Genomic DNA, 123301 nt, shown 5'->3' on the forward strand with positions numbered 1-123301 from the left:
CTAGTGGTCGGTTGGGAGGAGGATGGGTGGGAAGAGCTGGGGTTGGCAGATGAGACCTGCAGCAAGGTCTCGGCCATGAGGCATCTGAGATGAGCTACACGAGAAGTGGTCCAGTCCTGAGCCAGCCAACCCGAAGAAGGAAGAGAGGAGAGCCGCTAACTTCATCAATATGGCACAGTGATGCCCCAGGGAAGTGGTCAGGACCTGACGCCCAGCCCTCTGGTGACGGGTGAATTGAAAGCAGTTTACAGGGGACCCGTGTTTCTTCCCAGAGACTGAGAAATGGAGGTATAGACAAGAGTAGAGCAGAGTGAGCCAGCCTGGCAGGAGGCAGGAGGCTTGCTTCTTGGTCCTTTGAACTTGAGACAGTCTTGGGAGTTTGGTCTGTGTTTCTGACATGGGCAAACACAGTAATTCCCACAGTCCGTCGTCACATGAAGGAGCTCAGAGCGATGCAGTTGCTGTGGAGACAGTTGTCAATAGTGGAGTCCTATTCCTTCCGTCTTGTTTGTAATACTGGATCAGGACTCCATGGTGGACAGTGATAGCCTCCACTCACTGGAATCAGTGAAAAACATTTGGAATTTTGTTTCTTTTGGAGTTTTCTTTACAAAACAAAAAAGACATTATGTTCTACTGCTCTGTGAACTGGCTGGTGCAGAAGCTAGGGTTTGGGTCCTACATGGGACAGACACCTGCAGAGTCCCTGGGCTAGTCCCGGTTCATTCTCTCAGCAGGAGCCAGCCAAGCAAGCCAAGGATGTAGAGAGTCCACTAATGTGACACCTGGGGTTCACATGATGTAGGCTAAAACGGCTCTGCACACCCTCACTGCTTGCAGAGTTTTGCTGGTACTGCAGATCTTGAAGCCCTGTGAAGAGGATTTGTGGATTATACTATCTCACTTATAACCAGGTTAATCCTCCCTGAAGGGAACAAGCGCTTTACAGAGATGCTAAGAAACACTGTAAGCTGGTTCTATCAAAGCAAGTAAGATGGACAGAAGAGGCTGGCATCCCCCTGCTCCCGGTATAAACAACTGCCAGCCATGGTTAGGAGGACTGAGCACTGAGAGTAGTTTAAAATACATAAGCAAATGTCACCTGCGCACCCAAGGGCAAGGGGACATCTAACAGTGAGTGAAAAAGTAACCACTTTCTGCTGGAAAATTGTGTTGCAGAAGAACATTTTAAAAACAGAAGTTTGGAAAGGTTTCTGTCATGAAGCAATTTTAGTGCCCAAACCCAAGGTGTGGTATCTGTAAAATTTCTCCTCTCTCACACTTTAAAACTTGAAGACAATTTCCAGTCGGATGCTTTCAAGGGGCCCTGTGGGTTGCACCCATTTGCGAAGTTCATAAAAGTTAGTACTTGCAACTGATTTGCGAGAGCAACTCACTGACATCAGGGGATGTGGAAATACATTAACTGCATGAAGTAGGAGTAATATTCCTCTGTGTATATGGAGATGGGTTTGAAAATACGAATACTGTAAATTAATAAGCATGGTGCACCATGGTGGCATGTCTCAAAGAGAAAGTGGGGTCAATGGGGTCATTGTCGACAAGTGACCAATAGGAACACAGGGTTTTCAGAAGGCAAAATGCGTTCTTCTTTTATTTTATTCTGAGAGTGGATTCTCTGAAGCCCAGCCTGGCCTCAGACTTGTGATCTAATGCCACCTTCCTCCTGGGTATGAGGGACACAGGCATGCCACAGCACACCCAGCTGAGCTGTCTTAGAGTCTTGGTAAATGCCTGGTTTTATTCCTGTTGCTGGGATAAAACACCACAGCAAAAGACAACTCAAGGGAGAAAGTGTTTATTTGGATGACAAGTCCAGGCTACAGTCCACGAAGACAAGTCATGGTGTGAACTTGAAGCAGCTACATCCAGTCAAGAGGAGAGAGAGCAGTGCTCACTTGCCCGCCGCTCACACCTGCCCACCGCTCATACCTGCCCACTGCTCACACCGCTCACACCTGCCCACTGCTCACACCGCTCACACCTGCCCACTGCTCACACCGCTCACACCTGCCCGCCGCTCACACCTGCCCGCCGCTCACACCTGCCCGCCGCTCACACCGCTCACACCTGCCCACCGCTCACACCTGCCCGCCGCTCACACCTGCCCGCCGCTCACACCTGCCCGCCGCTCACACCGCTCATACCTGCCCACCGCTCACACCTGCCCGCCGCTCACACCTGCCCACCGCTCACACCTGCCCTCCACTCACACCTGCCCGCCGCTCACACCTGCCCTCCACTCACACCTGCCCGCCGCTCACACCTGCCCTCCGCTCACACCTGCCCGCCGCTCACACCTGCCTGCCGCTCACACCTGCCCACTGCTCACACCGCTCACACCTGCCCACTGCTCACACTGCTCACATCTGCCACTGCTCACACCGCTCACATCTGCCACTGCTCACACCGCTCACACCTGCCCACACCTGCCCACTGCTCACACCACTCACACCTGCCCACCGCTCACACCTGCCCACCGCTCACACCTGCCCGACACTCACACCTGCCCGACACTCACACCTGCCTGCTGCTCAGCTGGTTGTCTCTATTCTACTCCTTTACAGACTCACAGAACTTGTCGTCCACTTTCAGGCTGGGGTTTCCCACATCAGTTAGTGTGAAAAGACAGTCTCCCTCGGACATGCCCACAGACCTACCGAGCTGGAAAAGCCCTCACTGGGACTCTCCACAGGTGACTGTACACTGTGCCCACGGTGACAACTGCATCACAATAAGTAAAACACATTACTTTATTAATTCATTTAGCAGATGTTACTGGACCCTGTATGTGTTTAGAATGTTCTAGGCTACATGGATCATAATTTGGATAAACACTGTATCTTCATCAAGCTTTCATGCTAGAGAACAGGGGACCTGCAAGAAATATTTAAATCTGTGGCTGTTTTCTTCCTTAAGCTGTCAATATTATCATAGTGTATGTTTTATAGCAGGCATTAAACTTACCAACAGAGTAGAAGAAATAGAGATCATTAATGATACATGTGTTTAAAATTTTTCATTTTTAGTATATATAACATAACAATGTTATTACATGTTACCAATCATATTTCCATATTCATGCACGATGTGTGGACATATTTTCATATACTACATTGCATATAGTATATATCAGGCCCTGTAGGTTATAACTGTGCTGCTGTATGTTGTAAATAGTATATATTTGTGGTGATATATTGTGTCCCCCAATATACTGTGTTCCCAATAAATTTATCAGAGGATCAGAGGAAAAAGCCAACGACTTTATTAACATAGAAGTCAGGCAATGGTAGCACACACCTTTAATCCTATCATTCGGGAGACAGGGATCTGTCTGTATCTCTGTGAGTTCAAGGCCACACTCGGAACAGAGCCAACTGTGGTGACACACGTCTTTAATCCCAGCACTAACCATAGAGGTCTGGAGGTCTGTACAGACAGACAGGAAGTGACAGAGTTGGGCAGGAAGAGGAAGTGATGTAGCTGGACAGAGAGCCAATGAGAGAACAGAACAGAAAGGAATATAGGCGTGGGCAGACAGGAAGTAGCTCACTTTGGAGACTGAGGTGTCGGTGAGGTGATGTTAGCTTGTGGCTGTTCCTGTTTCTCTTATCTCTCAGGTTTTCACCTCTCTATCTGGTTCTGTGTTTTTTATTTAATAAGACCATTTAGCAATTCATCTACATATATTGGCTCACTTCTATTACTATATATGCATATATTTTAGCATATACATTTCACTAAGATTGAAACAAACACGAAGAACTTCCTCAACCCCAGAACTGCCTGCTGCCACACCACACCACTCTCTAGCCCTTCTGCTGGGAACCATGCAGGGGACACACCACCATCTCTCCATGACAACATATGGATGTCAAGTCCAGGGCAGGCTGGTCCAGCACACAAGTAGCTTCCAAGGATACAAGACAGGATGGTTAGTCTGAGTTCTCAACTGCATGGGATTTAAAATCACCATGGGGACGGACCTCTTGACAAATCCACGAGAGGTTGTATAGATTGATTAGGTTACCTGATACTGAAAGACCCACCCTAAATGTACGTAGCACCATTCCAGACTGGGGTCCCCAATTTCATAAAAAGAGAAAGGGGTCGGAGCACCAGCATCTCTCTCTCTCTCTCTCTCTCTCTCTCTCTCTCTCTCTCTCTCTCTCTCTCTCTCCTCGACTGCCGATGCACTGACACCTGCTGCCTCACAACCCTCTTGCAGTTATTTCCCCACCATGATGGACTGTGTACCCTCAAACTGTAAGCCAAGACAAGCCCTTCCTCCTCGAAGTCCACTCCTTATCAAAACACCAGGTATTTTGATTAACTAGTGCAGTCAGTTGCCTGGGGATGAGATGGACTGAGTCATTACGGCCCATTCAGTCACAACTTGGAGAACTCCAAGCTGAGACAGAAAGGAACTGATCCCGACCCGGACTGCGCCCTGGCACTCCCTCCCTAGAAGCCAGCCAGAGGGGAAGACCTTCTCACATTGTCAAAAGACCGTCCTACAGAAGAAAGAGAGTCTCTGAACAGAAGATGAAGTGTAAGAATTTGATCCCTTCCATCCTAAGTCCCCTCCTGAGGCGTTGACTGGACATTGCGTCAAGCTCCTGGAGCATCTCGGAAGGAGGCTATTTATGTCAAAGAGCTTGGGGGTTTCTTCCCAGCCACAGTGAGAAATGAAGTCCACACAAGGTCTGTCTGGCTTCCCCAGCTACACACATATGTGTGACTCTGAGATGGTGGGACTATTGGAACTCAGAATCAAGGGACATTTTGAACAATGAGCATTCACTGAACATGCCCAGGTCACTGACCTTCAGGAGATGGGCTCAGAATGACCCCCACAGAAAGCCCAACTTCTGGGGAGTGTCAGGGTTCCGAGGCCCGGCTGGCTGCGTTCTTCCCTTTACCTCTTATGAGGTGCATCCTTCATTTAAATTATTTCCTGTGTGAATCTCTCAAGAAGCATACACCCACCTTTGGATGCTGTCTTAGTTAGGGTTTCTATTGCTGTGAAGAGACACCATGACCACAGCGACTCTTACAAAGGAAAACATTTAATTGACGTGGTGGCTTACAGTTCGGAGGTTCAGTCCATTATCATCATGGCGGGGAGCATGGCAGCATGCAGGCAGACATGGTGCTGGCTACATTTTGATCAGAAGGCTACAGGAAGTAGACTAAGACACTGGGTGGTATCTTGAGCATATATGAGACCTCAAAGCCCGCCTCCACAGTGACACACTTCCTCCAACAAGACCACACCTACTCGAACAAGACCACACCTCTTAACAGTGCCACTCCCTTTGGGGACATTTTCTTTCAAACCACCACAGGTGTGCATTGCTTTCCCTGCCTCACCCTGTTGATGTAACCAACCGTCTTATTAAATAAGAAACACAGAAACAATGTAAAAGAGAAAGCCAAGAGGTCAGAGCTCAGAGCTAATTCTCACCCTTCCTTCTGCTGTCCCAGCTTCGCGAAAAGAGACCTACTTCCTGTCGGCTTGTTTTTTTATAGTATGTTGTTCTGCCTTCTCATTGGTTGTAAACCCAAACACATGACTGCCTCGTCACTGTCTGAATGTACAGCCCCCTAGGTCTTAAAGGCATATGTCTCCAATGCTGGCTGTATCCCTGAACACACAGAGATCTTATGGGATTAAAGGCGTGTGCCACCACCGCCACACTCTTGCTATGGCTCTAATAGCTCTGACCCCCAGACAACTTTATTTATTAACATACAATCAAAACAATATTTCAGTACAATTAGATTACCACCACATTTCCCCTTTTCTATTTTAATAAAAAGAAAAAAAGCAAAAGGTTATAACTAACAAAAGAAAAACTATATACAAAAGTACAATAACTATATACAATATATACAAGTAATAAATACCTAAACAGGTATTTGACAAATCAGAGAAAATAATTCCATTATCTATCCTATTTTGGTAAATCCAAGATGTATCTAATGCACTTTCTATCCTAATTAATTTTCAACTATAACTAACTAATCTTCAACCATAACTAACTAATCTTCAACTCCCTCAGAGACCCAAGAAGGGAATAATATTAGCTAACAAAAATAAAAACAGGAAGTGCATGCAAGCAACTTCCAAAAAATTTTGTGAGTTGACAGAAACAGCCAGCTGCCTGGGCAGTCACCTGAGGTTTCTCCGCAGTGTTGGGGCATCATCTTCAGCCTATAGGCTCAGTGTATCTGACAGACTCATTTGGAAGTAGGATGTACACAAGGTCAACAGTTCAACCTCACATTGGGTGAGAGCAGTCCACGTACCAGAAACACCTGAATTCCACTAGTGTTCTGTCATGATTCAGGATTTTAAATTCTGGAAATTGTTGACAGTTTTTAAATTCAACTGTCCATTCTTCTTGGCTGTGTATATATGGCTTCATCTCAGCATCCCCTTCTTCTCCACATCCCTCTATTAAATGTCAGTCTACTTTTGAGAGGCATGAGCTTTCAGCTGCTGTTCCATTGTACAACAGAATCCATCGGCCCTCTGCCTGTTAAGCTGCTTTGAAGAAAAGGGCACCGTACCTTTTCCGGATGCGAAGGCCATTTCAGGGATGGGGCCGTATTGTCCTGGCCTCAGAAGATGCCTTTTGATAAAGCCATAACCACACTTGTTTTGGCAAGAATCAGTAGTCCCTTGTTTCGTGTTCTGTCTGTCCATTTTGTCCGTTGATTTGAGGATACTTTGTTGTCCAGTGGCTAACTTTTGCCACAAGGAAAGTTGACTCCATATGCAGTTTCTTCAATGCCCATATTTTCTCTGAAGTAGATTAGTACTGCCAGGAGCTGACATGTCTCAAAAAAGAAAAATTTTCTAAGTTATTAAAACATTTTAAATGCCATATTCTGTAGATCTCTGAAGGGTTTGAAGATGACCTGTCTAAAACATCTCTGCTTAATTTTTAAAACATATTTAATCTGACTACAAGTTCTATGATAATGTCTAACTACTAGCTTTCATTTCTTTATATCCTAATAGTTGATAATAATAACATTCAAGGATCAGAAATTTGCATTACATTGTTAAATGGATGGAATAAATACAATTAGAAATATACATATAGCATTTTCTAGCAATATCAGTTTCAAATTTGTATACAATATAAAACAATCCAATCCAATGTAAAGTATTTAAAATTAGTAATTGTCTTTTTCTTTTTTTTTTTTTTTTTTTTTAAACAAGAACCTTAAATCTAATCTCCTTTGCTTAGCCTTTTTATTAACCCTTTACAATAACTTGTAACCAACCCCCCTAAATACTGAAAATTATCCCAGACCCAAAACCCATTAAAAAGACCAAAAAACCACCCGCCCCACACCACCTCTTTGGGAATGTGGGCGTCGTATTCTTAAAATTGCTTCCTGCTGGGTATGGGCGAAGTTTTCTTTATCCTGAAAGAAAAATTTTAGGTTAATTGTCAAATTCTAGGAGAGGTAACTATATCCTTCATTATCCAGTCTGTGTATAATGCCAAAGTTCAGGGTTTATCTCAAGTCCTTATTCAAGTAGTCTTTGAGACTGGATCTTCTCAGCTAGTCATCTCAAATTTGCTCTGAGCACCTTGTAGTTCAAAGCTGATCTATGGATGATGTTTGTCAGCTTAATGATATTATTATTGTCCAAGTGGAATTGTTGTTGTTGTGGGGCCCCATCTTCTTTCTGGAGACTTCAGTTGATGTTAGGCCTGGCCGTGATTTCCTGCAGAAAACTGATAAGAGACTCGAACACAAAAACATATATATGCAGCTAGCCTTTTTTCTAGAATTAGTTAGTACTCTATGTGACCATTCATATCTTAACAAGTTTAAAATGTATATATATATTAATCTTGTAAATTTTGATATAAAATTTATACTTTGAGAAAAGTTTAAAGAATCAGAATAGAATCAAAGAGTTGAGATTAGTAATAGAATAGTCCCTTAATTAATTTTGCTTTTGTCCTGTACCATAGCAGAAGATGGCTCTTATTCTGGCATGATACAGGGAGTTTGCATTTTCCTTTTAACAACATGCTTGAGTTTAAAGAAGGAGAGAGCCATTCTCCAACTCCAAAGTCAGCTTTAAATTTTAATTGAACTGGGACTGTTAGAAGACCAATAGTGTTAAATCTTTAGAGAAAAGCAGAAACAAACATTTAGGAAGACATAAAATTTTTTAGATAATATATACCCATACACCGTTTCATTCTGTTTCTTGGGATAGATGATTTGTCACTTTTCTTCAGTTGTCTCATTTGTCCAGTGTTCTTCAGATTCCTTAACCTTCATTTTCCTAAAAGACAAAAACAAAAACCTTTCCCCAAGACTAATTTTGGGGATGTTCCTTTTTGGCAAGTTATTATCTGATTAAATGAAAAGGCATGTTTTATTGATACAAGTTAGTTTAAATTGGATGTTCATGCTGGTTGATGAACTATCACCTCCTCAATTAAGAGGTCTCTCTTGTTCAAATCGAACCTTTATCAATTTTGATGGTACCCACAGCTTATCTTCTCCTGTGGAAACAAAAGCAAAACCACGTCCCCAATGTAATACATACCCTGGTTTCCATTCTGAGGTCAGCACATCCTTAAAGTATATAGGCTGATTTAATTCTGTAGTTTTTTCTATTATCCAATGTCTCTCTGCAGCTGTTGTTCCTTTCTCATTGGCATTCAGAAAATTCAAAGTTAGAAGAGCATTATGTAGTCTATTTCTGGGGTTTTTGTTACCCATTTCTGTTTATTTAGCATATCCTTTAGAGTTCTGTTTGATCTTTCTATAACTGCTTGACCTGTAGGATTATGTGGTATGCCTGTAATATGCTTTATATTGTAATAAGCAAAAAACTGTTTCATTTTAACAGAGACATATGATGGAGCATTGTCAGTTTTGATTTGTGCAGGTATACCCATGATGGCCATAACTTCTAGCAAATGAGTGATTGCAGAATCAGCCTTTTCAGAACTCAAAGCAGTTGCCCATTGAAATCCTGAATAAGTATCGATAGTGTGGTGTACATATTTCAATTTTCCAAATTCTGCAAAGTGAAACACGTCCATCTGCCAGATTTCATTTCTCTGAGTACCCTTTGGGTTACATCCTGCTGGTAATGGCGTTTGATTGTAGACGGAACAAGTAGGACATTTCTTTACTATTTCTTTGGCTTGTTGCCAGGTTATGGAAAAATCCTTTTTTAAACCTTTACTATTGACGTGATGTTTTTTATGAAATTCTGAGGCTTCCAGCACATTTCCTATCAATAATTTATCAATCTCATCATTGCCTTGTGCCAGAGGGCCTGGCAGACCAGTATGGGATCGAATGTGAGTTATATATAAAGGATGATCCCTTTTCCTGATTGTATCTTGTAATTGAATAAATAGTGAAGTTAATTCTGAAGCATCAGGGATAAATTCTGCAGTCTCAATATGTAACACCACTCTTTCAGCATACTGAGAGTCAGTTACTATGTTGAGAGGTTCTGAAAAATCCATTAATACCAACAGAATAGCATACAATTCTGATTTTTGAACTGAATTATACGGACTTTGAACCACTTTACTTAAATTTTCTGATTTGTAACCAGCCTTTCCTTCTTTGTTGGCATCTGTATAAAATGTACGAACTCCAGATATGGGTTTTTGCCGTACAATTTGAGGCAAGATCCATTCAGCTCTCTTTATAAGATCAATTCTATTGCTTTTGGGATATTTGCTGTTAATTTCTCCCAAAAAATTACTGCAAGCTCTTTGCCAAGGTTCACTTTCTGTCCATAATTTTTCAATGTCCTCCTTAGTTAATGGTACGACAATTTCTGCTGGGTCTATGCCTGCTAATTGACGAAGTCTCAATTTTCCTTTGTAAATCAAGTCAGAGATTTTTTCCACATAAGTTTTTAATTTTTTATTTGGTTTATTTGGTAAAAATATCCATTCCAATATAATATCTTCCCTCTGCATTAATATTCCAGTAGGAGAACGCCTAGAAGGTAAGATAACTAAAATGCAATCCAGCTTTGGATCAATACGATTCACGTGTCCTTCATGCACTTTCTTTTCTACCAAGGCTAATTCTTTCTCAGCTTCAGGTGATAATTCTCTTGGACTATTTAAGTCCTTGTCACCTTCTAAGGTTTTGAACAAATTAGTCAGTTCATCATTTTTTACCCCAACAATAGTTCGTAGATGAGAAATGTCTCCAAATAATCTTTGAAAGTCATTAAGAGTCTGTAGTCTATCTCTCCGAATTTGCACCTTTTGGGGTCTAATTTTTTGTAGCTCTATTTTATATCCTAAATAATTAATAGAATCTCCTCTTTGTATCTTTTCAGGAGCAATTTGTAATCCCCAGCAAGGCAAAATTTTCTTTACTTCTTCAAACATTATTTCTAAAGTATCTGCATTTGAGTCAGCTAGTAAAATATCGTCCATATAATGATAAATTATAGATTTAGAAAATTTTTTACGTATCACTTCCAATGGCTGTTGCACAAAATATTGGCACAGAGTTGGGCTATTCAACATTCCCTGTGGGAGGACCCTCCATTGAAATCTTTTAACCGGTTGAGAATTATTATAAGTAGGCACTGTAAAAGCAAATCTTTCTTTGTCTTTTTCTTGTAAGGGTATTGAAAAGAAACAGTCTTTTAAATCAATAACTATGAGAGGCCATCCTTTTGGTAACAGAGTAGGCAAAGGCATCCCAGATTGTAGAGAGCCCATTGGCTGAATTACTTTGTTAATTGCTCTAAGGTCTGTTACCATTCTCCATTTACCAGATTTCTTTTTAATAACAAATACAGGAGAATTCCAAGGGCTGGTTGATTCTTCAATATGCTGAGCATTTAACTGTTCTTCTACCAGCTCTTCTAAAGCCTGGAGTTTCTCTGTTGTTAAAGGCCATTGCTGGACCCATACAGGCTTGTCTGTTAACCATTTTAAAGGTAGAGCTGTTGGTGTCTTTGGAAGATCATCAGTTATTGTGCCCTGTTCTTGTATAATATGGATGGCTGGTGACCACTCATTAGAACAATATCTTCTAATATTTCTCTCAGTAACATGTGCTAGTTTATGATTTGTTTCTGAGATTGGAGGGATGTTAATCTGAGTATTCCATTGTTGCAACAAGTCTCGACCCCACAGGTTCATAGTTATGTTAGCCACATATGGTTTTAATTTTCCTCTCTGTCCTTCTGGACCTATACATTCGAGCCATCTTGCACTCTGTTTCACCTGAGATAATGTCCCAATTCCTAACAGTTGAACGTTTACCTCCTGAAGAGGCCAAGTTGGATGCCAAAATTCTGGTGCAATTATGGTAACGTCCGCACCTGTGTCTACCAGACCAGACAACAAAACACCATTTATTTTTATTGTTAATTTTGGTCTTTGTTCATTAATAGAAGTTTGCCAAAAAATTTTCTTTATGTTTTCTCCTGAATTTTCTATTCTCTCTGTTTCATCTTCCTGACCAGCATGATTTATTCCAATAGGCATTTGGTTATTTAATCGCTCTCCAGAGCAGGCATTTCCTCTATGGCTGCAGGAAAGGTTTGAACTGGATTTGCACTGGGGGCCTGCCTGAGGCCCCTCTGGGAGTTTCCCGAAGACTGAGGCAAAGGATTACCCTGTCTGTCCTTTGTTGATCTACATTCGTTGGTCCAGTGTTTTCCCTTACCACACCTTCTGCATACTCCAGAAGGAAGGGGCCTTCTGTTGCCATTGTTCCTTGAAGAAACATTGTTTCTGGGAATGACCTGTCTACAGTCCCTTTTCAAATGTCCTTGCTTTCCACATCCAAAACATCTAACACTCCTCAAACCTTTTGAAATTACTTCTCCTACCCATGTATCATCATGCTCATCAGCTTCAACATTAATTGTTTCTCTAATCCAATCTTCCATAGGTGCAGAACTTGCCCTTAATGGCCTGATTATTCTTTTGCATGCTGCATTCGCATTCTCAAAGGCCAAAGATTCAATTATTGCCTTACTAGCTTCTGAATCCGAGACCATTCTCTTTACTGCTGAAGCCAGTCTTTGTAAAAAATCTGTAAAAGACTCTTTTGGGCCTTGCTTCACCTTTGTAAATGACTCAGATTTTTTTCCTGGTTCCTCAACTTTGTCCCATGCATTCAAGGCTGCCGTTCGACATAAAATTAGGGTTTGGACATCATATAAACATTGTGTTTGTGCTGAAGCATATTGGCCTTCGCCCATAAGCTGATCCTGGCAAACTTGTATTCCTTTATCCCTCCATTGTTTTTCTATGTTTTTAGCCTCCTCCTTAAACCAAGTCAGAAATTGAAGTCTCTGGCTGGGTTCCAGAACACCTTGTGCCAGGTCCCGCCAGTCCTGTGGTACTATCCTATTATATGTTGACCAAGAGTTTAACATTTGCTTTACATATGGGGAATGCATGCCATAAGATACTATTGCCTCCTTAAACCTTTTTAAATCCAACATTTCAATTGGAGCCCAATTATTTTGTGTAGCCATTTGATCAGGCATCTGCTGTACGGTTACAGGATAAATTAAGGGTGACTGTGTGAAAACAGGCTTTCTTTCTGCAACCTTATGATCCCGACTTGAAACAACTTCACTGTTAATTTCTTCTGTCTGAATTTTTACAGGTTTAGCAAGTTCTTCTAAAGCTGTTATCCTGGCACTTAAATTGACTATCTTTTTAAATATTAAAATGTGGATTATTATAGTGATAAGGTGCATAATTCCACCAATACTAATATTATATAGTTGTTCCATTGCCAGACTGCCTAAAATTTCGAACAAAAACCAATTTTCTTCCAATGTACACATAAAACCCATTTTTTTTTTGATGTGGAAAAAATTCTCTTTTAGATAGTTTCCTTTAAAATATCTGATATGTTATGACTTACCAAATCTGCGTAGAACAGTAGAAATCCGAGGGGATTTTCAAAGCAGCCACCTAGTGTCCCAGGTGTAAATCCAAAGAGAAAGAGAGAGAGAGAGAGAGAGAGAGAGAGAGAGAGAGAGAGAGAGAGAGAGAGAGCGCAAGAAAGCGTAGCTGGCTAAAGTTTAAATGCAGCCACGTGTTCCCTCTTGTGCCGAATCAAGGCTTGGGTCTGGCTTCCTTAAGCTCCGACCACGTGCGTTGGCTTTACAGGCAGGGCCCTGTTCGGCAGGGCAACTCTGAGTTGTTTGTAGCACCGGCTTTAAGCAAGCAGGATTTAAGCAAGCAGCTCACCGATAGTCCAGCCTGAGGTCAAGCAGAACTAGACCCAGGCTAAGGACTAAGAAGCCGATCGCCGCCGGCCGCCACGTGCCGCCGCCGCTGCCGCCGCCGCCGCGGGCCGCCTGCCGCCCTTGCGGGAAAGCGGACCTGCCGCCAAGCCAAGCAGTTTTTAATGGATTCTTGTCACGTTGGGCGCCAGATGTTGATGTAACCAACCGTCTTATTAAATAAGAAACACAGAAACAATGTAAAAGAGAAAGCCAAGAGGTCAGAGCTCAGAGCTAAATCTCACCCTTCCTTCTGCTGTCCCAGCTTCGCGAAAAGAGACCTACTTCCTGTCGGTTGTTTTTTTATAGTATGTTGTTCTGCCTTCTCATTGGTTGTAAACCCAAACACATGACTGCCTCGTCACTGTCTGAATGTACAGCCCCCTAGGTCTTAAAGGTATATGTCTCCAATGCTGACTGTATCCCTGAACACACAGAGATCTTATGGGATTAAAGGCGTGTGCCACCACCGCCACACTCTTGCTATGGCTCTAATAGCTCTGACCCCCAGACAACTTTATTTATTAACATACAATCAAAACAATATTTCAGTACAATTAGATTACCACCACATCACCCTCTCCTGTGTTCAAGTCTGAGCATATATAAACCTCTACAAAAAGTTCCCGTTTACACCGGCTGTTACGGTTTGCGGTGTAGATGTAAATTGCCCCCCAGAGGCTCATGTATTTGAATAGCTGTTCCCCACTTGGTGGTGCTGTCTGGGAGATCGATCGTAGAATCTTCGAGAAATGGCACCTAGCTGGAAGAACTGGGAAGCTGGAGGAGTGTATCTCGAGCCTTACAGCCTGGCCTGCTTCGCGGTCCTTTGTGTCCTGGTCAGCTGAGGTGCGAGGAAACGGCTGCCTGATGCTTCTGCTGCACAGAGCTGCCCGCTGCCAGGCTGCACCTGCCTCAACAGACTGCATGCCCTCAAACCGGGAGCCCAGAGAAGTCCTTCCTCTCCCAGGTTGCTTCTCAGTGGGTCTTTGGTCAGAGCAATGAGGAAAGGAACTGAACCACTGTCGGAGATTCCCATTCTCACAGCTGGAAGAATCCTAACTCACGTGGAATCTGCATTGAGTGTCCACAAGCAGATGAAGAGAAATGCAAACACTCAGTGACCTTTTCACAACCACATTCCAAAAATTTGTCCAAACTGAATTGATGACTGTTTCCCCCTGAGTTAATTATATGATGCTTTTTTTTAAAAAAAAAATCTGAGAACATCAAAACTATCTGAGCTTTGAAGGAATGAGTTTTAAGAATGAACCTTAGTGAGAAAAATGTGTCTTTCTGTGAAGCAAAGAGGCTGGGGACTTGGAAATGTGCTTAAAGTGCCTGAGTTGCAAGGACTTGGGCCAGATTTGGGGTCTCCAGAATCCACACAGCGTTGTGTGGATGTGGTGGCTATTCCAGCCTCCGAGAGGCAGCAGCTCACCCCAGAGAAAGCTGCCAGTCACGCGAGACTAGCCTTCTCTGCAGACTCTGGGCTGGACTGAGAGACACCACCGCCTCAATGACTGTGGTGAAGGAATGATTGACTCCTAGTGGCAATCTTGAATGCCACATGTATGCACATCCGTGTGCATGTGGACTTGTACAAATGTGTAGCTACACACATCTAACCTTCATACATCTACACACACATATGTGCACCACACAAACACATGAAAATGGAAGAAGATAAATAAAAAAATAAATAAAGCAAAGCAAAATAACACAAAAATCGCATGGCATTCTGGTTCGTTTGTGTGGAGTAACAAAGTGGGAGTTCTGATTGGTTACTCAGTCTCATTGCTTGAGCAATCTTTGGAACAGTCAGAAAGTCAGCAATTTACCTTCCACTTTAAGTAAAATTTGCAAATGTCTGTAATTTCTCAGACTCTGCAGGAATGTCTTCGGTTCATTTAGGAAACATTCAGCAAAGGCCTGCTGCACACAGCCCCCTCAGTCTTCAGAACAGGGTAGACTAGAAAGCACCTGAAGGTGTGGTAAAATGAAGCCTCTCACCTGGCGGATGAATGGGCTGGCTCGTCCCTCGTGGGCATGTCTGCATAAGTGGGGGAGGGTAAAGGAAGGGGCAGGCGCTAGGAGCCAAAGTAACCAAACATGGCATCCTGAGCCTCCTTTGCCTTCATACCGGGGAGCTGTCATGGCCGGCATAGAGCAGCCTAAGGGGAATTGAGTGGGAGGAAGGGGCAATATACTAATTAAAACACCCCCACCCCATCTGAGAAACCTGAGCAGTTCTTCTCCTCTTCTGGTTCCTTTCCCATCTGGATCAAATCATCTGCAAGCAGCAGGTCTGGTGCCAGTAAGAAAGGAAATTTCTCTACTCAGACACTACCTAGACCTGACGTTCCGTGGCTGCAGCCAGTAAAGGAGCTTCGGTAACGAGCCTCAAAGGGTGCCGGGGATCGTCTGTGCTTTATGGTGGCATGCTCTCTGAAAAGGTTGCCCCCAAGTTCAGTTGATTTCCCTTCAGAAATGGCTATGATTATATTTATTCCAGGGATGTGTCATGGTTCATTTCTGCCCGTGCTGCTGACAGCTTACATTCTCTGTTTTTTCCCTCTTTGGGAACAGCTATTGATTGTTGATACTGATGGTGTCACTGAAAGCATAAGGCACGGCTTAATTAAGCTTGAATTTAAGAGGCATGGCGAAGGTTCCGGTGACTGTAAAATGCTATATTCTAAATGCAAAGAGAAATGGGACGTCTTATTATTAAAAGTGTTGCCTGTGGGAAGCAAGAATTCTGGCTACCCCGGTATGGAGGGCATGGTGCTACTCCTATTTGTACACAGCTTTTGACCTGGTATTTTTAAGAGTGACCTGTCTTGCGTGCATGCTGCCGGAGCTGGTTCAGGTGTGTCGGGGTGTGGCCTGGAAGGCAGCCTGTGTGGAGGGAGGCTGAACTCTCTCTTGGGATCATTATCGCTGACCCCGCCTTTCAGCTTCAAACATCACTCACATCACTCACCCTCTGCCCTCGGCCTCTCCACCTTTTTTCTCTTCTTTCCTTTTCCTTATTTCCCCCTTCTCTATCTTTTAAACCGTGTTAATTTGGACCTTTCCCATATTTCTTTTGCTGTAATATGAAGGGACAAAAACAGCATGAGAACAGTTGGATTTGCCTGCCGCCTGTTGGCTTGAGGGAAAGTCCCTTGATGGATTCACAGTGCCTCCATTCTGAGAAACTGCAGGAGTAACACCTGTCTTTGAGGGTGTGAGCTGGCTTACAGATACACCCATCAAATACTGCATTAAAAAAAAAAAAAAAAAGACAACCTGTTTGGCACCAAGGAGATGCAGAGGTAAGATTTCCTGCTGCTTTTTCAGAGGACCCAGGTTCAGTTCCCAGCACCTTCACCAGGAAGCTTACAAACCATCTGTACCTCCAGCTCCAGGAGATGGGGTGGGGGAGAAGGGGGAGGAAGGGAGAGAGAGGGTGAAGGGAGGGAGGAAGAAAGAGGAGGAGAGAGAAAGACAGAGAGAGTGGGGGAAGGAGAGGGAGAAAGAGGGGGTAGAGGGAGAGAGAGAGGTGGGGGAGAATAAAATTTAAAAAGTACCGTGTTACTCTTGGAGAAGCTGACTTGATATCAAGCAAGTCTTAGGTCATCTAAGCACCAGCGCTCTCTCCACTCTGCTACCTGGGGAGGATCAGGCAGAGACTTCTCCATTCACAGCTTAGTCCAGCTTAGACCAGCAGCACGCTACGGTTAGTGACAGGTCAGTCACCTGGTCCTGGCCACCTGCCTGAGGTTGCCCCATTCTCCTGCCTGACCACATCTTGGGTTTCTGTCTCCATGGTGTGTCCTGTCCTCTCACTCTCTCTGCCCATCAGGGCCCCTTCTCTGTGCCACACACGGCTTAGAGTCCGCCCGCCCGCCACGACACAGTGCCCTGTCCCAAGAATGAAAACAACAGACCCACCCAGCAACTGCTTGGCTGGCCGTTGTTTTTCCGACACTGGCCCTCCAGTCCTCTGTCATTCTTTTCGGAGTGTCTGGCTGGGGTTGGCAGAGGGTTTTTGACTCTATCACGTCATTCTCTCTGCTGATCATCTCATCCCACATGGCCTTTATCATAGTCTATTTTCAAAATACTGGCTGTGTGGAGACAATGGCATGCTATGAGATTTGCCCCTTAGAGCATCAGAAAGTGATTTTTCCAGTAAACAAGGAGTCAGGCGGGTGTCACCAAGTCAGTGTTAGTTGTTCATCGCCCCTGAAAGAAACGTGACTCATTCGTAGTCACCCCCGACTTCCCTCCCATCAGGCCCTGGCAACCACTCATCTATTATTCTCCGTCTCTGTGTATTTGCCTAATCTGGGCATTTATATAAATGGAATATATGACATTTTCTGAGTGGTTTCTTTCATTAGCACAATGTCTCCAAGGTCCATCATGGCAGGTGACAATACTAATACTTCTTTCCTCTGTATGCCAACTACTTTTCCTTTGTGTGGATCCACCCACGGACACTCGGGTTCTTTCCATGAACAAAGATGCCAAGAAAAACGACTCCATAAACTGTCATATGCAGGTTCTTGTGTGGCTGTTTGGTTTTATTTTTCTTGGGTTTATACCTGGGGGGGGGGAAACTTCTGGGTCACATGGTAACTCCAGATTTTTCTTTTCTAGAGGACCGCCAAGCTATTAGCAGGGTGTTTGTATAGCTTCATGGATCCACCTGCAGGCCTGAGGGTTCCTGCTTCTTCCTATCCTCACATCCTCCGGGCTTTTGTGAATTATTTCTGTATGAGCTGCCTTTCTTCTCCTGGATTCTTCGGGGCACCATACTGACATCCACAAGACCTTCCACATGGCACACTTTGAGTATATCTCAGCTCTTAGTGGGGTGTACACTTCATAATAACAGCTCCACTTCCTGATCAGTTGGTGTGCCTGCTCTAGGAGAAAACACGGTCCTAACTCAACATCCCTCTAAGAACCTAAAGGCAATAGCAGAGGGTACCATTTACTGAGCATGTACTGGGTTCTTTCCCATCTGACCTCATTTAATTAGAAAGGAAACCATGATCTAGATTACTCTCCAAGTAATTAACAGAAAGTTGGAACTCAAGTTTTCAGTCTGCCACGTTGTCCTTACACAGTGCTCGCTTGAGGTCCCCTGCTCCCCCCCATAATCAATGCCCCCAAACCAAGCCCCAGTGTCTTGCCTCATTTCCTACAGCAACAGTTCTCAACCTTCCTGACGCTTCGACCCTCTAACATGGTTCCTCATGTTGTGGTGACCCCAAACCATCAAATTATTTCATTGCTACCTCATCGCTGTAATTTGGCTACTGTTACGAGTCATCACGTAAATGTCTGATACACAGGATATCTGATATGTGACCCCTGTGAGATGGTCGACCGACCTCCCAGGTTGAGAACCGCTGTCCTGCTGTACATGGCGTGATGAGAAGTGTCCCCCATGAGCTCAGGTACTGTAATACTGGGTCCCCAGTTGGTGGCAGTGTTTGGGGGAGGTTTAGGAGGTATGGCTTCCCTGGAGGAAGTGCCCCACTGGGGGTGGGCTTTGGTGGATATATGTGGTCTCACTCTGTCTCTAGTTCACTGTCCCTGCTTCACGCTCCCGGCTGAGGGGTGATCTCTCAGTCTCCAGCTGCCACGCCTGTTACTTACTTACTTACTTACTTACTGCAGTGGTCTTCCCACCAAAACGGACTCTCATCCCTCTGGAACCCTATATCAAACTCGAATAAACTCTTCCGTAAGTTGCCTTGGTCACGGTATTCTATCATAGTAACAGAAAAGTAACTGATACGCACGGTAACTTTTTTTTTTTTTTAAAGAAAACATTAAAAGGAAGTATTTAGAGGGAAGGAAGGAGGGCAGGATGGGCGAAAGGGCACAGGGGAGGGCACTGGCCGGCAGATGTGAGCAAAAGACGACGATGTCCGTGTATACACACATACACACACGGTATATGTGTGAAAATGTACTCTTGAAACCCATTATTTTGTGTGCTAAAAAAATGCTTCTAATTATCTAAAAATTGGACAGTGATAAGACTAATTAGGTCGAAATACAAACGCAAGGCATGTTGTCATGGCGTTATTCAAACCTTGCGCTTCCGTGGCGGTACATACACACCAAGTATGGAAAGGCGGCTAACGGCCGCGGAACCGAACAGAGCCTCTAACTAGATTTCGTGTAAGTCCTCCAGAGTTGGCTGCTGTTTCCAAACGTCGCCGCGTGGGAACCGCCGAAGCGCTGCCTCACGGGTTACCGTCCGTGGGCTGACACCGACCGGGCTGGTGTCCTTCAATGGGCACTGCCAGCTGTCAGTGAAGCCGACCCGGCAAGAGGCCTCTGCCCCTAACAGACATGGCCGCCCTGAGGCTTCATGCTTAGGGCGGCGGGACGGGCCTCACGTGACAAAACCCTGTCCTGTTATTGGCCGTCTCTATAGGTAGGGCGGGACTTAGTGACCCGAGCGGGCCGACCTTAAAGGGACCGCTCCTGGGCTCCGCGGGATCGGCCCCTCGAAGGCGGCGGGCGCAGGCTGGCTGCCCCTCCCGCGCGGGGCGGAGGCGGGCGGGGCGGGCGCTGGAAGCCGGCGTCCCGGCGCCACGGTGACCCCCGAGAGGGTGAAGCCGGAGCCGGCGGCGGCGGCGGCGGCGGCAGCGCGGCGCGGCGCGGCGCGGAGGAGCGAAGGAGCGCGCGCCGGGCATGGAGGACGGCGTGGCGGGGCCGCGGCGGCTCGGGGAGGCGGCGGCGGAGGCGGTCGAGGCGCGGGCGCCCACCAGGGTGACTCTGAGGCCCTTCGCGCCCTTCTCCGCGGCTGCCCCAGCGGACGAGGGCGGCAGCGACTGGAGCTTCATCGACTGCGAGATGGAGGAGGTGGATCTGCAGGACCTGCCCAGCGCCACCATCGCCTGCCACCTGGACCCGCGCGTGTTCGTGGACGGCCTGTGCCGGGTGAGGACCGCGCGGCCGGCGGGGCGGAGGGCGGACACTTGTTGCGGGGCGCGGCCGGGGCGGGGACGGGCCGCAACCCTGCTCCCCGGGGTCGCTGGCTCTGAAGGCGGGCTTCCTTCTGCACCGCCTACGTGGTCCAGATCGTGTTCTAGGGGAATCACTGAATATTTGAAATCAGTTCCTCCTCTCCACGGCCGCGGTTGGTTACTCTTACCTGCCCCCTCTCCTTCCCAGAGTGTCAAAATCGTGCGGATTAGGGAGGGGAAGGGACAAATCCCAGCGTACTGAGTGTCCCTGATGGTGGCATGTCACCCCTATAAGGACCTAAATATTCTAAAGGCGTAGGAAAGGGTCCCCTACCCCCTAACACCATTCTACCAAAACTGACCAATCAACCGCACGATAATGAGCAACCAGGCTCCTCACCCAAACACCGGCTTTTCTTCCAACAGTGCAGATTGAGAATGCAGAGCCCTAGTCCTATTTCTGAACAGTGAGTCACGTCTGTTTCCTCCTTCCTCCCAATGAATGAGGTGAACCCCTCCCCTACCGAGTAAATTCAGAGCAGGGGCTGAACCCCCAGGGACAAGGTATCGCTCCCCTGGCCACTTCAGATGATAATTCATTCTGAGGTCCAGCACTTGCTTGTTAGCCCTGGAGGCAAAATTTTATTCTCTGCTGTGTCCTCAGAATCCCAAACAGCTCCACAACAGAATCCTACTAAATGTTGAAATTAGCAGCTGGCCAAGGGGGCAGATCCTTAGACAATGCGGTTTTGGGATATTTCCACAAATGGTGTGAATTACCAGGCACCCAAGCAAGTAAGTACAGCCTCATGGTGAGACAACTGATCTTGTCTGAGGAAAAGAGAGAGCCTGGGATCCCTAAAAGAGGTTTGAAGTGCTGGCCGGAGCTAAGCCTGCTGTGAGAGATGAGGGAGCCCCTGAACTGTGGCAATTGTTGGGCTGCACAGGATGTCCGGAAGCTTACACAGCCCTTGTAAATCCTTTCTGAAAGTAAATGGGCATATAAATTATAAATAACCGGGACACAGCGGTGTTTCTCTTGGCAGCGACCTTCAGCTACAGTTCATTGACATACGGACCCAGCACCAAGCGCTGAAAGCCTTGCTGACATGTTTGATTGAGGGAAACAGAAAAGGTAAATATCAGACTTAGCAGAAGGTGACGGCCCAGGGCGTAGAGGTCTGAGGGAGGAAGGAGTTGGCTGCCATGCATTAAATGGGCAGTGACACTCTCTGGAATGATAAGGTGGTTCTTGCTAATGACTGATGCTGGTTTCCAGACGCACTTCCAGGCTCAGAGGAAAGGGTGGTGAACCGGACAAGCTTGTTGCTTTCATGGGGCTTGGATTCTGGAGTGTGGAGATGAACAGACATTCCTCTGTATCTGTGGCGGATTCTTGGTTCTGGGACACCCCTCTGATACTACAGTCCATGCGTGGCAAAGTTTCCTTTGTAAAATAGCATGATGCTTGCAGATAGCGTATGCATATCATCCCAGGTGCTTTAACTCTTCAGGTGACGTATGATTCCCAATAGGTTGTAAATGCTATATAAATAGTTGTTATACCATTTTTTTTTTTTTAATAATGGCAAGAAGGGAAGGTCTGTGCCTGTTCTTGCTGGTGCAGTTTTTTATGAAAAAAAAAAAAAAAGTTGACTCCAGATTGCCCAGATCTGTACATGTGGAACCTGTGGGTAGCGAAGGCTGACAGAAGTGGTGGGTGGGTATAATGTGGAATGTGAAACAGAAACAGGTAGTAGTGACAGGTGGCGGGCTGAGTGGCAGCCAGGTGCTTACAGGGTCGCACATCGGTGGCTCAAGATGTTGGGCCAAAGAACTGGCTAACTGGGCTAGCCTCAGGAGCCCCACAAGAGGTGCCCAGACCATTGGCTGTGAGCAGCAGCCAGAAGCTAGATCTAGGAAAGGAAGCAGCGTGGCTGGAACCCCTGTGAGGAGCTGCCTGGTAGGCGCTCTAGGTCTGAAGGTGTGGAGTTGAGGTGTTAAAGCTTGCAGGGAAGGAGCCTAACTAACCCTGGCATCCCAGATCCAAGGGAGCCCAAGGCAGATCCAATGGTAGGGCCTGCCTTCCAGGGACCAGAGAAGGGCTCTGAGGACAGTGTGGGTGCAGAGGCGTCAGACCGAGTAGCCCAGGATGGCCCCTGCACAGGCTGACGGGGCTGATGGAAAGAAGCTCCTTGAGGGGAATTTTGCATCTGGAATCCGTGCAAAAAGGAATAGCAGTGCTGACGTGCGATGCCGGGTGTGCTGGAGGTAAAGGCCGGAAGGAGTCCGAGTGAGTGTTGAAGGGCAGGTTGCCAGGGTGGGGAGATCTGAAGAGCAACCAGGGAAGGGTCCCCAGAGGGCTGTTACTCTCACTTCCAAGTTGGGTGGAAACTGGCCTATAGGGAAGGAAGGTGGGTGGGCAGGAGCGGAAGTGGAGAGGCAGGCCAGGTAGGGATAGGCTGTGGTCATTGTCAGGGTTGCTGGGACAGAATCTGCTTAATGCAGAGGTGTGGTGTTGAAGGGGGAAGACGCAGAGCCTGGCTGGTCCTCCCCCTCCTCTCCGCCTTGAGGTCTGGATCTTCAGAAAGAACGGGGTGGGGAGTGTCCAGCACTGATGAGTTGCCAGTTCGTGGGTCCTGAGGGCTAAAGTGATGCAGACATCATGAATCCACTGGGCTAAGGGTGCCAGTCCGCAGGGCAAACAGCTCTCCAGGAAGACAGCCTGGCACAGCGGCCATCGTGGCAGGTCACTGGGAGGCCTTCCTGAAAGCAGACTGGCTCCCAGTTACCCAGCGAGGAAGCCTGGTTCTGGGGTTGCAGCCTGCTGTCTGTGGTCACCTCCGGGTGGGAGCTGGAAGATGTGTCTACCCTGGAATAGGTTACTACTGACTGCAGAGCTGACACACGTCGCTGGAGCTGGCATCCGCCTGTCCAGTGCTGCGGGGCCACCTGGGGGTGATCGCCTGCAGAAGAACACTCAGTACCTGTGACTCCCCTGATTCCATACCCTGAGTCTTAAAGGAAATAATAACTGAACTACTCGTGTGTTTGAGAATTTCTGAAACTTTTGTAACTATTAATATGTGAGATTTGCTTTTAGTAGAATATGTTACTTAAATGTCTCCATTAAAAAAAAAAAACTGCATCACCATTAATGTAAAGTAATCTCACTAGAGAGAGTCATACTGTTACCAGTGAGTGGAAACCTTTATTAAAATAAGCTTATTTTCTACTTGGGCAGATATTTGCCTGGCATACTCCTTTTTTACTAGCTCTTCTACTTAGAAAGCAAAGCTGTGCTTTGAACCAGTGATTACCTGTGCTGTGGGCTGTTGGCACTGGTTAGTTAGTTGGTTCCCTTTGCCTAGTTGTCACCAAGCTGACGGGCAGTTTCAGAGTTCCCATTTGGCGTCTACGGACGGAGCTCAAGACAGTAGGGAAACATACGCTTGCTCATCTCAAGCGCGAATGTGTATGTGATGGATAGAGCTTTGCCCGTCTGGAAATCATACGGAATCTACTTGTTTCTGCTAAACACACATTTCTTTAAAAAATGATTATGACTCATGATAGATAATTTTCTTTTAATAACATATACTCTGATCTGCATAAACGAATCTTAAGGGTCCTAAATTCTTTACATACATGCCCTCTCCCAAGCAAGGAGATCCCAACTGTCCTTACACCTTAGAATCTGTTTGTAAAAATTGTGTGTGTGCGTGTGTGCGTGTGTGTGTGTGTGTGTGTGTGTGTGGTGTGTGCGTGTGTATGTGTAGGGAGTGTTTGTGTTTGTGTGTGTGTGTGTGTGTGTGTGTGTGGTGTGTGTGTTTGTGTGTGTGTGTGCGCGTGCGCGCGCGTGTGACGAGGGCAGGGGGTATGCATGTGAGGCCAGGACACCTTTTGGAACCTGTTCACTCCTTCCGTCTTGTTTCTGAAGCAGAGTCTCTCATGTCCCTGAGGCTCAGCAGACTTCAGGCTCTGCCCCTGGCCTGAAAGCCGCGTGCTTCCCGTCTCCGCCACTCACCCCACTGTAGGAGCCCTGGGGTTAGATGTGAACCACAGCATCTGGTTTCTCACGGGGTTCCTGGGGCTCAGAGTCAGATCATCAGGCTTGCTTGTGACAAGCGTTTGCCTGCTGAGCCACCTCGCCACCCCTCCCCCACCCCGACCCCCCCAATCTCAAGGGAGGCTTGAGAAATTCCCACGTCCTACGCGCTCCACACTAATTCCGTTCTCAGGTGTGGGAGCTGGGAATGGCCCGTGGGAGACTCTCTTAGTCAAGTCACAGTCTGAAGCTGTGCCTCCCATGCAGCTAGAAGGGGTTGGTCTTAGCCACGAAGGAGCTGAAGCAGGAGGATTGTCTTCTGTTTGAGACCTAGGCTACGCAGTGAGTTGTGGTCCAGCATGAGCTACAGCGTGAAACCCTGTGGCGAGAAAGGGTGGCTGGGAGAAAGGAAAAGGCAATGCAGAATTGAAAGAGAACACCGAGAAGTTGGTAACTGGGTCCTGTCTAAGCAGATACCCAGCCTGCCTGTGCCTGATTTCTTCTAGTCCATCATGGAGGTCGGGTTCTCTGACCTGAGGCTCCCTTTCCTGGCCAGTTTGTGTGACTTTGAAGCCTAAGCAGGGTTAATGACTATCAGCAGGAGGGGCTGTGTCCTTGGGAAGTGGTCTCAGAGCCTCAGTTTACCCTTACGTGCAGTTCCCAAGGGCAGACCATGGACTTGTAGGCAAGTCCACATTCCATGGTAATTTGATGGTTGAAATGTTACGGGGAACAGGAACGGTACAGCCAGTGTCCACAGCTTCCACTCCAAGGTTGAACATCCTCAGCCATGTTTCTGCCTGTTTCCATCCCATATCAGTCTGTGTAACGTACTGGAAATATGACATCCTGGGTGGGTAGTGGATGGGGTGAGTAGGAATCCAAGTGGTTTCAGGCTTTTTCAATGTTCAGCCTATTGTGAGGGCAAAGCGTGTGTTCTCTCAGACGTACATCTTGGGTGGGGTTTTCTCTTCTGTTGTTTGGCCTCTGGTGTAGTGGGTTCAGTGTATCTGGATTTATTTGGACTGCTGTGTTAATTTATAAAAATCCACATTAGCTAGGTGCAAGGCTTGGTTTAGGATTTACCCACTGTCTCCTTGAGTTTAGAATGTCCGACTGTTCACAAATAGGATGCTTTTTATAGCCACACTTTGTTTTCCTTGTTGAGTGTTTAGTCCCTCTGCCACCCCACAAGTCAGCCCGCCACCAAAGCCCGAAGTGTTCTCCATGGCAGAAGCTGTAACTGTTGCTTTGCCTCCAACTGCAGACTCTCAGTCCTCAGGACAGTGACGTAGGGTGACAGAAAAATGGCCTTCCTTCATGATAGAGCAAGGGACGGGGCTGCTGACTCTGAGCTTACGTTTTAGGCTGAGCCTTTTGTCTCTTTGTTTATGTCCTTTAAAACCCGTGACCAGAAAACACAATCTTCTCTTCAGTACCAGTCGGTGGAGGGATATTGTCTTCCTGTTGTCTAAAACTCGGTCTCTAGAAATCCTGGCGTGGCCTGTCCACAAGGAGGCAGTGTCGCATAGTGGTTAAGAGCATAGGTCTTCCTCCAGTCTGCCCCGTTCACCCAATCTGTGTCCTAGTTTTCCTGCCTGTGAAATGGGGGTGGTAATAGTAGTTATGGGGGGTGGGGTGGGTGACCGGGCTTTAGCAAAGGTTCAGTGGGAGTTACGTGTCCGTTTTCAGCTGCTCTGTAACAAACCCACCTGACACTTTGGTGAGCAGATGGCATGGCTGTGGGGTGCAGGGGTGGCTGACCGTGGCCCAGAGCTGCAGTCAGGAAGACTGGCTAAGGGAGACTTCTGTGAGCTATTACTGGGGGCCCCTCAGCCCTTGATGACTAAAGACGGGGAGGGGGGTCCTTTGTTCCTTGTCCCTGGGTCTCTCCACAGGGCAGCTCAGAGCATGGCTGCTGGCCTCCCTCAGAGCAAGAGAACGTAAAGATGGATGGGACCCACCATCCCTCCCTAACCGAGTCTCGGAGTGGGAGCCATCGCTGGGCTGTTCTTCCAGGAGTGAGGTACAAATGGGGGCTTGTACAGAATCCGCCCACTCTTTCCCTAATTTTAGAATTCCTGGCCCTTAAATAGAGGTGATGCTTGTGGTGCCATCGTACAAGGCAGTGGTGCTGGGAGGTGGGTCACTAGGACCAAAGACGGGCCGCCCAGCAGCACCACAGCGACCCCTTTGTTACCCTGGCTATTTTCTTCTAGGCAGGCCTCAGGAAGCACACCCATGGGCTGAGGATGACCTTGAACCCCTGATCTTCCTGCCTGTGCCTCTCGGTTGCTGGGACTGTTAGTGTGTGCCATCACACCTGTTGGGTTGTTGGTTTTATTTTTTTATTTTTTTCCTTGTAAACCCCTTAGGCTTCTGTGGAGCTACTAATGTTTAGAGATGTTTACTAAAACAGGCTTGAGATAGAGCTCAGTATGTAGAGCTTCGCTTGCCATGCTCAAGGCCCCAGGTTCAAGCCCCAGCTCGGAAAACAGGTGCTTATTAAGGTTTTCTCATTCTCTTTCTTTGGAAGTTCAACTTCATGAAAGGTTGCACCTTTGGCCTCTGCACTTCATAAACTGCCTAGTTGGTGGGCCGTGGAGATCCGGATAATCAAAAGCTGTCAGGGAGTTTCTGAAAGGAGTTGGGAAACTGAACCCGTTGGCGACCACAGCGCCCTGGCTTGCCGCAGAGGATGAGCGGTCAGGCCTGGTTGACTTGAATGGGAACAGCTGACCCCTGTCCGGCTTGGAAGGCCCAGTACTTTTCCTTTTGTTGCTAATTTTGACTGGCGAGGTATGAAATTCCCACCGCAATCGTAATTAACCCAGTAGAGAGAGGTATTTGAGGTTGGCCTGAATTTAGAATTAGAAGACAAAAATGTTATTTAATTTAGAGAGCTAATTTTGGAGGTTTTTTCCACTCGAGATAACAAACAGTAGCTTTCCTTACTTTATCATGGCCTTAGTCTGCCTTCCCAAATACCACTGACAGACTGATTTTCTCACAGCTCGGCGGCTCTGCGTCTGGGATCAGGGTGGAGTTTCTCTCCTTGGCCTGCAGGTGGCGCCTTCTCACTGTGTCCTCAGAGGGTCTTTCCTGGTGTGTGGGGACCAGGATGAGGACTTGGAAAGCCATCAAGGCTCCGCCCTTGGACCCTGGACTAATAGCTTTCTTAGAGACCTCATCTCCCTCATCTCCCAGTCCAGCCGCTCCGGTGTTAGGTCTACATAGAGGAGGAAGGGCCAAAACAGTCAGTGCCTGCTTACCAGCCTTTGCATTTCTGGTGATCGTTGTAATGAGCGCTTTATTAACACCTGTTTGCACGGTACACATTGTTTATTGTTTCCCTTCCCCAGAGCCCTGTGAAGTGGGCACTGCTGTCACCCCCCCTTTGCTCAGGTGGTGGCTCGTGACGCCAATCCCAGGTCACGTGCCTCGAAGCGCTGGCCCCGACTCACCCAGCTTTCACGCACTCAGAAGGCCTTGCCGCCCACCCTCTCACAGTGGGGCAGCAATGCACACGGAGGTTCCCCTGGATGTTGCACATGTCACACACACATCTTACTGAACTCCCAAGGAGTTTTGTGAAGGACCTGATTTTGTGCGTGGGTGCAGATGGACAGGTTACAACCCTCCCCCCTCCCCTCGGCTGTGCCTTCACACTGAGCGGATGCTGTTGGGCGATCCCAATGGTCAAGTGCAGTGGCAGCCCCGATGCTGGTCATCTGTTCAAGCTGACTAGAGCCTGGACCCTGGAGCCAGGCAGACGTGGGTCCAGCATCTCACTCATCCACCCATGCATGTGTTCATTCAACAGATGTTTGTTGGCTACCACTCACATTCTGAGCATTACACAGTTCAAAACCAGCCGGGGGAGCCCATCTCTACCTGAAGTCTAGGAGAGTCCATTTAAGAAGGCCCATTGCCCCAGACAGTGAACACCTCCCCTTCCAAATCACAGGCCGCAGAGAAGACGTGAGAGTGAATTTTGGGTATTGCTCATGCCATGCAAATGATGAACTATTTTGTTGGGCAAATTACCTTCTTGTCCAAACCTGTCTACTTCCTATCGATTGAGCAGGTTAGACTGGAGTCTCTGAGGTCATTTCTAGCTCCAGAACCACAGTGTACTATTCTCCCTGTGGGTGCCATAGCCTACTTGCCCCTTACTTCCTTCCTGATCCCCAACCCAGGGGTTCAGTCAGACTTCCCCCAGTTAGAATTTGCTCAAAATGAGGTGTCTCCAGTGCATACTATCTGTCCTCTATCCACTCCTCAGCCTTCCATCCATCTCCCCAGCCCTCCATCCACCTCCCCAGCCTTCCATCCATCCCTCCAGCCTTCCATCCATCTTCTCAGCCTTCCATCCACCTCCCCAGCCTTCCATCCATCCCCCAGCCTTCCATCCATCCCTCCAGTTCCATCATCCCCAGCCTTCCACCATTCCACTCCATCCCCCAGCCTTCCATCCATCCCCCAGCCTTCCATCCACCTCCCCCAGCCTTCCATCCACCTCCCCAGCCTTCCATCCATCCCCAGCCTTCCATCCACCTCCCCCAGCCTTCCATATCCATCTCCCCAGCCTTCCATCCATCCCCCAGCCTTCCATCCCACCTTCCCCCAGCCTTCCATCCATCCCCCAGCCTTCCATCCATCCCCCAGCCTTCCATCCCCCCAGCCTCCATCCATCCCCCAGCCTTCCATCCATCCCCCAGCCTTCCATCCACCTCCCCCAGCCTTCCATCCATCCTCCCCAGCCTTCCATCCATCTCCCAGCCTTCCATCCATCCCCCAGCCTTCCATCCATCTCCCCAGCCTTCCATCCATCCCCCAGCCTTCCATCCACCTCCCCAGCCTTCCATCCATCTCCCCAGCCTTCCATCCACCTCCCCCAGCCTTCCATCCATCCTCCCAGCCTTCCATCCATCTCCCCAGCCTTCCATCTCCCATTCCATCCATCTCCTCCAGCCTTCCATCCATCTCCCCAGCCTTCCATCCATCTCCTCCAGCCTTTCCATCCATCTCCCCCAGCCTTCCATCCATCCCCCAGCCTTCCATCCATCTCCCCAGCCTTCCATCCATCTCCCCAGCCCTCCATCCATCTCCCCAGCCTTCCATCCATCTCCCTAGCCTTCCATCCATCCCCCCCCCCTCCACTCCATCTCCCCAGCCTTCCATCCATCTCTCCCTCAGCCTTCCATCCATCCCTCCAGCCCTCCATCAATCCCCCCAGCCTTCCACCCATCCTCCCAGCCTTCCATCCACCCTCCCCCCCCCCAGCCTTCCATCCATCTCCCCCAGCCTTCCATCCATCTCCCCAGCCTTCCATCCATCTCCCCTAGCCTTCCATCCATCCCTCCAGCCCTCCATCCATCCCCTAGCCCTCCATCCACCTCCCCAGCCTTCCATCTCCTCCCCCACCATACTGTTAGTTTGTGGCTAAAGGAAGGATCTCAGACACTTGAACTTTGTACCTTTAATTGATTTTGGAAATTCATGTAAAATTAATCTGATGATCTTGCACCAGTGAGGATTTAAGTGATCCCCAGCCCTGCTCATTAAATGGTCCAGCGACCGTCTGAAGATTTGCCAAAACACTAGAATGACATTTGTTCAAAGTCTGACCGTGGAGAGTTTCCAAATGTCACGGCGGGTTTACCTATTGAGAGGACGGCTGGTAGCTGTCCATCCACCCGATTTATGCTTACTGCCTGGGGAAATTTCTTCTTCTCCTCTTCCTCCTCCTTCTCCTCCTGCTCCTTCTCTTCTTCTTCTCCTTCTTCTTCCTCTTCTTCTTCTTTTCTTCTTCTTCTTCCTCCTCCTCCTCCTCCTCCTCCTCCTCCTCTTCCTCCTCCTCTTCTTCTTCCTCCTCCCTCCCCCCCCCCCTTGTGAGATGAAGTCTCACTGTGTTGGCCAGACTGCCCTGGAATTCCTGGCCTTGGACAACCCTAGCTTCAACCTCCTAATTAATGAGACTACAGGTACATGCCACCACTCTGGGCTAGAGGTATTTTCAGTAACACACCTTTCCATTTGGGATGGTAAATTATAAAATCAGTAATTACCAAACTAACTTGTAAGTACATCAATCAAGCATTTTATTACTTGTGCCAACTCTGTATGAGTGCCACCCTTTCTAGTCTTTCTTATGACCTTCTAAGGGAGATACTGTTATTTGCTCATTTTCTAGACAAAGGTGACTTCTCTTTATAAAAATACTAAGCATCATAGAATCTCATAGTTCCTGGAGGTTTGATTCTGACGCTCTCAAAGCCCATGGGAAGAGGTGGCCTGTGAACCTCACCTTGCATTTGTCTGGTGAGTAACTGAGACCCAGGTGGGTGATGGTATGGGCTCAAGAGTGTCCACCAGTTGTGGACAGATCTGGTACTGAACGCAGGTCTCCGTTGTCAGCCTGCTAGGGCGGGCAGCTCCATCAGTTCTGGGTCCCTAGAGACTTCTCCTCTCCTATTCCACCTAAATGAGCTCAGAGGACCCAGGCAGCAGGGAGGACACTGGGAGTCCGAGCAGGCTGTCCCCCGGCTACTGTTAAGGGTCTGCCAAAGAGCAAGGTGCTCCTGCCTGCCCGCGAAGAGATTTGTACCTGTGCTGGTCAGTGGTCACCACCAGAGGGGGTAACTTCCTCTGGGTTCTCTGTGGGTCCACTGGTTGGCTTAAACACTGTCCAAGCATACCTTTCTCTAAAGGAAGGGGGCCAGCAGTCATACCCAGAGCTGCAAAGACAAGTTTGTAATTTCAGCTTTGGCAGGGAGACACCATTCCATCTCTTAGCAGGAACTAAGCAATCAGGAAGCTGCTTCCTGCTGCGGCCCTCCCTGCGGGGCAGGCTGGCTACTGGCTGGACACTGAAGTAGGAGAACAGTTTGCCTCAAGGGAAGCCCTCCTAATGGAATGACCCTCCTGCTCCAGCTGTGCCCTGGCACAGGTTACGAAATTTCTTTCCAAAAACTTGACTTTTTAATAATACGAATAAATAATCAGAGTAAATAACTAGGACTGGGTGTAGCGCCGTGGTAGGGCACCTGCCTGACCCGGGGGAGGACCTGGGTTCCATGCCCGCAACATGACCACCACAATAAAATATCAGAGAACTCACTCGTGAAAATACCCACTATTTCAGAAACATTAGGGCATTCTGAGCAGCGTTGCTAACTTGATTACTTTAAAAAGGGCAAGCTAATGCCCACAGATGGGTCACCAGAGCCGTGTGCTCAGACCTGCTCACTCACATGGGACATCCTCCTGGACTGGGGCTGAGATTCTGGGCGGCAGGGTTGGGTTCAGCCTCCTTCATGCTCCCTGACCCGTGGTTCCCGGGTAAGTCCCGGGTAAGTAAAACTTGATAGCTCCTAAGAACAGCCACCACCGGAGCCCATCTCTGGGCCGTCCTTCACCCCTGCGGATGGCTGGTTGCAAGGTGATTCAGGGCCATCGTTCAGGTGTGTAGCTTCCTCGACTCGGTAAGTCCAAGATGGAGCTTTCAGGGTGAATGCGGAGTAAGGTGGGCTGTGGTAGAGGGCTGCGCGCCGGGCAGTGAGTCCTACACTCAGTGCAGAGGACAGCGGGGACATGTGGCTGGGGATGAAACTGCAGTTGCTGGGCAGGGAGTGTCACCAGGGATCCCGGAGCCGTCCCCTCATTCATGGGGAGAGTTTCTCTTAGCTGAAATGCTTGGGACCAGAGGCGGCTGGGGCCCGGTGGGGAGCTTTTGTGACTTTGGGATGTTTGCACAGCTTTACCAGTTGAACAGCCTGAAAAATCCAATGACAGCATTTCAGATCCTCAGGTTAAGGAGGCTCGGCCAGGATCTGGTGAGAAAGCCGCCGGGAAGGATGCTGAGGGGTGAGAACTGTCAGGGTGGCATTTATGACCACGTGGAAGATGGGAGCCACTTGGCTGATACTGACCCTGTATCCATCAGGGCCCTCACTGTACTCCAGGGAATTTTCACCATTGGATGTCTGTTTCCTCCTTCAATTTCTGGTCCTTCGTTTCCCCTACTAACTAATTAGTGCCAGGATTACTTCGGCAGGCTCTCCTGAGTACAGAGCTTCTTGCTGCATATTGTTTACCTGGTTAGTCCTCACGAGAGCAGGAATATGATAAAGATGTACTTAACCACACACGGTGGAACCCAGTACAGAGCTTCTTGCTGCATATTGTTTACCTGGTTAGTCCTTCACGAGAGCAGGAATATGATAAAGATGTACATAACCACACACGGTGGAACCCAGTACAGAGCTTCTTGCTGCATATTGTTTACCTGGTTAGTCCTCACGAGAGCAGGAATATGATAAAGATGTACTTAACCACACATGGTGGAACCCAGTACAGAGCTTCTTGCTGCATATTGTTTACCTGGTTAGTCCTCACGAGAGCAGGAATATGATAAAGATGTACTTAACCACACATGGTGGAACGCAGCCTTCCTTGTGCATGAGTCCTTCCCCGCCAGAGCTGTCTCAAGGGCCACACCGTGCAGAAAGAAGAGGCTGAGCCCCGAGTCGAGTCAGCTAGAATGCTAAGCCCCGGTCACCAACTGCTGGCAGTGTCACTTGTGGGGAGCAACTCAACTGCTCTGTGACAGTCTCCTCAGGGGACTACTGAGGATGGAAGGGGCCAGTGGAGAGCTCGGAGAACAAGTGCCAGGCGCACAGCAGACGTGTGGCATGGGTCAGAGTTTTATTATAATTAGTAGAGACACAAAGATGGCTGGGCTTGCCACTTGAAGGCATTTCATAAGTTTTTGTGGAGCAGTGGGGTAAGACCACCATAAAAATGAAAAATATCACTTCCCCCTCCCTCGTAGCTAGGGTCTCACTATGTGGCCCTGGCTGATCTGAAACTTGCTACTTAGATCAGGCTGGTCTTGAACTCACAGAGGTCTGCCTGCCACTGCTTCCTGAAAGCTGGGATTGAAAACTGTCCCACCACACAGCCAGTATGGCTTTTTCAAGTCCATGAAATGGTAACCCTTATTTTCCTAGGGGAGTGGAGGAGGGTGTGTGTGTGTGTGTGTGTGTGTGTGTGTGTGTGTGTGTGTGTGTATGTGTATGTGTGTTTTCTACATGTTTCCAAACACCCAGAATACTGTAGTATGATGCACAGTCTAGAATCGCATGTCACTTGTAAATACCTAGAATATGTTGCAGTTTTGGGACTTCGGTATTTTGTTTTATTTTGGTTTGGTTTGGTTTTCAACACAGGGTTTCTGTGTGTAGCACTCGTCTACCTGGAACTTGTTCTGTAGGCCAGGCTGGCCTTGCACTCACAGGTCCATCAGCCTCTGCCTCCAGAGTGCTGGGATTAAAGGTGTGTGCCACCACCGCCCAGCAGGACTGTGTTAATAGGCTACTTAGTATGAAATGAGCTTTGCCCCAAAGTCGATAGCAACTTAGGCACTAAAGCACATTAAAAAATATAAGATATAGAGAACTGTGATGTGCCCATCAGTAAGTATTGCAGATAGCAAGTCCTTGGGTCCCCTGCACAATTTGAAAACAAACTTCTAATTGGAAAGTACATGCTAATGCTTGTGGAGTCCCCCGTCCCCCCCCCCCTGCTCCTTTCTTCCCCCTCTTCTTTCCTCTCCTCTCTCCTTTTAGGAGATGAGCACCTCTTCAGACTTCCCCTCCTCCACTGTATCCCCACCGCCCCTGCCAGTCTCCAGCTCCCAATCAACTATGGCTGGCCATCCTTTACCACGTCTAGTCTGCGGAAGGCCAAAGCAGCTGAGACCTTTTTATCTCTGAATGCCATCCTGGTTTGCAGGAGGCTGTGCCAGGGAAGGCGACCCACCACCATCAGTGCGTGCTGGCTTCCTAAGCCTCAAGGCCCTGCTGCACTTTCATTAAACGAGGCAGCCCTGTAAACGCCGTCCTCACCCCTGCAGCCCTGTAAACGCCGTCCTCACCCCTGCAGCACCATGCCACCTAACAGCCTGGCCCTAGTCAGCACTGCAAGATGGCTGTCACAGAGGCGCCTGGAGGGGCTGAAGGGCAGAGGGAGGGCCTTTGGCTTCATGTGACCCACACTCAGTTCTTGGGGTCCCCATGATTCCTTCATCTCCTTGAAGCCAGAGAGCACAGCTAATCTGAGTTCAGCAGACAGCTCCCCACCAGCTGTTAGTTCTGCACCATGCCGCTGGCTGCAGAGCTAATTGGTAGCGCTAGGGTGGGATGTCTGGAGAGCGCAACTCATCCACACTGGGTGCTAAGTACCAGCCGTAGATGATTACATTTGTTTAGATTGCTCTGTGAGTCAAAGGGTAATTACGAAAGTGGCCATAAGAAGAAAAATACAAGGGTTCGTCTTCGCTCACCCCCTTCCTCAGAGGTGGCGTCTGGCACATGTCATGTGTTGTTTTTCATGTTTAAGAGTCTGGTGGTAGCGATAAGCAGATGATGCGCACCATGGGCTGTAGAGTGCTGACTGTGTCAAGCCTGTCTAGCTTGCCTTTCCGAGTGGTGGCCTGGACTCCGCGTTCCTTTGGCTGCCCGAGGTCCACTGTGATGCAACCATCTCAGACAAGCCCTGTCCACTGACGAGCACTTAGCTCCTTTGGGGAACTTGTTCATACTACAAACTGTTGTGTTCAGCGCCTCTCACATATGTCTGTTTATGTGTGTCAATACGTCTCTGAGGCGGGAGGTGTGGATGACTCGTTAACAGCCTCTGCCAGTTTACGCTCCACCGTATTACCGTATGGCTGTGTTTACATTGCCACCAGCCCTGCGCAGTCCTGCCCCTGGCCGTTTGGGTCTTTGACAGATGGAAAATAATACTTCCTTATTTTAAGTAGCCTGTCCTTAGTTAGGACCAGGGTCATCCATCTTAACAGGATCCTTGGTCACTTGCTGCATCGTCTCTGTGAATAACTTAGGTCATTTGCTGTTTTTCTGGTGATTTTTTTGGCCTGTGGCTAAGAATTCACGGAGAGGGCTGTTTACTTATTTACACATATTAAGACACTCGGCGCCTTCTCATTCATCTTGCGGATACTCTCTCTAACTGGCGACAGCGGCGGCCTCACAGAACCTTTACTTCTCATTTGTAGTTCCCATGCGGCACTCACCTCCTCATCGCGGGCATCAGGGAGTGTTTTCTTCTAGTGCTTGGTTTGGGTTTTGGTTTTTGGAGACAGGGTTTCTCTGTGTGGCCCTGGCTGTCCTGGAACTCACTCTGTAGCCCAGGCTGGCCTCGAACTCACAGAGATCCTCCTGCCTCTGCCTCCCGAGTGCTGGGTTTAAGGGTGTGCGCAGCCACCTTTGTGTTCTTAGTGCCGGCTTTTCTCCTTTGCCGCAGGAAGGGAGTTAGCGTTTGCATGTTACCTGTGACGTGTGCCTGTGCTGCTGCCTACCACGCAGGCCCTTGCACATGTGAAATGCAGCCTAAATGGCGTTTATACACACCTCTGTCAGAACCCCCGATAATCTCATTGTCCCACATCTGAACCAGCTTTGTCCTGATTCTGTGACTACAGACTAGTTTAGTGTTATGTTAGGACTGATTTTCTCCCATTGTCCTTCTTCGTCACCTGTTGGTCCTCTGTCACCTACATAAATGTATTAAAATAGGAGCCGGGCCAGTGAGGTGACTCAGTGGGTAAGGGTGCTTGCCACCAAGTCCGATGACTTGAGTTCAATGCCCAGGGCCCACGTGGTAGAAAGACAGAACCCGTACCAGCACCTTGTTCTCTCACCTCCACACGCGCACTCAGATACACACACACACACACACACACACACACACACCCGTGCCATGTGTGCACACACATATACACATACACACTAACTAAATAAACGCAGTAAAAGCATCAAGTGAGAACTCACTGCTAATTGTACTTTTCCATAAGGGAAGTGTCTGTCTCTGTCTAGACCCTGTAACCCAGCCCTCGTCCCAAAGCCTCCTGCTGCTTCTCACAGCCGAGTCCCTGCAGTGTGGTGTCTTGTGGGCAGGGCTCCGGTCTAAACAGGAGTCGTCATACACATGGCCCGAGAGCAGCCTTACGGAACATTTCTGTTGTACCCGTGTCTCCATGCCAACCCTGCCCTCCACGCCGAGGCTTCCACCTGTGCCATGTCAGCGTTCTAAAGGCTTTGCATGAGGGGCCGTCAGACTTCCGTTCCGGACCCAGGGTGCTCCGCTGCTGGTTGATTATCGCGTACTGTGTGGTCACCTGAAAACGGTGACTGCATCGTCTGTAATGTGCATGATTTGGTCTCCTCTGCAGATCAGACCTCACCACTAAATTACAGATGTGGCTGGTGGGCACCCTGCTTTACGGAGACATACTAACGTCTGCCCGTGGGCCCAACCTGTGGCACACTGTGTGGTGGCTCAGCTTACTCAGCCACACTGCTGAACACCCTCCCGCTGTAGACCTTCTGCGGGCTGAAAATACACGTGGGCTTCTTCCCCGGGACTTTGTGTAGGTCATGCACCCCTTAAAAGTGCCTCCAGAATGTTCTATGAACTTCGTGTCCTCAACTGCAGACCTGAGCTGCCCAGTGGAACTCTGTGCATCCAGATAGTAATGTTCTGTGTAGTCCAGGGCAGTAACCGTGAGCCAGAAATGGCTACTAGAGTTTGGAATGTGCCATCTGGGACTGGGGGACCAGACTTACAATTCTATTACATTTTCATGCACTTTATTTTGAGTTGGAACATTGCACTGAGCACTTGTAGCTGGTGCTTCTGGGAGGAACTGAATTTTAATTTTAAGGCGAGTTCATTTTCATTGCCGTTGACACGTGTCGCCCAGAGAGGTTGAGACTGGCCTCAAATCACACAGCAAATTCATTACTGAATCCAACCTGGAAGTCTGGGCCTCTTATTCTTAGTCGTGAGCACCCCGCCCCTCTGCCCCCACTTCCCTCCGTGAATGGTACCCCTGGCCCCGTGTTGGCACACCAGCAAACAGCACAGTGCACAGACCCACACTGCGCTGGCATCACCCCGCGGATGTCTGGGTCGGCCCAGGTGTTTGTGTAAGTATTGAATTTTTGGCTTACGCCGCCACCTCACTCTTGTCCTGCGATAAGGCCGGTAGCTGTGGCTCGGGTCCTGCCCCCAGCTGTCCTTTATCCGAACGAAGGCCTCTGCGTGCTCTGCAGTGGTAACCTGCCTCCTGGGCCCTTCTGCTCCACATCGGCTAGAGCATCCTCTGGCAGCGAGCATCTGCTGCGGACACCGGCCTCCGTGAGTCCGTGCTGAGGGGGTCAAGAGTGCCAAGCCAGGCATGGTGGTGCGTGCTCATAATCTTAGCTCCCGGGCAGAAGGCGGGAAGGACAGCGAGGTAAAGGCCATCCTGCGCTGCAGAGTAAGACCTGGGGTCAAAAGCAGGAAGGAGCGTCTCTGGAAGGCAGCCGAGACTGCCGTCAGTGCAGGACCCTCAGGATGGAGATGCCAAGCCTTGCCCACGCATCCCCTCTTCCCCTTCCTCCATCCAGTCAGCAGAGCGAGCCACCCTCGGAGGACGCGTCAGCCTTTTCTGGTGGATAAGAGGGCCGCCTTGGATCTGAAGGTTAGAGGGGGGCGGTAGTGTGGTCGCATGAGTCTCCACCGAGTCCAGTTGCCCCTGACAGTGGGCTCTGGGGACCCCGGGCTTGCCCACTGTCGGGCACGAATTTATATTTTAGATTAAATATCCCCAAAAGCACGTGTGTTAATGCCTTGGTTGTTTTTGAGAATTCAGCACTCAGTGTTGTATTTGTTTGTTTGTTTTGAGATGGAGGCTAGTTGGAGGAAATCGGTCAGTGAGGAAGTGCCCTGAAAAGATGAACTTTGTCCTTGTCTCCTGGTGTATTCACACACTCATCCCTTCCTCCCACCCTTCCTGGCTTCCATACGGTGAGCAGCTCTCCTTCACTGTGCCCTTCCCCATGATGCCCCGTGAACTGACCCTCTGAACCCACGGGCCAAAATAAACCTCTCGCTTTTTCCGTTGGCGCTCTCGGGTATTTCATCCGAGCGATGTCCTACCCGTGGTCAGTTAAGAAGTCAGCTCTTTGGGTGTGCCGGGACCTCGTCTCCCTTTCTCAGCAGCAGCTTCTGCAGGGGCTTGGATAACAGCAGCCACTTGCAGAGCCCAGCTCTGGGACTCACTTCCCCGACACGGGGATCGGTGCCGAATAAGTGAGCGGGGCGCGCCCACCCTTGGCAGAGCGGGCGCTGGTGAAAGGTCTCTCTCACAGCTGGATTCCGGTCTTTCCGCAGCTGTTGCTCAATTTTGTTTCCATGATCAGGGAAGAACCTTGAGGCAAGAAAGGCTTCAACGTTCAGTTATTTTTCCTTTCTCTTAGACGACCCTTTTTGTTTCTTGCCTCCCAGCATGCTCTCTGAGCTCTTCCCAGTTCTCTGGGTGTGGTAGTCCAGGCCTCGAGCTAGAGCCACTTGTCTGGTATTGCACAGCCAAGTAGTGTGTGTGTGTGTGTGTGTGTGTGTGTGTGTGTGTGTGTGTGTGTGTCTGGGGGGGAGCGTTAGCTATGAACCCCCATTGTCTTATTTCAGAGTCCGTGTTCTTACCACCCCTTGCTGCCTGTCTGCTCTGGCCTGGCCTGTGTCTAGCCCCCAGGACCCCTGGGACACCCGTTTCCTGTGAGGACACAGGCCTGGGGAATGTGTCCGTCGAGAAGCACTGGCACCATTCATTCTTTCCCAAGCATTTGCCTCTGTCACGTCCACCTCCAGTCCCTCCGCTGTCCTGCTCCGTGCCTCCTGGGATGGTCAGTGTTAACTGTCCACTTGGAGCACCTGGTCCAGGAATTCATCCTCAGAGTCCAGCATGGAAGGCAAGAGTGCAGGGACTTCGTTTTCTTCCGTGTTGTGTGTTTGGTTCTTAGGAGGTACCTGGTATTAGTGTTATGTTTCTAGAGCTGAGGACAGGATCTGACTTTAATGCTCTTCCTAAGTATGTTGACACGCTGCAATTATGCTATACCTGTGTTCCTTAGAATTATTGGTTTCTCAGTGTTGGTAGACCTGATGTGTTTGAAGAAGGTGTGCTTAAGGTGGTACTTTGTGACCACCCCGTTTCTTTATCTGATTGTTAGCTGAGGTAGGAAGCCCTGCCCACTGTGGGTGGCGCCATTCTCTGCTCGGATCCTGATCTGTGCAAGGGGAGGAAGGGAGCTGAGCAGCAGCTTGTGTGCATCCTTGTCTGTGTCCAGGGTGAACGTGGCGTGAGCAGCTGTTTCAAGCCGCCGGCACCTTGACTGCCTCCCACCCCACCCCCACCCCGGGTTGGACGGTACCTGATCTCTGAGTCCCTTCAGTTGTTCTCCTTGGTGTCTTATCACAGGAGGAGAAACTGAGACACCCCCACATTACACTTGAGGGGCCCACAGGCTCCCGAAAGGGTGGCCGCTCCCCTTTGCTGCACAGAACACTATTTTTCTCAGGCTACAAGATTGTTCTCTTCCCACGTGTTTGCTTGCGGCTCTGTTGCCTCTTGTGGGTGGCAGTTCAGAGCCTTCATCTGTTCCGCTTCTGTTTGTTTATTTTAGGAGGCCCGCCTCTGATTCAAGGGCCAGGAGAGACATCCCTCTAAAGTCATCAGTCTGTAGGGAACATCTCTGTCCCCTTTCTCCTTCACAATAGCTCAGAATCTTCTCCCTGGCCCATGATGCTGAATAACCATATAAGAGCACACTCCATCCATTCCAATTCCAGAATCCATTCCCTCCCTTCCAATTCCAGAATTTCAAAGCGAGTGAACACTAGCCTGCTTTCCTATTTCCTGTGGGACTCTGGGTCTGGCCGGGGCATTGGTCACCCTGGGGCATAAACCATGTATCTGGCTGAACCCCCTGTCCTGAGGGCAGATGGGATCCGGCTGAGCGTTCTAGACAGCTTCCATCTGTTTACTAAGCCTCATGCCCTCTCCGGACTCCCTGCAGCATTGGGCCTGGGGGAAGAGCCATCCTGTAACACAGGAGGTCACCCTTGTCTCCCCGACCGTCCACCTCAGTCAGTCCGGGCTGCTGAGGGCCACTGTAAGTGACGGGAAAGTGGAACATGCATTCGCCTTGCCCGACAGTGCTTCCCGACGCCCCGATGGAAGACCGCGGCTCGAGATGACCCAGCCAGTGTGTTGGCAGAGTCCTGCCGGGACACCCCGACCTGGCAGGTACAGGCCTCGTCGGCAGGTGGCAGTTGGGTGAGGGCCAGCAACAGGCTGAAGCGCTTGAACTCTCCGACACTCGGCACTTTGACCAGAGACTGTGAGTGGTTCCCTGCCGTGCCTCCCTCTGACCAGGGTCCGCAGAGATCATCCTGCGACAGGCTTGGGGGACCTAGCAAGGTAGAGACCATCAGCTACAGAAAGTTGGGGCAGAGTTTGTAGACATGCGGCAGGGGAGGGACGAGCTTGTCTCGGGGAGGAGCATGCAAGCGTTCTTTCTCAGTGCCAGGAACACGGTGAGCAGCACAACAGTCCCTGTCCACGTTCCCTTCCCGTGGACCTAGGGCCACGGCCTCCCAGGTGCCAATTAAGTCAAGCCACGAGGCCTTGCTATAATTATAGATTAATGTCTCGGGGCAGTCACTAGAGCACGCTAGTGACATTGCACAGGAAAATCCGGGCAGAGGTGAGCCGACCTCAGCCAGGAAGTGTGTTTATTTCCCCCGGAATTGGAACCCACAGGCACAGATGGTCGAGCCTGTGCTTTGGTATAACGATTCCTTACTGAGAGCAAGGTTAGGTCTTGACATAGGGCAGTGGCAGGGATGCTTCCAGACCCAGGAAAGTGGCTCTAGTGGAGAGGAGGTCAGAGGTCGGGCCCGGGTGTGCGGGTCCATACCGTCCCATTTTAGTATTAATTTCCAGCTAGGCCTTGATTGGGAAGAGGGACTTTGCCCCCTCTGCCTCCCACCAGCAGTCCAGAACTGATCCTGAGACTTACCGAGCTTTATTTTATTTTATTTTTAGCATCATCCATGGCAGGGCCAAGGGAGCGTGGGCATGTGGCTAGTGCCACCATCAGGGACTAATAGTGGGACTGTCTGCCTGGCTGAAAAGTCACGTTCAAGCACGGGCACGTGGGGCATTCAGGAGGATGTGCATAGGTTATTGTCAGATGCTACAACATTTCACATAAGGAACCTCGGTGTCTGAAGTTTGGATCCTGGATCCATTTCCTTACGGATACTGAGGGAGCGATTGCACAGGACAGACAATCTTCTAGTCCTCTTGTAACCTTCCTTCAGAGCGCCTTGCACTCAGGGGCCATCACGGATGTGACAGACCAGGCCCCAGTGGGACGCAATGGGCAGTGCTCAGTGGCTGGGGTCAGAGCCTGGGAAGGTGCCGCCACTGCTGCATGCTGGGATGGACGTGGAGACAGCACGCACCCACAGGGATGCAGTTCAGAAGGAAGGGATTCGGAGCCGGCTGCTCTTGTCGCTGCCCGGTCTTTGCTGCCTTCTGCATCCGAGTGTGTGAGACTTTGCACCGCACATCCACTAACTCGCTCAACACATGCACATGCATTCCTTCCGGCAGCAAAGCCCACTCACAGAAGCACGGAGCAAAATGTGCATCTTCATGCGCGTCAGATGCTATTTCAGAATATAGTAGTTACAGGTGACTTTTACCACGGATAAAGTGCACGAGAAGGTGACTTTTCAGCTGAGGTCTGAGGGATGCGGAAGAGCCAAGCAGAGGGAGTGATCGGCCCCAAGGCCTCTGGCAGAACAACGCAGGTGTGAACCAGCTGTGGTGCTGGTGTGAACAGAAGGCAGTAAACACAGGGCAGCGTGCAAGACTAAAGAGAACTTGATCATTGCACCTTGGATCGGGGTTCTCCAGAGAACAGACGCAGCGGAACAGATGCATGGAGATGTGGGTAGAGCTGTCCTGTGGAGGTACACCTGTGTGGCTGTGTCTCACAGCCTGCCACCTGCCAGCAGGAGACCCAGACAGGTGTGGTGGCATTCCACGAGAGTCCGCAGACCTGAGAGCCTGTGCGTGCGGCTCGCGATGGCAGCGTCCGCCTGAGGGCGGACAGGAGGTGGGTTCCCGCGTGGAGAGAAGCGTGTGCAGACTCCCAGCCATGACTGGAGTGTTGCTTATTCTCCCTCTGTTCTGCCGGCCTTTGCTTTGCATGTCCTTGAAGCTATAGATTCATCAGGTACATGCAGACTTGGAATTGGCAAAAAATGACCCTTTGGGTTTTCATTGTTAGCTGCGTCTCTCTAAGCTGTCTGATACTGTGACAGAGTCCCCGAAGTACTCACCGTGTAGGAAGAAAGGTTCGTTTTCATCTCCGAGTTTTAGCAGCCCGTTTGTGGTCAGCCTGACCTGCTGTTGTCTCTCCAGGAGAGTGCTAATGGCAGTGAGCAACCTAAGGAGAGCGCTACTGGCAGTGAGCAACCTAAGGAGAGCGCCCGCCCGGGTCCATCAGCTCCCAGCAGAGCCACACCTCTGCAGGGCCTCGAGGAGTCGGGCTGCGGCACCTCTTCTTTGCTAGGAATGCTTGGCTTTGAGCCTGCCTGCACCATGAGTGCGCACAGCTGTCCTGGGTCTCCCCTGACTGGTGGCTGGCTGACTGTGACTTTCGCCTTTTATTCCGCATGTGTCCCTGTTTGTTTCCCGTGGTCTCTGGGGCTGTACTTCTGTTGAAGTAGTTTTGGAAATTACTCCTTTCCCCCTGCAGTAGCCTGGCGTTAAGATGGGGTTTTTCTGTTTGCGTGGCTCTGCACAGGTGATGCGTCTGGTCTAACGCAGGCGTGCGTGTGGACCCAGTGTCTCCGACGTCTCTCGTTAGTTCTTCTAGCCATGAACGAACATGCATCTACATTTCCCCCCTTTGGTATGAAGAGTGGAGCCTGCAAAGTCCTCATAGGGAGGCTGGGGTAAATAACCACCGGACTGAGCCAAAAGGACACAGGTGAAGCCTTGGTGATCCTTGGAAACTAAGCTCTTCTGGTTTCCCTTTTTAAGAAACAAGTATTTTAGACAAGAATAACTTTTAAGTGACTTAGCGTGTGTACAGTATGTATAAAATATACGACATTCCACAGCGTGACCCTCACTTGGGATTGATTTGGGCCTTTCTCTGAGATGAAGCTGTTCAGGATCTCGATGCTCCTCCGAAGTCTGGTAGGGTTGGGCTCAGCAAGGAAAGCATGTGTGTGTGGTGCAGGCTAATCCCTGGGCTGCCCAGGGCAAGCAAGTGCACGCTTCTGCAGTCCTCTGGAGACACCTGGCCAGGAAGCCGGTGTTCAGGGAGTGATGGTGTTTGGGTATTTTCCTTCTCTGACTGACCCCTCTGCATCTGGGTGATCACCCCACTGTTCCTCATTACACCACTCACCCAGCAATTTGATGGAAACCTTAACGAGTGCTAACACCAGCAGGACTGTATTCAGCACTAGAGCCCGGCTTTCCACAGCAGTCAGCGACTCAGCGATGGCTGGAGAATGAGTCACAGCAGAAAACCCTCTGCCAGAGGGATATGTCTGAGGCACCATTCACAAGAACCAAGTGTATTATAAGTCTTGTTCTTATGATGGGCACTGTGCTAACCACTAGAGTGCTGGTTTCCTCGGAGTTGGTCAGAACACTCAGTAAAACTCTGGTGCTATAAGGCTGATTTTCATCCTCATTTTGCTGTGAGGGTGTTTGGTGGATCCACAGGAAATGAGATGCTCTGGGATCTCTGACATAACTGAGCTCCTGAATGTCTTCTGGGGGTCAGGGGAGGTGTTCTCAGAGATAACGTAAGTACGGGGTGAGACATAAGTTTGGTAAAAGATTTAAATGCAATAAATTTGGTAAAGGATTTAAATGCAATAAATTGCTGCGTCATGACAGAGTGTCCTGGGACCTTCTAGTGTCTTTTCAAGCTGTCTCGGCCAGCCTTGTCCTCAGGGGTCAGATGGGGCTGCAGCAACCATGCTGTGTGGCAGCAGGGCCACCAGGAGGCTGTCCCAAGGGAGCTGAAGTGTACGCCAAAGCTGAAGCTCTCAGTTAGACTTTGTTATTGTGATTGCCACGACCCATGAACTGTGCTTCTGTGCGAACACCTGTGTGCGTGCGTGTGTGCGTGCGTACGTGCGTAAGTGTGCAGGCTGGGGTGCTTTGTGAATGCATAGACTTCAGGGCTCTGCAGAGGCTGCTTTGGCCATGTGATCTGTAAGTTATAAACCAACCTATAGACAGAACAGAATGCCAGAGACCGGTGGCCTAAACAGCAGAACCTTCTCTTTGTTTGGGAGGCTGGAAGTCTGAGGTCAAGGCATCAGCAGGTTGGTTGTCTTGAGGCCTCTCTGTTGGCTGTGTAGCAGGCTGCTTTTGCTCGCCGTATCCTCACAGGCCGTCCATCTGTGCACACACATTCCTAGTGACCTTTGTGTACCCCAGCCTTTCTGTCTTGTGGAGATAACAGGTTGAATCCAGACCCACTTAGTGACCCTGGGTTAACCTGCCCCCTGATAAGACTCCAGTGCCCAGTCTACAGCTGGCGGCGAGGGTGTGAGTGCTGGGTCGGAAGGAGCTGCTCGCATGCTACTCTAACACAACACCCAGAGCCACAGCTTAGGGGATGAGGGTTCCTTCTGGCTCGGGGTCTCAGGGGACACAGTCCACATGACAAGGGAGGAGCAGTGGCAGAAGTGGGCTCGTCTGTGGTGGCAGAAACGTGGCAGGGGTTTCTCAGATCTCAGCAGGTCAGAGAGCAGAAAGCTCGGGCTAGAATGAGAAATGACTGTTGCCTCCAGGCCGACCCCCAGGGATGCACAGGTTCTAGCAAGGCCACCTGTCCCACAACTTCCCCAAACAGCGCTAGCAGCTGGGGACCAGGTGTTCAAACATGCGGCCTGTGGATGACCTTGCATGAGGCAAGCTGTAATTGGGAACAGAGAGACAGGATTCAACTCAGCTGTGATGGTGACCTGGCTCTCCAAGGGAAAACCAGAATACCTGCCGGACTTTATTAGCAAACAGTCTTATTTCTGAAATAAATAGCAGGTGCTTGAATGCACTTAAAAATCACACCAGCGTCCACACAGCTGGTCCCAGGCTTCCTTCTCCAGACCCTCACACAGCTTCATAGGAAATGCTACATGTCTGAGGAGTTCCACATCCCCTGCCTGTGTGGGCATAGCTGCTTTTTTCTTTTTTAACTTAAATTTTATTCTAAAAATATATGTGTGTGTGTGTGTGTGTGTGTGTGTGTGTGTGTGTGTGTGTGTGCGGGGGTTGGGGGTGAGGGGGTGCATGTGAGTGCAGTTGCCCACAGGAGCCAGAAGAGGGCATCAGATCCTCTAGAGCTGTTAAGGAGGCTGCGGTCTGCTCAGTGTGAGTGTTGGGAGCTCGGGTCTTCAGTAAGAGCAGTACACGCCTTTCACCCCTGAGTTCTTTCTCCAGCCCCCAAGAGCCTCAACATCTTTTTTTTTAAAAAAAAATATTTATTTTATTTATGTGTGTGAATGTTTTGACTACATGTCCCTGTTTGTCTAGTGCCTAGGGAAGCCAGGAAAGGTCATCAGATTCCCTGAAACTGGAGTTATAGGCAGTTGGGAGCTGTGGGTGTTGGGAATTGAACCTGGGTCCTCTGCAAAAACAAGTGCTCTTCTTCACCACTGAGCCACCTCTCCAGCTCCTCTCCGGCACCTCTCAGCCACAGCCTCCTGAGTGTCGCGTCTCCTGTCCCGGAAGTGCTGCCCCCATAGAAGCCAGCTGTGCCCCTAAACATCAGCCACATCTGGCTAGTCATGCTAGGACTTCTCCAGCACATTCAGGACCTGCTCTGCACGCCACGGAACTTTCATGAACATTGTGAACTGGCCGCGTTGCCCTTCCAGATCCTCCTCAGCTCTGCTTCTGGCATGGTAGGGGCCAGTCTACCCTCCAGTGTAGTGGGTACTACCTGGAATTCCTAGACCATTCTTCCCCCTCAAAGACCACTTCTGGGTCCCCAACACATCCCAGGCCCCTCCCCAGCAGCACGCTGGCCTCCACTTTGATCTTCTTAGCTGCCCTGTGGCACAGGTCACCTCTTGACAGCTCAGAACACCATCACTAAATGTCAACTCTGCCCAGGAAGCTGTCTTTTGACCTCCAAGCACCCAGCACCTAAGACAGCACCTGGTTCTCGAATGAATGTCACACTGATAAATGTCCTCTTGTGGCTTCAGTGAGTCCGGGGTGTCAAAGGCTGAGAGCAGAGAGCCCTCTCCTGAGGCTCAGCCCAGCCCTGAGCTGGGAAGAGCCTGTGGGGTCCTTGCCTCATACTCAGGACCCACCCCGGAAAAACTGCCTGCAAAGTGAAGCGTCTGCCTTACAGGTGAGCCCTGCCGGGTGATAAGGGATTCCTAGCTGTGAGCCCTGCCGGGTGATAAGGGATTCCTAGCTGGAGGGGTCACGGTCACTCAGCTCTAAGTCTGCATCCCCCCCCCACCCCCGCCCCTGCATTTATCGACCACTTTCCGACCGATTGTCCCTTGATTGCCTGTCACTGTTCTCATTGTGACCCAGACTTCTCCTGGCCATTGTTTTGGCTTGCTTGCTTGCTTGTTTTTGTTTTTTGTGTTTGTTTGTTTGTTTGTTTTTTCCTTAGAGTTAATGGCATGGATCTCTGGGAGTGACAGCTTCCTGTGTTCAGGGCTGGCTTGCTGTCCCTCGCCAGTTTGGTCAGTGGAGAGCAGAGTTAGAAGCTTGGGGCTGGGATCTCTCTCTGCTGTCACTGCACTCCCTCGCTCTGAGGAATGTCTGCCCATGGGGGAGACAGCTTCAGGGTGGGGTGCTGTTTGAGGAAAGCCGACTTCCTGTCTTCTCTCTTCCAGCCGTGGGTTCTAGTTTTCCCTGCCTCTCCTGGCCTTCTCCAGGACACTTTCAACAGTGTAGATGGGAAACTGTTCTCCTTTCTCTCCGCGGCCCCATTCACAGGCATCCCTGCAGAATCTGACTCCTGGGGCTTTGCTGGGTCCCCAGTGTGTGTGTGTGTGTGTGTGTGTGTGTGTGTGTGTGTGTGTAAGAGGGGTGATTGCAGGCCGTAGATAGGCAGGCTCTGGAGTCTTCCTGCATTGTGCAATCTCAGACCAGCCATTCTCTCATCGTAGAGTGGGATAAGCACTACAGAGCTCTGAAGATCCCCGGAGCACCCTGGTGGGGAGCAGGAGGACGAGTGTATGCCGCCTGCTGCGGGTGCTTTGTGGGTGTTGACACCTGCAGCCACCACACCACCACACGCGCAGCAGCTCCCCGACTCCAGCTCCAAGGAGCCTGTCCCTGCCACTTTTGCGAGCACTTCCTCAGGTCCCATGAGCCCAAGGAAGGACATGACTGGATCCCAGCCAGCAAAGTGAGCTGCAGTGATATTTTAGCAAGGGCCCCAGGCTGACTGTTCATTCAGTCACTCAGCCCTAAGCAAGAATGGATTCATACTTTCCATCCCCACAGGCCAGCCAGTTTCCATATCAGCCAGGCCTCAGGAAGGCAGAAGGACACACTGTCATTCTTTCCATTCATGCTGACCTGCTGCTGTCAGGCCTGCATGCCAGCAGGGCCAGCTACAGGAAGTTGAAACTGTTGACCCTGCGGAACAGCCTCGCCTCTGTACACTTGATGACAGATAAGATGGCTTGACGTGTCCCACTGGACTCTCCTTATCCACAAGAGCAAAACGCCAGCCACCCCTCTCTCCTTGGTAGACCTTGGCCACTTATCTTTATTTTAAGATGCCGGGTAATCGTGGTTGTAGACATTTGGGGTCTGACAGAACTGGGGTGGCATTGTCCCCTCGAGCCCTGACACCTGGTGGTGTGGTGATTGTCAGAACGATCGCTGATGCCACGTGTTCCTTTCAGCTGGTGTACAGAGTGGAAGGGTGATTTGAAAGAAACGAAATGAGAATTCCAGTGTTCAGGCTCATGACTAGACCAGCAGCCTGAACAGACAAAGATCGTACGCCCTGCCTGGTCCTGCCAGCCTCTGGTTCAGTTCTAGGGCGTCATCACTGAGTTGGTCATGAGAGCTTGGTAAACATATGCGTGGAATCATGTGCCATGAGCACTGGGTTGGACTTGGGGCGGTTTATCCAGTGGTCTCAGAGTCTGGCTATGTGTCAGAGTCATGGAAAGAGCTTATGCAAAATTTAGGTTCTGTCAAACCCTTGGATTCTATTATCTCTGCTATTACTCTGTGTGTGTGTGTGTGTGTGTGTGTGTGTGTGTGTGTGTGTGTGTACTTGTGTGTATATGTGAAGGGCAGAGGGCAGCCCTAGGTGTCATCCACCTTTTCTGGTTTTGAGATGATGTCTCCCACTGACTTGTAACTCACAGGCAGCTAGGCTGGCCTGCCAGTGAGTCCCAGGGATCCACCTGGCTTTTTTGTTTTGTTTTGTTTTTCAACTTGGACTCTGAGGATCAAACTCATACTTGCAAGGCAAGCATTTTCTTTGCCTGAGCAGTCTCCTCACCCAGCCACTGCATGTCCAACAGGCTCTCTGTGGGAGTCCTAAACAGCAAGCCAAAACTCTCTCCAGGGACCCACTTTAAGAACAAATCACTAAACATAGTTATTTTTTTTTTTTTTTATCGACTAGTTATTTGTTGTTACTCGATGAGGAGGCAGCCTACTTCTGCTAACTCTTTGTAACCTACCTCAGGCTCCTGCGAGGCGGGTGCAGCCCAAGGAGGCAGTTCTTTCTTCTCAGATGACGGTGCAGAAGGTTAAGGAGTCTCTCTCACACACCCCTTAGGATGGGTTCTTTGTGGGGCCCCCTGCAAAGCCTTCGCCTTCCTTCTGACCCAGTGCCCACAGAGGGACGCCTCTGAGGCCAGACTGGATGCTAGCACTTGACCTCAGGTTCGAAGTTCGCCCTCCATCTGCTGTCCGTGGCGACTGCGTGCCTAGGAGACTGGAATGTGTTGTTTGCTCTTCCTTGGGATCCGAGGGCGCCTGGCTGATGGCTGCTCACAGTGAGAGACTGGCTACCCTGTGCTCTGAGGCCATTCTAGGCTTCCTCCTACAGGAGCCTGCATGGCATGCCAACATACAGAACAAGCCAATGTCCATCTTCCGCCCCAACTCTTCCTGAAGGTTCTGACTGAACATCCCAGCTCAGTGCTCAATCAGATAGGTGGAATCTGGTTTCCAGATTGTGTCCAACCCCATTTTCAGTCACCACTAAGTCCAGTATGATTTCATGTGCTTATTCAAATTATATATTTTGGGTATGTGTTGGGCAGCGAGGGGTGGGGTGGGAGATGTCCTGGCAGCTAGAGGTCAGAGTGGTGCAAGAGTTTGCATTTCCAGAGCACTTGTCTCATTCTCTGAGATCTCGGCATGCTGACCTTCATACTGGCCGACCCTGGACTCTGCCCGACAGCCCTGTTTCCTCATCTCTGTGGGTCACCTGGGGACGCGGGCAGGGCTCTCTGTGGGGCTCCAGGCCCGCTGTCCTTGCTAGTCCCTGGCAGGCTTTTGTCTCTTGGCCATTTCGTAGGACCTGGAGCCCAGCTTCGACAGCCCCCAGCGCAGCACTGCGGTGTGCTGTGGTGTGGGTGTGAGCCTGAAGGGCCCGGCCGGCCGGGTCACTACACTTCCCTGACGAGATAACACACGCCCCAGCTGTCTTTAGTCCCCAAGTTAACTGAGACCTGCAAGTCAGCAAGCAGGGCTAGCAGGTGTCTACCTCAGCAAAACCCAAATACCCCACAGGGCCGGCAGCCATGGCTCTGAGCAGGAAGGAACAAGGGGGTGTGCCTCCTTGACATGCCCGTCACCACGTAAACCAGTTGTTCTCAACCTGTGGGTCCCGACCCCTTTGCAGGCTTGAACAACCTTTTCACAGCTGTTGAATATCAGATAGCCTGCAGATCAGATATCTGTATTACAATTCTTAACGGCAACATTACAGTTATGAAGTAGCTGTGACGTAATGTTATGGTTGGGGTCAGCACACCATGAGGAACTGTGTTAAAGGGTCCCAGCGTCGGGACCTAGACCACGTCACATTGTGCTTTGGCCGCTGTAGGTCCTGCCTCTCTTGAGTGGTGTTTCTGTTTCTGTACGTCTTGTTGAATGCATCATGTGTTATATCACAGGCTTGAGTTGGGGCCTCTCCTGGGAGTCTGCCCTTCATGTTGTACACTCTACATCAGCTCTTGCTAAGATCTGAGGCTAAGCTGCTCCCACCACAGCGTCCTTTCAGCCTCCTGAACTGACGTCCAAACCCCATGTCTTCCTCCTCTCCTGTGGATTTGCCTTGATCTTGATGGGCTACATCCACATTAACACACATACCCCCAAACAAGAAAGAATGGAAAGTAAATTATGTAGTTTCTCAATAATATGTTTACTTGGTTGTTTTTCTTTGTTTTGATGCTGTTCAGAATCTCACTGTGTAGTCCAGGCTGGACTCAAACGTCCCATGATCCTCCTGCCTCAGCTTACATGCTGGGATTATGGGGGTGAACCACCACACTCCTCCCTCTTGAAAATACCTTAAAGCACATGTTCCCCCTTGCAGTACTTAAGGCATATGCTTGTTCTCTGATGAGTATTGATTTCTGGGGTGGGGGTGGGGTGGGGCTGGAGATGCTTGTTTCTGTTCAAGTTTGACTGACAGAAGCCTGAGGTCCAGTCCCTGGCAGGTCTCCTCCTAAAACATCTCTCCACCTTGTCTCTAGACCTTTCACGGCCCAGTTCCTTGGGTCCCAAGGAACTTTTTAAAGTGTTCTTACATTCTTCCTTTATTTCTTCTGTGGGATGGATTCTGGTGATGCTAGACCTCCTGATGAAATGCTCAGGCTGGAGAGATGGCTCAGTGGTTTGCTCTTCCAGAGGACCCGGGTTCAATTTCCAGCACCCACATGGCAAGTCACAACTGTCTATAACTCCAGGATCCAACACCCTCACACAAACATACATACAGGCAAAACACAAATAAATTTTTAAAAAAATTTAAAAAAAAAGAAAAAGAAATGCTGTCCACCTCTGACACTGTTTTCTATCTGTATGCTTTTGCAACACCGGTAGTTTTAACCATTTTCTAGCAACTGGGAAAGCAGTGTGAACTGTACCAGCCACAACAAGCAGGGGTGACTGGAGGGTGATGGAAGGCCTTGGAGGGGCAGGGTCCTGAGACAGGAGAGGAAGAGGGCTGCTTCTTTGGGGGAAGGAGAAGCAAACAGGAGGGCTAGCGGGAACAAAAGGAGCCTCTCTCTCTCTCTCTCTCTCTCTCTCTCTCTCTCTCTCTCTCTCTCTCTCTCTGGGAGGGAACAAGTGGTTGCTTCTTCTGGACTAGAGAGATGCACACTCAGATCAAGTCGAATTCTATATAGTACAAGGGTAGTCTTGGAGTCGTGATGCAGGGGGTATATCTCTTAGGCTGATGCTGACCCAGAGCCTTGCAGACCCGTCTGGAGTTACATAGGGTGTGTTTGTAGTGGGACCAGTTAACCTGGTTCCTAGTGCTGGTGTAAGACCCATGACCAAGAGCTGGATTGAAATGGGCACAGTCATCACGGTGATGGAATGCTGATGAGGGGATTCCATCAGGCACACTGTTTCCATCACTCAGGGTTACCACGAGAGACCAGCTAAGGGATCAGAACTGTGTCCAAATGTGTGACTTCATCTCTAGGTCTCCTGCCGCACTGAATCACCATTTCCATGCCGGGGCTTGTCTGAAGAAGAAGAAAGAGCAAATGGAACCTGGAAACTGGGTGCCACAAGCCATGGTTCTCCACTGAACATCTTTCTGTGTCTATCTACACAACACACAGCATCTTTCCATGTATGCCCAAACAGCCACAGACCTCATCTTCCCATGTCCACACACACAGCACATAGCACACAGACAGCATCTTCCTATGTCCACACACACAGCACACAGACAGCATCTTCCTATGTTCACACACACAGCATACAGACAACATCTTCCCATGTCCACACACACAGCACACAGACAGCATCTTCCCATGTCCGCACACAGTACACAGACACCATCTTCTACCTCTGTATGAACAGTAGTCATGTAGCTTCCATGTCATGCCAACAACAAATAGCTCTAGGATGCCATCGGTCCGTGTCCACTCAAACAACGCTCAGACAGCATCCTTCAGTATCCACCCAAACAGCAAACACAGCTCAGACAGTATCTTTGGATCCCAGGTGTAAAACCAAATCCTCGCCCAAGAAAGTGATTCTTGCATTCAGAATGTCTACTGATGTTTGCTGGGAACTGAAAGCAGATGAGCAAAATTCACACACTTTCATGGATGTTGGAGTTGACCAAGCTAGAAGTATGAGCGAGCGAGCAAGTCTCAGTGATTGTGAATTTTTGATGTTGTTCTGAATGAAACATTTTCCAAATGAATTCTTTTTACCAAATCCTGACATATAAATACTGAGCTGTCCCACTGTGCCTTGAAGCCCTACAATACTGAATCTTTTCCAGTGTCTAGAATGTCTCTTTATTTTATGGTCGAGGAAATCAAGCCAGGAAGAGGGGTTGGAATTGCACCTGGCCTCCACATTTTTGCCCAAGCAGCAGCAGCAGCAGCAGCTTCCAGGACCAACAAGAACATGGTTGAACTCAGACTTCTGACATTCCAACTCCTCACTGAGGCAAGAGGAATAACTCCAGGACAAGGGTTTAATTCAGGGTTTTGTCTCCTGGTCATAGCGGAGCCATGTTCTTGTCTCATGGGCCTTTTCCATGTCCCTCAGATAAAATGTGGGTGAACTCTGCCCGTGTTCCAGTCTACTGCGCTAAATGCCAGTGGCCACCTCAGAACAGCGGGGTGCAGCCAGCCCTCTGTCTGTAGAGTTCTCACACCTGTGGGGTCAGCCAGCGGCAGCTCAGGAGGTGGAATGAAAGCTCGTGGCGTGTGCAGCTGTCTGCGCATGTGATTATTTTCTAAACAGTACAGGTCACTAACAACCTGGATCACAGTTCTTTCCTGTCAGACACTAGAAGTAGTTCAGAGATGACAGAAGAGCTGTGGGAGTGTGTGTGATGTCTGTGCAAATAGTCTGCCTCGTGTGAGGGTCTGGGGATCTGAGGGCTGCCTGGAGCTAATCCATCATGGATGCTGAGAACAGCTCTACTATCCTCCGGTGATAGAAGAGGGCTTTTCTCACACTTGACGGATCATATCTTGTTTTCTTGGTTCCCAGTTATTGTCAGTCATTATTAAATTAGGGCTTGGGTAGGCATTAAGTAAAAGCAGTTTGCTGTAATTTACCAAATTAAGTAAATTAACTTAATGATGTATTTTAAGAGACTTATTTGTATTCTCTATGTAGTTCTAATTTAATTAATTGGTAATATTAAGGAAATTTAATTTCTTTACAGTAGTTTCATATTCCAACAGCACTGCTTGTGTTTAAGAAGTAGATACATTAATTGTTATAGGATATATGTAACCAGTTTTTAAGTAGTTACTTTTGTTTGTTTTTGTTGTCAGAATAATGGAACAACTATATCAGGAAACGAATAGCAGTGTGGTGGATTCAGTTGAATCCCATGTGTTTATAAAGCAGTCACCCCAGTAAAACTGCCCCCTCAGTAAAACTGCCCCCCAGTACAGCTGCCCCCAGTAAAACTGCCCCCCAATACAGGTGCCCCCCAGTACAGGTGCTCTCCCTGTACAGCCGCTCCCCCAGTACAGCTGCTCCCCAGTAAGCTGCTCCCCTAGTACAGCTGCTCCCCCAGTACAGCTGCTCCCCTGTACAGCTGCTCCCCAGTAAAACTGCCCCCCAATACAGCTGCTCCCCCTGTACAGCTGCTCCCCAGTACAGCTGCCCCCAGTACAGCTGCTCCCCGCACTGCTCCCCAATACAGCTGCCCCCAGTACAGCTGCCCCAGTACAGCTGCCCCCCAGTACAGCTGCTCCTCCAGTACAGCTGCCCCCAGTACAGCTGCTCCCCAGTACAGCTGCTCCCCCAGTACAGCTGCTCCCCAGTACAGCTGCCCCCAGTACAGCTGCTCCCCAGTACAGCTGCTCCCAGTATAGCTGCTCCCCCAGTACAGCTGCCCCCAGTACAGCTGCCCCCAGTACAGCTGCTCCCCTGTACAGCTGCTCTCCCTGTACAGCTGCTCCCCCAGTACAGCTCCCCTCACTCCTTGCTCTTTCTCACCTGCTCCTTGTTTGTGGGTCTTTGTGTGCAACTAGCTGTCAGTCCGTGATTAGAGAAATGATTCTTTTCAAAAAGAGAGAGAGAAAGGGAAAGAAAAATCCTTGATACAGCGTTGTGTGCATCTGCTAAAAGCATGTGGCACATCTTTTCATATTATGTTAAACGCATGTTCCCCGAGTGTCACATGAGAATCGTAGGTGGGTGATGGCCACTGTAACTAGAGTTTTCCTGCCTGGCCCACAGTCAGGACAAATCTGTCACCCACCAGTCCCACAGCCGCTCAGACCCAACCAAGTAAACACAGAGACTTATATTGCTTTCAAACTGTATGGCCGTGGCAGGCTCCTTGCTAACTGTTCTTATAGCTTAAATTAATCCATTTCCATAAATCTATACCTTGCCACGTGGCTTGTGGATTACCGGCATCTTTCATGCTGCTTGTCATGACGGTGGCTGGCAGTGACTCCTTCTGCCTTCCTGTTCTTTCTTTTCTCCTCTCTGTTAGTCCAGCCTATACTTCCTGCCTGGCCATTGGCCAATTAGTGTTTTATTTATTGACCAATCATAGTAATTTGACATACAGACCATCCCACTTTCTATTTTAGTTTAAAATTATGTTGCTGGGTTCATCGTTGACTGCATGTATCATGTTTTTATTTCAAATGCTCATCAGAAAGGGGGAGGGGCTGGCTCTCAGTTGTCAGGCTTGTTCAGGAGGTGAGGCAGGATGCTCTAAGTCCTAACTCGGATCGCCAAGATGTCATACCTAGCCTGTTCTCCTTAGTGGACCTCTGCCCACCAGTACCGAAAGCAATGGAGTTCTTCAAGCACAGCAAGACGACTGAGGAGCATGAGTCACCTAGCACGTCTGTGGACAGTCAAACCCTAACTCTGTATGTTGTCCACTGTCAGCCAGGACATTTCCACAAAGTCTGTGAACATCTCCCATTCCTAGAATCCTAGGGTAGACAGGCCATTCCTGTGAACGAGGTGGCTGAGTTCTGATGTGGTGACATCTTTCTCAGATGCCAGTCTTCCTCTCCAGTGCAGTGGGCACTGAGGAGTGCAGGAGAACTTCCTCTGGGGACTTCTGGAGCCAGGAAGGCCTCCTTTCGCTTCCTCCCTGTTTTCCTGACTCTCTTTGTTTTCTTTGGCTCAGATTTTCCCTGTAACATTTTTGACTCTATATAGGTATGTAGAAAGGAAAGGACATTTCTCCCCACCCTGTTTGGGGTCCATTAGGAGCTGGAGAGATGGCTCCATGGTTAAAAGTGGGTACCACTCTCGTAGAGGACCTGAATTTGGTTCCCAAGACCTACACTGGGTGGCTCACAACTATCACTCCAACTTCAGGGTCAACACTATAACTCCAACTTCTGGCCTCAGTGGACACCCACATGCATGTGCGCGTGCGCGCGCACACACACACACACACACACAACTAAAACAATTAAAAGGCATCTTTTAAAAAGATTTCTGTGGTTGTACTTAATGAAAGTTCTGCTCCCCAGGTCCAGGCTGGGGCCTTGACCTCCACCACCCTCACCATCAGTCTGCCCCAGGCTTCCAGGATAAGTGATGGAATTCCCACCTGACTGCATCCTCTTTCCCTCCATCCTCCTCACCTCCACTGAGTCCCACAGAGGCCCCTGAGGGCAGATCTCATCCCAGTTTCTTTCAAAGACTGGGTCTGAAGGAATTCCGGATGGGCCTAGGCAAAGCCTCTTTGAGACAGGAATCCACACCTACCTCACAGCCAGGGTGAGAAATTGAAGTATGTGCGTGAACACCTGGCACAGTGCGGCACACCCACACTTAAACTGCTGGATTCTTCCTCCTTTTCCTTCCTTCTGGCTTCAAGTGCTCTCCTCCCCACCCACACCTGTTCATCCAGATGTTCTCAGCAGTGCCCATGTTAAGTCTGCACGAGGGCAGGACCTCCCTCGGTGTGGGGCAGAGGCCTCTGCTTCCCAGCAGAGCCCTATTCTTCTTTCTACGGACTGTGATTACAACATGGTATTCATCTAGGACATGGTAGTATGTACTGTATCACTTCAGAATCCAGGAGGCCGTGAGGATTTAGTATCGTGTTAAATTATTGGTGTTGTCTTCCTTATTATTATTTGTATGGGTGTTTGCCTCCATGCATGTCTGTGCCCACAGAGGGCACTGGATTCACTGGAACTGGGGTTACAGATGGATAAGCCACAATGTGGGTGCCAGGAACCAAGCCTCGTTCCTCCACAAGACCAAGTCCCATTACCCTCTGCGCCATCTCAGCCCCTATTACATCATTTTAAGATAACTGTGATGGAACAGCCTCTTGAGGCCCCGCTTTTCAGAACATAGGATGTGGCTCCCACACAGCCATAATCCCCATGTCAGAAATTCCAGAGCCTCTGAGAGCCCCCTGCTTGGTGCTGGGAAGGTCTTTCCTACAGACACTATGCGGCCAGCAGTGTAGCTAGATGTATGTGGTCAAGCGCTGGTCTGGAACCCTACAGCAAAGTGCTAAAAGAAAGGAGCCCCAAGGAAGGAGACTTAGGTGCTCTCGGCCACTCTGCGTCCTGGGAAAGCAACTGACTGCATCCTGTGCCGGTAGTTACGTCAGCCATCTGTGAGCGTGCTTCCTCCCAGGAACAAGGCTGCTTTCTGCAGAGAGAGCCCCAGCTGAACATGGACTTCACATACATGTCTCCATCTCAAACCTCAGTAGTTCCACTGCAGACGCCAGGAAACTGCAGGGAGCCCGCACAGCCTGGCTCCAGGCTCCAGCTGCGCAACCTTCAAAGTGAATCGAAACCTTAAAACACATTGGAAATGGAGTTCTAATTATACAGCAAAGCCCTTTGGCAGACACTGGGCTGAGGGAAGCGCTGTACCCAGCACCAAGGCCTTTGGTCTCCTTCTGTTAGAGGCACAAAGAAGCCTGGCCTTCTGGGCTGAGTTCTGACGGCAGGGGGCTAATGAGGGGGAGCCCTGGACCCATCAGGAGGCTGCAGCGCTGAAGCAGGAGGCCTGCTTTCAAGAAAACCTGTTGACCTTCCCTCTGGTGGGATGGACCTTTGAAGGAGACTCAGGTGGAAACTGCTAGAAGTACACTGCCACCCTGGTGTGTCCATTCCTCCATGTCCCAGAGCTGACGGCACGACTGGCTGACCAATTGCAGGAGAGACTGGGAAAAACCTTCTTCTCCTCCACCATGGAGCCATGAATGAACTCTGGATGTAAACAGCCATAGTGAGGCTTCCTGCCCCTCTTGTTGTCTGTTACTAGTTCATGGCGTCAGCAACGGCAGCAGCAGGAAGTTATCACGAAGCCCAGATTGCTAGGGCCTTCTTCTTCTGTGAGTCATCCTACGGAAGTCTGGCCCAGTGTCTTCCCAGGCAGTTACAAGGACGAGCTCCAAAGCTTCCAAACTGATTTGGGATCACCCTGAATAATTATGGTTACCATGTATGTATCAGAGGCTGCCCACATATAGCTGGGGTTTCCAACGGTATACCTGTTTGCAGTTTATTTTTGTGAATTATCAGTATTTCTCTTTATTTTGAAGCATTTTGTTTATATTTACACAATTTCAAATTTAAAAAACATAGAGTCACAGTATCATTTGGAGGGGTAGGAAGGGTAGATGGGTAAGATTTTAGGCTCAAAGCGATCATCCAGCTGAAGAATGATGGTGTGAGTTTATTAGAACGGTCTGTCATTCTGTGTCCCTTTGCAGGTGGGGCTCGAGTCTCTCTATTCCTGCAGACTGGAGCTATACCACCTGAAGCTAGTGATCTCTCTGTACATACACACATACCACACACACATACGCATACCTATACATGCATACACACCATACATATTCATTCGTGCACACACATACATATACTGTACATATACACACGTGCATGCATAGCATACGTAACATACACACCAAACACATACATTTACACATCACACATATACATGCATACACACTACATATACACACACTACACATATACGTGCTGAGAACAGAGAGGGAAGGGAACTGGGAGACTGTACTGGAGCTGGGACAGACTTTGAAAGCCCCTTCCCCAGAAGCTCTTTGGCACTGGCCCATGCTGCTCCCACACCAGTGACGGCTCAGCCTCTGCCTGTGCTGTGGTAGAGCAGCCTCCTCAGGCCCAGACAGCCAGCTCTTTACGTGGTTCTCTAGTAGTGTTCCTGTGCACTCAGCCAGAAATGTCCCCTTCGTCAGAGCTGTTATCTAGTACATTCCAGTACTGAGACCAGTGTGATGGCCTTCACCGTGACAGTGTGATGACCTTCACTGTGACCACTGTGATGACCTTCACCGTGACCAGTGTCATGGCAGCCTTCACTGTGCAAGAGTCAGGAGAGGGAAAGACTCAACAATGTCCTGTGCCCTTCCATCATAAGGGTCAGCATTCTGTCCCCCATTCAGTGCTATGTACAGCACGTGCACACGCACATTTACACACACACACACACACACACACACACACACACACACACGGGGGCTGGAGCTAGAGCTGTCTCAGGCAGACGCCGACCTTTGTGGAGCGCAGTCATTAGTGAGGAGACCCCAGCAGTGTGTGAGTCAAAGGTGTATCTATCATCTCGTGTTTCTGTTTAGTTTGTTTTTGGGGTTTGCTCTGGGATAGGCTCTCACTGTGTTGCAGACAAGGCTGGCCTGGACCTTGCAATCCTCCTGCCTTTTCCTCCCACGTGGATGGGATTACAGGTCTGTGTCCCCACACCCAGAGAAGCACACCCCTTTCCGTATCCGTTGCTCCAGTTTCCTTGTGTGCTGTGATGAAGCATCTGGACAAAAACAACTTAGTTTTTTCTCAGAGCCCCCAGGCCACACTCCATCACTGAAGAAGTCCGGGCAGGAGCTCAGGGCGGAACCCAAGGCAGGAGCCGTGGAAGAACTCTCTGGTTCACTTCCTGGCTTGCTCAGGCTTCTGCTCATCTCAGTTCCTTATACAGCGCAGGGCCCTTGTTTGGGGACGGTACCACCCACGGTGGCCTGGGCCCTCATGCACCAATAACAGTCAACACAGTCCTCATGGTCATGTCCTCACGCCAGCCTGATGAAGACACTTGCTCAGCGGACTGCTCAGGTGATTCTCCGCTGTGCCAAGTTGACAGCTAATGGTGACTAGGACACTAGTCACAGGTGTTTGTTTGTTTCACGTTGCAAATTATGCAGAGCGCATAGGAAGGTCACTGAATTCATCCGGTGCTGCCTTTCCAAATGACAGGAAGAAAGAAAAAAAGAAAAGGCTTTGAGCCGTAAGAGGTTCTAGGTCTGTTGGATGGTAGGCCCCCTTTCTAAGGCCAGCAATGCTTTCTGAGCTGGGGGACAATAAATCTTACACTGTCCTCCACAGACAGGGCTGTAAGAAATCAGCAAAGCACATCTGTGTGGCTGCGGTGGCGCCACTGTGTAACAGAGCTGTTTTCCACCACCACGCCCCTCGACCCCAGCATCTCGTCAGGGACTGCAGCCCTCTCCGGGATAACAGAGCATGTGAGGGGCATTGCTGCTGTTGAGCGTGGGCTGCCACGGGCTGCTGCTCTCTGGACCACTCCAGCGCATGCTCCCCTCACAGCATTTGCTGCTGGCCTTCCTCATGGGCTTCCCACGTTGGGACAGTTTGGCATGTAGTCGTCATCCACACACTGATGACTGAAGGGAGCAGAATGCTTACAGGAGAGTGGAATACAGAGGACCGCCCTGCATCATCATCCCCATGGGAGGGGCTCTGGATCTCAGCCTGGACATGCTCCCGTCCTGCATGTAAAACTCAGTAGTGTATGCATGTAGCCCATGGCTCTCTGGAGTGCTCACAGTAACTAGTACAACGTGGACGCTGTGCGCACAGTCACTGCACTGTGTCATATAGGAAATAAGAAGTCTGCACATGGAGATGCAGGGTCCTCTCTTAATTTGTTTCATGCAGTGTGATTCATGTGGCAGTACCCATGGATACAGACGGCCGGCTGTATTTTGATTTCCAGAAGTGTAAAGACATAAGCAGTAATGTCACTGTATTGATGTGTAGCCAAACTCTGCCTTAAGGGTTTGTCCTAGAGAGAAGTGAACTCTCGTTATGGAAATCCCAGAGCTCTCAGTGGGCTCCACCTGAGAGGCTTGGCTCTGCATGACCTCACAGAAACTGTGAGGCAGATGGGGGAGAACCCCACCTAAGCTGATGCAGCTACGTGCAAAAAAATGTAATTGAGTGTGGCGCAGGAATGATAAATGACCTGGAATTTCTGGGTAAGCGCCTAAATTGGATTAGTAGGACTATGAGCCTTTATGGAACCAAATCCCCGAGTCTTTCGCCTATGGGAGAACTCAGTCTGCGGGAGCCAGCTCCCCATCCTCAGCTTTTCTAACAGGGAGACTACTGTGTCCGTCTGTTCATGTGGAGCCAATATTGTAAAGTTAAATTAGGAATGTTTTGAGATAAATTTAGGCTTTTGTTGTTGCTTTGAAATAGGGTCTCACTCTGTAGCCCAGACTGCCTTGGTATTCACTGTGCAGCCAGATTCCCCAGGAGTTCAGCAATCCTCCTGTCTCAGCCTCCCAAAGCATAAACCACCACACTAGGCTTATCAGAAGTTGGGGTTTTACTTCCTCATAACTGTTTCTGGATTCAGGCTTTTCATAAACAAATGTCTGGTGCAGATTCTACCTATAATAATCCAGAAAGAGGCAACACTTTCCATAAATGGCTAGTTCCTATAATTCTGCTTTCACAGGGGTTAGGGAAATGGCTCAGTCACTCTGAGCCCTTGGGCTCAGTTCCCAGCACCCACTTGGTGGCTCACAGACATCTGTAACTCCAGTTCCGGGGACCTTGCCTCGGCAAGCATCAGGCACACATGCGGTGCACTTACATGCATGCGGGTGAAACACACACACACACACAAATTTTAAACAGTACATCTCTTTAAAAAAAAATAAATATTTGAGCCACATAGAACTTGCTCATTATTTTTATCCCTTGGAGGAAGATGTAACTGTTCTGAATGCTTTTGTGTTTATACACAGAGTTAGAATAGAATTGAATACAGACAGGGTGTGCAGGCAGGTCACTGTTTCTGGATTCAGAAATAGTCCCACCGTGGCTTACAAGTATACTTTAGGAATCATTTTCCATTGCACTAAAAATAAAAGTTTTAAAGTAACCACTTGCCAAAAAACAAAAAAAAAACCAGTGCTGGAGAAAATTGGACGGAAACTGTTTCCTCTGTTTACGCTGGTCGTGGACTGGGACCGTGATTTCAGCACAGAGCGCCTCACAGCACAGTCAGGGTTACTGGACGTGGCGGCACTGCCTTGTTTCCTATTGACCACTAATTGTCTTCGCTGCCCCCGCCCCAGGCCCCAGAGCTTCCCCGGCAGCCGGCCGAGTGGCCCTTCCGGTGTCTCTGAAGCCATGTCAGTATCACTGACTTCTGACACACTCTGCTTTGTTGTTACTTCAACCAGGGTTCCTTCTGGAACATTCTAGATTATTCTATTAAGCATTAAAAGTATTAAGGAATTGCGAAACAGTTTCCATTATAAAAGCCTACTTTCCTCATTTACAGCTATCTCTGTAAAGATGTTTCCAGGAACTGGTTCCCCACCAAGGCCCACAGCCCCAAGGAGGACGTCCACATAGAAAGCCTTTGAGTCTCCTCTCCTCTCCTCCTCAATTTGAATTCCCATTCTCTACGGCCTCCTTGTTCTCGGTGTAAAGGCTGGAGAAGGAAAGGGAGTGCTCTGCTTGGCCTCAGAGAGAGCTCTAGGGGTCTGCTGTGCTCAGGTGTGCTTTGTCAGGACTGAAAACACAGTGAAATCTGACTCCCGGGAATAGTGGTGAAAGGAGGGGGAACTGTTTGGGGTGACTGGGGCGCTCAGAACCAGTAAGGCCCTTTTCAAAGGCCTGGGTCGATTCTCAAGGGATGGACTGTTTCCCTACAAGAGTGGGCTGTTACTACAAGAGCACTCTTGTGCTTCAAGTCCTCAGCGCACACCTGCTGGCCCAGCGTTGTCTTGAGTTGAAGGAGTAGGAGGTTCTCAATGGCTCCTGGCCCTGGAACCCTGAGTGAAGTCAACTTACTCATAAATTACCAAGTCTTAAATATTTCATGATACACACACACACACACACACACACACACACACACACACACACAATGACTAAGATAGTCTTATATGGAGAATTCGAGGCTTTAAAATTAGCCCTTTTGAAGAAACTTTCAGCCCCTCCAATATAGTGCCAGTGTGTCTGGAATAAAAAATGCCTTCAGACTACTGACCAGCCCAGCTGCGGAGTCCTGTGTGTGCACTCTGTAGACCTAGACTGACCAGTCCAGCTGCAGGAGTCCCTTGTGTGCACTCTGTAGACCTAGACTGACCAGTCCAGCTGCAGGAGTCCCGTGTGTGCACTCTCCCTAGACTGACCAGTCCAGCTGCGGGAGCCCTGTGTGTGCACACTCCCTAGACTGACCAGTCCAGCTGCGGGAGCCCTGTGTGTGCACTCTCCCTAGACTGACCAGTCCAGCTGTGGAAGCCCTGTGTGTGCACTCTCCCTAGACTGACCAGTCCAGCTGCGGGAGTCCCGTGTGTGCACACTCCCTAGACTGACCAGTCCAGCTGCGGGAGCCCTGTGTGTGCACTCTCCCTAGACTGACCAGTCCAGCTGTGGGAGTCCTGTGTGTGCACTCTGTAGACCTAGACTAACCAGCCCAGCTGCGGGAGTCCTGTGTGTGCACTCTCCCTAGACTGACCAGTCCAGCTGCGGGAGTCCCATGTGTGCACTTTCTAGCCCTAGACTGACCAGCCCAGCTGCGGGAGTCCCGTGTGCGCACTCTAACACTGATTTAGACAGGTTCCGAGTGTGCATTAGGGCATTCAGATGTGCCCTAGATCCTGACCAGCGCTTAGTGGGCTAGTGTGAAACTTTTCAGAGACTTTGACACTCACTGCTCTCACTAATTCCTGGGCAATCTGAGGACCTGCCAGGGTTCTAGTTTGCTCTGATAAACCCCAGGACCAAAAGCAGCTTGGGGAGGAAAGGGTTATTCAGATTACATGTTACAGCCCACCATCCAGAGAAACCAAGGCAGGAACTCAAGGCAGGCACCAGAGGCGGAAGCTGAAGGGAGCCACAGAGGAGTGTTGCTCCAGGCTTGTTCCCCATGGCTTGCTCAGTTTGCTTTCTTATACCCAGGACCACCTGCCCAGGGGTGGCTCCGCCTCCTTTCATGTCATATACATGGCATGTGTGTGTTACATATATACGTATAGATTCTGCATACAGGAGAGAGTACCTAATATTTGTCTCTGTGTCTGGCTTAGTTGGCTTTCTGTCATGATCTCCAGTTCTACCCATTTTCCTACAAATGTCAGAATTTCTTAATGAGTGTGTTAATGCGGGGAAAAGGACATTGCCAGCTGCACAGCGTAGGTCCAGTGTCACTTGGACGTGTTGTCAGACAGAGCCTGCCTCATAAGCTGGAAAATGTGAGCTGCGTTCAGAAGAATGTCAGACCCTTCTGTGAGACTCGGTCCAGACATTTGGACTGACTTAACCCACTTGGAACAAAGAGATATTTCAGAGCATGGTCTTATTAGACTATTGCCCAGGGGGCACTCTTGCCCCTTATAAGTGAGTTCTTTATCCTCTCCCTTCATTCTGTCCATGATAACTAAAGGGGTCCTTTCAGTGACGTCTACTGAGATGCCTCGCTGAACACTGAAGAACTCTTCGGTGTGTAGACCAGTGCCCGGCATGAACGGTTTGGAGCTGGACGGCTCTTCCTGCAGGCGTCCTGTGCTGAGGATCAAACACATGCTGGGTCGCTTCCTGATACCACAGCGCTGCGTGTTTGTCTATTTGCTCCTCCAGTTCAGCTTCGCCGTGCTTTCCCGGCTCTTCCTGGAGTTCCGGCCTGCTTTTCTCCACCTTCGCCTTCTCACAGTTTCCAGTGACCCTGGTGGGAATTCTGTGCAGCCAAACTGACACAATGTTATGGTCTTTATTACCGTTAGGATTACGTGGAGCCTATTTTTGGTGTTCGGGTGAAGCATCTTTACGGCTCTCTGCTAGCATTTTCTTTCCCACACTAGGTCCAGTTAGCAAAGCTGACCTAACAGGGCGATGGCTTTCAGCAGCACCCTGTGGAGTCGCTGGGCTCTGAGCATCAGGGCCGACAAGACCGCAGTGCAGGGAGCAGGGAGTCAGGCAGGCCCATGGGAGCGGAGAGGCTGTCACAGCCAGCGCCAGGGCACACACCAGAGCCAGGCTCCCAAGGTGCCACTGGGTTCTGCAGAGAACCAGAATCAAACTTTGCTTCCGTCAGAAATCCTTTAGAAAGAACCATCATTTTGGACAGCTGGTTTTGCTGTGGAGCTGAAGGTTACTGCAAGTGGGCGGATGTGGCTTGACCATTTGGGCTTCCGTGTAGGACAGCAGTTGTCAACCTGTGGATCGAGACCCCTTTGGGGGTCGACCAACCCTTCCACAGAGGTCACCTAATACCATCTGCATTTCAGATGTTTACATTATGATTCATAACAGTAGCACAATTACAGTGATGAGGTAGCAATGAAGTAATTTTATGGTGGGGGTCACCACACCATGAGGAACTGTATTAAAGGGTCCCAGCATCAGGCAGGTTGAGAAAGAACCATTGGTGTAGGACATGTGCGCTCCAACCCTGCATTCTTATATGTAGGTCAGCATTTTGTTCTTTTTTAGAAAGGAAATTATTACATCTATTACTTGGGGGAGAGGGCACACACTCATGTGGTCCTCAGAGGACAACCTGAGCGCCTCTACCTCTGTCCCTCTGCCAGGCAGCCTATCTCAGCAACCCCGTCATCCATCCGCGGGCTTTCCTGGTAATTCTTAGTAAGGCCTCTGCTGTCCATAGCTCATCCATCACCGCAGGCTTCAGTCACAGGTAGTGGGGGCTGCCAGGAACCCAGTGCCTGAGCTCAAGGTCTGCCCTCCTGGGGGAGGTGACAGGGCTGGAGAACCTTCCCAGGATGGTTCTCCATCCTGCCGGATGCTCTTTGATTTGCGTGTTTTTCCGTGGCTGAGTATGGGTTCTCCCCACCCCCACGTGTGTTCAAGGCAGGGCTCCACTGTGTAGCCCAAGCTACCCTCAGATGTCCAGCCTTCCCGCCGAAGCTTCTGGAGTGTCGGAATTACGCTCAGAAAACTATTATTCCTGTGGCTTTTTTTTCCCCTTACAGCCTGGGAATCAAACCCAGGGCCTTGTGCACGGTCTGCAGATTTTCTACCCACTAGGCCAAGCCCCCAGCTTCCTCACACACCAGTCAGTTAGTGCGGGGCTCCTCTGCAGGGCAGCACAGAGCCTGTAGAGTGCCTGACGCGTCTGAAGCAGCCTTCTCCTCGGGCGCTCCCTGGCCTGTAGATGCCCTCTGCACAGCAGCAGGTTGGGGGCGGGTACCCCAGGGTTGAACGCCATAGGCTCTTTCCAGCAGTGCTTCCTGGGACTGTGGGCACTGCCGGGGCAGCTCAAACTTGTCAGCAGAGTTTGTCCCAGGGTTGATGGATCATCCCTCACTATTTGAAGAATTTGTGTCAAGCTGGGTAGAGTTTCATTGTGAAGTTGTTTTAAATCCTGATTGCAAGTCAGATATCCAAGAGACCTAAGGACCACATGCAGCCTTACTTCTATCCATGTAAACAACCTGGCCTGTCTCAGAATGGGATGAGAATGAATGTAGAATGCCCACCTCGGCACCTGGCAGGGGCAGTCGGCTGTCCCGTGGTGGGCGCCCACCTCGGCACCTGGCAGGGGCAGTCGGCTGTCCCGTGGTGGGCGCCCACCTCGGCACCTGGCAGGGGCAGTCAGCTGTCCCGTGGTGGGTACCCACCTCGGCACCTGGCAGGGGCAGTCAGCTGTCCCGTGGTGGGCGCCACTTGTCCCACTGTGCCTGTCACCAACCACCATTGCTAGCCAGGTGCTGCTGAATCCCCAAGGTCATTGTCTGTGAACAACGGGCACCGTCTTTCTCATCTTTCAAGTATGCTGCATGTGAAACTTGTTTCCATCTTTACTATTTTTAAAACTTACCTCAAAATCAAAAAAGCTCCCTCATGATACCATTAACATGCATCTGGTGTGTCATTGAGTTTATCATTTTCCCAGGCTCTGCAGCATTTTCTGGTAATAAAGCTGTCTGCTGGGGAGCAGTTGCTCCAGCTAGGTGCTTTTGGCCCGTGGCTCCTGCCCTGACCTGAGCAAACACATGATCTGCAGCAGGGTCTCCCAAGTGGAATGGTACCCAGGCTGCCTCCTCCATCGGACTGCACCCATTCAGCAGCACTGAGCATGTGCCTCTCTTCCTGCTGAGTCCTGGTGGAAGCTTGGTCACCAGTTAGTGTCTTGTTTGATTGTCCACTCGCCTTCCACTGGGCTGAAACCTATTGCTGACCCTACCTTCCAGTTTGTCGGTGTCAAGCCTTCAGCAGCCCAGAACCTAGCCTTCACGCAATGTGTGAATCAATTTGAAAGTTTGCTTCTAGAATAATAATTCATTTAATTGCAGGTGTTTAAAACACTGAGTGATTCTTATGAAGTAATGCTTTGTAGGTCAAAGTGATTGCACAATTCACAATATCTTGTCTTTCTTTAGGGACACTTTTCAGGTTGATGACTAGAAACATAAAAATCAAAGTCAAGTGTTGTGGCCCAAGGGTTAGAGTATTTGCCCAGCATCCTTGGGGACCTGGAAGTGATCCCCAACAGTGAAAAAAAGAAAAGGAAAAAAAACACAGATGCAGAGGAAGACAAATAGAGAAGTGACTGGTGGAGAATTAGAGTTGTTCACTATCTGTCCGTACGTGCCAGCTGAAAATGTGTGCAAGAAATCACAAGTGGCTTTAAAGCCCGACAAGCCAGAGCGGGCAGTGCTCCTTTGTAGTAAAAGCATAATGATAACATATTCAAATAAATGCTCTTTAGTAAGGCACATCTTGCATGAGCGGGACTGTGTGCTGTGGCTTGGCCCGATGGCGCATTAACTCCTGATCTCTGGATTCCAAGCTTCCCTGCCTCCTGCACTCTCCTGTTCCACTGGCAGTAACTCTGACTGGGGGGCTGAACTGGGAGTTGGGGTCTCGAAGGCTCTGCTGGCCAGAGGCTCTCCCACTGGAGTAGGTGTGGCCCCTGAGGGCCCAGAACACGAAACTCTTGGGATTTTCAAACCCAACATTTATTGGGGGCTTAGACTCAAGAGTTTCGAATTGTGCCTGGGTTTCTGGGGTTTATATATATCCAGCTTTTTAAATGTGGACTAATCCTCATCAGAATCACTCAGGGAATGAGAAGAGTAGATGGCTGTGAGTCAGCCGTGGAAAACTGCAGCATGGAATGAATTAGTCAGGAGCGTTTCGGTGGCCGGCCGGGCTGTGCGCTAGCAGGAAGTAGTGTGACTTTCCATGGTTTCATGCACTGTAAGTCATGTGGCAGCATGCTCCAGGCACCTGGCTGGGCCTGGTGTTCGTTTTTTCCAACCCTAGTTTTTGAGAGAAAATTGACAACTGCTGATTTGGCACAGGCTGCCAATGGCTTTTCAGCCCCAGTGAATCTCCACTGGGGAGGGGCGTCTGCTCCCGCAGCCCAGCGGTTGTCCATCCAGAATCCAGTGGATGCTTCTTGGTCGCGTCTGAGAAGCAGTTAGTTAGCTATGGCAGAGCTGCTGCCACGGAACTTATGGGCCCGACCCTTTTTCCACAGCCCTGCACTGGCAGATTCTAAAGCTGTCACACTTGTGGTCTAGAAAAAGGGTTCTGTATGGTGTGTCTCAGGTAGCCTGAAATCCAGAATAAGGCCATTGTATCCCAGCCTTCTCTCATCCCATTAAAGAGAAAATAAAAACTTGTGGGAATGGGCAGATTAAAGGCTTGAGTCATATGAAGTCTATAAAACTGGTCTCTAGAGGGAAAGGCTGGAAACACAGGCGACCACGAAAACTGCTCATCGAGGGAAAGAAGTTTATTGCTTTATTGGTCGTGTAAATCAATTAAAGTCCAGCCAGCCACTCCCCGGTCTTTATGGACACAGCGCCCAGGATCTCGGGTTGGCATGTGTCACGCACTTTTAAACAGCACATCAAACAGAAGGACTCGGTTCAGAATGGAGGACGTATATGAGTAGTTAAGTGCTCATTGTCTGTTTTTTCCCACGTGTCCCAGACTGGCCTTGAACTCACTGTGCAGCAGAGGATGTCCTTGAATCTCCCATCCTCCTGCCTCCATTCCTGAGTGGTGGGATTGCAGGCTTAAGCCCCATTCCCAGTTTACGCAAATGCCCAGACACTGCCGGGCCCATCCCCAGCCCTGGTGCTGAGTACCCTCGGAATTTCAGGTGATGCCAACAAACACCCTTGACAACATGCTAACATTGTGGAATTTCAGGTGATGCTAACACCCTTGACAACATGCTAACATTTTCTCTGGACAGAATCCTGGAAACCACACTGACCTTCTGGGACAGCCTGACACACCTACAGAGAAGTTACCTCAGGATGTTTTCATGTTCTCATCCTGTGTTGTCACACCCCCTCCACAGAGCCATGCTCCCCACACCTCACTATGCGTAGGAGTCCTCTAGGGACCTTGGGGCCCAGGATTCTGTGTTTCCAGCAATTGCATGGTTAATGCCTAAAGCCTGATGTAGATTCAGGATCCCGTAAGGGCCCAGACTATATAGCAAGTGTGTTTGTAGCGCCATCAAAAACCTAAGCTATAACAGGATCATGACCCGACACAAACACGGCCTCAAATGTCACAATGATGCTGCTTTCCCTAACAGGCCTGCCCATGCACAATGTGTCCAGTAGAGATGCTGTGCGAGTCTTACCTTAGGAAGCCCAGCAGAGCTTCCTGCCTGTATCCCAAGCCTGCATCCTCACCTGAGCATTCAGCTGCCTCAGGCCCTGCCCAAGCCTAGCGAGGGCTGTCACTCCTTCCTCCCTCTCCCTCGGGAGTCTTAGTAGGAGTGTGTCTAGAACCTCGGCCATCCAGGTCTTCTCATACAACCCGTCAGCTGAGTTCCACGTCTTCTTTCCATGGTGTTTTTATAAGGCTCTGCAGTGTCAGGCCAAGGTGACCTCCAGGGGGTTTGCTGCTGACCTCCAAGGTCAGGGACCTCCAGCACCGCCTATGAGCAGGAGGAGATGCCAGAGTCCTGTGTGGAAAGGCTCGGGAGGCCTACCAGGGTTTTAATGCTGACTGAAGGGAACAGGGGGGAAAGAGTGTTGTAACACGAATTCCTACAGGTCTTTTAATAATTAAAAAAAAAAAAAAAAAACCCAGAGCCTGATATTGGGGTGAATAATGAAAGATAAGCGAGACAAAGGAACAAGCCACCTCTTACCTCTAGGACTCCTCAGTCTGAAAAGCTTTCCTCAGCTGAAAGACTTGAGTTCCTGTCTCCTCAAACCTTATATTCCTTTCTCCGCCCACCCATATCATTTCCTGTCTTAACTTTCCTAGTGCTGGGATTAAAGGTGTGTGCCACCACTGCCTGGCTCTGTTTCTCTCCTAGACTGAGTCAATCCAGGGTGGCTTTGAACTCAGAGACCCAGACAGATCTCTGCCTCCCTTGTGCTAGGATTAAAGGTGTGTGCCGCCACTGCCTGGCCTCTGTGTTTAATCTAATGGATTGTTCTGTCCTCTGATCGTCAGGCACATTTATTAGGGTACACAGTATATCACCACAGCGTGGCCATTGGGGAGCATCAGAGCAGCCCTCGGCAGCTGACACCAGGCTATCCCATCATCAGAATGTGGGCTTGTGACCAGGTAGAGAGGTCCATCTCCGTGGCAGGGCTGACACCTCTTTCCCCCCGATTGCTGCAATGGAAAGCGGCAAATCAGCATCATCAAAGTCCGGAACAATGTGATTCAGGCTCTGGCATCCCTTTTTCCAGGGAAGAAATAACTACAGATATTTTCTGTAAGGACACACTGCTGTGTGAGTTTTCCACCTTGGAGCCAGCCAGCAGGCCTTCCTCCTCACCCTTGAACAAGGAACAGTGCTCCAGGGAGATAGTCACTCCTGGCACAAGTCCACCCTGTGTTTCTCTTGGTGCGGTGGGTGCCTTGGAAAGTCTTGGTACCACTTCCCTTGGACTAATTAGGGGAGGACTTCCAAGTGACTGCCGGGAAGGTGGCATTTGGGAAATGCATTTCATGACTCAGAGCTGCCTGTCCCCCTTTATCTTGTTGGTGATTTTCGGGGTTGAATGTGGGAGTGAATTGCAGCCTGTGTTGGATGACAGAATGTGAATGCCCTCAACTCCATAGTAGAGTTAGGCACTGAAGGCAGGCTCGTGCTCTGGGGTAGGTGCCCTGGAGCCGCCATTACATTCCTGTCCGGTCATTTCCTTCAAGATTTCCCCTGGAAACCATAGAAGCTGTAGATAAGAGCTTCTGTGTAGGATAAAGATGTTAGTTCAAAATGGACGTGTGTTATGCTGCTGCCGTCCCTGTTAGTTGATTAAGAGTGCCCCAACACGAATCACAGCCTAAGGGTTCAACAACAGGGACTTTTCTCTCCCATTCCTGAAGGCTATAAGTTCAAGATCAACCTGTGGGTGGGGTGGAACTGTCTCCTGTGACTCTGCCTGGCATGTGGATGTTAGCTTTTTACTGTCTCCTTCGAAGTTTCCTGTCTAGTGGCCCTTTGCACCTCCAAGTCTGCCATAATCACACTAGGCAGACTGAATTAGGACTCACCCTCGTGGCCTCTTACCATAGCATCTTTTAAAGGGCCTCCCTTCAAGTTCATTCGTGTGGGGGTGGTAGACATTGGACTCCCAGCACATGCATTTAGGGCTGCTGTTCGGCCCATAACCAAGGTCACGGAACCCACGGTGAATCACAGATCTATTCCTCAAGTTGGGTTGTCTGGCGCTTCCTTCTTGAGGATATTCAGCCTCCGTCTTAGTGGGCAGATGGCAGACTAGAGCTGTGCCTGCAAGTAAGAACTGAAATTCTCCACACCGTACTCCAGGCCACTGGGGAAGACTCGACTCCATACAAAGACTTCTTGAGAAATGCTTGAGTGGAACTTTGCCACTTACAAGTAGTAAGTCATAGCTGGGCCTGTGACATAAGCCTGTAATCCTAACTACTCAGTGCACTGAGGCAGGAGGATCACAAATTCAAAGCCCACCTGGGTTTGCAGAATGAATTCAAGGCCAGCCTGGGCAGCTTCATGAGACCTTTGTCTCAAAATGCGGAGTAAAGGGGATGAGAGATGCTGCTCGGTGCCAGAGCCCTGCCTGCAGGACTGGGTGGCAGCTCTCGACCTTGGCTTCGGGGGCCGCTTTCAAGTCACCGACACACCAGTGACATTGGGCGGAGCATGGAGATCATACCTAGGTCTATGCTCAGGGACCCCGACAGTCTTTTTGGGTGGTCACATGTGCCCTGTGGGGATGGTGACATAGTTGTATCTGGACCCCAAGATTTGGCCTAGCCAGAGCCCAGACCATGGCTGGTGCCCAGGGAGCAAATGGCTGACTGGGTGAGTGGCTGAAGGAAGCGGTAATGCTGGAGAATCAGTCCACCCCACAGCAGTGTTGCCGCAGAGCAAGGAAGGGGGCAGGGGACCGTCCTGGTCGGAGTTGATGGCTTCTGCTTCTTCATCCCCTTACGGGTCTCTGCTGTGTGTGTCTCCAGTCGAGCTAAGACCCCCCTCTGTGATACACATTGGAAATAAATCAGGCACCCCGCAGCCCTGTTTGAACCTGGGCTGGAGGGTCAGTGCCACCCTGGCTGTGAGCATCGGTTTTCTAAGTTGCCCTCCGTGACTTGTCATTTTAGGGTCTTGGGTTCTCACCGCTAATAGTAGTTCTGAGCAGCCACAGTGAATCAGTTGGTCGATGTGTTTTTAAACCCCGGAGCATGTTAGACCATCACCTCACCACCAGGTTAGGAAGTGGACAATTATAAAGGAAATAAAAACAATATTTAGATGAAATCACAGGTTAAGTTCTGGATGGTGCCCACGTGAGGACTTCACATCTGTGACCTCATGCTGACCAAAGTGTGGCTCTTACTGTCTGACTCCCTTTCACCCTCTGAGGGCCGCCAAGGGCATGAGTCACGACATGCCGGCACTCAGGCCAAGCGTGTGTGGGCACAGCACCTTAGTCATGGACCAGAAGTTGACCTCCACAGGACAGTGAAAGACATGACGAGAACCGTGACACGAGGCTTCGGTCACAGCCCAGCCCCCGACAGCTGGAAGCACAACTGGGTCCCCAGCCAGCACGTCTCTCCTAGTGTTCGACCACGAGCCGGTTCAGCAGTTACAAACCGCACAGTCATCAGACCCGCACAAATGAGCAGGGCGCACACACAGAGCGAACTCACGCATCACGTGGCCACCGCGTCCCTCTCTCAACTAGTCCTCTGTCTGAGTTTACAGGGAGAGCTTGGAAGTGTACAGTTTCATTAACGTATGTGTTGTGTATAAATGTGTGTGCAGGGCCATGCAAAGCCAGAAGAGGGTAGTGGAGCCCCTGGAACTGGGGTTAGGCATTTGGGTGCTGGGAACTGGACACTGGGTCCCCTACAAGAACAGCAAGTACTCTTCAGCCTGGAAAAATGGGTTTTATTTAGTTGGCACCCAGGGAGAATTTAACATGTTTTGCTAACATGTTTTAGATGGAATTTAAGTAAATTTATGAGTAGATGGAAGTTTAAATTTCTCATGAATAGTATTTTTTCAGCAAAAACAGTGCTCATGGGCTGGGGAGACAGCGCCGTGGTTAGAGCATTTGCTGTGCAAACATGAGTTCAAATCCCCAGCACTAAGGAACACTCCGGGCATGGCTGCCGACAGCTGGAGTCCCATCGCTGTGCTGTGGTAGCAGATGGATCCTGGAAGCTCCCTGGCAGCCAGCCAAAACAGCGTTTAGCTTCCGGTTCATTGAGAGATCCTGTCTTAAGGGAGTAAGGTGGAATATAATAGAGAAGACACATGATGTCATTCTCTCATCACCATATGTGTGTGCACAGGTGTGAATCCATACAATCACATGCCTGCACCACACACACCACACACAAAAACAACTGTAAAAACCATTATTCATGATCTCAAGCAATATGTTAGCTATATCTCAGTTCTGAAGATGTTGACTATACTATAATATCATGTACATTATATTGACTATACTATATCATCATATATGTTATATTGACTTATTATAACGTCGTATACATTATAACTCAGTAAAGCCGTTAAGAGTACCATGCTTGTGTTTCAGGACCCTTTAACCTGTTCAGAAGCTGCTTCACATTGTTATCGCGCTTCCCCAAGGGGAGAGGAAAAAGCCCCTTTAGCAGGCTCAGCTGAGACAGATGTTGGAGAGAGTTGAGGTTTGACTATTGGAAAGAATTGCCGTTGGACTAGGGGACCAATTCTTCACTCATCCAGCATACAGCCAGCTTTGCAAACCAGTTTCCTATGTTGGTTTGAAAGCAAAAAGTGTGCCGTAATTAAAAGAAGACATTGAATGTCTTAATTCATTGCCTCTCAGTGAGTCAAGAACCTGGACTTGAGTCCATAGACTGTTAAAACCTGGTTCTAAAGCTGAGTGGCTGAGGGCATCTTAGCTCAGGCTATCACAAACTACCATGGATTGGGTGGCTTAACGCAGAAGACTTGCATTTCCCATCACTCTGGTAGACTGGCCAAGGGCACAGCTGGTTCCTGGGGAGGGCTTCGCCCTGGTTTACAGACACTCATGTGGCACAGAGAGGGGGAGGGGAGAGGAGAGGAGAGGGGAGGGAGGAGGTTCCCTGGTCTCTTCCTATGAGGAGCTATTCCCATCTACAGGACCTCATCTGCCACAGTCCCTTCCACCAATGGCCATAATGGTGGAAGACAGTTCATTCCACAGCAGTGGGGAAATCAGGCTGGCCCATTTACCTACCTGTGTCATAGGTTGACTCCCGTGTATCTCCTGTGGTGTGTTCCCAGGGAGCACGTGAGAGAGGAGAGTGGTCATCCGTGCTGGAGAGGAGCAGCAGGCCACAGGGAAGCTCCAGCCTCAAGAGGCTCTGGCTCTGGTGGAGACTCTTGTTCTGGTTTGACAGAGGTCACTGTCGGAGCCTGTATGGTGGGAGTCCCTGGCCAGTTCCTCTGTATGTGATTCTGTTCATGGTAGCAGCAGCTGTCCCATGGTGCTTTGAGTCCTTAAGTGAGAATGTTGTTACTTTATCTTTGCGTGCGTGCATGCGTGTGCATGCGTGCACGTGTGTGCAAACATGCACACACACACACACACACACACACGCATATATAAGGGCAGGTGTGCACATACCATACAACATGAGTAGAAGTCACAGGACAGCCTTGGGGGCGGGACTTGCCTTCCACCTTGTTGGAGACAGTCTCCCACTTCACCACTGTGGACCTCCAAGTTAGCTGGCCATCAGCTTCCAGGGGTTCTCCTGTCTCTGCCTCCGGTCTCACACAGGAGAGCTGTGATTCCAGACAGGCACTACTGTAAGTAGCTTTAGGGGGGTCCTGGGGACTCCTGCATGTATGACAGATACTTTACCCAGTAAGCCTTCCCCCCAGCTCCCTTTGTGAAAACAACAACAAGCCACAAAACTCCCCGTCTTGTATACTGTGTGACTCTCTCTCCTGCATACAGACCCGCGCACAGCCTTTGAGCTGAGTTTCCTCATCAGGCACACCCCCACTGCTCAGTCACTTCTCCTAAGTCATGCCTTCCTGACTAGTCACTGGCTCCGCTGTCTTCAGTTTCCAGATAGGACATGGTCATAGGTTACGGCCCCTGACCTTTCCTGTTTCCAGTCTTGGTGGGAAAAACATGCTCTCTTTCCACATCTGAAATGGAATCAAACATTTCTTGTGAAATATTTCGGGGTGGCGTGGGGGGCACCCGTTGCTATTCTAAACCTGCTTCCTCCTATTGAGTTCCTGGTCTGCAGGCTGCTGTCTGTAGCTTCCAGCTTTACTCTGAGCTGCAGTTAACTGCATGAGTAATGGTACTGGACAGGGCTGCCTGGGTTTTCAGGCTGCAAAGACAAGGGTGGTTGACTTTTGAATTGCAGGAGGTCTTCATGTAAGCATTTGTTTTTTCCATTGAGTTCTAGAATAAACAGGAGGGATGTTGATACTCTAGCATTTGGGGGTTTCCAGTAATTTAATTATAGCAGCAAATGTCAGTTAGAGCCTACTTAGTTTGAAACAAAGTTGCTAGCTTTTTTAAACTAACTTCCTTATTTTTTTCAAATAAGGAAGAAACTGTCATCATACCATAAGATCAGCTTTTCAGCGTCATTTCCTCTTAGATCCAGAGTGTAACTGGTTCCTGGCTTAGGAATGGGCCGGAGTAAAAAGATGTTATGAAGTGGGGTTTTCTTTAATGAAGCAGGAGAAAACAACAACAACAACAACAACAAAAAACCATTTGGCCTGAAACGATCTTAAATCTTTTGGGTTTTTGTTTGCTTTTGTTTTGTTTTTGAGACAGAGTCTTACTAGCCTAGGCTAGCCTTGAACCCCTTTGTAGCTGAGATTGGCCTTGAACTTCCTTCACGCTAGGCAGTCACTCTACAAGGTGAGCCCCATTCCCAGCCCTTGAATCATTTTCTGAATCACCAACGTGTTTTTTCTCACTCCCTTTTACTTAGTAAATCCCCTCCTGTTAGCATCCTTCGGTTGGCCAAAGAGTATTTTGTATGTGTGAGGCGTTTCACTCCGGATCCCAGAAGCCCTCCAGCGTTTCCGCCTGCATGCGCCAACCCACTTTTGAGTTGTGGCCAAAGTGAGGATCTGCTTGGGACCTGTTTGAAACGGCGCATTTCCAAGGTGTTCTAGATTAAAAGAGGTCATTCTTTCCTCTTGAATAAGACATTAAAGGAGTGCATTGGGTGTGCTGGGGCTATTCTTGGAATGTTAGGGCAACCTGCTTAATTTTAGATCCCAGCGTTATTATTCTCTAAGGCTGCCCTCCCAGGGAGATCTGGCAATCTCTGGAAGGCTTCGCAATTTCGGGAACAAATAGAGGACAGTGGCTGGTGTTGAGGACAATCAGGAGAAGGGGCCGTGGGGGAAATGCTGGGGATGTGGGGGGAAGGCCACACAGGGCCACACAAAGAGAGACTGTTTCATCCCAAATGTCTTCTGTTGAGAAACGCTGAGTGAAAACAGGGCTCAGCATATTAGGACACTGGGCCTTCCTACCCCGTGCGCTGCCTAGCCTCCTTCTCCTCAGGCACACGCACCAAGCATGCCTTGGTGCCCGCCCCTTCCGCTGCAGAGCCCACCGTTCACTGCCCCCTTTCTGAAATGGCCTTTAGTGTGGGAGCAGTCCACCTTCTGTGAGCAGACGGTGGGGTTTCTGACGGAGCTTTGAGAGACAATGTGCGCGACCCTCCAGAATGGCCCACTCAGCCAGAAACCCACCTGAGGTGGTACTGACCCTGGGGTGGGGGAAGGGAGCCGGAGCTGGAGCTGACTTTGTGACTTGGCCTTGATTCTGCACGGTGCTTTGGTTTCCCACGGGGATGCGCCCCTTTGGAAGCCTGTGTGACGCTGAACTGTAGAAGGCCTGCCTATCCAGCCCGCACCCAGGGTGTCGCCGTCAAGTGCTAGAGCAAGTTCCAGAGACCCAGGATGCCATGCAACAAAAGTCCTCTCTGACCAGCTTCCTGAGCTTCAGGACAGACCTTGAGGTTCGTGTCCTGCATCCCATGGCTCTGCTGTGGGCCAGCCAGGGCCCTCCCTCCTCTGCCCACAGGAGCTTTGGTACCTCTTCCCTGCCACTCCAGGTGCTTACTGTTCCCAAGGACTTACGGGGTGGCTCCCCATGTGGACTGTGACTCCAGCCGAGGTGGGTGCGCGGGTTTCCCTTGCTGCCCTCTCAGGGTCAGCAGGCCCCTCCCACTGATGGAAGGAGCAGGGGAAGCCTTACGTCCCAAGTCAGAACCCACTCCAGTCATTTAAAACAGATCAGGGATTATCCCCCTTAATTTGAAAATTGTGAAGGCTATAAAACGCAAACCTTTCTATCTCAGCCGTTTTCCAGTGTGTTTAGTGGTATGGCATCAAATGTCTTTTAAACCCATTTCTTCTTTTCAGGTCGGTATTTTGGAGTTTACAGCTCTCTGGACTGATTCATCCAGGCATTCTGTCAACAGATAGTCAGGGAGCCATCTCCTGGCTGCCTAGAACTGGCCTAGCTGTGAAAGCATGGCTAAAGTTTGTTTGCCCGCCCCTGGGGAGTCTCGTGGGCAACCTGGGCCGTTAAAAAGATAAACCTGGGCCGAGTGGTGGTGGCGCACGCCTTTAATCCCAGCACTCAGGAGGCAGAGCAGGCGGATCTCTGTGAGTTCGAGGCCAGCCTGGTCTACAGAGCAAGTTCCAGGAAAGGCTCCAAAACTACACAGAGAAACCCTGTCTCGAAGAAAAAAAAAAAAAGATCCATTGTCATTGTCCTCTGAGCCAGAAAATAAGGAGGACTCACCCATAGGAGGCATCCAGGACAGGCTTTCCAAGAAGAGGTGAGCTGTTTAACTTTCTATTAAAGTAGGAACGAGCCAGGAAAAGATAAGGGAGATGCTCTTGTGGAGGAGACCTGGATTCAGGGCACCAGACATGAAGACAGCCTTGGGGGAGCCTCAGTGATCCAGGATAGTCTAGACACAGGGGAGACCGGACCCGAGCTGAGAGGTAGCTGGCGGTAGGTAGCTCATGTCCAGAGACTGGATTTTCTCCTGAAAGCACATGGAAACCATAGGTGGGCTTGTCACTTCTCACATCTGTTTAGGAATGTCCAGAGGGGCTAGTCTGGCGTTTTCAGGATGTCCAGTGGTCAATCTAAGTATGTATGTGAGCAAACAAATCCAGTTTGGCCAGAATTATACCAGGTGGGCCCATTATCCATACTAGTGGTATTCCAGCTTGCACAATCCTAGTCACCTGGAAGGCTTGTTAACAGTTTCCGACTCAGTAAACAGATGTGTCTGTTTTCTGTTGCTGTGGAACAAATGACAGCAGACGTGTGGTTTGCACCACAGGTGTCTGACAAGGCTGGAGGTTGGGACCAAGCATGCTCACTGGGTGCTCTGGTTCTCAGAGGCTAGAGGCAGGGTCGTGGCTGGGCTGCACTGCCGTCAGTCTGTGGAGGGCCTCTGCCTCCCAGCATGGTCAGATCCTCCTTGCCGAAGGCTTCCCTGCGCCTAATAGCACTTACATTCCTTGCCCCCGACACGTCCGTCTTTAAAGTCAGCATCAGAGAATGTTTCCCGTCCAGTGTCCACTGAAGCACTGATATAATGCCCCCCCATTGTAGGGCAGGGGGCACACTACCTCTTGATGAGGGAATGGCACTGACCCACAGGACCATGTGAAATGAGGGATGGTGTTGCAGCTGACTTTTGAAATTGTGTTTGCAGAGATGATCTTCATCACAGGGGCCTGCAGCTTTGCATCTATCCCCATCTTGTGTCCACTGTTCTCCAGCCCCAGGTTCCAGCATATGGCCTAAAAAAAGATTTATCTAATATATTCATTTATTTATGTTGATGTTCTTACCAAAATATTAAGTGTGGCCACCTGTGTGGGTTTTTTTCTTTGAAAATAAAGTATGCAGAGATAGGATGCCCTAACATAATCCAGACTTAAGTGAGGTATTCCCACTTAGCCACAACCATCCAAGACTGCCAAACTCAAAGGGTTCCAAATGAATGAAGTGGACGAGCCCTTTCATAGAAGCAGCTGCTTCTTTGATTCTGCACAAAGCATCAACTTTTCAGACAGGAGTGAGAAAAGCAGGTATGCTTTTCCTGTCCACTTGAAACCTAACCTTACTCTTCAGTCTCTCATCCACGAGACGGCCTGTCATCGAACTGGTGGTTATTGAGATGGGCTCATTACCTGCTGGTCTTCTTAGCCTTTGTAGACCACCAGCTTCCAACCTGTGGCCTGAGCCTTGAACGCCATGGGTCTCTTTAGAGTCTCTGTGTGTGCACTTATGTACACATGTCTGTGGAGGTCAGAAGTCAACCTTGGGTGCTGTTCCATAGACAATGTCTACTTCTTTGAGGCAAGGCTTTTCATTGTCCTGGAACTTGCCCAGTAGGCTAGCCTGGCTGGCCAGGGAGCCCCAGGGCTCCTTCTCTCTCCACCTCACAAGTGCTGAGATCACAAATGTGCATCACTATGCCCAGCTTGAAAAGAAAAGACCTGGGTTTGGGGGACTGAACTCCAATCGTCATGCTTGCAGAGCAAGAACCTCACCACCTGAGCTGTTCCCCCAGCCCTCGCCGTCAGTCCGTCTCCCAAGCTGCAGTGGTAAGCTCCTGTGTGGCCAAGAATTGTGCCGTAGGTTTTCAGAGCCCCTGGTAGACGGTTCGGTACTGTACTACACCCTTGGTAATGGCTGAGGTTTGGCTTGTTTGTCTTGACTGATTTGGCTGGGAAGTTTTGGAAGGAGTAACTGTGCCTTCCTCCCATACAGGTCTCCAGGGAAAGCCCGTACTGGGTGCTATGTACCCTTCAGCAAATGCTTGCGAGGGAGTTTAGTGCTCTGGGGAATGTAGTTTTGTCTGCCCTTGGTTTAGTGGAGGAAATCGATCGTAATGTGGTAAGAGCTAAGAATCTGGGGTTCCTTTACAAGATGATCGATGGAGTCCTTTGGCCCTAGCATGGTGTGCTCCTTCGTTTTAGTGTCAACTTGACACAACCTGGAGCCACCTGGGACGAGGGACCTCAACTGAAGAATTGTATGAACAAGATTTGGCCTGTGGTCGTGTCTGTGGAAGACTGTCTTGATGAATGGCTGATGTGGGAGGGCTCAGCCCACTGTGGGCGGCACCATCCCTGTGGAAGTGAGCCTGGGCTTCGTAAGGATTCTGGCTGAGTGGGAGCCAGCAAGCAACGTTCCTCCATGGTTTCTGCTTCAGTTTCTGCTTGAGTTCCTGTCTTCATTTCCCTCAGTGATAGATTTTGACCTGGAATAAACCCTTTCCTCCCCAAGTTGCTTTTGGTCATGGCATTTATCACAGCAACAAAAAAAGCAAACTAGAACACAAAACAGATCTATAATAAGTGATAGCTGGATGGACAATTCATCATTTTCTTTGAGACTTGAAAGCATGACTGATGTAGGTCCAGGCCTTTGTGGGTCCTGAGAGTTTTTCCCTGTAACTAACTTCTTGCCTGGAATTTTCCCTTTAGCAATACATTCCTTTGGCGTTGAGACTTTGATCTCCAGAATTTGCTGATTAAATAGAAGTCCTCTTAGAAGGCCTTGCACATTAAACAGCTGTTATCATTAGCACTGTAATGGGGAAAGTTTGTTGAGTAACATTCCAGTGTCGTTAGAAGGGTGATTCCAAGGAAGGGGCCATGGCGGAGGCGGGGGGGGGGGGGGGATGCATGTCTGGCATGATCCCAGAGCTCTAGAGAAGTGGAAGCAGGTGAGCAAGGATCCAAGTGCAATGTCCACACAGGAGACCTCCCAGTGGGTGTTGGGTTCTCACTGCGGCCTCACACTGGAGTCAGGAGAATGTTCTGTGTTCTAAGGTCTGCTCACACTAATGCAGAGGTTGGCCCAGCCACCTACGACACATCACAGGACAATCAAATGACTGTCCCCTGGCACATGGATGCCCCTGATTGTACCGCAAACACTTCAGCTAGCACAACTCATTAATTAGGTATTTCACTAAAGATGGTTTGTAGAACAGGTTTTTTGTTTGTTTGTTTTTTTAAGTCAAATAAATAGTTTTGGTAAAATTTTGGTTTAAAAAAGGATTCAGAAAAATCAATGACTGACAGTACAAAATATCAATATATTAAAAACACCAGGCTTGGGCTGGGGTAATAGCTCAGTCAGTAGAGTGCCTTGCAGGCATGAAAACCTGTGTTGGACTCCCAGAAACCACTTACAGGAAGCTGGGCATGGTAGTGTGTCTTTGTAATTCTAGCACTGGTGGAAAGGGGAGGCAGAGACAGGTGAACTCCTGGGGCTCCCTGACCGGCCAGCCAAACCTACCTAGTGAATTGCAGGCCAATGAAAGAGACCTTGTCTCATGAAAACAAGGTGGATAACACCCCTGAGAAACTAACTACAGCTGGGATTATTTCTCTGGCCTACACACACATGCCTATATACCCATGTGCACACATACAAGACCAAAAGAAATCACCAAGGTGAGGAATTTGACTAATAAATGCAATATAAATTAATGGCCCCAATACCAAAGCAGTCTTCTAGCCTTGAACTTTATGTAGTGTATCTGTTAACCTTGACCATCAAGATACAGCATCAAGTGGGCGAATGGGGGGGGGCTTTTTTGTTATTCAAAGAGTAATCAATATGCATTGTAGAAATTTTGTAAATACAATAAGCCATGAGAAAACACATCAATCTTCCTAATTATTTCTATTTACTATGTTCTTTTTCTTCACCAAAATTGTCCCAATAGTACTATTAATAATTATTAACACTAATGATTTGACAGTAAATGTTAGCATCTTTTTATATTAAACATTTTCATGCCCTTCCTAAATGTCTTTGTTCTTTATTCAATGGATTTAGCATCTTTTTTAAAATACATTTTAGCATTTTTTAATTTTTTATTGTCTGGTCATTAGTTAGATAGATACTCATGTGCCCCAAAAGGCACATTTATATCTTAGTCCACTGCCATGAGAATTTTCTTAAACTAAGCTCCTAGGAGTGAGTTGTTGGTCAGTCTGAGGGTTTCAGTGGACATTACTAAAAGTTCACACTCCCTTTCTCCACTTCCTTTCAAGTTATTTACCTCGGTAGATGAGCTGATAACCTGTCTGAAAGATCTGTCCACTTTCTTGTGGTTCAAACAATGCCCTGTGTGTCAGGTGATTAATGGTGAAACTTTCTATCTCCTTGAACTCATGCCTTTTTGGTCGGTTGGTACCAGGGACATTGACTCTTCAGGATGAAGATTGTCCCACCAGCTGCCTTAAGCCGTTGCCATCTTTGGGGACCACTTGAGCTGAGGGGAACCACTGTACTCACCCCTGAGCACCCCTCCTGCTCCAGGGAGAGGTATCCATCCTTGGGACTCCCCACAGGTTCAAAAAGGTGTCCATGGGGGCCAGGCACAGTGTAGCTCTCCATCTACCTGGGCCTGCCCCTTCCCTCCTCCCGCCCCTCGCCGCCGCCGCCACCTCAGCAGCCCATAAGCTGTCTTATACAAGAACCTCTTTTGTGGGGGAACCAGGTGTCAGGCAACTGGTTGGTTGAGCTGACAAAGTTGATCACTGTAGGTACCAAAAATCGCCCTCCCATATCGAGGTGAGGGCAGTATAGAGCCTCCATGACCATTTCTCAGAATGTTGGCTCATCCTAAGATATTTCTTAAAAAGATAAAACCAGGTTGAATGGTTTTTATAGTTATTTTCAATATAAGGTGATTGATCAAATATGTCCTACATCTTTACATAAACAGTTTAAAATACTGTCTTCCCAAGATTTTTTTTTTAACGTATCTTTAAAAATCCTTGGGGACTGGAGAGATGGCTCAGCAGTTAAGAGCGCTTGCTGCTCTTAGATAGGATCCATGTTCCACAGCAGCACCGTATGATGACTTATGACCATTAGCAACTCCAGTTCCCGGGGATGCCCTCCTCTGGCCTCCATGGACACTGGGCACATATGTAGTGGTATATTTACATTTGTACAGATAAAACACTCACCCACTTGAAATAAATCTTGAAAATATCTCATCCTGGAACTCCCTTCAACCCTCCCCCAATGCATCTGTTCATCACAAGCTAATCTGTAGGGACCTATAAACGCTAAGGTTCTGATTCTCAGACACTGTCTCTCCCGTTATGGCCTTTGTTCATGCCTTTCCTCACTGCTGTTATGGAATGCCTGACAGAAGCAACCGGAAGGGTGGGGCCGGGGGCGGGGCTTGGGGATTAGAGCGCATAGTCCATGGGGTCAGAGAAAGCATGGTGGCTGGACACTTGCCTTGGTCTGTGTCGTGGGAGCTTGTGATAAGTGACACAGGACGCAGAGAGCTCGACCTAGAGGAGAGGGGGGCTGTAACCCCCAAAGACCCTCTCAGTAGCCTGTGCTCCCCAGCTTGGTCTCTCACCTCCTCATGGTTCCGTAGCCTCCAGAACAGGGGAGGGATGGACTTCACTGAACAGCGATTCACCCTCACAGAAGCCGCTGGCCTGAGCAGGTCCGCCTAGGGCAAGGCAAGCTGGAGAGGCTCCTTCCGGGCTCCCATGGTTCCGTGGAAGAATGAATGCTCACAGCCTAGCGCTTTGGGTGACTGAAGTGGCTGTTGCTCCTCTAGCGCCTGGCTTCAGGTTTCCTGTTCTGAGCACAGCTTTTCGTGTGCTTTTCAATGACGACCTTTGCAGCAAGCACTGTTGCCCTCCATCCCTCCCCCTTAACTAGCAAATAAAGATCAATCGATGGTGCAGCTTCCGGTGGGTGGGTGGGGGTCTTTTGTACAGTGTTTGCCGGTCACGAAGGAAGCCCAGGGTTCAGTCCCCAGCCCCACATAAACCAGATATAGTGGAGCATACGGGTAATCTTGGCACTCTGGAAGTAAAAGCAGGGGGATCAGAGCTTTGAAACCAGCCTGGGATACCTGAGATTCTGTCTCAAAAGAAGGCAGCTGTCTCCCAAACCACAGGGAACATTCAAGCAAGAATGTTCACCTTTAAAAATATAAGTGTTATTTGTCTCAAAAATAGCCAGACAATGGTGCCACACGCCTTTAATCCCAGCAACTCTGGAGGCTGAGACAGGCAGATCTCTGAGTTCTGGGACAGCCTGATCTACCAAGTGAGGTCCAGAACAGCCAGGACTACACAGAGACACCCTGTCTCAAATAAACAAACAAACAAACAAAGGTGTGTGCCACCACTGCCTGGCCCTGTGTCTAGTGTGGCCTTGAACTCACAGAGATCCAGACAGATCTTTGCCTTCCGAGTGATAGGATTAAAGGTGTGTGCCACCACTGCCTGGCCCTGTTTCTAGTGTGGCCTTGAACTCGCAGAGATCCAGACAGATCTCTGCCTTCCGAGTACAGCCACCACTGTCTGACCTCTATGTCTAATCTACTGGCAGGCTCTGTCCTCTGACCCTCAGGCAAGCTTTATTGGGGTATACAAAAGATCACCACAACAAACACAAATAAATAAATAAAGTGCTGACCAGTTTTCTTCTCGGTAAGGACATGTCATGACCTAAAGGGTGATTCCTTTCCCTGTGGGAGCTTTAGTTAGAATCTGGGTTCATGTGGAAGAGACAGCATGCAGGGAAGTGACGTGGATATGAAGGGGTGCTGTCTCCACAGAGATGGGTGCTCCCGGACCCATACCCCGCCCCCACCCCCGTGCTCTGTACCCTTTAACAGGAGGCACCTCAGTGCTCCTGAGGAGCCAGGCTCCCCGGTGACACAGAAGCCCTCCAGTCAGCCCCTCGTCCCTGGAGCTGCAGCCAAGGACACCTTCTCTGCTGACAGATCCTAGGTGCACTCTCCGCCTTAGGCCACGGTTCTAGAACACTGTGTGACCAGGGATTTCATTGCTGGATGGCACCCTGTTCCAGTCTCCCGCATAATGCCAGCTGTCACCTGAAGCAGCCCTCTATTCTGAACAGCATCTGCAAGTCTCACATTCACTGAGTGAAATTTGATTTAGACAAAGCCAATCCGTTCAGACACAGGAACAGAAGGACATGTTTTGTGCAGCTCCAGGGACAGCCTCGTGGAAGATGTGTCACCTCTGTGAGAAAGAGTTGAGCAATATTCTTCTACCTTGGCGAACTTTATCCCCCCCATCTTCATTGACATAATGAAATCAAAATTGCCCATTTCAGTGAGCCAGCTCCATTGTCTCAGACGGACAGGAACGGCCCGGCTCTGCCCACAACACTTAACCCGGGTCGTGATTTACAAGAAGACAGGATGACGGACTGAGGCGGCACCTCCGGAGGGAGAGTGCTCACCTTGCACTACCTTTGATCCTGAGAACCCCATGTGAAAAATCTGGGGGTGAGGGTGGGTGCATCCCGGCACTGAAGAAGTGGGGACAGGCAGATCCTGACCCCCTTGGCAAGCTCCAGGCCAGTGTCTGTTTCCTGAGAAACAACATCCAAGGTTGCTCTCTAGCCTGTGTGCACATGTGCGAACACACATGTATGCTCGCACACACGAAATCAGGCTGCTTCTTCTCCTCTGACCCCCTTTAACTTTGCCACGGTGGGCTTCAGGAGAAGACAAAAGGAGGAAGTGTGGGGGTTAGCTAAGAGGGAGCAGCCTCGTCCGGGGCTCCTTGGAGGAGTGGGGTGTGATACACGGCGACGCAGAGTATGACTCCCCACGCAGCACCCAAAGGCGCCATTTCCCCTGGTCTTGACACACACCTACCGCTCAGTGTTGCAAACATTTTTAGAATAAATGGATCTAAGTCTTTTGGGACTGGCATCCCTGGGTGATTTGGCAAAGCAAACACCGTAACTGGTTTCTTACATAACCCCAGAGTTGGCAGCGAGGCTCCGGGCTTTGAAATTAAGCAACACTCGTTCATCGGAGGAGCCTTGGCTTTTTTTTCTTTTTCTTTTCTTTTTTCTGTGGAGGGATAAATGCCCTGTTTGTTCCGGTTGCATATCTTCTCCGTAATTACTGACTTTAATAGTGCTTTGAAAAAAGCTTTCAGTGCGGCCTAACTTCTGGACATTCGAAGGCTGACTCTGCACAGCACCTAGAGAAGGCGTCAATACTTTAATGAGGCTGGGAAGTGGGAAGGACTGATCCTCCAAGGCTGGTAGTTAGGAGGAGGAGTTGGGGCCCTCTGGGTGCCCGGTGGTCTGCAGCAAGCACCCACACCCGTGGGCGCAGAGGCTGCCGAGACAGGCCTGTCGGTTAGGCCCACATTCTTCCTGCATTCTTCCCATAGCTTCCGCCCTTTTATGACAAAAAGAAAAAGTATGTGGTTGTCGAACAGGACTTCCCCTCAGTCTCAGAGCCCAGCGTCTCTGTCGGACTTGAGGGCTTGTGTCCGACCCTCCTCATTCTCCTAGGGCATTCCTTGAGCCCTTTGGAAACGTGCGATGTTGCCCATCCCTGGCCCTCCAGCCCAGTAAGGAAGCGTTTCAAAGGAGAATCCTGGGCGCCCTTCCTGCCATCCCACTGGGAACTGGGAGACATTTATCCAATAAAGTACATCTGGGGGAGGGGTAGAATCACTGCGTTTTAAGCCGGCAGTTGTGGCGTACACCTTTAATCCCAGCAGAGCCAGGCGGATCTCTGTGAGTTCGAGACCAGCCTGGTCTACAGAGCGAGATCCAGGACAGGGCTCCAAAACTACACAGAGAAACCCTGTCTCGAAGCACAGCGTTTCAAAACAAACCCTACTTTTTTTCTTAAAAAACAGAACTCACTGACCAAGACAGATTTCAAAATGTTTCTCTGATGCCCAGCAAGAGACATCCATTGAGGTTTTTCAGGGCTAGCAACTCCCCACAGCTGGGGTTTCCAGGTCTCTCAAAGCCTCGCGACTCCCTGGAGGCTAATTGCTGTTTGCTGGCGCGGACCTCGGTCCCTTCTCTTCTGTAACATTTTCCATCCTGAGCAGGGCCCGCCCCGTTCAGCCCCAGAAGCGTGTTGTCCGGGCGGCTGAGTGGAATTACTACCAGTGGGAACGATGCCGCAAGAAGGGTGGTGAAGCCTCCTCGGGGCTCAGCAAACCTCTGCCGGGGGCCTTTTCCACCCTCCGAGCAGAGCTAATTAGCATAGGGAAAATGACTAAGGTGTTGACGTCACCTCTTTCCAGTAGAAACTTACACTTTGTCCCTGTCTGCCTGCGAGCATGCCGGACTTGACTCAGGAATTTGCTGTCCAAACAGGAGGCTCTGGAAGCCAGCCCTCCCCACCCCCAGGGGGCTGGCCCTCGGAGGAGGCGCTTTATAAGCCCCGGCTGGAGAAAGGACCCGTGGTCTGTCTCTTGCAAAGGAACCTCCAGCCTGGGGCTTGACTGCGTGAGTGAGTTGTTAGCGTCTGCCCCCCAAGAAAGCAGAATGCATTTTAGGGACTTTAACTACAATTTTAGCTCCCTGATTGCCTGTGTGGCAAACGGTGATGTCTTCAGCGAAAGTGAAACCAGGGTAAGGCTTCTGGCGACCCGTGATTTTCTGAGCATTTTCCAAGCACGCCGCTAACTGGGACAATTAGCCGAAATACTCAGGGGTGGGTGGCTCTCTCGTGGGGTTTATCGGGTAACTACCGAAGTATCTAGAGTCTTGAAAATCAGAAGCGGTTGCCTCAAGAATTAACTGGGGAGGGAGTTGGGTGGAGCTCCGGCTTTGAACGCTCCGGGGTTCCGTATGCACGGGAGGTGCGGACCTTGTGTGTGGCCACACTCGGCTCCTGTGAACTCTGGAGGGAGGCTGCTGCCAGCTCCTGCCCCTGGAGTTCCAAATAACCTGATTTCCCCGTGGGAGGTAAACACTGTTAGTGGACTGCACGCGTTTGCAGTAATGGTCTGCCTCCAGCCTCCGACTGGAGAAAAGTGCAGGCATACCACATAGTAAAACTCAGCGTGGGATGAGATAGCAGCTCTCATGGAGATAATTAGTCATCTTAATCACTTTACTTTTCTTCTCTATTTGGAAAAATCCTAAGAGTTTTTTTTCCCCCCATCAGTTACTATCGATTGAGTCTAAAGAATCATATGAATGGATATTGAATGTGTTCTGTTGGTGGGGATGGTGTTTGTGGGGTGCTCTTTATGTTCGAGCCATATTGGGACGCGTAGAGGGTTTAATCATAGTCAGCCAGTTGTGTAGAATGTTTGAAGAACTGGGACAGAGCTTCTCGATTGATTGTAAAACACATTCTATTCATAGGGACCACGGACTTGATGTGCTGAATATTAGCCTGATAAGTGAAATCATTTCATTGTTTCTTAATTAAGTAGAGCTCCTATTCAACAAGTGCAGCAGCTGGGTATCGGCTCTTAGAACAAATGAGATTATTTCATAGTGCGTGGTGCTGTGGATTTAGCAATAATGTGTGTTCTCTGGTGCTCTGGTTCAGAGCCCTGACTTGCATTCTAAAAATATTCACCAAGTCATCTCTCCCAAATCCTGAATCATAACTTTAAAACTACAGTTAGTCACAGTGCCTGTTGATGAGGTCATGCGAAATCCCAGCTTTACCAAGATATCCTCATGCCAGAAACTTGCTCAGTGCCTAAGAGAGATGCAGGAGAGGAGTCGCCCAGCTGGGGAGATCCAGGTCCAGTGTCAGCTCTGCTTTGCTCCATGTCCACCTCTGTACCGAGCCTGTAGTGGGAAAGTCACAGAAACGCTCCTCAGCTGATGAAAAGCCAGGGAATGTACAGAGAGCATGCTGGGGAGGCATCTGGGCTCCCCTGGCCACCTGCCTCGGAGAGAAGAGAGAAGAGGCTGCGTTTCTGCTGTGCCCCACCTGGAACAGGCATGGGGCCTCTAGACTCCCATCTGCACCCTCCGTGTTTCCAGGGTAGGCTTGTAAACAAGCCCTGTGCCCAAGAGTGCCTCGGTTGTCCTGTGCAGAAGTGAGCGCTGCTCAGAACCCAGGATCTCTGTCAGCTGCCTTCTCACCACGGCCTTCAGAAGTCCCCACAAACTGCCCTGAGTGTTTAGCCTGTAGACAGGAACCCAAAAACCACTTAGCTTCTAAAAACTCCAGAATCTTCTGGAGTCCCTGGGAGGTGCAGCCCCATCCCCACACTCTGCTGTAGGAAAGGGTGGGGCTCCCCGGCCTTTCCTGGGAGGCTGATGAGGTTTTTCCAGCAGCCGAGAGCCAAGCTTGTAATCCCAGAATTTGGGCTTTCCACGCTAACAGCTCATGGTATTTGCTAATTCTCAGCAGCCCTTGCCACACCAGAGTGAGGCGTGTGCCTGCATGACAGCAGAGCCGGCATGCAGACTGCCGATTTGCGCCACATTACACTTTAAACCAGTATTCTTCCAGAAAGTTAAAAAGTAACAGACTGAGATAAACCCACAGTGGGAGTCCACAAAGAGCTTCCTTTAAAGAGGAGTAAGACTTTCTTTTTAAGGTCACGGTTCCTCTGTTCTTCCCTTTTAAAAGAAGTCCCCCTCCTTCAAATTTGCTGCAGGATCTTGAGCCATAAAGAAACATTCGAAGAACACAATATCCACTCTGGATGGAGTTGGCTGGACAGCAGAGGGTCATGGGACTATCAGGCCCCGGATAATGACTGACCTCCTTGGAAAACGCTTATCCTACTTTTTGTTTTGTTTTTTTCCAAGACAGGCTTTCTCTGTGTAGTTTTGGTGCCTGTCCTGGATCTCACTTGGTAGCCCAGGCTGGCCTTGAACTCACACGGATCTGCCTGGCTCTGCCTCCCAAGTGCTGGGATTAAAGGCATGCGCCACCAGTGCCCAGCTAGCTTATCCTGCTTTCAAAAGGAGTGATAGATGTCTTGCTGGTTAAATGAATTCATTTTAATAAACCCTGTCTTCTGCCCTTCTTATACGATCATCTGAAGTAGTCTCATGGTGAAGCACATGCTTAGCCATGGGCAAGGCCTCCCAACCCCTAATCCCAGCACCAAAACAGACAGGCAGCAGAGTCTCTTGGAAGAGGCAGGCTTCTCTCTCTCTCTCACACACACACACATTTGGAGTCCTTAAAATGACTGGTAACTCATTTCTTCACCAAGGAGGGCAAAGACTAGGGATACAAGTAGGTGAATTTTAAACCCTTTTATTGATATTGTGTTTTTTCAGGCCAAATTTGAATCCCTCTTCAGGACGTATGACAAGGACATCACCTTCCAGTATTTTAAGAGCTTCAAGCGAGTCCGAATAAACTTCAGCAACCCCTTATCTGCAGCTGACGCCAGGCTGCAGCTGCACAAGACTGAGTTTCTGGGGAAGGAGATGAAGTTATATTTTGCTCAGGTGAGTATGTTCACTGCGAGGCAGGTTCCCCCTCCCAGCACTTCTACAGCACAGCAGCTTGTTGCTGATGATGTCAGACACTGGGAAGCCAGCGCTCACCTCAAAAGGAGTCCTTCCCTGAATTCTGGGGCTCTCACCTGTTCTGAGGAGTCCGGTGCTTGTGAAAACGACCTCAGAGGTGGCAACCCTGTAGCTTCCTAGGGTGAACCATGAATAAGGGAAAGCAGACCCTCCTTGTTCACCCACGGAGCTTGCAGTGGGGCACCGTTGCAGGCTACCCTCATACACCGGGATGTGGGCACTGGATCTCTGTGAAACTTCTCAGGGATTAGGCTAGTGACCCATCAAGAGAGGTCTCCAGCTGGTGCAGGTTCTCATGGCTTCCAGCAGCCTGGCTTTGTGAAGAGCCTGTATGCAGATCAGCACAGGGTTGTCAGTCCTGAGGTGGGAGATGGCCCCTGAGGCAGTTACCAGACGGACCAGACCTCGCTTAGCTGAGGTGCAGAGGGGGACTGTGGATGGGTTTGCCCTTTATCCTGCCAACGTCAGGTGCGCCGTCAAGGCAGCTCCCAACTTCCATTTGATATTGTAACAGGGATGGTAGATTGCCAAGGAAGAGAAAGAAGGTTCTAGAATGTTACTCCCAAGGTAAAGTCAGTTCTTGTCAGGCTCTGAGCCTTCGCCTCACCCCACCTCCACCCCCAGAAATATCACTTAGCCTTTGGGCCTCACAGAAATCATTCTGAGATTCCTCTGCCCTCAGCAGAAGTGGCTTCATTTATTCTAAGTGTCTCTTCATTCCTGCCAGTTTAGGGCAGGCGTAATCTGTGCAGTGTGAGGCTCACAGCCCTGGAGGGGCTCTCACCGGATTGGCACTGTTGGGGTTTGACTATGAAATGTAATGCTTGGGTCCTCAGTGCTGTGGGGGAGTTAGGGAACCTTTATGAAGTGAGGGCCTCGCTGAAGGGATTGGATCATTCGGGGTGGACACTGAGGGGTTAGAGCCCAGCTCCACTTCTGGTCGAAGCTCCCTCTGCTTCCTGGTTGGCACCGTGTAGCAAGAGGCCCCCCCATGCTTCTACAGCTCCTAGCCACTGTGACCTCTGCCATGCCCCCTGCCAGACTGTGGGCCACGAGAAGTCCTTTCTCCCATCAAAGGGCAGGCCTCCCTTCACCTCCTTACAGACCACTTCAGGGTTCCTCAGGCCTGTCGTTGGCCTGCCTCCCACAGGCTCCCGTGAACTGCTGTGAACTGTTGATGGCCCTCTCAGCATAACGATGAACTGATCTCTCTCCTCAGACATTACACATAGGAAGTCCACACCTCGCTCCGCCCAATCCAGACAAGCAGTTTCTCATCTCTCCTCCCGCCTCTCCGCCCGTCGGCTGGAAACAAGTGGAAGATGCCACCCCAGTCATAAATTACGACCTTTTATACGCTATCTCCAAGCTGGGGCCAGGTAAGCAGCGCCCTCAGGTGGTCAAGGGCTTGGGAGATGTGGAGAGATTGTCCGGACACCAGGCGCCTCACATGACCCCCTGCAGATGTGTCCTGAAGGCTGCATTCTTTCACTTGCTGCCTCTGGTGCTGGGCGTCTGTGCTCCCTGGGAGGGCTGCAGGAGAGACTCTGGTAGCCTGTGGGTTTTCTACACCACCTCCCCAAAGTGTTCGCTCGATCAAGCATACCTGTGCGGCTCACTCCCAGGCCACAGACTGTGTTGTTCCAGATGGGATGAACAACTGGATTTTGAAAAGGGAAAACAGATCAACCTTCTAGAGAGTTCATCTGCAGTCATCACTGATACCCGACTTTCCTAATGGGTGGGAAGAGAGTCACGGGTCATGGTGAGGACAGAGCCCGAAATGGATCTCACCCAATGGAACCGTAGGCCATAGATAAATCATCAATCACCCTGTAAACAGCACTCTGCGTGGTGTCTGGCCCACAGGCAGCTAAGTGCTCCGTATGTGGTGTTAGGAATGGTAAAATGCCAGCCGCTCCTATGTACTAGGGCTTGGCGGGGGGTGGAGGTGGGGGGTGGAGGACGGTCTAGGGTGCAGAGATGCGAGCATCACTCCGGCCTGCCCACAGCAAGCTGGATAAATGCAGTCACCCAGCTCCTTGTTTCTCCTTGACCAGCGATCTGATGGTCCTCTGGGGAAAAGGTTTTACTTTCATGGTCCCTCAGCAGTTTCGAGCTGAAAGATTACATTTCGGAGAACGCAGCCTAAACGGAAATTCCTCCTGTGGTACGAAGCGAGAATCACGTTACTAGTGCTAATTGTGGCGTGAAGGTCAAGACTGGAAATGGCCCGCGTGAGCAAGTAGATGGCTCACCGTGGCAGTTCCCAGCAGGCGTCATTAGGGAAGTTTAGCTGCTGTGGGTGTTACGTGTGGAAGCAGAGGGGCCCCGCGACAAGGAGCCAGCCTGTTCCATAGGCAGGAAGTGAGGCGAGCTGTCCGTCTCTGAGAACCCGGACTGGGTCCCTTTCAGAAGTCTGCACTGGCACTGGATACTGATGGAAACCAGAGTGGCAGGTGCCTCCCAGGGCCGTGAGTGAGCTCTCCACACCCCAGGGTCCAGCACACCTTCAGGGCTGAGGAGAAGGTTCTTAGAAAAGCCACCTCCTCAGAGCAGTTTGCCCTTGATCTATTTAGCCGTGGAGTTCATTCTGTTTGGTTTTGTGTTCTATTTTTTGTTTTAACTGTGCTTTTCAGGGTTTCAGAGGTTTCACAAATACAGCCTCAAGTCCCGAGCCTTCTGCACTTGGGGCAGTGGGAGATACTTTGTAGAAAAGTCTCCATTTTCAGCTTCCCCAGCCACCCCTCAAAACTGGGACTCCTTCGCGCTTGCAGTTAGAGCGGCATTTTATCAGCCTCTCGGGTGGGGTCGGGGCCAGGCCGCCTCCTCCTTCACGAGTGCCGCTGCCTCCACATCTGAGGTGCACGCTAGGAAGCTGGAGGCCCCCACCAAGCCCCTGCATCGCCTCAGTTAACGATGGGGTTCAAACCTGGGACCTTGCATCTGCTGGCAAGCGCCCCTTGTTTGATCTACATCCCAGCACCCTCCACTTTTTAAAACATACATCTGGGGGGCATCTGTCAGGCACGGGTGTCATGAACCTGCTGCTGGATGTCGTGAACACGTTCTCTCGTGGAATTGGCACTGTTGCTGCCTCAGTTGCCCCGTTTTAGAGGAGAAGAGGCAAAGGGCACAAAGGAATGAAACCGCCCACCATCCCCGGGTACGAGTATCTCCCCCACTCCACACGGCAGCCGCCCCGCCATGCTGCCTCCTGTCAGCAGCCAGTGCAGACTCCCTCCACAGACGGCCCAGACCCTCCCTTCCCAGACACCTTTCTCAGTGACCCAAGGCTCACCCCAACCTTGCTGAAGCAGAGCGGTGGGAATGTGATGGAGCCTGGGTAAGCTCAGGCTAGCCCAGAACAGCAATGAGGGAGCACTCTCCGTTCCAGCTGGTAGCTGATACAGGAAAGAGAGAATGAATGAGTGGACAGACAGACAGACAGACAGACAGCTGGGCCGAGGATGTCCCCCTGGTGGTGGAGCACTTGCTCAGTGTGAAGAAGCCCTGAGTTTGGCCGCCGATGCCACGTAAACCAGGCGTGGCGGTACAGCGCCTCTGGTGCGTCTGGAAGGCAGAGGCAAGGGGAACGGAAGTGTAGGGTCAGCCTCAGCCACTTAGTGAGCTTGAGGCTAGCCCATACTATAGAGAACCCCGACTCCAAACTAAGGAAGGGGTGAGGAGGTCGGACAGATCCACGGCAGCCAGCCACACGTATGTGTGCACATCCGTGCACACGGGGCCTCCCCACCCTCTCTGGTGTGCTCTGGAGCCCCGGCTGGAAGCCTCGCCTGGGAGGCTCAGGACATTGGCTTCCAGAGTGGTTTGGGCCTGTCTCTCCCCTGAGCTGCTGCTCCCCACACAACGCTAACGGGGGCCCTCTGGGTGGGCAGGAGAAGGGTTAGCTCACAACACACACTCACGCTCTCCCTCCCTGCCTCAGTGCCCGACTGAAAGCAGTTCTGTAGTGGTCTCTCAGCCACCGCATGTCATGCTCAAGGACTTTCCCTAGTTACCGATTGCCTAGTTACCATGGAGCTGTTTCCTTCCCTAGGCGAGAAGTATGAGCTGCATGCAGCCACAGACACCACCCCCAGTGTGGTGGTCCACGTGTGTGAGAGTGACCAAGAGAATGAGGAGGAGGAGGAGATGGAGAGAATGAAGAGACCCAAGCCCAAAATCATCCAGACAAGGAGGCCAGAGTACACGCCTATCCACCTCAGCTGAACTGGCTCTCAGACCAAGACGGCGCGTCCTGAACCCTACTCACAGGGAGGAATCTTTTACTGTGCAGGTGGCTGGTCATAGCTTTGGAGGTGACAGCCGTGACCACTGTGGCAGAAATTCCAGTTCATGTCGCTCAGACGAGAATCAAGGCTTCATCTCCTTGTTCTGATACTGCACCTCAGTCCATGTCCATGGCACCTGGGAATGCCTTGGGCCATTCACTGAGTTTGTGGTAAATCACACAAGGACATTTGGGGACATCTCGAGGGGACTGGCAATGATAGTGTCTTGTACTCACTCTTTTCTAGGTTCTGTTTTTGCCAAGGACAGGGAGAGATTTCTGGGTCCAGCCCCCGCTGGTAGGCAGAGGCACCCCACAAAGCCACCACATGTGAAGTGCAGAAAGGTTATGGGGCAACCCCAGCACCTGTGGAAACCGTCCTCATCTCTCCCTCATGTTCTGATGCTCATGCATGTATTTTACTGGGTTCCAAGACTAACCTTTGTTCGTGTATGAATCCCGCTGTGGTTTCCATCTCGGGACCCTGGAAAAGCTCTGGCAAACTGGCCTGCCCGGGTCCCTCGCCCTCTCTGCGACAGCACCCACACATGGGGTCGCACCCGTGACGGCCACGCGTCACCCTGTCCAGGGCACCATGTCACTTGTGCTTTCTTGCAAAAGTTCCCGTGTAGAGTTTAGCTTAGACGGTGGAGAGGACAGCAGTTTCACTGCCAAGTGTCTTTGGCGGGAGGGAAGTTGTAGGTTAGGCGTTTGGGTTCAGACATCAGTTTCCATTGTTTCTCTCATGTAGTGGTTTGTGTGTGAATTTCAGTCAAGAACCTCTTCGGGAACTGTTGGTTGAGACAGTTTTTCACCCATTGAAACGTGAAGATAAACTTGTAAATAAAGCCAAGAGCATATCTTATTACCTGTCGTGCACCTGGGTGAGACTAGAGGGCAGGAGTCTCGAGCTACCTGTGACTTGTATGTGGTAGAAATTACTGTCATGTGTTTAACGGGATGAATTTGGAGCATGTAAAGTCATAGCCGTGTGTTGCTAGAGGGACACAGTGCCTTTCCCCTTCCATCCAGATGGACCGTGACACTCGGTGAGCATCTGGGAATTTCCCCTTTTCTAGTCATCGTGTGTGTGTCTGGTAAATAGGTCTTCTATTTTGGTCTTACAATGCCATTACAAAGTTTGTCACTCGGAAATAACCTAATGCCAATTAACAATGCATGCTTTGGGAGTTGGGAAAGTGGTCTCCTCTGAGGAGTAAATGTGTTGGCATTCAGTTTTCCATTAGTTGGCAATGAGAAATGGATTGAATGTTCTCCAAACCCTGTTTACAGTGCTCAGGGGGAGGAGGCCAGCAAGGGAGAGACCGTCGCACCCTGCCCCGGTATTTCTAGTCCAGTGCTTTTGAGCCGAGAGGCTCACCTCAAAGATATTTTTTTTAACTGCATTCTATAATAAATCAGCACAATATGCTCTTCTGGAAAAGTTGTTTGTCATTTTCTTCCTGGGACTAGTCACAGGAATATGCATTCATTTGTCAACTCCTGCTGTCATGTTATATTCAGAATGTCAAGCACACATCACTCAGGAAGGGGCCAAACAGATAAAACAGAAATTAAAACTGAGCACCTCCTCTGTAAGGTGGGCAGACAGTGTTATGACGTCAGCACCTCCCCTGGGCGGATGGCGTGATGACGTCAGCCCTGCTGACCAGCTCTGACGCTGAGCTGTCCACGCACTCGTTCATGCGGTCCTTCCTTATGGAGCTGGACTTTAACCTCATACTGTGGGGCAAGCACTTCTACTACTCAGCCACACCCCAGCTCTAGTGATGCTGGTTAAACTGAGGGGTTCTCTACCAAAAGGATTATCCACAGAAGACAAGCTATTTTTTAGACATTTACTTGGTATAGATAGATGCATGTGTGTGGTCAGACGCCTCACTGCATGTGTGGAGGTCAGAGGGCAGCTGGTTATAGTCTTCCCTTGAGACCTTGCTTGTCTCGGGACTCGCCCTGGGGTCCTGAGGCTCGGCTGTAAGGATTTTTAGGACCATGCAGGGTGGGGATGGGGGGGTATAGAGCAACCTTGGGTCCCGAGGCTCGGCTGCAAGCTTTTCTACCTGCTGAGCCGCCTTAAAGGCCAGTTCTGTTCAAAAGATCTGAACCTCCGGTCACCTTTTCCTTGGAAAGGGGATTGTAACATTCCTGGCCAGCCTGTAAAAGCCTTGATAAGTATTTGCTGAAATATAGAAATAATCTTGATCGAGGTTAACATTAAATATTCCTCCATGAGAACTTCATGCTATTCTTTTTTTTAAAGCCATATATGTTCAAGATTGAAACATGTCAATCATGGTCAGAGCTAAATATTGGACAGATTCATTAACTGACTACCTGGAGAAAGAAGAGACTGTTTTCCGGACAGGAATAGAGCATGGGGTCCCGCTTCATTATCCTAGGTGACTCTGAGACTGAGCGGTATTCCGGCCCCAGGCACTAGTGCGTAGATAGCCCTAGAAGAGGGCTAAGTGTTTCCCAGTAACCGACTCGGAGCAGTCCCCGACTAGCTGGTATGGAAAAGTGGTACCCTCACTGCCGAGGAAGCTGACCCTAGAACAGAACTCAGGTCATCCAGCACCCCCCATGAAGACCTCTTTTGAGTAGTTCCATGGTGGACATGAGTGTGATCTCAGCTGAAAGTTTGAAAAAGTTACTGACTTCATCACCTGGATCTGAAGGGCCCCCAGATGACAACATGCCTGTGACTGTCACCTGCCTTTGTCTGAGATGAGAGGTGCCGAATGTCGGGTCATGATGGACTTTGCTGTTGGTTGAATGTAGTTCTTAAACAGTGTGTTAACACGTTTCGCTGCTGTAACAAATATCTGAAATAGTTTAAAGGAGGAAGACTTAGCCCATGGCTCTGCAGTTCATCCCGTGCTGGCTGGCTCTGTTGTTCCTGGGCCTGGGAAGGCAGATGTGTAGTGCAAGGACATGGGGAGGCGAGGTTGCTCACCTCACAGCAGCCGGAAGGCAGCAGCGATAAGGGAAGGGGCTAGGAACCAAGTATTAGTTCAGAGGCAGACACGCCCTACGACCCCCCTCCTGGGACCTACTCCCTCCAGTTAACTCACCTCCTAAAATTTCTACCACCTCCCAAAATAGTATCACCAACTGAGGTGCTGTGGAGAGGGTGAAGCCTTCAACACATGGTGCGTAAAAAAAAATCATCTAATATTTAAATGGTAGAGATTCCGTGGATGTATTCCCGGCCTGGTGGTGAGTAAGTTGGGATCATCCCAGGAAACAAAGCTGCTTGAAATGAATGCTAAACCAACTGAATAGCGGCATGCGATGAACAGAATGGGGTAGTTCTTGACGCCGTGAAGCTCGGGGTTATAGATAGTGATTTGCAATCTGCAAACGCTGCATGTGGGAGAGGACATTAGCAGAATGTTCTGTGAATTCATGCCCACAGGAAATCTGGGTTTTCAGAGCGCTTTAATTTTTAGGTAAAACATACAGAACTCCCTATGAAGTAAATAGGTTTTATAAAATACTAAATCACAAAGAATTAAATGCACCATGTGGACCTGTTGTGGGCAAAACTGAACAGGCAGCTGGGATACATCCTTCATGGTGTAGACTGTGTGCCTCCATTTAAAAGGTATATGTCAGTAACAGCCAGCAGTTCAGATGGAAACCACACAAATAATTTACCGCAAAATTACCTAGGAAGAAGATCCTCTGGGTTTCAGACACTCTCCCTTTCCTGGTGTCTGGGCTTCTGCCTCCAAAGTAGGACATGGAAGATTTTCTTTGAAGTGTTCTTCTATAGGCAATGGGTAATTCACACTGGAAAAGCTCTCTGATTCATCAGTCACATGGCCATCGGGTAGACAGATTTTTCTTCCCACATGCCCCATTTTCTCCAGGAAGCCTTCCCTGCTGTTCGTGAAAGGTCATCTTCATCATGGCCACGAGTATAAAGCACAAGGAAATTATCTGCAAGTGATTGAGTTGTGGTGCCCACAGTTGCTGTTTACTTTTCCTCTTGAGATTCTCACCAGGCTTTGATCACCCTTCTTCCCAGGTTGGGAATGCCAGGCAGAGGTGGAGCCTCTGGCCATACACTGGATTTTCTACCATGCTTTACTATATGCACCGTTTCTCATGGACTCTTCATTCAGAATACTACCCAATGCTCCAACCCAGCTAACTCCACCATGTTGTCTACCCACGAGAGTAGCCTTGTGTCTGTCCTGTTTCTCTGTGCCCAGATGCGGGCAGTTATCACAGTGCCTGGCCTACAGTGCTCTATAAATATTGATAAAAACTTAGCCAACTCAATATAGTTCTACACTTCTCCATCATTAATGCCTCTTCCTTGGAGAATCAGTGCTAGCCACTCTTGCTGGGTCTCCCATTGTGCCACACTCTCCCTTGTCGTGTGTACCATCTTTTCAACATGATTGTTTGCCCCCCTTGTTCCATCATACATAGGGTAGAACCTGGATTTCGGGTAGCCAGTTAATGGCTTATGGTAGGCGTCGACCATACTTGATGAATACTAAATTGAATAGAACAGTGGGTCAATGAATCAATGGATGGGTAGATCAAGTGGTGGAGGATGAGTGGGGTGCCGGGATGGGTGGGAAAGTGTGTGGTTGGACAGACAGACTGGATAACTGGATGGATGGACGGGGTGGTTGGGTGGTTGGGGTAGGGGTGGATGGATAGATGGGTTGGTGGACAGGCAGATGGATAGATTGGTGGGTGGGTAGATAGATGAATGGACAGATAGATAACAGGAGTTTAGAAGTGAAAACTGAGCTGCTCTGAGAAAGAATGGGGAAACAATGGGGCCCATCCCTGCCTCTCCAGTCAGCCAGCCCGTGAGCAGCAGTAGCTCACGCCTTTAATCCAGCAAACTGTCAGGCTGCTGATGCAACAGGAAATTAAAGGCAGGGATTAGGAGACATGACTGTGCTGGGTAATCACCTAGAAGAAGAAAAGCGTGTTCAAAATGGTTTCTTCTAAGAAGAAGATTGGCTGGAGGGCGAATGACTGGAAAGGCCTTGAACGAACTTTCTTCAGTAATGAGATTGTTTGTTCTTGATTGAGCAACCTCCTGACAGAAGTGACATCAGAGCTGCTAAGAGAAGGGACATCAGAGCTGAAGCCACACAGGTGTGGGCGGGCTGGCGTTTGTCACAGAGCACCAACACATGCAAATGGGAATAGTTTGTCAATGCATGCCTCGCAAAGGTGATTTACTTAGAAATCAGCACACAGGGAGAAAACTCAAATCTTGGACAGTGGACAAAAGGTAAAGAAGGTCAGGCGGTGATGGCACACACCTTTTATCCCAACGCTCGGGAGGCAGAGCCATGCAGATCTCTGTGAGTTCAAGGCCAGCCTGGGCTACAGAGCAAGATCCAGGACAGGCACCAAAAACTACACAAAGAAACCCTGTCTCAAAAGAAAGAAAGAGAGAGAGAGAGAGAGAGAGAGAGAGAGAGAGAGAGAGAGAGAGAGAGAGGAGAGAGAGGAGAGGAAGAGAGAGGAAGAGAAGGAAAAAGAAGGAAGGAAGGAAGGAAGGAAGGAAGGAAGGAAGGAAGGAAGGAAGGAAGGAAGGAAATTCTTAATCCCCTTCATCTTCTCTTAGAGAGTGCCGAAGATGCAGACCTAAACATCCCTAAAACATGGTGTTGCACAGAATAGTGGCGCAGGAGCCTAATTGTGTGTGGTGTGTGTGTGTGTGTGTGTTGTGTGTGTGTGTGTGTTGTGTGTGTGTGTGTGTGTGTGTGTGTGTATGTGTTGTGTGTGTGTGTGTTTTTTTTTTTTTTTTTTTTTTTTTTTTTTTTTTGTGTGTTTGTGTGTTTATGTGTGTGTGTGATGTGTGTGTGTGTGTGTATGTGTGTGTGTGTGTGTGTGTATGTATGTGTTTGTTGTGTGTGTGTGTGTGTTTGTGTGTGTGTATGTGTGTGTGTATGTGTGTGGTGTGTGTATGTGTGTGTGTTGTGTGTGTGTGTATGTGTGTTTATGTGTGTGTGTGTGATGTGTGTGTTTGTGTGTATGTATATGTGTTTGTATGTGTGGTGTGTGTGTATATGTGTGTGTGTATGTGTGGGGTGTGTGTGTGTGTGTTTGTGTGTGTATGTGTGGGGTGTGTGTGTGTGTGTGTGTGTGTTGTGTTGAGATCAACCCTAAAGCTTTGTACATGCTATGGAAGCATCCATCACTGAGCTACACCCCAAGCCACAGCCAACATCAAACTTGTGGAGCTGGAGAGATGGATCAGCAGTTAAGAGCACTTGCTGCTCTTGCGGAAGACCTGGGTTCAGTTCCCGACATGCACGTGGTGGCCCTCAACCACCATCCATAACTCCACTTCTGGGGTAGCCAGCACCCTCTTGCTGCTTTCATGGGCATCAGGCGAACACATGGTGCTCACATATGCACACAGGCAAAACAAACACTCATACCCACGAGATAAATAGAAATTTAAAAAGTCAACTTGGACCACATTTACTTCCTTCAATTTTTTGTTTGTTTGTTTGCCTTTTGGTTTTGCTGTTGTTATTGTTTTTCAAAACAGGGTTTCTCTGTGTCACCTGGCTGTCCTAGAACTCACTCTGTAGACCAGGCTGGCCTCGAACTCACAGAGATCTTTCTGCCTCTGCCTCCTGAGTGCTGGGATTAAAGGTGTGCCCACCACTGCCCAGCTACTTCCTTCCATTTAACATATGATTGATTTCCTATATGCCTAACACCAGTGTTCTTTTTTTTCTTCAAGTACAATACACATTTGTATGTAAACTGTAGAAAGAACACGGGCATGGCAAGATTTGTTGGTCCCTGCCATGGACCCTGACTCTTTCAGGATAGAAATACTGCAGACACCCAGGACATGAAATGAACCCTGAAACCCAGGCTGGCCCTGCCATAGAAGCTAGGCAGGGGTGCGCCACTGTATTTTTAGAAATCACCAATTACCAAAAAAAAAAAAAAAAAAAAAAAAAATCCTAAATTTTTTCTTCGGGAAAATCCATCCTCCTCGAAAGGATACAGGATTACTGTTGGATGGTCCCTGAGTGACGGTGCTCAAGGAGAAGCAAGAGTGACTAATAGATCCTAAGAGGCTCGGCCTTTGGGTGCAGTGGTCCTCCCTCCTGAGGCCTCTGTTTGGATGCTGCAGAGTGTCGAGGTTTGGATGAGCTGAGATGGTGCCGTGCTAAAGGCCGCCTCCCCGATGGGGAGAGTTCTCCATTCAGGCGGGTGACAAGGATACCCCAAAGGGCTTGTTTTGCTTTAAGTTCTGCCCAGGTAGGGTTGGACCCTACGGACAACTTCTGATCTCACAAGCTCACTGGAAGTGAGGCCGCCAGGTACAGAAGACAGGTTTGTTGATGGGCCAGGCAGTGGCTACTCCTGCTGTCACTGCCTGGCAAGGGATCTGAGGGCCTGTGGCGGGCTCAACATGGCTGCCATGGTGGGAGGACCTGGCGTACAACACAAGAACAAGCCTCTTGGCCTGTGCTGAGTGCAGAAGGTAGTGTGGCCGGGAGCCCATCCAGTGGGGCTCTGCCAGGTTCTTTGGGGCCACCTGAAGAGAGCTGGTCGGGGATACCATGGTAGACCCTTTCCCCTAGGCCCTGCTTGGCGCCTACCTCACCATCCTGGCACACACAAGGCCAAGAACAATCATGAATACATGCAGGTGCATGCCTGTGCTGGTCCACACCCCTGTCACCCAACTGAGGACAGAGCCTGACTCCTCTATGGACTCCTCAGCCTGGGGAGGAGAGGGAAGAGGACCCACACAGCACGGTCTCTTCCCCATGCAGGATTTGCCAGTGCTGAGGAGGCTAGGAATTGGGGGACTTTCTCAGGGGCCTGAGGGGGCCTAGGCTTCCCTCCATAGCATCCCACCAGCCCAGGACAGCATCAGGAAGGAATGGAGAAGGGAAGCGTCCCAGAAGGAGCCTGGATCATATAAAGATCGAGAAAGTGCTGGGGGATGGTCTGTATGTCAAATTACTCTGATTGGTCAATAAATAAAACACTGATTGGCCAGTGGCTAGGCAGGAAGTATAGGCGGGACTAACAGAGAGGAGAAAAGAAAGAACAGGAAGGCGGAGGGAGTCACTGCCAGCCACCGCCATGACAAGCAACATGTGAAGACACTGGTAAGCTACGAGCCACGTGGCAAGGTACAGATTTATAGAAATGAATTAATTTAAGCTATAAGAACAGTTAGCAAGAAGCCTGCCACAGCCATACAGTTTGTAAGCAATATAAGTCTCTGTGTTTACTTGGTTGGGTCTGAGCAGCTGTGGGACTGGCGGGTGACAGAGATTTGTCCTGACTGTGGGCCAGGCAGGAAAACTCCAGCTACAGGAAAGGAGTTTTACGAAAGAAGAGCTTGGGTGAAAACTTGAGGAAAATGAAGCCCAGAGCTTGTAGTATCTTGGGTATCCAGGAAGGGAACATTCCCAGTAGAAGTAAAGTGTGTGCCCAGGGCGTCTGGGAATTGGCTGGAGAGATGGAGGAGGGTGTGACCAGGCACAGAGTGGGTGGGGCAGCCCTGTCAGAGGTGGGGAAGAGATTCAGTGGTGGTCGTCCCCTTCTGAAAGACAGTTCCTCGTCATAGCTGTCAGTGTGTCCCCAGGGCCGGCAGCCCTGACATGCTGTGAGCCTAGATAGAAGGGACAAGATCCAGGGGTTGTGGCTGACTCATGTAGACAGCCGTCAGGAGTCTCACTCCATTCCCAGAGTGGACAGGCCCTGCAAAACCCTCTCTGTGTGGGCAGACCCTCGGACGATGATGGGCACCCTTGCATTGTGCCCTTTTGTGTGGCAGAGAGAGAGAGAGAGATTTTCCAGAAGTAACTAAGATAGACAGCCAGGTGGCTTTGAGTCCATCGGAAGGATTCTGGAATAGGCTTGGCCGCGTGAGGCTGGCCCTTAAGGGAGGCCAGGAGCGGCAGCGCCCCCTGCTGGCAAGAAAAAGTAAGTGGCTGCTGTTGGAGAGGGGCGTCCATGGCAAGCGCTTGGGGACCACCTCCGGTTTAAAAAAAAAAAAGTCTAACCTGGAACCAGCAGCAGGGAACCGCATCCCTGTCCTACCGCCACGGGAAAACAGGTTTGGCCAACAGAGCAGAGGCTAATGGGAGTCTGCGCGGTCCTATCCCTTTGTTTCAGAACAATTCCCTTTAAACACACCATGGCAATCAAGGACCTGTGGCAGGGCTCGCCTCGGGTGGCCCCGAAAACCTGACAGAGCCCCGCTGGGTGAGTTCCAGGCCACACGTCTTCTCCACTCAGCATAGGCCCAGAGGCTTGTGCTTGTGGTACATACCAGGGCTTTGTCCTGGCAGCAGCCTACCCAGGTTCCCTGACAAGCTCCCCTGCAGTGTGGCCTTGCCCTAGATGAACCTGGGACCTCAGTTGAGGCCATAGCTCCCGCTGCCACCTTGCCAGCCTGATGACGCCCTGAAGACAGGAACCACTCCTGAGCTGCGGCCCCTGGAAACGGGACAGATGAATGTGTGCTGCAGCTATTAGTTATGGGGTAAATATAAAGCTGTTAGAGGCAGGGTCTGGAAGGGGAGCCCTGGAACTCACCGTGTAGACCAGGCTGGTCTAGAACTCGAATGGATCCTCCTGTCTCTGCCTCCCGCGTGATGAAATTTACAGATGTACACACCACCACATAAAGGCTGTGACTTCTAATGCTGTCACGTTAGCCATTCAGTTTCAATACCTGGATTCTAGAAGGGACATCTTCAAACAAGGTCTCACTCTTAATACTATTGCATTTGAATCGGGTTCCAACACATGAATTGGGCAAACATACACACTCATGTCACAGTGTGAGCGCTATAATTTCAAAGGGTAGGTAACTGACTTTTGGAGTTGCGATCCACATGAATGAAACAATCCCGTGAAACCCACTACTCATAGCTAAGGGCAACTGCCCCTGGTCTGTTTGGCAAGGAGGACGGGTGGCTTGTCTGTCCATGGGGACTTCCAGCTGGACTGTTCGAGGTCATCCCATTTTTACCAGATGTGAAGGCAGTATATAAAACCGAGTCTTGCTTTGTGTCTTAGATCATATCCTCACATTTCCTATGACTGGCGTTAATCCTCCTGCCTCTCTTTGGACTGCCCGAATGATCTAAAATAATCTAATCTCCCCAACCCAAGATCAATAATGTAAACACATCAGCACACCTCTTATTACTATGTAAAAATCACATACTACAGAGTCTGGGATTAAGACATGACTGTATGGATGGGAAGGACATGGCGGGCGGGTTCAGTATACCGCATAGGATCCGAGGACACAGGGCACCTGAGATTACAGGGTTGGGGAAGTAACTGTTGGGCTTAGCCATACGGAGAAGGGAAGAACGCCCTAGACAGAAGAAAACGAGTGCTTACATTCTCAAGGTAACTCTAAGATTATCTCAGCAAGTTTTTATAGGACTGTAAAGAAATTAAGCCGGGCTGTGGTGGCCCACGCCTTTAATCCCAGCACTCAGGAGGCAGAAAGGCGGATCTCTGTGAGTTCAAGGCCAGCCTGGTCTACAGAGTGAGTTCCAGGACAGGCTTTAAGGCTACACAGAGAGAAACTTTATATCAAACAAGCAAAAAAAAAAAAAAAAAAAAAAAAAAAAAAAGAAATTAAAGATTCCCCTCCAGTTCAGCAGTGAAGAGGACCCGGGTTCAGTTCCGTTCACCCACAGGGCAGCTTACAACCATCTGTGACTCCAGTTCCAGAGGCTCCTACCCCCTCTTCTGGTCTCTGCAGGTTACTGCACACACGTGGTACACAGACAACATACAGGCCGAACACCCATAACGTATGATAAAAAATGAAAAGCCACAGAGCCTGGAGCAGCACATCTAGCAAGGGACCTCCTCCTGCATCAGGGACGGCACGGCTGGAGGGCTCACATGGGCAGCGAGTGCCCAACGCTTGAAGCAGATGTCCACGTGAGCTCCTGTACAGTGACGCCTTCTTCACTCATGAGCACAGAGGCCTCCGGGCAGAACTGCCCCACAGGCTCTGCGGCTGCCCCTGATATTAGAAATTACTTCCAAACCACGCACTTCGGGGGACGCATCAAGACACAGCACCTCGGGTTTTCTGCTCGTAGCAACGGGTACCCCAAGCTGCCTGGTGACTCAAGCCAGGGTCATGAAGCGGCCCTAGACCCCCGTCCCCTGCATCAGCCACGTCTGAAGTCCTGGCCAGTCTCTTCTCTTTTTAGGACGTAGCCACCGTGTTCAGAGCTATTTCGTTCATCCGTTCCCTTACCGGTTCTCACTCTGTGACCAGCAGAGCCTTCCCCGTCCGTTCTCCTCACTGCGGTCAAGATGGGATTTTTAAAGGGTGAAGGGCGTGTTCCTGATGTCTGCAATGACCAAACTCAGCCTCCCGCCGTGGCCCCTTCTATGGAGAGACTCTTCCTTTGCCTCTTATGGAGACCAGACCACGGATGTGTTGGGGCATGCGCAATGCTTCCTCACCCCTGTGGCTTCCCCGCGGTACCCTCTTCTGACCTTCCAGCCTCTGATCGCTCTCCCAGACCCTTCTCAAGCCTCTTGTCCTTTGGGGAACCTTGCCTGACACCCGAGTCTCACTAGGAAGAATGATATGGCCCTGCTCAGCCAAGGTGTTCTCCACACAGCTGTTCCTCTCTCAACTCCATGGCAACACTTGGCTTCCTTTTCCCGATTCTCCCAACCCTGTGACTGTGTCCAGCTGAACTGTGATTTCTCAGCGGAAGGCTTGGAATGCAGTCTCTACTCAGTGAGTCATTGTTGGATGAATTACTTCCATTCAGCTCAATTCCCTCTTTTTCATTAACCCTTTATAGACCCAGATGTCCGCAAACACCACGGGTCAGGCTGAGACTGTGTGGGTGGGGGCCAAGCAGCTGTGGCTGTAAATATTTTGGGCAGGTTGTTTTCTCAGTGGAGGCTGTGTCCAAACATGGAAACTTCAGCCTGGCTTCCCCCAGGTGCTGAGGACGGGTTAGTTCTCCTCCTGTGGGCCCCTGGTTATGACACTGTCACCTGCCCAAGGCCAGCAGAGTTAAACTGAAGCAAGCAATAACTAAAGATCGAGAAAGCATTTCAAAGATGTGAGAAGCCCGGCAACCCAAGAACTTTTCTGGAAGCGTCTCCTCGGGCCCAGTCTGAAGAGCTGGGACAGAGGGAACGTGCATGAGTTTCAGACCTGTCATATGCAACCGCTGTGGCCACGTCGTTCTGAGAGCAGAGTAGCATTCATTCCTGGGGGATTTCCTATTGGGACCCAAGAACAAAACAACCCCCAGTGTGGAGCATTTGCAAGCTCATTGGCCAGCTGCCTGACAGAGAAGGTGTGTACTGACACACTTACTAAGCATTGTTCTGTAAACATAGAGCAAAGCTGGCCAATGGGAGGGGTGGGGGCAGGGCAGGGGGCAGAGACAGCTCCGTGAGTAAAGGTGCTTGCGACAGGGACTGAACTCAATCTCTGGAACCTTCGGAAAGGTGGAAGGAGAGAACGAACTCCACCTGTGCCGCGTGGCAGGTACACCCGTGCGCACATACCATAAAATAACACACGATAAAAACAAATAATAATCCAGAGACATGCCACAGTTAAGACCCCCTTGTTTAGGAGTCCCTTGTCTTGCCGAGTGAATGGTGACCTGGGAAGGGAGTGAGGAGGGGGGGAGGGTAAGGTGGTCCATGGCTCCGTCAGAGGAGCCTTGTCCTTTCAGACCAAAAGCAAATGTCCAAGAAGCCGGGGAAGATGCTCCATGCCACAGGGAAAGTGGAAAGTCAAAGCCAGGGGAGAGATGGCTTCACACCCAGATAGAACATCAAGCCGGGCTTGTTGATGGCCAAGTGTGAAACCTGGACCTTATCCTCGGCTTTTAGTAACTCTCACAGTGGATGTCCTGGGGAGTGACTGCAGAAGTCAAGTCAAGTCTAGTCCTTCACAGACACCTGCTCTGACCTCTCTTGGGTGACAGTAACCAATAAGGTGTTGGCTCTCACAGGTGAGGCGGAAGGCGGGCAGGTGTGCACAGGCCACTCAGGACACATGGAGGAAACAGGCACAAATAGATGCATTCCTAGCTGCGGTGACTGGGGGGAGGGGGGGCGTGAACAGAGGGGGAGACTGCTGCCCACGTCTCTGCTTCCCTTTTGTCTCACACCTCTCACACACAACCCGTCGATTCCGTTTTCTGATTTGTTTTGTTTTTCATGGATTTCCTGAGATACAATCCACACACAGACAGTTTAACCGCTTAACACGTGTAGTTCGACGGGTTTTGGTATAGTCACAGAAACTCCTGCTCATCAACATTTCCACCACTCTGGAAGAAACTGAGCACCAGCTGTCGCCTCTCCTCCATCCTGGTCCCTTTTCTGCATGCCCATCAAGCCTTGGCCATCGTTCATTCCAACTTCTGTCTCCATGGGTTTCTCTGCTTACGGCTTTCCTCTGAAAGGCATCACAGAAGATGTGGTCTTTTGTAGCTGGCTTCTGTCTCTTAGGGTAATTATTTCTCAGGTTCATCTCCACTGTGCTGTGAGGTGGACCTTCACTCCTTTCAATTCCTGGATAATTGCATCGTGTGTGTATCACATTTCGTTTATTCACACCTGATGGGAGCGATGATCGAGCTTACAGAGAAGCTAGAAAGATCTGGAGCCGCGAGCTTGTTTATTTATTGGTTGATTGACTGACTGATTGATATGGGGTTTGAAGACAGGTCAAGGCTGGCCACAGATCACTATGTAGCCCAGGCTAGTCTTGAACCTGTGATTTTTCTTCTCTCGACCGCTCACACAGCTGGGACCCCAGTTGTATCACCAACTTGGCTAGACCCCTGTTTCTTTCAGAATCCTGTGGTTTAAAGGGGGTGTTAGTGTGATCTCCGATCTGGCTGTGTCCAGGACCAGTGCCCCAAGCACCTCTTCACAATGGATGGCAGTCCCTCGGTGAAGCCTGTGATTGACCTGGAGACCCATTAGTCACTCCTCAGGTGGAGTCAGGTCAGCGAGCGTTGAGGGGTGAGGATGGACAGTCCTAATCACAGCCTATGGTGAGGTCCCTGGAGCTCAGGGAGGGAACAACAGCCAGAGTGGCCATTAGAACCACAGGCATGGCCTGCACAGGGAACAGAGCAGCTCTTGGGATGAACAAGGCTCTTGGGACCTTTACTTCCCAGTAGGTGCAGAGCTGATTGACCTTGGAAATGGGCAGATGCTTTTCAGAGTGGTTTCTTTTCCTGCTGAATTCTTTTCCTTCACTCATTCACTTATTCTCTGAACAGTAATTAGGAGCTAAGTACTGGGAATGAGAGGAATGCGAGTCATCATCGTGACCTGGCTATGACTGGGCACAAATGGAACCAGAGTGAAGGACGGAGTCTTTCTTCTCAAGAGGAGCTCAAGAAAGGCAGCACTCGGGGCTGAAGAGATGGCTCAGCAGCTAAGACAGCCTATACTCTTTAGAGGACCTGAGTTCGGTTCCTAGCACCCATGGCAGGTCACCTGCCTCTGACAACCCCAGGGAAACTGTCACCCTCTTCTGACCTCCATGAGCACCACACTCACATGCACATACCCACACAGATACACACGTGCTTACATATAATAAAAAAGTAAAAATAAACTGTAAGCCAGGCACGGTGGCACACGCTTTTAATCCCAGCACTTAGCGGGCAGAGGCAGGTGGACCTCTGTGTATTCGGGGCCAGCCTGGTCTACAGAGCGAGTTTCAGGACAGCCAGAGCTACACAGTGAGACATGTCTCAAATAATAATAATAATAATAATAATAATAATAATAATAATAATAGTTATTGTTATTAAATCTTTCAAAAAAAAAAAACAAAGTCCAGCGTTACCAAGGTGATTCTAACAAATGGAAAGGTCTCTGCCCACACAGACGGAAAAAAGGAAATCATCGCAGATAATTGAAACAACAGAAAAGCCACATAGAAATGTTTTCCTCTCTTCTGGCCCTGCATGAGCTCCTTTTCTATCACTGTGGTAAAACACCACAACCAAGGCGACTTCCAGAAGAGAGACCTTATGTGGGTTTTTGGCTCCAGAGGGCTAAGAGTCTCTGATGGCTTAGTGGAGACAGGGCAGCTGGAGCAGGAAGCTGAGTAAGTCTTGAACCCCAAGCGGAAGAAGGTGAATGAGAAGACAGGGTTCAGTCTTAAACTCAAAGCCCTTCCCCAGTGATACACTTCCTCCAGCAAGGTCATCAACCTCATAAACCTACCCAAACAGTGCCACCAACAGGGGACCAAGTGTCCAAATGTCCCAAGACTATGGGGAACATCTCATCCAAACCACCACAACCCCCAATTCCCCATGGCCTCCATATGTGTGGCTGACTGTGATGTGGGACCAACAGATCCACATTAGCTAGTCAGTGATAGCATCAAGTTCATAGCCAAGCTTGGGATGTGCTGATCTCACAGCTGCTTGGGGTTGTTTGGGAGCACATTGTGTCCAGCATTTGGCTGGATCTAGGCAGGTGATTAGCAGGTACCATTCTCCATGTGCAGAAGTCATGGGTGAGCCGACTGTAGAGTGGCGGCCTGCTAGGGATGAGATCACAGTTCGGGGGTGGGTCCCCATGTCTGAGCTTGTTCCCGGGTACTGGCTTGGGCCCACATACTCAGAGGTGTCCTCTGCCAGCCTCCACACCCCAGGGGAGTGCTGCTCCTTAGCACTCCCATGTGGTTCGTCAGCCACCACCTCTTGGATCCAGACATCATCAACCTTCTAATCCCCTCTGTCCTGCCCCTCAGGGTCCTGCCCCTCCGAGTACACACCCTGAAACCAACGGGGATGACTTCATCTTCTTTCTCAGACAGCAGAGTATCTACCTCCAGGGAAATAACAAGCTGGGGGGGGGGGGGGGAACGGGTGATGGAAGTGTCTTCCCACCTCTGCAACGAACCACTTCTCCGCCCCAAGTGGAGCTTTGAGCGGCTCTCAGCTTCTTTGATAAGCACACCGTCTCTGTTGTCTGCGTGAAGCGAACCTGGTTCTCTACATGTCTCTCTGTTGGCACCATGATAGCTTATCCTGCTGCACGGTCTCTTTTGGTCCCAATGACAAGGATCTCCATTTCTCTCCATAGCTCTTTTCAGGCAATTCGGTGTCCTCTGGAGCTACAAGAAGTCTTCCGTGGGCACAGCGGCTCTGGTGGAGGGAGGTTCTATGTCGGAGAAGCAGCTTGAGTTGCACAAAAATTTAAAACTACTCAGACAAGGCACATCTGTAAGACGTGTCTCTGCTTCCCTGTCCAAGGGCTGAGTGCACAGTACGCCCCAGTCCATCCCCAGAGACTGTGTCTCCCTCCTGAGAGGCGCCCGATGACTTGCTAGTACTTGGAAATGGTCCTGGGACTCTCTGGCATACATCTGGTTCCTCTCTTGCCAAGGACCTGGGTGTTGTGTGAATGCGCCAGAACTTGCTGCTGTTGGGGAAATAATTAAAATAAAATCTGGTATTTTAGAAAACCTGCTCAAAAGGAAACAAAAAAGACCAATCAAGCAATATGTCTCTCTGATGAATTCAGCTGAAGAATTTGTCCCTTGATGTTTGTGTGTACTGAAAGGAAACATTGTATTAATCAAGACATCTTTTAGTCAACAGGAAATTATTCTGATACATGTAGTAAGGGACTGAAAGCATTTTTCCAAAACAGCCACGCCACATAAATTCAACCAAATATGAGTGTGACACATTGCGATGAACACTTCTCAGGATGCCTTGCCTTTATACTTGCTCCCGCAGGATTTGTTGTTTTGGCTATGAACGCCAAGATGTGGCATGAAGCAGAGGCTGGCCTTCATTAACTTAACCTAAGTGTGTTGAGAACCAACAGAGACTGACTCTTGCTAGGTGCAGCCCAGGAATCATGAAGACTGAGTGAGCCAGGCTAAGCTGTGTCTTACAGAGTAAGCAACAAAATTTGAATGGAATGATCATCTCAACTTCCAAAAGACCAATAACTGTTTGACAGGTGATATCTGAGAAGTCAAGAATACTCCAGAACATGGCATTGAAGATACTTTGCAACAACATTGCCCCACAAATGATGGGAAATTCCTAGTGCTACAAAATGAGCAACCCAATTATAAGGTTGAGACTTGGGCTTAAATGCCATCCTCAGCTATAAAAAAAAAAAGTGGGGGGCGGGAGTTGAATTTTTCTAGGTAGATGAGGCAAGTTATGGAAAGGTGACCAGGAAAAGTGATAAACTGACTTGCTCAGTGAGATCTATTGTACATATTTATGTCTGTGTCTTCCCCCATTGTGCTGTTAAGGGTCCTCCTGAGAAAGTGGCGTCCCCGTGATCCTTTCTAGTTTGAAAACTTACTCTGTGTGTTTAGACCTTTTCCTCAATCTCTTGTTCTCAAAGGTCCTTAGGCCACAATAATCCATATGCCAAAGAAGCATGTATTAGTTCCTTGCCTCATGGCTGCAACCACATGACCTGACCGTAAGAAGGAAGGGCTGTTTGGGCTCACTGTTTGGGGTACAGGCCATCCTAGTGCTGAAGGCTGGTGCTGACGCTGAGGCGGCTGTGGTCAAGAGCTGAGAGGATTGGCTGCTAGAGCTCCACTGGCCTCTCCGTGTGCAGTTCAGGACTCGAGCCTGGGGAATGGCGCCGCTCATAGGTAGAGGGAATCTGCCCACTTTAATTAAGCTAACCTAAAAATCCCTGACAGACATGCCCAGAAATGGATCTCCAAGTGATTCTCAACCCTGTCAAGGTGAGAATATAACCTTCACAAGGCGTGTTCTGGGACAGCCTGTCATTGGCACAGGCTAGCCTGCTGTGCGCAGCGGTGAGGCCAGACTTGGTAACACGGAAGCTTTCTCGGTTCTGATCTCTAAATGTGGAGGACTGCTTATCAGTGATGAAGAGTGGAGGGAAAATGATTCAAGCCCCGAGGCAAGTTCCTACATCGCTCCTGGGATCTGAGATCAGGAAGCAGCCAGCTCTCCAGTGGCGGCACAGGAATCTACAACTAGTTCACAAGGCAGCACCTGGTCTTGGGAAATGAAATAAAAATTCAGATACTTGGGACCTGGCCAGACGAATTAAACAACAACTCACGGGCAGTTTTTAATGCTCCTCCGGATCCTGGAATGTAGCCAAGGTTGAGAACAACTCATTGGAGATAGAATGTGAAGGAACTTGCTGTGTTGCTAGGGGATTTGCCTTAGAACTTCCGAGCAAAGGGAAGCCATTGGGACTTTGTAGGGGGGCAGGGCAGTACGGTGGGATTTGGAAGACTCTCTGGTGGCTGTGTGGAAGGCAGATAGGAAGGGACTAGGGAATCTCCAGCCAGGAGATTGTAGAATGTTAGCCAGCTTTCCATTCCTATAACAAATATCAGAGAAAAAGCCAGCTTAGAAAAAGAAACGGTTTATGTGAGCTCACGGTCTTGGAGGCGTCAGTCCACGGTAAATTGGCCCCATTGCTTTGGGGCCTGTGGTGGGGCAGGGCAACATGGCAAAGGTATGAGGCAGAGCAAACCCGCTCTCTTCACGGCCAGGAAGTAAAGAATGGGGAGGGGGGGAGAGGGTCAGGACTCCACCCTGGCTTGCTTTTTTTTTTTTTTGGAGCTGAGGATCGAACCCAGGGCCTTGTGCTTGCTAGGCAAGTGCTCTACCGCTGAGCTAAATCCCCAACCCCCACCACGGCTTTTGAGGACACACCCCAAAGGCCTGAAAGCCTCCCACTAGGCTCCACATCTTAAAAGTTTTCACGAGCTCCCAGTAGCGGCAGGGGCAGCAACCAAGACTTCGATGAATGGGCTTTGGTAGGATGACTCCCCACGCCAGGGCACTGGAGGACAAGAGCCACCTGGGCTTGGGCTGTAGGGACAGGAGAACCAGAAGGAAAGCCTGCGTCTAAGAAAACCTACGTCTGGAACTGACGTCATCGTCACTCAAGAGTGTCCCTTCCCACCCTGTTCTGCTCTTCAGCCTCTGGCATCTTCAAGGAAGTTTCCGAGGAAATAAGCATTGTCTGGACACCAAGCAAGGAGCGTGTCCCTGGCACGGAGATGCAGAAATCCCTGCTCATCAAAGATGACCTCACGGAGGTCGGGGGCGGAGCTCCATTGGTGGAATACTTGCCCATCACACACACAGCACCCGGGCTTCAATCCCCACAGTGCACATCTGTAACCCCAGCGCTGGGAATGTAGAGGAAGCAGGCTCTTTCAGGGTTATCTCTGACTATAAAGTGAGTTCAAAGTCAGCCTGACATACATGAAGGAGAGCTTGTCTCAAAAAACTGACAAAATAAGATAAAAATAACAAGATGACTATACGATGATTCTAGAAGGGCTATGTTAGGTAGAGAGACTGGGTAACTTTAAAAAGTATGTAACATTTTTATTACTCTTAGAGAATTTCATTCAATGTATTTGGATTATATTCATCCCCCACGCCTCCCGTAACTCCTCTCAGATCCACCTCCACCCCTCAACTCCATGCCTCTCCTTTTTTTTTTTTTGGTTTGGCAACTCACTGACTTCTTGGTAAATTTCACCTATTTTCCACTTTGCAGATTTTTGAAACATGGCTACCCTACTTCGGTAGAAGAAATCTGCATTGTGATGATAATAAAAAGTATTATTAAACAACCCCTGCGTGTGATTGCCAGTCCTGGAGCTGGTCTGAAGTTCCCGAGATGAAATACGAGGGGGCGAAGTACAGAAACAATTTTTCTTCTGCCTGTCTCTAACACACGGTCCTACAGGGACCTGAGGATGGCAGTCAGTGAAATGGGAATGAGGGGGGTTAGTGCGGCTTTACAGCTGAAGTGCCTGGGCCTGGCTGGGCTGCTGCCTGGGCTGGGGCTATCAACCACTCACGAACCCGGGGCTAGGCTGGGAGTTGTCTCGGCTGGGCTATCAACCACTCACGAACCCGGGGCTAGGCTGGGAGTTGCTTCTTCTGAACAGAAGGCTATGGCGGTTAATACCAATTGTCAACTTTACAGGATTTACAGTCACCATGGAAACAAGTCTCTAGGCACCCCTGTGAGAAATTATGGTTAAACTGGATTAATTGATGTGGAAAGTTTCACCCTAAATTAGATGGTTCCACTCCATGGACTGGAGTCTTTGACTAATTAAGGAGAAAAAACTGGCTGAGCAGGGAATTCATCTCTCTCCGCTTCCTGATTGGAAACTGACCAGCCACCCCCTGCCTCCTGCCTTACCTCCCGTGAGGTGAGGACCAAACAAACCCTCCTTTTGTGACAGGCAAGAGACAAGTAATGAACATGGGGGGTGACCGGTCAGCCGGCCCTTAGTTCTCAGCGAGTGCAGCTGGTGTCCCAGAAGGAGAGGGAGTTTTCTCTCTTCCTCAGTTATTTATTTCTGAGCCCACTATTGCTTGAAGCCACGGGGAGGTGTGTGTTTTGCATTTGAGAACTCAGCAGGAGCAATGGCTGGGTCTCCTCTTCGTCTGGAACACATTTTCCCCTTACCTGTCATCATCTTCTTAGCCGGCAGGAGATAGGTAAGCAGCTTCTGCCACTGTCCCGTGTCCCACCCCCACCCCACCAAGACTTCATGACTTCCTAGAGGATGTTTCTGCTGGTGGGTATCTCCCTCCCCTCCCCTCCCCTCTTCCCCCTCGTCTCGTCTCTCTTCTCCTCTCCTTTCTTCCTATCCCCCTCCCATCCCCCATCCCCTCCCCCTCCTCCCTTCCCTCTTCTCCTTTCCCCTCTTTCTTTCTCCTGGGGGTTCCTGCCCTGTTTGATTCTCAGAGAGACCCAGTGTCTCAATGGACAGTGACCCAACCACATGGACAACAGAGCTCTGGCTCACCACCTACAGCAGCCGCCTGGACACCATCTCCTTTATCTACAAATAAAAAACCAAGCGGCCAGGAAGCCAGTCTGCCATGGGTCAGACCCGTAGGAAGCCAGCTTGCTATCTCCAGTCCAGGAAGCTCAGAAATCCCATCGTTAGCATTCGGCCCAGATGGCCAGGGCTTGATCAGTCCCTGACGTCTCCTCCATGTCTGTCCCGGTCAGAGGCAGCCAAACATGCCCTCTGGCCTACCTCCCACCAGCCCACCTGCAGCTTCCCAGGCCAGCAGCCTCCAGCCAGGGCGGACCGAAGGCCTCCCCTTTCCTTCTGTGAAGCTGTCTACTCCCCTGCCTGCCTTTGAGTCCCCGCAGGAAACGGACCTTGCCGCATTAACTCTGTGCAGCCTTTGCTCACTGAGGCATTCTCCCCTCCTTCCAGGCGCTCTAACCCCTGCACTGGCTCTGGACCCGGTGCCCAGACTTCTCTCACCCTCTCCAGGGTGAGGTGTCAAGAGTTCCCTGGCATCAAGTGTTCCTGGAACACCCAGTGTACGTCTAGATTTGAGCCTCTTCCGGCTCCAGCCTCAAAAGTCAATCCCCACCTTTAGTCTTAGATACCTCAGACATCACACATTCAGAAGACACACTCGATTAACCTAGAACCCTCCTCAGTCCGTCCGTCTGTCTCTTCACCCTGCTCTTTCTGTTAGTAGTGCAACCTCCACACAGCTGCTCAGATCAACCCTTCATCACCCTCACTTCCGTCCTGTACACACTCTAAGAGGTGAGACCTAAGTCTAAGATTTGGACCCTGACATGTTGTTAAGACCCATTCTATATCTTGAGAGCTCAGCCCCCCTCCTCCAGCCAGGCTCAAGTCCTGCTCGATCTGTTAGAGCCATGCAGATGCTCGGATCAGGCTGGACAGTGAAGAGCCGACAGCAGGGTAGGTTTCTCACTGACCTCCAGGATCTGACTGTTCCAGGCTTCTGGCAAGCTTCTCAGCAAACGTAATTGCTCTCCCAGGGAACTGTGAGACTAGATTTCATAGGAGATACGAGGGTAACATGGGGCTGGTGAAAGCAAAGGTCGTAGGACTTCAGCTTAGAACCGTTCAATGAAAAGCTGCTGTCCCGTTTAGGCTTGGGAAGTCCATCGTCCCCAGCGACAGAGAAGGTGGGTGCTGACGGCAGAGTACTTCTTCATGCTCCTCGGCTGCTGTTCTACACAGTGTTAGTCACGTGTTCTTGTAGGACTCCACCTAGTTTTCTTTCTCTACGCATACATTTGTTCATATTTACATATTTCAACCAGAAACAAGCATAAAGCATAGTTAGTTACCCATGTAGCTAAATCCAACTGTTCATAGCCACATTTTACAGTACGAGCCTCAGATTTTTTTCTGCAGTGCTGAGGATAAATCTAGAGCCTAGGACATGCTAAGTGAATGCTCTGTTACTAAGTTACAAGCCAGCTCCATGTTTTATAACATGGAGAGAGCTGCATGGACCGAGGCCGCAGCTCAGCTGGTGTAGGCCATGCGTTAGGCACGCACACAGCCTTGGATTCCATCTCCAGCACCGAATAAAAACTGGTGTGGTGGTGCACTCTGGTTAACTGAGCACTTGGGAGGTGGAGACGGGAGGATCGGAGTCATCTTCTACTAACTAGTAAGTAAGCCGGAGGCCGACCTGGGCTGTGTGAGACCTTGTGCTGTAAAGGACTAGCCTCTGAGCCAAAGTGGCACCATCTTCAGGAATTCTGCTGGGCCTGCTCGCCAAAGGTCATCACTGGGCCTCTTTCCACCTCCTAACTCTGCTTGGCCTAGGGGCTAGAGGACATAGATGGGGGAGGGGGGTGAGGGAGGGGGCTCCATCTACGCAGCCATGGGAAGCCATCTCCTGTGCTGGGCGCAGACCTTCCAGTGTGCCTGTATAGCTCACCACGTTCCCACCTGTGCCCTTCACCCATGTCCTCTGAACCTACTCAGTAAACGTACCGATTCCCCAGGCTGCACTTTGGTAGACTAGCACCTGTTTGCCATTGGGACCTCCAGGGGAGGGGTGGATGTTGCTTACATCTTGTAATTTTGAATGGTAGGAATAAATTTTGTTCATGAGCAAGCATAACCTCCCTTTTAAAGGGCATCTTTTGTTTGAAACCTTTTGTGTCCAGCGTTGTCTGGTTAGATTTGTCTGTGTGGGCACACACAGTTCCGGTTCATTCTTGTTTTCTCCCCTTTATATTAAAGTTTATGGGAAGAAACAAAAATGACAAGTATTGGCTCCATAAAGCACACACCCACTTCATCCCACCAGTCAGAGTCAGGATGCTAACTGAGCCCCCAAAGTTCCTCCTGTGATGTCACCCAGTCACCCCGGGTTCTGCTTCCCTGAAGGAACCACACCCCCAAGCTCTCCGGGTCTCAAATGCCATGCAGAAGGAATCAGGGTGCACTGAGTTCATCTCCCGCTCTGCTTCTTAGTTGAGGGGTTCGTCTCTGTGCTTAGGGTAACGGTGAGCTAACCGACCTGTTCCCTTTACTTTTTACGGGATTTTACCTTTTGCAGTAGGTTTTGGAGTTTCAGAAAAATGGCAAAGATAGTAACAGGGTCCCCACGTCCCCTACAAGCAGGTCCTCGTATTAAAATGCTGTATCTGTATGCCTCATCAATTACAGCGAACTAGGAATGATGTATGATTAGTAAATTCATAACTTATTTCTGCTTTTGAAACCCTTACCCGACATCCATTCCCTACATCCTCGGATCACGCTGTCTCCTGACGTCAACAGGGCCCCCACCGTGTGTGGCCGTTCCCAGGCGTTCACTTTTCCTCGTGCCCTTGAATGTCTACGGGAGGGCACTCTGTGATTTGTAGGCTGTCCCACTGGTGGAGCCTGTCTGATGCTTGCCTTAGGACGAGATTGGGGTTACAGGTCACTGAGAGGACGGCGGCAGAGGGGACAAGCTATTTTCTTCACATCATATCAGGCGCACATACTGTCATCATGATTTATGAGTGCTGACGGCGGCGGCCTCGGTCACCTGTCTCAAGCAGAGCTTATCAGATCTGTCTGCTGCGAAGTTATCCTTTTTGTTTCCATATTGTGCGCAGTCGGGTGAAGTCGTTGGTTCCAGTGAAGCCGCAGGCGGGGTGGATGAGGACACCCGCAGCTGGGAGAGCCAGCTGCTTTAGTCAGGGTTGGATTTATATGTGAATCTCATCCCAAGATGTCTTCGTCAAAGCGTCCATCCAGAAAGTGTGTGTGTAGTATGTGGTGTGCGTGTCGGGGGTGGGGGTGGGGGGGTGGAGTGTGTGTTGGGGGTGTGTGTGGTGTGCATGTATGTGGTGTGTGTGTGTGTGTGTGTGTGTGTGTGTGTGTGTGTGTGTGTGTGTGTATACATGTACCTGTATGTCTAGGTATGCTGGTACCCATGTGTGCACGTGTAGAGGCCTGAGGTTGATGGTGGCTGCCTTCTATCTCCCTTCAGTTTTGCTTGTTTGTTTGTTTGTTTGGTTGGTTGGTTGGTTGGTTGGTTTGGTTTTTCAAGACAGGGTTTCTCTGTGTAGCTTTGGTGCCTTTCCTGGAACTCACTCTGTAGCCCAGGCTGGCCTCGAACTCACAGAGATCCGCCTGCCTCTGCCTCCTGAGTGCTGGGATTAAAGGCGTGCGCCACCACTGCCCGGCTCACCTTCTTTTTTAAGCCAGGTTCTCTCTGAACATGGAGACTGCAGTTCCTGCTAGACTGGCTAGCCAAACGAGCCCCCAGATCCGCCTGTCTCTACCCGCCCAGCTCCGGGGTTACAGGCATGCACGACCATTCTCAGCTTTTCACATGTGTGGTGGGGACTTGAACTCGGGTCCTCAAGCTTGTTCAGAAATGCATTAGCCACTGAGCCATCTCCTCAGCCCCAGAATAACGTTGGACCAAATGTCTGGGCACTTCCTGTCCTAGGGAGGTTGATTAAATTAACCATCACATCATCGTATTTGTATCAATAACGCTAATATGTGAACGCACCTACTGTCTGTCTTCCTTACGTTACACAACACAATTACAACCTAATGTCTCCAGAGATAACTTACCACAATTAGCACATGCTATTATTGTAGAATTGTTGGGCTCTCTCTGCTAATACTTGGTCTAGTATTTGGGCATCAGTGTTCAGGAGTTGTGTTGTCCTGTGATTCTCCGTCTTGGTCTGGTCTCGTGCAGCTGGTCTGGTGTCGGTGTGTGCTAACCCTGTAACCCAAGGGAAGGCTCGCTCGGTGCCCTGACTCTTACAGCTCATCATAAGCTTTAGAATTGCCGGTTTAGCCTCACCTTGGGTGAGTTCCGTCTTTATCTCCTTTTCTCTTCCACCCAGCTGCCTTCATCCCATCTGGCCAGTCCTTCCTCGACCGTCAGTGTATAACAGTTTCTGCCTCAACTCTGGACGGCATCCTGGACCAGATTTAGAACAGGAACATGAGGGGTCTCCCCCCACAGAACCCCTAGGGACAATTCCCCCTCATGAGGCCAGTATGTCGCTAGGCTTAGGTTTCCTCTGGCCTGGGGCCGTCTTCTTCCTTGGTCTCTGAGTAGTGGTGAGTCACTGTTCTTTCTTTCAGAGTCCCCACCCGGCTGCTGACTTTGTGTGCCATGCTTGGTCCCTGTGGGACACTTGGGTCTGCCCAGCAAGGGCCAGGTTCCGTGCTGGCTTTACACAAAGGGCCCAGTGAGCTGGTGTTCTAGCCAGTCTCTTTCCTGTTTCCGCTGAACCAGACATTTCTTTTCAGCTCTTTATCTGTAACACGTTACCCATCATGGCTGTGTGTTCAGAGGTAAGGATGGATCAGAGCATGAACTCCCTGACCTTCCTCATCTAGGATGCTTTTCTCTAATTTTCTTCCTTCCTTCTCCCTTAGTGTAAATTAAGTGTCCAAAAGAATGGATTTCATTCAACACAACCATACCCGTGCGTCATGTACTTTGCTCAGATTCACCCCCTCCGTTCCCTTTTCTTATAACATCTTTCTTATTTACAATTCATTCTCTCGTACAGGAAGTGACTTGACTTCCTCACACGTCCACCCAACACCAGTCTAAGGGGAATAGAACAGGTATTCTGACTCTCTGAGTGACACATGAACAAAACCAGAAACCAAGCTCTACGCCCCTGCTCAGGGTCAGTGAATGGCTGGCTGGCTGCAGAGCCTGGGACCCCAGGAGGCATTCCAGAATCCGCCTCATCTGGGTCACTCTCGCCAAGAGAAACAGAACACGAAGTAACTGTGGCCTTTGTTGAGGACGATTTCCTTGTCCGCGTACTCAACCCTCGGATTCGGTGGCATCTTGTGATTTCCAAAAGAACAATGTCAGAGGAGACACGGCCTCAGCGGCTGTCACGACAGCAGATTTTCATTTAGATACTGCCATTCACACTAATTCTTCTTACTTACATTCCTGGTCTGACTGTCCATGCTCCAACTTTCCACTGAGTTCAGCTCAACCCCACATTCCCTGAGGCTCTTTCATGCCCAGAGATCACAAGGGGATGCAGGCTGGGCTGCTATTGTTCCAGGAAAGGGTACTCCCCCAAATCACGGATAGACAAGTCGCCAGATACTTCAGAGATGCCCGGAAGGCTCATGCCACATGACCAGGTTCCTCCATGGTCGCGTGGAACTGAAGCAGAGCTGGTTGTTAGAGTCTGCCTGTTGGAAGCTGACAGGTAAAGATGTAATCCATTGTAGCCATTCATGGCTAAGCTAAGATGGAAATGGTATGTCCTGAAATGGCACGCTCAAGGTCATCTAAAGTAGATCCAGGATGACCTCTGGTGAGGGCTTCAGGAATGAAAAAGAGAAAAACAGTCCTAAGAGCACTGTGGGGAGGAAGGGCGACCCCGGAGCTGCGGGAAACTGCACAGGTGGTCCAAACAAGGAGTGGCGATTACTCTGTCCTAAAGTCTATGGTCTAAAGAGGGCATGTTGGTGAGCAGGAGGGCTGGCACCCTAACTTTGCTCTGCAAGGTGGGCAAACACATACATACATCTGACTCAGGGCCCTGTGCCCTCCCCACGCAGGAACTCAGCAAATGGAACACACTGAGAAGCCATCAGTGCTTTCTTTATTGAGAAAAAAAATTAAGGAAATGGGTCTATGCTCGGATCAGAATATCATGTAAACCAAGAACACAGTTGGAAGATCGAGGTTGTCTTCCAAATCCTTTTACGTTTTTATGAATTTTACACTATGGATTTTTGGCGTCTGCTCTTTCTAAAGATTTCATCCGAATATTTTGCTTCCCTCTAAGTCCTGCCCACCTCTGCCTCTGCTTCTGTTCTGTTCTCGTGTTCACTTAGTACCCGTGGGGACACGTCCACCATCCCTCGGTGCTTAAGCTCCAGATGGGGAAACCAACCAAACACCAGAATCCATGACTGTGACTACAGACAACCCTGCTCCTGAAAATTCAGGAATCTTCACTCGGCTGGGGAGAGGATTCAGTCGGCGACTGCAAGGCAAAGGACCTTTCTGGATCCCCAGCATCCAAATAAAAAGATGGATGTTGAGGTGCGTGCCTGAAACTCCACCCTGGGAAGGCAGAGACAAGAGAATTCGCAGGCCTTGCTGGCCACCCAGTCCAGCTAAGGCGGTAAGATCCAGGCTCAGCAAGAGACTCTGCTTCAAAAGCTAAGGTGAAAAGGACTAAGGAAATCACCCAGTTTCAACCTCCAGCCTCAATGCTCACACATGCATGCGCGCGCGCGCGCGCGCGCGCCCACACACACACACACACCCTTCGCACACTTCCAGGGAAGGCCGCTTGCACCAGTGTGCTCTGCAGGGGCACCACTGTCCTTCCACTTCAAGGACTTCAACAATAGGGCTGCTGTGTTCTCAGGAATTGGAGACGGACCAAAATAATATCAGCCATGCAAGGAGCTGAGATGTGGATCTCACTCCATCTCCATATTCCTTGGCCTAGGTGAACACCCAGCATATTGTTACCTTTTCAACTTTAAATCCGCAGTGTTTAAAGGGATTATACCCATGTCTGGGTAAACTGGACCAATTGAGTTTAAAAAAGAAAAATATAAAGGCAATGTTTATGTTCAAATGTCAGACCGTGTGTGAGTAGACTTGGTGTCCTTTTCCCATGAATAACATTTCACACTGTAATTAATTTATCCATGTTCCCATCAGCCCAGCATTATTCCCCGACAAAAGCAGTGGTGGGAGAGGCTGAGGGGGCGGGGACTCGGTTGTTTCTTTTGGAAAAGCTTTCTTAATTGGATATGTGTTCTTTTCATAACAATATAAAGACGATGGTGATTTGTCAAGGGCAGTCCTGGATCTAAAGCCAGCTGCAACTTCTCTGCATGGTAGTTCAAGGGTGTTTCGAATCAGCAAATATGCCCTCAAGCCCTGGGCAGAGGCCGCTGAAGGTTCATTTCCATGAGCATCTTGTTGTCTAGCAGCTGGGCAGTGTGCGCCACATTTGTTGACCTTAGTCCACAGTGGAGTCCCCTAACATTGGTGCACGGTTAAGGTGACCGGAAAAGACAGCTCTTGTCTGTTCAGTGAGCTCTACCGTGGCTGCCAC

General features: G+C 49.8%; 1 protein-coding gene and 1 long non-coding RNA gene across 4 annotated transcripts; one reads left to right on the top strand and one right to left on the bottom strand.

Moving 5' to 3' along the window:
- Positions 1-20020: 20020 nt before the first annotated feature.
- On the top strand, positions 20021-96302 carry Rcan1 (regulator of calcineurin 1). Of its 3 annotated transcripts, none has more exons than XM_028877068.2 (4): positions 20021-20269; positions 90310-90483; positions 91784-91943; positions 94625-96302. In XM_028877068.2, the coding sequence occupies exons 1-4, from the start codon at positions 20021-20023 to the stop codon at positions 94795-94797; spliced, it is 756 nt and encodes a 251-aa protein (XP_028732901.1). In that variant the 3' UTR covers positions 94798-96302. The 3 variants fall into 3 exon arrangements, with proteins under 3 accessions (XP_028732901.1, XP_028732902.1, XP_037065531.1); XM_028877069.2 differs by lacking the exon at positions 20021-20269 and adding an exon at positions 87384-87675; XM_037209636.1 differs by lacking the exon at positions 20021-20269 and adding an exon at positions 87880-88011.
- On the bottom strand, positions 72876-76680 carry LOC119088777. The gene is made up of 3 exons (XR_005092501.1): positions 74842-76680; positions 74452-74713; positions 72876-73459 (listed from the first exon to the last, which is right to left on the bottom strand). It is a non-coding gene; the product is annotated as an uncharacterized LOC119088777 (long non-coding RNA).
- Positions 96303-123301: the final 26999 nt, after the last annotated feature.

The sequence above is a fragment of the Peromyscus leucopus genome, chromosome 12 (assembly GCF_004664715.2).
Source record: "Peromyscus leucopus breed LL Stock chromosome 12, UCI_PerLeu_2.1, whole genome shotgun sequence".
Taxonomy (NCBI): Eukaryota; Metazoa; Chordata; class Mammalia; order Rodentia; family Cricetidae; genus Peromyscus; species Peromyscus leucopus.

Coding starts and splice junctions, on each gene's coding strand:
- Rcan1 (XM_028877068.2), top strand. CDS start 20,021: ATGGAGGACGGCGTGGCGGGGCCGCGGCGGCTCGGGGAGGCGGCGGCG. Junction 20,270..90,309: donor TCGTGGACGGCCTGTGCCGG/GTGAGGACCGCG, acceptor GTGTTTTTTCAG/GCCAAATTTGAATCCCTCTT. Junction 90,484..91,783: donor TGAAGTTATATTTTGCTCAG/GTGAGTATGTTC, acceptor CTCTCTCCTCAG/ACATTACACATAGGAAGTCC.